General features: G+C 45.9%; 1 protein-coding gene across 1 annotated transcript; it reads left to right on the forward strand.

Annotated features, from left to right (window-relative positions):
• The first annotated feature begins 44338 nt into the window (after positions 1-44338).
• LOC144752090 (indolethylamine N-methyltransferase-like) lies at positions 44339-107197 on the forward strand. The gene is made up of 3 exons (XM_078640039.1): positions 44339-44490; positions 50593-50800; positions 106714-107197. The coding sequence occupies exons 1-3, from the start codon at positions 44355-44357 to the stop codon at positions 107147-107149; spliced, it is 780 nt and encodes a 259-aa protein (XP_078496165.1). The 5' UTR covers positions 44339-44354; the 3' UTR covers positions 107150-107197.
• Positions 107198-144179: the final 36982 nt, after the last annotated feature.

Below are 144179 nucleotides of genomic sequence, written 5' to 3' on the forward strand. Positions count from 1 at the left end.
CCAGTGAAGAGCACACAACCATCATGCGCAGGAAGCACACACATGTGCCCCCACTGCCTCCATTAGAAGATGACTTAGAGGCCACAGGGGAGGCGAGTGAGCAAAGAGAGGCAAGACAGGGTGTGTCATACATCCGTAGGTAGGAAACCCCACAAATTAGTGTGCCAACAATGGAAACATGCAGGTCAAGGCCCAGGAGCAGCAATGCCACCGATGAGTAGCATACAGTATTTGCAGGTCTGGAAAACAGCATGCTGCAGGTACAGCGCCTGCAACAGAAATCATTGCGTTCCATTAATAGGCAGCTCAGCACACTTAACAGGAATCAGCGCTACATGGGGGAGGGCATCATTGCCATGGCAGGTTCCATACGCGACCTCTGTGACATCCTGAAGCAAAACCAAGACACCAGGGACAGGGCTGCCCAACGTGCCAAAGCACAGCTGCATAACTACACAAAGGTGGCGAACTGCCTGTGCACCACCACCAGCAACTTGACCGGTCGCAGCATTGCCATGCAGGTAGAAATGTCACAGTGCTGCCAGGGCATTGCAAGAGGGCTGGATCAGGTCACCAAGGCAGTGGAGCAAATGCATACAGCTAACTCAGGTGGCACTGCACACATGGTCTCTGGGGAGAGTGAGGAGACATCAAGTAGGAGTAGCAACACACCTACATTGCCTGAAGCAAGAAGGCGCAGTGGCAGACAGGGTGCAGTCCTAGGCACCCAACGGAGGGCACTCAGCCTGGAGACCGACCAGCACCAATCCGTCACCGCAGGAGATGAACTGTGGTGGTGGTACATTTGAGACAATGGGTGATGTAACCCAGCAATACAGTTTGAACACTTTCTTGAGAAGTACCTGCACTGTGTGCATAACATGTGCTGGGTACAGGAACAGTGAATAAACACATCACAGATTTCAAACATCATTTTGGCTCATTGTCATCATTCCTCACGAAGAAGTCGTTTTGTGTGATCTCAGTCCGTCTCTGACGTCCGGCAGATGCCCCAACTCCTGCTGCTGCCCTGCCAGGGGGAGGTGGGCAAATGTAATCCGATGTGTCTGTATCCGTCACATCAATTGTGGTGCCTTTCCTCATTGCTGTGTTATGCGCAGCTTGCCTCGAATTTATAGCATGTCTCAGGGCTGTATTGCAGTGCTCCTCTGCTTTAATGCAAGCACCGGAACTGGCTCTTTAGGATTCCAAATGTACTGATTCGTAACGGACAAAGAGCTATACGAGTCTTGCCCTCCATGACCAAGACAACAGAAAAGGTAACTTACTTTTGGACTTAACCTGCTGCCCTGCTGCCATTTGCCCAGTTTTGCCACCATCATCTAGTCCGTGGGGACTACAACTCACACCAACTGCGCTGGGACTACATTTCTCAAAGTCCCCGGTGTGCGACTGTTCCGCATCATCGGCAGCGCCAGGGGGCGCTTAAAAACGTCTCGGCCCTCCCTCAGTGCGGGACTATAACTTTATTGCAGGGTCACTTACTTTTGGACTTCGCCTGCTGCCCTGCTGCCACCATTTGCACTGTTTTGCCACCATCAACTAGTCCATGGGGACTACAATGCACGCCAACCGCGCCGGGACTACATTTCCCAGAGTCCCCGGGACACAACTGTTCCACATCATCGGCAGCGCCGGGAGGCGCTTAAAAACATCTCGGCCCTCCCGCAGCGCAGGACGATAACTTTGTTGCAGTGTCACTTACTTTTGGACTTCGCCTGCTGCCCTGCTGCCACCATTTGCCCTGTTTTGCCACCATCAACTAGTCCATGGGGACTACAATGCACGCCAACCGCGCCGGGACTACATTTCCCAGAGTCCCCGTGGCGCAACTGTTCCGCATCATTGGCAGCGCTGGGAGGCGCTTAAAAACATCTCGGCCCTCCCGCAGCGCGGGACGATAACTTTGTTGCAGGGTCAATTACTTTTGGACTTCGCCTGCTGCCACCATTTGCCCTGTTTCGCCACCATCATCTAGTCCGTGGGGACTACAACGCACGCCAACCGCGCCGGCACTACATTTCCCAGATTCCCCGGGGTGCGACTGTTTCGCATCATCGGCAGCGCTGGGAAGCGCTTAAAAACATCTCGGACCTCCCGCAGCGTGGGACACGTGCGGGCGCCCGGGCCAAGGGCGGGTCCATCCACGTCCGTTGTAGCCCGGAGGAGGCTGGGCTGGACCACCCCCGAATATTTTGAGAACTGTAAGGAGACCACCAATTTCATTTGTAGATTGTTGTATTGAGATTGGCTGTTTACCTATTGCTGGGGAGTGGATTAGGTGTGTTGACATGTATTTAGCATAGCAATGGCGGCACGTATAGGGAAGGGGAGGAGGGCTGCGGTGGGGGGAACTATAAGTGGAACATTAGATCAGTCTATTACCAGGGCAACATCGGTCCTTGAGCATGAAAGAGCCCTGACAGAACGCCGCCTTTCCCTTGAACCAATGTATGTAAGACGCTCATCTTTAGGGGCTATAATGTCGGTCACCTCCCCAAATCACTCAGAAGGGCAAGTTAATGCCAACACACATATTAATGAGGGTGACAACATTGATCATGAGGCAGGGAGTCTATTAGATACACTAGCGTCAAATGAGACTAGCCCACCTGCTTCATCGAACACTCTAGTCCTCGAGGATGTACCAAATAATGATGTACCATATTCCTCTACAAGGTCTTGTGTGAAAAATACTACAAAAACTCATAAGACAAAGCAACCTACAGGATTATCTACTACTGCTAAGAGGAAGCGGGGAGGGGGCGTTCAGAAGGGGAGAAGTCAAAAGATGTTAAAAACCTCGAAAGTGTCTGATAACATTAATAACACTGTAGAAGAGGCTGTGTCCCTTCAAGACACTGTATTGCCATATCAGGCATTGCCATCCGCCCCCTCACTACGCTTTCGACCACAAAGGTGGCTGACTTAACTTTCCCCTCGCTCTAACTATCTGAAGGCTTTATGGTCCAAGTGGAACAAATGATGAAGTCCCTAATTTTACCTCTCTTGAGAGGACAAAGGTAATCAGCGAAAGGTTGGAGAGACTCGAGCAGAATACTATTGAGTACTTTGGTATATTAAAAAAGCTGGTTGAGTGTATAGCAAGAGACAACACGGGTGAAGTAAATATAGTGAATGCACCCGTAGTTGGAACAACCTCGCTGTCTACCCTGATTGCAACTAGTATAACTCCTGTAGTACCTATCAGTAATAACCAGGCCCGACACCTTTGGAAAGTAGGAGAAGGGACCTAGTAAGTAGACACCAAGGGGTGAGGGAGGAGAGGCAGAAAAATGAGTATGGAACCGTGAGGCAGATCAAGGATAAACCTTTGGTAGTCAAGGAAGCTATCAATATTATAAAGACAAAAACTGATCTAAAATGCATTGATCTGCCACCGGACTCCTGCCCATACGTGGTTGTACTCACTGGGGTACCTGAGTTAATGAACAATAAAACAGAAACTTACCCGGAACAGAAAAATAAGGTAACCTTTTGGTTAAACAAGAATAGACCCACCCCAAGCAATATTGATGGGGAAATCTTGTATGCCCGAAGAGTAAGCTGGGTCGGGCAAAGAACTAAGGATATAGCTGGGGATTCTGTTATTGGCAATTTTAGGGATATACGGGTAGCTGGTTATATTTGCGACCAATTCTATTCAAGTGATGGGAGTGGCATACATACTCATAATCTGACCTATTTTTACCGTCCAACTGCCATGGCATTATCTAATTAAATCCCTTTGGGATGCAACAAGCAGGGACCATGGGTGGGTTTAAGAGTCACTTTACTATTCCTAACATGAACCAATTAAAGGAGTTATATGGCCTTGAAGGTGTAGACTGACTGAAAGGTGAAAGTCCAAGTAGACTAGAAGCCCTGGATCAAGTGGATGATAAACTAGCGGGTGTTTGTAAAAAAATGATTCTTGAAAAATACCCTAAGAAGCAAGTAAGGCTAGTTTTTAAGAACCCAGACCCTATATTGCCTCTACATAGTATGGGTGAGGGCCCAAACTTGGGTACCATTGTTAACAATGAGGTTGTGATCACCAAAATACCTAATGGAAAAGACTGCAAGAGTGGCCATGTGCATATAGTGGACTGGACCCCCAGAGTGGACTGGGCCCCATTCCCTGTACCAAAAACCGAGTAATACAATCGAAGGTGATCAGGGTAAACATTTTTATTGTGTACAGTTAATTAAAACCTTTACAATATTGTTAAATTAAAAAAACGTGTATTTTTTTAAATTTTTTTTTAAAGTACAAGTTCTCGGGCAGTTAAAAAAAAAGAGAAAAAAGGTTTCTAGGGAGTCCATGTGTTTGGTTTAGTTATAAAAAAGATGTTTCAGAGAGTCTATTTGTTATGCTTCATGCGTCCGGCTTCGTGCCTTTTGTTTCCTTTTTCTCGGTGTTTTGTATTAGCTGCAGTGCCTTATGGCAAAATCTGGCGGCCCTACAAGCTGTCTGCAGTTGATAACTGTTCAGAACAAGCATAACGGCCGGGCGGCATTTTCTAATTTGGAAGAAACGGTATACGTGAAGGAGATAGTAGCATCTCAAGTTTTTCAAAGAGGGACAAGTGCACAGTATGTGCATCGTAGATTCTTCCTTTTGTCCACATAGTCTACAGTCAAGGCTCGTCCATGTTTGTTTCCATGGAGGGGTATGTTCTTTCAAGATGGTTGATCCCAAACGTAGATTTAGAAGCATTTTTTGGGCGGCGGTGGATATGTGGTTGACTAGATAAGGTTGCGGCGCCATTTTCCCGTACGTGGCCAACACCGTCCAGCCGTGTTTTTTCTTTGCTGTTGCATCTTTGTCTGATAGCCATGATATCTGCTTTGCGGCCCCATTGCTCGCTTTTTTAAAAGCCGTGAAGGTTTGGATTGTGTTCCATGCCTTTTCCAGCTTGAGGTCTGACAGGGCATTCTCACATACTGTTTTCCAGCTGTTTTTCGAGTTTATCTGGTTCTGCATCTCCATCCAGCAGAGGCCCATGAGCGTGTCTTCTTGGACTGCTCTTAGTTTCCAGCATGTTTCTAGGATAGCCGCTTGTCTGACTTGGTGCTGGTTTGATAGGCCAAATTCCAGATGGATCTGTGATTGGGATACAAACTTCGGGATCCGAAAAATGTATTTGAACAGCTCTGATTGTTGTATGTTCAAGAAATGTGCATCCTTTCCCCTGAACAGTTCGGACCCATATGTAAGAGATGGTAACAACTTGGCGGCTATTACCTTCAGCAGGTGCCAATTAGATGGACAATTCAATTTTGTTTTTAGTAAGTTTAAGGCAAAACGTAACTTATTTGCCTGAGCCTTTCTGTACAGTTGATGATCTTTCAGAGTCCACCTGGCATCGACCACCATGCCCAGATATTTGTAGGAAGCAGTCTGCTCAAGTGTGTTGCCTGCGATGTTCCATTTGAAAGATTTCTTCCCTGGCCGCAGGGCAAAACAGACGATCTTCGTTTTTTTGTAATTGATTTGCAAGCCCTGGGCACTGATGTAATCATGGAGCTTCGTGATGGCGCGTTGTAAGCCCACAGGGGTCTGACTGCACAGTACGATGTCGTCTGCGTACTGTATGCTCCTAATTTTGAGCTGGGCTAGCTTTGGGGGATCGCTTTCTATTTCCGCGATGCTTTTATCGAGGTCCGCTGTGAAGATGTTAAAAAGCGTTGGTGCCAATACGCAGCCCTGCTTAAGGTCAACATGAGTGGGTATTTTTCCGGATATTCGGTCGCCATTGCCTAGTTTTATTCTTACCCAGGTAGCTGAGTAAAGGTTGATAATGGCCTGCAGCAACATTGGGGGGATGTCCCAAGAGGCCATTTTTTGCCATAGTGCCTCCCTCGGGACTGTGTCGAATGCTGCTTTTAGGTCGACAAAACACGTATACAGCTTAGTTGTTTTCTCCCTTGCTTTGTCGACCAGGAGGTTTAACGCAAGCAGGTTGCATAGTGTGTTGGTACCAGGCCTAAAACCTGTCTGCGTGATTGGGAGAATTTTTTTTCTCACAAACCCAGTCTTCTAAGGCCCTCAAGAGGTTCGAGGCGTACAATTTTGCCTCGACATCTATGAGCGCGATGAGGCGGTAATTGGCTGGGTCAGATCTTGAGCCTGCCTTGAAGATTGGGTTTAGGATGCTGCCTCTCCATGATTGGGGAATACTTCCGGACTGAAAAGCGATGTTGTATAAGGGGGTAAGATATTCCGCCCAGAATTGGTGGTCTTGTTTGAACAGGGCGTTCGGTAAGCCATTCGGGCCTGGAGCACCCTTGGATCTCGAGTTTTTAATTACATTTTCTACCTGCAATGTCGTTATCCAATTTGCGCCAAAGTGTGGGTCTGCCTCTCGGTTGATTTTTGGAAGTGAAGTCTGCTGGGCTGGAAACCATGCTAGGGTGCTGACCCTTTGTGAGTGGTTTAAATACTGTATCCAGTCCCCCTCAAGTATGTTGGCGTTAAGTGTCTGAGCTGCACCATTAGCGATTTTGTTAATTTCTGCCCAAAATTTCCCGTTGTTATTTGATTTGCTGGATACTAGTAATGATAGCCAGATATCAGTTTGTTTTTTAGTTTTTTCTTGCCACACTTCTTTTTTATAATTTTGCCTTAGTTTGTGAATTTGATTGGCTGTGTCTTCACCCTTTGACTTGGCTATTGTTTGTAGTTTTCTGATTTCTTGGTTTGTGGACCTTTTATTTTGCCCGAGGTCGATTGGAAGCTACGTGTTCGGTTACCAAATCTTACTATAAATGTTATGATCAGTCTGTCCCAGTTATCCAGATGTGCGAGTGGATCTTCTCCAGTCGCTGCTGAGTGGGCATTTGTGATGTACGTCATTATTTCTTTGATGTTATTGCCATTCCACGCAAGTCTCTTGAGGTTGTAGATACTTGGAAGTTCGATCAAGACTTCGCAGTTGGTGGCCCTATTATGTTGGAGACTGAATTCGAATGCTTGCAGGCTATGGTCGCTCTCCAGTTTGTGAATGATTTTGTAACTGACAATGGATTGCAGAACCACTAGATCCACAATGGTGTAATCCAACACAGAATGCGTCTGTTTGGCTATTCTAGTTGAGGATGCAGGTTGGTCTTGTGGAAGGCGGTCGTTCAGGCAGACCATTCCGACCTCAGCAAACATTAAGGCGCACTGGTCACTGATCTTGTCCCGTTTTCGATGATTTGTTATAATGTTTGGGATTGTCCAGCCGTTCCATTTATTTTGGGTCATGGTTGAGGCGTGATCCTTTTGAAGCAGGAACATGTTCAGGTCTCCGGACACGACCAGCCCCGCTTGCGGGTAGATTGATTTCATAGATTTGATAAGGGCTTTTAATGTCGCAATTTTCTCTTCTTTATGCTTGGAGTCTGGGTGTATATAGATATTACAAATTATCATCATTAAAGGATCTTGGGCCCTCTGTGTGCCTTTGCCGGGATCTTGCGTCAGCTCGACTTTGATGCACTGTATCCATTCTTGGCCAGTGTCAATATTGACATAGATCCAGGCGATGCCGGTATTCAGATAGATTGATAGGCCTCCAGCGCCCCGTCCCGAAAGGCCTCTTTTGGATGCTGGTTTTTGGATTTCATTGAAGCCAACTATTTGTAAGGGGGCCATTAGCCAAGTTTCTTGTAATAAGATGATGTCGAAATGATTTAAGAATGACATAAATTCGGCGTCGTTGGTTTTGCCCCCCAGGCCATTGATGTTCCAGGAGCAGGCTTTTAAAGGCGGTTTTCATGCTTCCTCCATCTCTGCCGCCGATGTATTATGCATCGGCGGCAGAAATTTCCGGCATTCGTTAGAATCTGCGGTATGGCCGAGATGGATGATACGTAGATTGGCCCATTCCCCCTTCTTGGTGACCGTACGACCGACCGCTCCCCGGAGAATTCCGCCTTCTGGTTTGGGTCTTTTTTTCTGCCGAGGCAGCTAGTGGGCCTGGGTATCTTTCTGGCGGCACTGGATATAGTTCAATTCCCCAGTTGGCGAAATCTTCTCTATATCGCCACACTTCTTTTGCAATTTCGGGGTCTTTCCATGTTACCACTGTCATTTCTCTCCCGTTTGTATTGGGCAATGTTTTGAATTCGATACTATCTATGTGAGTTGTATTCACATGTTTTAGCGTCTCAAAAGAGTTGGTAAGGTTTTAAAATGGCGCTCCGGTTTAAAATGTCGTGGTTCCCCCTTGAGCTATAGTGCGGTATTAGTTTGTGCATTGTAGAGCCCGCTGGGTAAGTCGTTTCTAGCTTCTCATGCTGATTTGGGGCGCAGAATTGGGTGTTAGGTGTAGATAGTCTTTTTAGGCTGCCCTGATTTGGGGCGGTCAGCTGCGTTCCCAGCTTGGTTTCTAGGACCGCCTGCTGTGATATCGGGTCCACTGAGACTTGGGTCCATGATCTCAATTGGGGATACTCTATTGCGTGTTGCTTCTCTTTGGATCCCGGCACCGTTTTCGGGAAGTAATGTGTGATGGTTTTCTGTTCTACATGCTGATTCGGCACGGAAGAGCCATCCGCCGATTGCATTGATGATTGAGATTGATTGGCTTTTGAACGGTTGTGGTTCTTAGTGGCGACTGTTGACAAAACTTCCTGGGGCTGAGTCGCTGAAGGGTGTATCGGCCTGCGGCGCACTTGTTCCTCCTGGTCCACCTCTGGTGACTCTTTAGGATTTTCAGCTGGAAGGCTTTGATTCCTAATTGCGACTGTTGGTTTAACTTCCGGGGGCTGTGCAGTTGGGGGGCATGAAGACCCCCGGTCCGCTTGCTCTTCCTGTGCCGCCAGATCTTTATGATGTGGGCCTTGCAATGACGTACCTGTGATTGAATTGGGTTTTGGGAACCTTCCGGCAACTTTGTTCCCCTGGTGCTTATTTTGTCTTGCTTTCCTCAGCCTCTTGTGCTCACGCTTTGTCAGTGGGATGATTTGGTTTGTTTGCCCGTTAGGTGTTATGTCAAGGTCTTCTCTCCTCAGATTTACGGGCTCTGCCGTACTTCTATAGGGTTGACTTTCATTCTTTTGGGATGAACCGGAGGCATCTTTCCCTGTATAGGGCTGATCCAGACGGCCTTTTTGATGGACTTTTTTAGTATCGGTGGTTGGTTCCACTTTGGCCGTGTGGCGAGGTGTTAAACAGCCTTCCGTTTTGTCCACCCTTGTGTCCTCGCTAACTGTTGTGGCACTGGGAGTTAGGGTTAGCGTGCTTTCTGGTGAGGTTCCGGTCCCATGAGTGTCAATGACATAATGTGCGTTTTTTGGTTTGTTTTGAACCTCTTCCAGAATGTCAATTAGAATTGCTGGTAAAACTTTAAGATGGTTCATTGTTTCCGAGCAATGACATTCATGGTACGTTGTGAGCGGATCTTTCCGTATCCGGTCGATAAAGGAGTTTAACTCAAGAATCTTTTTGTCTATTCCTGCGACATGCGTTGCTAGGATTTGCAGGATATCTATCTGAGATTCCAACTTTTCAGAATGTTGGAGTAGGGCTGTTGAGATAGTTTCCATCATGTTTATAAACGGCCGCCACAGTGGTGCATACTGCGGTGAACTGTTGTCAGCTGAGTGAATTGGGTCTTTGGGGCTGCCCCGACCTTTGTCCCTTGATATATGCCTTGATGGACCCGGGGCTCTTGTTTCTAGAGTTTCTGGTGGGTCACGTTGGTTTTTGCCCTTACCCATGTCGGAAATAGGTGTGTAAATGGCCGTTCTGATCCTTTGGTCGGGATCTTTGGGAGAAGTTGAGAAGCTTGTTGTGGAAATTTTAAAGTGAAGCGGAAATAGCCCCGACGGGCGGTTTAATGAGTTTCTGCATATTGTGTTGTTGATGGTTGTAGGACTAGCACTATTCGGATTGTGTGCCATCTGCAATTCTTCACTAGCGGTATTATTGAGTGTGTGGTTATACTTTGCTTCTGCCTCCGTGCCTGGCGAGGCATCTCTTGGCTGTGTTGGACCATTTAAAATCTTCCTTTCACTAGAGGGTTGATCCTTAATAACTTTTTCAAAGATGACTTTGTCCGGTGTATCCAATGGGCCCTTAGTGTCTGTTTTCAGGTCTTTGCTCATGGCCACCCCGCGGTCATTATGGTCCCTCGGGTCGAAGTATGAGCCTAGACTAAGAGAGAGTCGCGTCTCTGGGCCAGTGGGTGCCGGTGATATTCCCTTTGTGCCCTCGGTACGCTCGTCGCTCGGTGTGACATAGGGGTAGGGGTCACCGTTTACCTCCCTTAGGTTTATTTGGGTTTTCACCTTAAGTTGCTTTGACCTTTTGATTGGGTTATTTTGAGGATTATCCGAATGGTGATGTTCGTTTTCGTAGAGATTATGACTCGGGGTATTGTTATGAAACTGCAAGGCTTTAGTTGGTGAAGTCACCGATTGGGACCTTCTTTTGTTGTTGGTTGTGGCCATTAAATTTGGTTCCTGCAAAGCTGACGGTACTAACGGTGCTGGTGGTATAGGTGATGGAATGGTTGGGATTAGAAAGTCTGTGATCCTTACGTTCCTGAGCGTGATCTTCTTTGGTGTTTTCGGGGCGAAGACGCCGGCAGTGATATCTTTTACCTCTTTTGCGTCTGGCGTGTCCTCTGTAGAGTTCTCATCTAAAATAAGAATGAGTTCTTCGCTCATTTTCCGTCGTAGGGGTTGTTTGTTTTTGCTTGATTTTGCTATGGGGTCTGTTCTAATTTTCCCTGATCTCATAATAAGGATGCAGTTTTGTAATTTAGGAGGACTTGCCGCCTGCTCCTTACGGCCTTGTGGCCTCTCGGGTGCCCTGCTGTGTGTATGCCTGGGACCGTGATGGTGAGATCTCTACTGGGGACTCTGATGGGAAAGCGATCCTATGCTTTTGCCTTGGGCGGCGTGCCAATGTCCCAATGACCTGTACCCAAAGGTGTCCAGGGAGAGTCCAGGGAGGGTCCAGGGAACTGGTCCTGCAGTCTATTTGCTCTCACTGCCACTGTGTGAGGATTCTAGCGGTTTGTTTTTTTGTGCAGGCGGCCCTATGTGCTCTGAATTCGAGTACTCGGAGCTTCAATAGTGCACCAGGGGCGTCGCGGGCCGCCTCGCAGCGCCTCTATGCGCACTTGCTGTTGCAGTCACTACCTGGGGAGCCGAGAACCGTGCCCCGAAGGCCGCTACGGGAGGAGGGGGAAGGAAACACACCAACCTGCACTGCCTGCTGTGGTCCGCAGCGACCCCTCGACGGTCCTCCAGGTAGCCCTGGGCCCAGCACTGATAGGCCAATTCTCCAGACAGCCTTCTTCGCCCCTGTTCTTTTTGCAACTCCTGTTCTCACTTTGATTCTCACTGCTCACTGCTGTGCGCTGTTTTCCTGCTGTTGGCCCCTGCTGACCCCTGCTGGCGGATCGCTGTGCGCAATGGGGCGGTTGCGGGTGCTGTCAGCCTGGCCGATCTCCCCGCTCCGCTCCCCGTGGGGTGGGGCTATCAGGAGATGATGTTCGTACTCTCCCCGTGAGCTGTGACGTGAGCTATGCCCCCCTGCGTCTCCATTGCGAGCGCGGCTCTGTGGCTCAGGCGGTCCCTGCAGCTGTTACGGCTGCCACGGGGTCATGCTGCACCCAACTACCGGATGGGTCCTAGTGGGTCCGGGAGGCACGGGCGCTGGTCGCGCTGGTCGCGGTGGTCGCGCTGGTCACCGCAGCTGGCGGAGGCGGAGGAGGAGGCGTCCCCTCTTTTCGGGTGTCCGGTCTCGCTATGGGGGCAACTATCACAACTTTCAAAATGCGCCACGCCACACCACAGTGCTCCTCGGCTCCTCAGCTCCTGTCGAATCCTCCGTACTGCCCCGTACTGCTGCTCTCTGGCGCCACCTCTGACAGACAAAGGCTCAAAATGGATCTACCACCAAGCATTGCAAAACGCCTAAACAGTAATTTCCAATGCGCTAGCTCCGAGGCTGTACAACTAGTAGAAGCTAATAACATAAAACTGAATGGTAACAAACTTGACATAGGGACAGATCTTAGTTTTAAACTGAGGTCCTGGAACATAGCAGGTATAAAAAAAAATCACATGGCAGGATCATATTGATGATTACAAAATTATACTATTCTAAGAAACCTGGGCTGTTGAAAGCCATTTTAAAGTTGGCTACAGATCATTTAGTGTACCTGCAATTGCGGCAACTAAAGGAAGACCCTCGGGAGGTTTGACAATATGGACAAAAATTACGTTGGGAGTCGATTTCAAGCATATTGATTCTAACAGCCTGGACATTCTGGGAGTTAAGTTTATAGGGCCTAATAAAAGGGAAATCTGTATCCTAAATGTTTATAGTCGGCCTTCAGCGGCCAACAAAGAAGCAAAAGTTATCAAGCAATATATTATTTCCATGCTCGATCCGGGAACATTGATCATTATTGGGGGGGATTTCAATCGCAAATTTGAGCCGATAATAGGCCTGCAAAACATCTTTGAGCAAGAGCATATTGCTAATAATATTCCTGGAATTGACACCAGCCCTGCCGTGCCATGCTCGAGGGTGGCAGCACAGTTACTGCGACTGACCGCTGCGCATGGCTTACGTGCTTGCAATGGGCGTTTGTCATCAGATAGCCCAAGTCGGCCATCCTTCAAGCGGGGTAGCTGTAGCAGCCACATAGATTATGTAATGGTTTCAATTTCACTCTGGCCAATCGTAAATGACTTTGTAGTGGAGAATCATATTGAGAGTGACCACTACCCACTCAGCTTGAAGCTCAGTGTGTCATTATTTAGCCTGTCGCCCAAGGGGAGAGATTGCCCCCAACATACTGAAAATAACCCACTGATCTCAAATAACCATAGAGCATTGAAGTGGCCAGTAGTATTAGGGAATGAAATTACTGTTAAAAAAATCTATGAGTTGTATGTAGATTTGTTCTCCCCGTACATTAATTCCCCAGTACAGGAGATCCCCATTATGCGGATCCATGGAAATATGTCCCTGGGACTAGGTGAACTACTGACCAAAAACAATAAGCCACTAAAAAAGGGACAGCGAAATTTAGCCAAGGGTGATACAGCGCATGATAAAGGCTGCCGCAATGCTGAAAAGGAACTTATAGCGGCTGCTAAAAGCAATAATGCACAAGTACTAAGGGAGAAAAGGAGGTGCTATAAGAGCACAATAGTTAAGGCAAAGAAATGCTGGGATGAAAAAATCTGGTCTGAACTGTTGGAAGCTTGTAAGGTAAATGACCAGGCCTTATTCTGGGGCCTGATTGCCAAGGGCTACAGAGGCGGAACCCCCAGTAGGGATATGTTCCTGAAAGCCAATACTTGGGTTTCGCATTTTTCAAAATTATACTCCCCTACCAATAATGAGTCTACTTTTTCCAATGATAATCTAGGACCTAACTCGAGTGTGACACCCCTGTTGTTTAGTTTGGCTTGAACAACTGAAGCCATTAAATCAATAAAACCAGGGAAGGCCCCTGGACCGGACAGGATTCCCGGGGACCTATGAAAGCATCAAAATATGATATGGCCCCCATATATTAACTGACTCTAATGATATTGCTAAGGGTGCCCCTGTTCCTGATACATGGTGCGGCGCCGAGATTGTAACTATTTTCAAAAAGGGGAATCTCATGAATCCGGCCCATTATAGACCTATTAGCCTAATTGATGTCCTACAGAAGGTTTTTTCATGACAGGTTTTAAGTAAGCTGAGTTCTTGGATGGAGGAGACTAGAAGCCTAACCAAGTACCAGGCGTGTTTTAGACAAAAGATAAGCACAATCGACCAGGTGTTTAGATTTTTATGTATCATCTGGAAGTACATCAAAATATAGAGGGCACATTTTTACGTGGCCTTTGTTGACCTCAGGGCGGCCTTTGACCTGGTCCCCAAAATTTACTGTGGTTAAGAATGAGGGACCAGGGTGTTCCTGGGGAAATTTTGGAACAGATTGTCAGGTTGCACGAGGCAAATTATGCTAGGGTGAGATGGGGCCCAAATGGAGAACTGACAGATCGTATTAACATAAATAGAGGTGTCAGGCAAGGTTGCATGCTGGCACCGACACTGTTCTCATTGTACGTTAATGATATACCAGATATCCTCTTGGGCTGCGAGCATGACACTCCCAAGTTGGGTGGTGATCACGTGCCTGCGCTGTTATTCGCAGGTGACACTATTTTGATATCACAGACACTCAAAGGATTACAAAATGTATTAGATACCTTTTGGTCTTACTGTGATACGAATGTATTGGAGATTAACTAAGTATATGGCGGTTAATCCTCATAGAACTTTAAAAAAAACACTGATTGATAACACTGAAACAATTGAATATGCGCAAAATTTTAACTACCTAGGCATTGCATTAGACACTAAACTAGATTGGAAAACTCAAATAGATAAAAGTAAAGCGATACTCACATAGAATCTAGTACCAATATCAAGGCGTCACAAGAGTAGTTACTCCAAAGCCGTCTATATAAATATAAAGCCCAATCGGCCTCACTTTATGGGGCGGAATTATGGGGCTATGCAGCCAAACACGCCTTCACAATACTAGAGAACATATTTTTTAGGAAAATATTAGCGATTCCACGGTGTACACCCCTACTGCCACTCATAATGGATTTGGATATCCATCGTACTGATGACCATGCGGTTGTACGACCCTTGTTGTACTGGGTCCGCGTGTGGTCAACAGACGAACTAGTAATTTATAGAGAAGCCCTAAAATAAATTTTGAAAATAAAAAACACCACGAAGTTGGTATGATTGAGCCATATCGAGGACTGGTTTGTTAAGTTGGGGCTAAGCCACTACTGGGTCGATCCTGAGGGCCTTACTTTGAGCTGTAAAAAAAACTGCTAAAAGAAAGATACTGTGCGTTTGTCTTAAATTCAAAATTACATTACCCGGACTTGGGGACTTTAACTCTCAAGTACCTAGGTATGAAAACAGAGAGTAGATTTGAATCCTTTATGGATGAGATCCTACCAACATTAGCTAAATCGCTGTATCTAAAGTTTCGTTATGACATATCATAAATCAAAGCTAATACTGCGAGATGGGCATGTAATGAGGGTAATGTAGGGAATGATGATTTACTTAGATGCGAACTGTGTAGTACTGGCTCCAAAGAGGATGAAGCGCATCTATTATTCTTCTGCTCTGCGTACACACACCCTAGGAAAAAGTAGATAAACCTATCTGCCGTCTCTTGGGATTCAGACGTTTCTCTGAGGCGGAAATCATTTTTAGAACTGAAACAACTCAATCCACTGTCTTCAGTGTAAGCCGATATCTCTTTTCTGTTGCAATAGTACGAAGGAGATGGAGTCTTAAGCTCTAGTGACACTTGATTAGACTTTCATCAACGCAATTAATAGACGTGGGATGGGGAACCACCAGTTTTTTGTGAGTAATGCCTGTAATTATTTATTTTTTAAATATTTGGTCATTCTTCATGTTAATTAGGAAAAAAGGAGTAATAACATTCATGCAATGTATGTTTTAATGAAATAATTATAATGCTGTGATTCTAACATCTTCGTTGAATGGTTTATGGTTTTAGATTCAGAAAGCTATTTATTCTTTTATAATTGCAAGTCCTTCTGATTGGTCTTCAATTGGTATAAATGAGCTGTGGGTAAAGGGGCCGGAATGGAAAATTGCTTCTGTTTTTAAATTTGTATGTATATCTTTTATGGTTTATGTTTTAACCGAAATAAAGATTTTGACTTGACTTGATTCCAAATGTACGCTCTCTGACACAGCGCATAGATCTGTGTGCCCTGTTGTATCTCCTCTCCCTTGCATTGGCTGGATCCAGGTACTGGGTCAGGATGAAGTCCTGCACTGCATGGTCACTGTCACCTGCAGGGATAGAAACAATAGGTAAGTCATTTCCCCCTCTCAGGAGATGTAGTGGATGGATGGATGTGTGCCATGCATTTACCTAGCAGGTATCCCTCTCCAAACTCTTCAGCACTCAAACGTCTGAGTATCCCACTATGTCTAAAGATGAAAGAGTTGTGTGTACTGCCAGAGTATGTTGGTACAATGTCATTGATGATATACTTATGATTGCACACAATCTGCACATTCAGGGAATGGTAGCATTTATGGTTTTTCTAGACGTATTCAGTTGCTGCTGGGGTGTGATGGACACATGGGTCCCATCAATGCAGTCAATGACGTGGGGGTAACGTGCAATCTGGTAGAAGTCAAGTTTGGTTTGCTGTAATGCCTGCTGGGTGCTGAGGAAGTGTATGTGATGTGATAGCATCTGTAGCATTGCATCTAGAAAGCATTGGAAAAAGCGCGACAGGGCACTCTGTGACACCCCACCAACCTCTGCTATGATACCTTGAAAACTCCCTCAGGCCAGGATGTCCAGGGAGCACAGGACCTGCACATGGGTGGAAAATGTTTGGGTCCTGCGTGTTGGGTGTTCCAAATAGGGTTGCAGCTCCTCAATCAGGTCCAAGATGGTCTGTGGGCGCAGCCTGTACTTGTCATGGATCTCCTATTCAGTCTGCTGGAACAGAGTTATGCGCAGCCTGAAGATGCGTTCCTGTCTCACTCTCCTTTGTGCAAGAACCCGAATACGCACCCTCCTGGCTATCACATATAGTGCTGCCGTTGTGGAAGGTTCATTTGCATTGTGGGCTGGTGTAAGTAACTTGCACCTGGCTACCACCTGCATGCACTTGCTGTTAATTGCGATTTCTTAGTCTGCGAATTTGACAAAATAGCAATTTGCAATCTTTTCATACATTTCGTTGTGATTTCTTGTGTTGCAATTTCCTTTTTGCGATTTTTGCAAAGTGGGAAAATCTCAAATTAGGAATTTGTCAAGATATTCACAGCTTTTTGTTTTTGCAAGATAAGAAGTCGCTATTTTTGTGATTTCTTAATTTGCGGAAAAAAATCTAATACATCTCATATTGCGAATTTTTAAGCGCAAACGCTGTTTTTTTGCGATTTGCAGCGTTTGCGACAAAAAATGTGTTTCATACATATCCCCCTTGAACATCATAACATTCAAACTGAGTCTGACATATTGCAATATTCTGGGAAAGCGTAACTTTGTATAATGACATTCTTCCGAAGTAGATCGAATGGCATACACAGTTTCTGCAGAAATCAACACAGGGTGAGGATGTAATACTCCCTTCCTTTCTGCCATTGTCCTGGACCAAGTTAAACATGCCTATACGGCAGAATGGGCTCTTGCACTAGCCCCTGCACACTATCAAAATCATGTTGGCATAAAGACTCTCCTTATCATGTTATACCTATAAGGTCCAGCCCTAAGTAATTTGTAATACGGAAAACACATAGAATGGCACTTGTAAATGAAAAATACAAACCATATTTCCAACCTATTTTTCAATCACAATCTAGCTTTTGAAAGAAGACATTACAATCTACTCTGAATAAATGTGGATTTAGTTTGTCATCCGTAAGTTAAATATCATCGACATAGGACAAAATGTCTGGGTTAATATCGTGTAACATTGACATAATGCACACAGTAAATAGACAGCCGTCTCTGCACTTGTTTTTTAATGCAATACACAAGACTCCCAATGGCTATAAGAACAGCCCAGGGCTACTTACTGTGCGTATTATGCTACACAATATTGACCCAAACATGTTTTCTATGTCCTATGATGATGACATTTACCTTGCAGATGATGAACTGAATCAACATTGTAAATATGCCAATGAAAACATTAGACCATCTCTATACCAGCATTAATGTCAAACATTGCTCAAGCGGCTTGTAAATATGCCAATAAAAGTATTACACTATCTCTATATCAGCATTAATGTCAAACATTGCTCAAGGGGCTTGTAAATATGCCAATGAAAACATTAGACTATCTCTATACCAGCATTAATGTCAAACGTTGCGCAAGCGGCTTGTAAATATGCCAATAAAACTATTACACTATATCTATATCAGCCTTAATGTCAAACATTGCGCAAGGGGCTTGTAAATATGCCAATGCAAACATTAGATTATCCCTATATCAGCATTAATGTCAAACATTGTGCAAGGGGATTGTGAATATGCCAATGAAAACATTAGACTATCTCTATACCAGTATTAATGTCAAACATTGCGCAAGCGGCTTGTAAATATGCCAATAAAACTATTACACTATCTCTATATCAGCATTAATGTCAAACATTGCGCAAATGGCTTGTAAATATGCCAATGAAAACATTAGACTATCTCTATACCAGCATTAATGTCAAACATTGCGCAAGCGGTTGTAAATATGCCCCTCTTTATCTTATATTCCAGCATTGAATCCAAGCATAAAAAACTATTTTAAAAAAAGTCTACCTTATAAACTAAAAAATACAAACTGTAAGCACACACAGCTAACATTATGGAAAAAGGTAAAAAAATAATACCTTAATTCAAACAGACACTGTGTGGGCTGTGAGAGTGTGGGCTGTGTGGGCTGTGTGGGCTGTTAGAGCTGTGAGAGCTGTGTGGGCTGTGAGAGCTGTGTGAACTGTGAGACTTGTGTAGACTGTGTGGGCTGTGAGAGCTGTGTGGACTGTGAGAGTTGTGTGGGCTGTGTGGGCTGCGAGCGCTGTGTGGGCTGTGAGAGTTGTGTGGGCTGTGAGGGCTGTGTGCGCTGTGAGAGCTGTGTGGGATGTGTGCTGTGTGGGTTGTGAGGGCTGTGTGAGCTGTGTGGGCTGTGAGAGCTGTGTGGGATGTGAGAGCTGTGTGGGCTGTGAGAGCTGTGTCGGCTGTGAGAGTGTAAGCTGTGTGGGCTGTGAGAGCTGTGAGAGCTGTGTGGGCTATGAGAGCTGTGTGGGCTGTGAGAGCGGTGTGGGCTGTGTGACCTGTGAGAGCTGTGTGGGCTGTTTGAGCTGCGTGGGCTGTGAGCTGTGTGGGCTGTGAGGGCTGTGTGAGCCGTGAGAGCTGCATGGGCTGTGAGAGCTGTGTGGGCATTAATGTCAAACATTGCGCAAGGGGCTTGTAAATATGCCAATGAAAACATTAGACTATCTCTATACCAGCATTAATGTCAAACATTGCGCAAGGGGCTTGTAAATATGCCAATGAAAACATTAGACTATCTCTATACCAGCATTAATGTCAAACATTGAGCAAGGGGCTTGTAAATATGCCAATGAAAACATTAGACTATCTCTATATCAGCATTAATGTCAAACATTGCGCAAGGGGCTTGTAAATATGCCAATGAAAACATTAGACTATCTCTATACCAGTATTAATGTCAAACATTGCGCAAGCGGCTTGTAAATATGCCAATAAAACTATTACACTATCTCTATATCAGCATTAATGTCAAACATTGCGCAAGCGGCTTGTAAATATGCCCCTCTTTATCTTATGTTCCAGCATTGAATCCAAGCATAAAAAACAATTTTAAAAAAAGTTTACCTTATAAACTAAAAAATACAAACTGGAAGCACACACAGCTAACATTATGGAAAAAGGTAAAACAAATATTCCTTAATTCAAACTGACTCACTGTGATACTTGTCAAAAATCTTTAAGCCACACATGTTATCAAAAAACATTTAGCATGGTAAATCAATTTACACACAGAGCACAACCCATTTAAATGACACTCCACTACAATGCAGAAACCTGACTCATTTTCAAAATACAACAGGAATGAAGCCCAATATGCTTGTTATGCTTCCCAATACTGCAAACAGCACTCTCTCTATATTACTCACCTTTAAAATCGCTTTTGAAAATATAGAACAGTGTCAAACACACAACAGATTTTCTTAAGCAGAATCTCTAAAATGCACCTCAGACACTGAAATCCAGAAATGGCACACTTTCCCACTCATTCTTCACACACATTTCAGGTCTTAACCAATGAAATCTCTTCCCACACTATTTCAAAACTAAACTAACATTTCAATTGGATCTACATTCCCACAATTTCAAACTCACATAATATTCACCCATCCCACTAGTGCTCATTCAACCTGTCACCATGGTAACTCCCACCTAAGGAAGAAAAGACTTTAATAGTTCATTATACTTTGCTGCAAATGAATCCACCAAGGTTGTTAGAGCTTTCAAAATAACAGCTAATCATCTGCAATGGTCCTTTCAATGACCTTTTCTGAACCAATACAATTGCTTCTTTTAAAAAACAAAACTATGCACCCTAATATGCTCTTTTCCATTTTCAGAAAGCACCAATAATTTCTTAAGCTTCAAGTGCAGTGAATGTCCTCCTCTTTTTTCTAAACTGCAAGCTTTCCAACTGCCATTTCTTTTACAGCCCTCATCTGAGTACAACCAGACCTGCCTTGAAGATGCCTTCAGTATGGTTTGTAGGACACAGTTTTGTATTCTGGTCTAAAAGGTATGCAACAAACAGAGGAATTTTAAACCTTGATTTACCAAATGTGGATATTTTATGGATTGGCCAGAGAGGATTGAGATGTCACCAATTGATACCATTGGTGAAATCCTTCATGCATCTCCCACATCCTGACCTTATAATTGTGCACTGTGGTGGAAATGACGTATGCACTTTGACTGGGGTTGGTCTGGAAATGCTATTGAAGGACATCTTCGCACAATTGATGTCACTTTTTCCTTAAACTGCCTTTGTCTATTCCAATATATGCCAAAGACAGAAATGGAATTGGTCCAATCAATTTTGTCCACAGATTGAGAAAGCAAGGAAACATGCAAATAAATCTGTTTCTGCATACATGAGAGACTATGGAACGGGTTGTATATACCACAACAACTTGCATTACAACCTGCAAGGCATCTATAGGACAGATGGTGTACATTTCACTGATGAAGGGAACAGAGTCTATCTCTGTAACATCAGACTCTGCATTGGTACTTACTTGTAGGTACCAAAAAAACACAATGAACACAACGGCTCTTTTTAGAGCCAACTAACATGTAAACACTCAAATATAATTTTTAACTTTATTTTTTGTATACATTTGTACCGAGGTCCGCGCACCGAGCACTCACCGAGCATCCCTGTGCGCGGACCTATCGTGTTTTCTCTTATTTTTTTTTTTTAAAGATTATTTTTAACCTTAGGAGTCCTTCAACGACCCCCTGAGAAGGCCTAAGGGGTCAGGTACGTTTTTAAGTTATATTTTTCACTCTCTTCTGAAACCACAAAATGGCGGCGATAGGGTTCGCGCACCGTGCATTTACCGAGCACTTTCAGTGCACGGACCTATCGCAATTTTTAAAAAAAAATAAACTAAATGGAACTGGACATCGTCTCCTCTGTAGATACCTTTTATGTTGTAATGCAAGTTATTGTGGTGTATTGAATGCATACTATAGTCTTTCAGGAAAGCAGAAACAGATTTGTTCACATGATTCCTTCCTTTCTCAATGTGTGGTCAGAATTGGCGTAGGGGATCATGAGTTCCTACTCTGGTGAAACACACTTGCTGTTCTATATACTTACTTATGCTGTAAACTAGTGCATCAGAGATAGTCAGTGACAGAAAGGATACAGGACATGAAGAACACAAAATTGTATCACTTTGCTACTAACTCATGAATTACATTTAAATAAGTATAATTTTCAAAACAATTTTTCTTTACTAAATTAAAATGTATTTTTCAGAATTTTCAAAATCTAAAAGAACTTGTAGCATTTCTTCATCAGAAATTTTATCAATCAAAGTGTCTGAAAATGATTCATCAAACTCAACAATGTCTATACATTCCATTAATTCCATATCTAGTGTTTCATCAAAAAAATCTGCCATGGTATCTGCTTCATTTTCTTCTTAGTTTGTTTCATCTATAGGATCAATGTACACCTCAGAATAAGTTGCCTCAGTAAACGTTGCTGTTATTTCAAAGAAGATGTTGGTAGGCTCCTCATTTTCATTCATCATTTTATGTTAGTGTACTATTAAAAGAAAGAGAAACAGCGTTTACTGCATGATTTCCTGCTCTGGTGAGACACACTTGCTGTTCTTTAAACTTACTTATGTTGCAATCTTCTGCATCAGAGACAGACAGTGAGAGAAAGGATGCAGGATATGAAGAAGAGATGTCATACACATTTAAGAAAATTTTGGGGAAGAACGGAAGTATTTATGAGTAAACTTACTATGAAGCACAAAAAATTATCAGTTTGCTACTACCTCATAAATTACATTTAGTTAAGTATACATTCTCATACAATATTTATTTACTAAATTTAAATTTATTATTGGGAATGATCGTCTAAGATTGCATCATCAGCAATGTCAATATTGAAAATCTCCCAAAAAGAATCCTCAAACTCAATGAACTCCAAAGCTTCCATTAAATCTGAATCCAAGGATTCATCATAGAAATGCCATCTCCTCCATCATAAAGCTCTCCTTCAGGATTACTCTCATCAACAGGAACATCCTCAATAACAGTCACAAACATTTCTATAAATATGTCAAATGACTCTTCATTTTCAACCATTATTGATGTAAGTGTACTATTAAAAGAAAGAGAAAGACAGTGAGATGTTGCAGGGTAAGAGTGAGATACGGCAGAGAAACACTATTAAATTCTATAAGAAGAGTTACTACTGTGTAAATCTCACACCAGAAATTCAACACCAAAATGTCCACACAAAAGTACCCAGACACTATAGTCACAAAATGGCCGTGTTTCCCTGGACAATGTATAGTATCAAGCAAGAATTAGAAATATAAAGCACTGCATCTGATGTTGCCCTACTTAATCCATAAGTATAACAGAAAAACATTAAATAACTAACAGAAAAATTTTTCCTATTAACGTAAAGTGAACAACAGAGTTCTCCTTACAACTTAACAACTCACCTTCTAGAAAACTGTTGTACAGTAAATTCTGTCTCAGTCTCACACCTCAGAAGTATACCTCAAACACTAAAATCTCAAAATGGCTGTGTTTCCCTCTCATTTTTCATACATATTCAAATACCCAGCCAATCACATTTCGTCACACACAAAATCAAAACCAAAGAACCATTTTAATTGGTTCAAGTTATCAACACATTCAAACTCACATAATCTTCAACCTACCCCCAATGCTCTCTACCAATTACCATACTAACTCTCCACAAAACACCTACCTAAACCCAAAGGTGAAAGGGTCTTCACTCAATGTTGCAATCAACCAACATCTAAACACTGAAACTTGTTATTTTATTGTATTTCTTTTTTGTCCTTTTGAGCCGCAGTCCGCGCACGGTGCGCGGACCCCACGATTTTTTTAATTTTAATTTTTTATTTTTTCAACCTTCTGGGTCCTTTACAGACACCATGACAAAACTTAGGGGGCTCAGGAATCTCTACCCTGCCTCCTTGTCAACTATTACACTTCTGTTTACAACCACTATCATCTGCCACAAAAACAAGAAGGCGGACAACACTTCCTCATTTCGACTGAATGGAATGTTGACAGACGTCCAACAGCCAATCAGAATTCCGCGCGCGCACGCCAAGGTCCGCGCACGTGCAAGAACAGTGCAAGGACTGTGCAAGCCCGTGTGCGCACCGTGTCCCGCCTATAGATATATAATTTGAAAAAAGTCGATTTTCTCAACAATTACTGGAGGGATTTTTACCAAATATACAAAAGAAATTATTGCATATCAGTCTTTACAATTTTGCCAAGTTTGCAGTAATTCCATTCAGCCTTTCGGGCTGTAGCTGTGTCTAAAGGTCCAATGCAAATTTGCATTGGACTCATTTTCACATTCAATTTTCTCAAACACTACTGGACGGATTTACACCAAACATACAAAAGGCACTGCTTCATACCAGGCTCTACCATGTTGCCAAGTTTGGTGTAATTCTATTCAGCCGTTCAACCTGTAGCCTTGTCAGAATGTCCCTATGGAAATTAACATGGGTAAAACACGTTTTGGGACCACCCTTTTTTCTCAGCCCCCGCTTGACGAATCCCCTCAAAACTTCAAGGGAAGGAGCGGAACGCAGGGAGGCAAATTTAAGGAAAATTACAGGCAGATCCCTCAATCGGCGCCAAAGTTATTCCCAATAGAATGTTCGCCATTTCCTATGGTAACTAGGTCCTAACTATATATACCTACTGGCGACCACCAGTAGGTAATATATATTACCTACTGGTGGTCGCCAGTAGGTATATATAGTTAGGATTTTTTCTCTATGGGATTTTTGAAAATTCTATGTCTAATAACTTTGGTGTTTGTGGACGGAATTGGCTGAAATTTTCAGGAAAATGGAACATTTTGTTTCTGAGCAGCCACTGAAAATTTGGGTGGGTTCGTCAAGGGGGGGCTGAGAAAAAAGGGGGGTCCCAAAACGCGTTTTTCCCATGTTAATTTCCATAGGGCGGTTGGCCTCACTTTTAGCCCTAACGGCTGAATGGATTTGCACGAAACTTGGCAAAATTGTAGGGACTGTTAGCCCGATGTGCCTTTGCTAGGTCTCAAGATATGTGCTCCAGTGGATTTTGAGAAATTAACATTCAAAAAAATATATATATCTGTAAGCGCGCTCCGGGCAGCGCCCCGGTTCGCGTACTTGACGCGTAACGGAACTTCGCGAAGCGAAGCTGATTGGCTCTCCGGTGTCTGTCAACATTCTAAACAGTCCGGAGCGGCCGCCATCTTGTCTCTCGGTAGGATCGAGAGACAAGAGGAGGCCAAAACAAAGGGGGAAATGACCATAAAGGGACATAGTAGATACTCCCTGACCCCCTAGGTTTGATGTGGAGGCTTTAAAAGGGCCCCGTTTTGTTTGCGTGGGCAGCACCCGGTACACGCACCGGGAAGCGGTCCGGGGAGCGTACTATAAGGAAAAAAGAATGATAGACTATGATATTTTGAAATATTGTATGTTTATTGATTGTTCTTTTTGTTGTTTTTTATTTTTTTTATTTAAGTAGCAGTATTAATGATTATTAAATATAAATGTCTTTTTGGAATTGTGCACAGTATACTATAAGTCTGACTTTACATTATAATCAATTTGGTACTAGTTTATGAATTACATATAAAAATGATTAAAGACTCAAACAATTTTTTAATATTAAATATAATTTTATTTTTCTGACTCTTTTTCAAAATTTAATAGAACGTCTAACATTTGACTGTCCGATATGTCCTCTTGTTGAGTGAACATAACTTCCCACATTTGACCGTCATCATAATGAAGTAAATAATCCACAGATTCTACACATTGTAGAAGTTCATGGTCTCGTGATTCATCCATGAATTCCAAGTCAATGGGTTCAATTATTTCCTCATTATTCATGTCTAGGACAATTTCAAAGGAAACGTTCTGTTCTCCTTGCATTTTTGTGCTGAAATTTGAATAAAAAATAAATATATCAGTAGAGATAGTGCACTGTTGGGTTTAAGTTCAGACAGGTACTTTTGAGGCATGAAGTAGTACTATTAAAAAGTGCCTGTGAAAAAGCCTATGTAAATTCATAATTATACCACAGAAACCTAAATCAATCCATAATTTTAATAAACAAGCCTTTCTCAATGTCTAACTCTTACAGAGGGATAGTATATAACTATCTGAAAATGTTTTCAAATTTATAAAATAATATCTTACCTTTTAAAAACAAGTTTAAGTTGTGAGTGAAAATGATCTTGCAATGTAGTTCAGGAAGTAGTAGTCAAAATGGCTGTGTTTCTCTCTCTTTTTTTTATATATATTCAGGTACATAACCAATCAAATGTCAGGTAAAAAAAGTAGAAAATGAAAGTAACATTTTAATTGGTTGTCAATTCCAACACTTCAGATGTGTTTTGTGAAGTAATTTACCTCAGGGTATTTAGAGAGGTCTACAGGCTAAATGGCTAAATGGAATTCCAACCAAATTTGTGAAAATGGTAGGGATTGGTATGTAGTATGAGTTAATCTATATTTGGTGACATTGTTTTCAGGGTTTCTTCTTTAAATTACTTTCCCACCTTTTTTAATGGAGCGCTTCCCGGTGAGCGCCCCGGTACGCGAACCGGCAGCATTACGGGAGTCCACCATTTTGTGTTTCGGTCGAATTAAAATACAAGATGGAGGGCAAATAATGTTCAGAATGGGTAGAAGGGTAGACGTATCTTGACCCCCTAGGTTGTCTGAGGGTGGCTGAGGAGGCCCATATGTGCGGGAAAAAAAAATTTCAAAAACATTTGCGCGGTTAGCTTCCGGTGCGCGTACCGGGTAGCGCTCCGGGGAGCGTACTTTGTTGAAAATTAGTGAAAAGAGTTACAGTAAAATAATAATTGTGAGTGATCAGATGTAGGGTAGCTCTGAAAAGAGCTTTTGTGTCCTGTGGCTGATGTAGGTACCTACAAGTAGGTAGCAATGCACAGTCTTAAATTGAGGATGAAAATTCTGTTCCCTTCATCTGAGAAGTGAACTCCATCTCCTCTGTAGATAGCTTGCATGTAGTAACGCAAGTTATTGTTGTACATGGAGCCCATTCCATGGTCTCTCATGTAAGCTGAAACAGACTTATTTACATGCTTTCTCGATTTCTCAATTTGTGGACAAAATTGGTTTGACCACCTCCATTTCTGTCTTTGGCATATATTTGAATATACCAAGGCAGTTTAAGGAAAAAGTGCCATCAATTGCTCAAAGGTGTCCTTTAAAAGCATTTCCAGACCTACCCCAGTCAAAGTGCCCAAGTCATTACCTCCACAGTGCACAATTAACAGGTCAGGTTTTGGCAAATGCAAAAAGGTTTTCACCAATGGTATCAATTGGTGACATTTTGATCCTCTGTGGGCAATCCAATTAATTTCCACATTTTGTAAATTGAGGTTAGGTAAATTTCTGTTATCAGCATACCTTTGAGCCCAGTAGATGTAACTATGTCCAACAATCCAGACAGAAAACATAGTGAGAGGAGGTTCGGGTGCAGTCAGATGAAGTGTGGCAATGAAATGGCAGTTGAAAAAATAAGAGTTTAAAATGAAAAAAACTGTGGAGTTTCTGTGTTAATGAAGCAGTAGCAGTGATTGGTGGATTTTGATTGCTGAAAACAGAAAGTTAGGGTGCATGGATGAGGTCTTTGAAAGATGTAATTTGAATGGTCAAGAAAAAATCATTTTATGAAAGATTGCACTGGATATGCAGGTGTACTGAGAGTCCAGAGTTCAATTGAAACATTGTTGTGTGAACTTTCAAACACCAGAGGTCTTTCAGGAGGTGGTTGCTATGCAAAAAAGGCAGAAAGGGCAGAGGGGGGAAGGGTGTTGATTTGAAAAAAGTGAGGGAAGAGTTTTGATTGGGTGACATGAGAGATATGTGTGATGAATTACAGCTTTTCTGTGCTTTTCATAGCTGCAGACTCTGGAGTGCATACCTTTTGCTCTGCTAAAGACACATTGGTGGGTTTCTGAGACTGTTTTGAAACTCATAAAGTATTTGCTAAGGTGAGAAAAGATTCATTTAATTTAGATAGAGAATAGTATGGTTTAGGGAGAAAATTATGAAGAAAGTTGTGTATTTAAAATGTTGCTTTGTGTCAAGTGTTTTACAAATAGATTTTGTTTCTTTGTGTTACATAGCCATGTTAAAAGTGACGCAAAAATAGTGCAAGGGTCTTACAAAAATGCTTTCATGTGTCTTAGGGTATTTTAACTCACTTCCCCATGAAACTATGAATATAATTGCTTTACAAGATGTGTTTAAAAACGTTTTTTGAAATCAATTAGGTTTCTTGATATGTACTGCTAGAGTTTCATAGGTTGCTTGGGGCATATTTTCAAGGCTTTTGAGTTCCTTTGATGTAATTTGTCCCATTTTAATTTAAGACCTTTCCCCGTGGTGCAAGGTCCTTGTAAATATGCCCCCATCTGTGCTTGGCAAATTTAGATTTTAATTCTTTGACTAACATAGCCATGTTAAAAGTGACCCAAAAATGTTGCAAGGGCCTTAAAAAAAACGCTTTCATGTGTCTTAGGCCATTTTAAGTCATTTCCCCTTGAATGTAGGTATATAATTGATTTAGATGATGTGTTTAAAAACGATTTATGAAAACAATTAGGTTTCTTGATATGTACTGCTAGAGCTTCATAGGTTGCTTGGGGCATATTTATAAGGCCTTTGAGTCTCTCTGATGTTATTTTTCCCATTTTAATTTAAGACCTTTCCCTGTGGTGCAAGGTCCTTGTAAATACGCCCCCATCTGTGCTTGGCAAATTTAGATCTTGATTATTTGACTTACATAGCCATGTTAAAAGTGATCTAAAAATGGAGTAAGGGCTTAAAAAAACGCTTTCATGTGTCTTAGGGCATTTTAAGTCACTTCCCGATGAATGTAGGTATATAATTGATTTAGATGATGTGTTTTAAAACATTTTTTGACATCAATTAGGTTTCTGGATATGTAGTGCTAGAGTTTCATAGGTTGCTTGGGGCATATTTATAAGGCATTTGAGTCTCTCTGATGTTATTTTTCCCATTTTAATTTAAGACCTTTCCCCGTGGTGCAAGTTCCTTGTAAATATGCCCCCATCTGTGCTTGGCAAATTTAGATTTTAATTCTTTGACTAACATAGCCATGTTAAAAGCGACCCACAAATGGTGCAAGGGCCTTAAAAAAACGCTTTCATGTGTCTTAGGCCATTTTAAGTCATTTCCCCTTGAATGTAGGTATATAATTGATTTAGATAATGTGTTTAAAAACGATTTTTGAAATCAATTAGGTTTCTTGATATGTAGTGCTAGAGTTTCATAGGTTGCTTGGGGTATATTTAAAAGGCATTTGAGTCCCTTTGATGTTATTTTTCCGATTTTAATTAAAGACATTTCCCCGTGGTGGAAGGTCCTTGTAAATACACCCCCATGTGTGCTTGGCAAATTTAGATTTTGATTATTTGACTTACATAGCCATGTTCCATACAGTTCTCACCTTCTGCGTAGTGTTTGATATGCTAGACTCCATCTGCACTATGAGATACCTAAGCAAAGGAAACACAGGTGATGTGATTGTGAAATGAGGAAAAGAAACTCCACATTTTTCAATTACATCACCTGTGTTTCCTAAGTTTACGAATGACATTGTGCAGATGAGATTTAGGTCTGTCCACGGACAGAGAAGAGGTCTGGCCTTTGTTCAAGAGTGAAGTGGACATTACTTACTTAATTGGTTGGCCTTCACATGTATTATCTCCTCTGTACTCTTCAACAAGCGTAAATTTCATCTGCAACCCTGAGTAGGCCTCACCTCAAACAAACCTCTGGATAGGCCACACCTTATCGTCATCCTGAATCAATCATTTAAAATGTTAGGGACAGATTTATGATAGGTGTGTGCCTCTTTTGCGCCGCTGTGCGTCACTTTTGTGACGCAGCGGCGGTGCAAAAGATTTGCTATGTGGCGACATATTTACAACTTGATGCCTCTTGGCAGATGTGTCATGCTGTAACGTCCTGTGCCACATGAAACCTGCGTCAGGTTTCATATAGGTGTTTTGTTGCAGGGTGGGCATTCATTTGCATGAAAGCCCTGTAAAACTAACACAGTGAAATTTAGAAGATTTCACTGAGTCAGCTTTATAGCATTGCTGAATCAAATCCTTACGCCTGTTTGAAACAGGCATAAGGAGTGATGCACCATGCAATGTGAGGCTTCCTCCTGTGCATTGCAGTAGACATGTCGTGCTTACGACGTAATTCCTGCAATGTGCTGCTTTTGCAGCACAGATGCGTGACGCATCTGTGCTGTTTTTGCCGCATGGTGCTCCTCATTGTAAATGCGGCACACCATTGGTGGCAGAGCAGCGGTGCACGTTAACTGGTGCATCCCCGGGGATGTGCCAGTTAACATAAATCTGCCCCTTTACATTTAAGTATGAGCAGGGGACACAGAGTTGGTGAGGCGTATCCACGGTTAAGAAGAGATGAGTCCTGTTCACTGAAAACTTGGACATAGGCCTCACCTCCTCAGCAACGCTGGACATGGCTAAATAATATCTGCAAAATGTTACTCTTGTTAAACAATTTTACTATTATAGTCTCTGAGATTTGTCTCTTACTCTGCAACATCTCATTGTTGTTCTCTTTATTTAAAGATAACGACAACATCAACCATGAGTGATAATGAGCAATCCGTTGATCTCGATCTTATCATTGAACTTGTCATTGAAACATCAGTGGAAGTAGATCCCTTAGATGTTTTAAATCCTGAGGATGATGAAGAACATGATGAGGATGCCCATTTGTCAGAATTGTATGACATAGGCTGGGAAGCTGACCTGCTTGAGCCTATGGAACTATAAACATTTATTTTTAAAAGTTACTTGAAATGAAAAGTAAACATGTAAACCGTTTCATTTAAAATTAAACACAACTTCAAAAACAGCATGTGTGTAGTATCTGTAATAAAATACTCAAATATGCTCATAAAATTAGTTCAGATTCACATATAAAACAGCACAGGTAAAATGTAGAAGCATTCCATTTCTTTGCTACTATTTGTAACTACTAAATTTGCCAATGCACTAAAAAAAATTCTATGTAAAAATGAAAAGTAGTGTGTTAAATTTTTGACGACTGTTATTGATTTACAGTTTGGTAATAGTGGTTAATAACATTTTTTATTATATTTTACCACAGATTCAACTGCAGATCATTTCAAAATTAAAGAATGCCTTCGAAGGACAGAAGGCGAAAGGCTACCAAACATCAAAGACAGCAGCTTAAAAAATGATTGCAGCAGACCTCTACAATAAAAACTCGTCAAGTCACCAAGAAAGGTCCGGGTAAGATAAAGAAATCATTCATAAGAAACATTTGTAGAAAAAAAAGTAGTACTACAGAAAATGTTTTAGTCCAGAAAAAGAGAAGCAATTTAAACGGAAAGGGGAGGCCAATCAAAAATGTTACTGCTAGAGCAGGAGATAACTCTGTTCATGGTAGTAGAAGGAGAAATCAGTTTAGGGACATTCGTAGACGAATGTTCCGCAACAGGATAATTGGCAATTTGTTAAAAAATATTAAGAAAGGTCAGCAGAAAGTGGTTTTTTATAAGAGAAAAAAAAATTGAGAAAGTTATTGATCAGGCATTTGAAATTAAGCGAAAGTTATTTATTTTGATAATCAATAGAATTAGGAAGCTAAACAAGGCAATTTATGATTTCAAAAGAAATAGTAGATGGAAGTGAACAGTTAATCGTAGTAATTTTTGTGAAGTTTTTTCAGGAGAATGGATGCATAGTTCAAGTTGTGAGGCATTTTTTAATGAGGAGAGTTATTTCCAGGATAATGATTTGGTGCATGCAGTTGACATCAGTGGTCGAGCTTATGAGGTGAAAGATGGTTGTCCAGTTGAAAAAGAAAAACTTGTGACAACAGAGGCAGAAGAGGTGTTAGGTAATGAGGTTTTAGGAAGACGTTCTAAGGGACCTGTGTACACCTGGAACTGTAGTAGTATTTGCAGTGTGCGACAGGATTCCATCAATTTGCTTTGTGATTTTGTACGGACATTTAATAAGAAAAGTTTGAAGCAGAAAATGAAGTTGTTGCAAGAATTAGATCCTTGCAGAGTGAGAGAAGTGACAGGTTTGCATGGTCATTCACTGGCTTGTCTTTCCAGGAGAGTATGCCAGAGTGTTTTTCATCATTTCAGGATGCTAGCAGTGCATCATAATAAAGTGAGGAAATTAGTTAGAATGTTGTATTATGCTAAGAGTCCAGCAGTTATGCTTAAACAATTATGCACTGCTCTTTTGCATGGTTCTGAAATAGATGTGAAGAATATTTGTGAAGAAATTGAGTTTTGTTACTTTGGAAGTAAAGAGGAGAATGTTGAAATTGACCCAGAAGAAGAGGGTAATGTGGAAGATAGTGTACAGGTTTCCAGTACAGATAATTTTCAGAAGGAAATTGCCACGTTTCAGGTGAAATCAAGTGAGAGGCCTAATTTCACTTGTGTGTGTTGTCGACGCACTTATTATAAGAATCAGACTAAGTTAGTGGATTTATATGCAAAAAGTGAAAGGGAAAATAATAGTCAATGGAAGGATTTTGCAACATACTTGATGGTAGAAAATTGTTTTGATTTGGGATTGGATCAACGTGTGTGTACTTATTGTTGTAACAAATTAAATCAAAACCAGATGCCTGCTAGAGCGGTTCATAATAATCTGGAATTGGTTGAGATTCCTTCTGAATTGAAGGATTTAAATACTTATTAATCTATTTTGATTCAAAGTATCCATCCCTTTCAGGCTATTGTAAGAATGGAACCAAAGACAGGGAAATTGCCTCCATCAGATTTACAGAGAGGATTAAAGGGAAGAGTTGTTTATTTGCCTCTAGATTTGAAGAAAAACAATAATACAATTGAAGTAGAAAAAGTGGAAGAGGAACCTCTGGTTATCTTAGTTAATGGGGTTCCGACAAAGAGTAAGAAAATATGGCAAGATTTAGTGGATGTTAGGAAAGTCAAAAAGGCAACATTGTATTTGAAAAAAAACAATAAGTACTATAAGAATGTATATGTTGCAGAAGAGGAAGTAAGTGAAGAAGAGGATAGCGATTTGTGTGCTGGTCAAATTGAGAAAGTAGAACCCTCTAAAAGTGAAGAAATATATGAACATTATAGTGTTCATCCTTTGCATTCCAAGGAAGTCATGGGGAATGCTATTGAGTTGTTTCAAATGAAACAAGCCAAAGGGAGTCCCATTAGTGTTTGGAAGGAAAGTTTGGAAGCTCGGTGTTTCCCACAGCTATTTCCAACAGGTCAAGGAGGAAGATATGATGAGCGACCTCATCAAATTCCTGCTTCTGAATACCGGACGATTGTATGCAGAAGATCCTAGGTTTCGACAATGCATTCCCTATTAGTTTCATCTCCTGTTTGAAAGCGATCTGTCTGGACTGTCATATGCAGTGAACCACATCTTGAAAAGTGGTATACAGATGCAAAACATCTCGGCAAGTGACTTTATGGATAAAGTCAATGTGCAAGACAGTATTTTGGATTCTCACCTGATTAATCTCATGGCGTGTCAGCGTGGTACTAATGAGTACTGGTACCGTCGTCATGGTGATTTAAAATGTATGCTGAGGAACTTAGGAACTCCCACATGGTTCCTCACTCTCAGCTGTGCCGAGTATGGCTGGGAAGACTTACTTGAATTTCTACGAGAGGCAAATGGAAACATTGAAAATATCGAATTCAAGACACCCGGAGAACTGTGCTCTTTGGATCCAGTGAATGTATGCAGGTACTTCAATCATAGATTTGAAGCTATGATGTCTTTCATCATGAACAAGAGAAATCCACCTCTTGGAGAGGTGTTGGATTTCTTCTGGAGAAAGGAGTACCAAGCAAGAGGTGCTCCTCATATACATATGCTGCTGTGGATCAAGGATGCACCTAAATTTGGAACAGATCCAGAAGACTTAGTGATGAGTTTCATAGAACAGTATTCTACATGTGCTGTTCCAAACGCAAAGGAGGACAAAAGCCTAAGAGAACAAGTTCTACGCTTCCAAAGCCATCGTTGCGGAAAGTACTGTCGTCGTCAATTCAGAAACAAGGACAAGTTCTACACCAAATGTCGTTTCGCCTTTCCACAACCGGTGATTTCTAAAGGAAGAGTGAACAGTTTGATGTCTTCGCTGCGACATAATGTGATGAAGAAATCACCTAAAAACACATACAATTTGAAAAGGAACGAAGAGTCCAAGTATATCAACGACTACAACCCAGTGGTTTTGTCCATGTGGAATGCTAACATGGATATACAGTTCGTGGCTGATAACTGTATGGCTGTGGCTCGGTATGTGACATCTTACATCACCAAAAAAGAAAAGACAGAATTGAAGGATATGTGGGAGGACATTTCCCATGAAAAGAGCCTCAGTAAGAAGTTGTACAGTTTCAGTCTGAAGATGTTGTCACATCGAGAAATCGGAGCTTACGAATGTTCTGACCGGTTGTATTCAGCAAGTCTCTATGCCAAATCCAGGAGTATCGTTTGGGCGAGTCTTGGTCTTGCTGCAACGCGTAATCGAGTTCTGAAACCTGTGCGGGAAATTGAGTATTTGGCGGAAAAGGAGCCAAACAGTACTGATATTTTGAAGACCAACATGTTGGATACATATTATCCAAATAGAAGCAGACACCTCGAGAATGTTTGTCTGTATGAGGTTCTACAAAATTACATATTCAAGAGGAACATCAAAGAAGATATTGATAAAGGAGTGTATGCTGTAATTGGAAGTGAGGGATGTCTCGTCAAGCAAAGAAAATGCCACTTGGTAAACCATCGAAAATTGAGTGGCGAATCTCCTGAAAAAAAGAGTTTTTCTATTTAGCACTTTTGCAACTTTTCAAGCCTTGGCGTGCAGAAGAGGAACTGCTTGGAGATTTCCTCTGTTACGAAGACTCTTTCAATGCCGCCAAGGAGACCATAGAATGTCCTGTTTTTCTCAAATATCTAGAAATGTTGAATGCGGAAATCGAGCAGGAAGCAACGATTGCAGCCGAGATTGCTAGAGACAGTTCTCAGGACAGTCAGAGTTCTGTTTCATTGAGTCAGGATCCACTAGGAGGACCAGTTATCGAAAATGAAGCTGCCACTGCCATGATTGAAGTGGAAAGAGCCATGGCACATGCTCAGGAGGATGCAGTTAACTTAGAAGACTTGGAAAGACAACTCAACGTTGAGCAGAGGAAAATATATGACGAAGTTACCAACCAAATTGATCATGGATTAAGTCATGAGAAGAAGGAGTGCTCATGTACGTCGTTGAAACCTGTCCGACTGTACGTGAGTGGAGAAGCGGGAACTGGAAAAAGTTTCCTCATTAAAGCAATTTCATGTTATTTGCAGAAAAGGACTGAGTCATCGCTGTCTTGTGTTGTCACCGCTCCAACTGGACTGGCAGCTCATAACATTAAAGGTATTACTTTGCATCGTCTACTGATGCTGCCAGTGGAGCATGATAACAAATTACAATACCACAAGCTATCTGGAGATGCTTGTTGTGAAGTTTCAAGAGTCTTGAAGAAAATGAAACTTCTTATCATTGACGAAGTAAGCATGGTTTCCAATGTCATGCTTGCCTTTGTGCATTTGAGAATGCAAGAAGTTCTCAAAACAGAGTATGATGTGCTATTTGGTGGCAAACCCATCATTGTTTTCGGTGATCTTCTGCAGCTGACACCAGTGAAAGGACAACCTGTGTTCAAAATGCTCACGCATGAAGATACCAGGAAGTGCCTAGGGAGCATTGGCAACGTTAATATATGGTTAAACTTCAATTATGCTGAACTGCATGAAAATATGCGTCAGGCGAAGGATGAAGATTACAAGAATATTCTACAAGATGTTAGAATCGGAAAAGTGACCGAGCATGGGAAAGAAGCTTTACATGCACGATTACTGTCAAATTTGTATCCAGAACAAGACGTTGTGCCTGAGAATATTTTTCAGAAAATTACTGAGAAGAAATCTGGAATATGTTTGATGCCAACTCTTGCAGAATGTGCCATCTTCAACAACAAAATGTTGTATTTAGAAAACCAAGATATTGTGAAACTAGAAGCTATTGACAGAGTAGAGCATATGGGATCAACAATTATTTTGTCTGAGAATTTGAAATCAAAATTGGATTCATTAGAAAAGAGTATATCTAAAACTGCGGGTTTTGAAAAGACTCTGAATGTGTGCTTAAATTGCCGTATAATTTTAAGAAGGAATTTACATGTTGAAAGAGGTCTGGTAAATGGATCAATGGGTAATGTTGTTGATTTTGTGAAATACAGAAATGGGGATGAAATTGAATTTTTTTAAATTAAATTTGATGGCATTGAGGAAGTACAGCTAATTGGTCGTTGCTCTGCTAGGTTTTTGCTTGTGAAAGACTTATATGTTCGCCGTGAGCAGTTTCCTGTTTGCTTGGCATATGCGGTGACAATCTATAAATCGCAAGGTTTAAGTGTAGACAGTGCATTGGTGAATATTGGCAGTTCTGTGTTCAAGGAGGGTATGGCATATGTGGCATTGTCACGAGTCAGAACTTTATCGGGATTGTACTTGATTGAGTGTGATGTCACAAACATTTGTGCGGATCTAGATTGTGTTAAGGAATACAATAGGTTAAGAAGAGAGTATGCGCCACATTTGCCTCAATATCCTTTGTTTGAGAAACGTGTGGTAGGCCGGAAACGAAGAAATGTGACCAATAGTAGGGAGGTTGTAGCAAAAAGACGAAAAGTCTATGAACCAGAAATTATAAGCAGAAAGGAAAAGGATTTTGTTGAAGATGTTGTTGGTTTTCAATTTGAAAACAGTTCTGGTGTCAACTGCTATGCTAATGTAGTGGTTAATGTTTTGTTTTCTCTAGAAACTTTAAAACAAGAGATTGTGGTCAATTCGGATCAGAGATTTTGCAGTTTGTTGAATTCTGTGTTAGAGAAATGTAGCACTGATAGAACAAAAATAGAAAGTGTGTCTGAAATTCGAAATCTGTTAGACAGATGTTCAGGTCAAACACAATTCTCTCAAAATATTCAGCAAGATTGTCAGGAGTTTTTAATGTATATGCTTGATGTATTGCAAGATGAAGGTGTAGATGTAGATCACCTGTTTGGGCTTTCTTGTCAATGGCAGCATGACTGCGAGAACTGTAGGGTATCAAGTACTACTAGTGTAGACTCAGAAAAATTTATATATTTAACTTTGCCAGACAGTAAATCAGTGTCCTTTAATAAGCTAGTAAAAGCAGCTGATCACAACATGGAGTGTAGCCAATGTAAGTCTGAAATGTTGTCAACATTATTTATACGAACATATGGCCAGTATGTTATTTTAATGTTCCAACGATGTAGGCCTGATGGAACAAAATTGACAACTTTGATTAAAAATGTTGTGGCTTCACAGTTGTCAATATCAGGAAGCACTTTTGTAACTGCAGCAATTATATATCATGACGGTCCTTCAATAACATCAGGACATTACACAGCTTATTTAAAGTCTAGAAATGGCTGGTCATTCTGCAATGATTCTGTTTTAACATTTTAAAAAAAATTGCCTTTTGACCTTAAAAATTCTTACCTGGTGTTTTTAAAAACAAAATTTTAGGGAAGGAATCTCAGGATTTGCCCCGAGGAATTTCAAGAGGTTATAATGGCTCCTACACAATTTGGCCTTGAGGATAAGTGTAGTACAGAGTCAAAAGTTATTTTTGAGTTTTAAATAGTTCCTGGAAAAAAAAAAGGTTTTCTTACAGAAAGTGGTGGGCACGGATTAGTTAAAGGACAACAGAGTATTTCCCAAAGCAAACGGTGTTCTTACCATAACACTTGACGTCATGGAAAATAACTGCACTTTGAATGAGTTCAGAAAAACTGTTTCTTTTTATAAGCTAATTCAAGCAGCCAATAAAAACATGGAGTAGAGGTAATGTAAGTCTGCAATGCTGTCTAGATTATTTGACCAACCTTTTGGTTATAATGTCATTTAAAAATTCCAACTATATAAACCTGATGAAAGTAAGTTTTCAACTTTAATTTCAAATGTTGTGGCTACACACTCGTTGATTTTAGAAACAAATTTCTAACTGCAGCTATTATATGACATGATGGTCCTTTGACAACATCCACTTATTACACATCTTATTAAAAATATTCTTACGTTCTGTTTTCAGAAGAAAGAATTTAGGGTAGGTAACTGGCGTATAATGATTCTAGGAGTTGATATAATTTTATCTACTGTTTTAAATTGCTTTGTGATTAAAAGTGATGTAGAGAATTAAATAATTGTAGTAGTCATAGAGGTAGTGTAAGTCTGCTTCATAGTAAGCAGTATCAGTGTCATAGGAAATGTGGAACATGAGTGAGCAAGAAGGGTAAGATATTACTAGTCCAGGATTGTGAAAGTGATCTTGAACGTTTTCTTTCTCAAAGTTGCGGAAATACAAAATGACGGGATTTGCTTAGAAGAATTCCAAGAGTTATAAATGGCTCTTACACGATTTGGCCTTGTGGAAACGTGTGGTAGAGAGCGAGAAGTCATTTATAGTATGTAACATATTTTTCAAAACGATGGAGGTTTTCTTTCAGAAAGTGGCGGGCTGAAAATAATAACAGCACAACAGAGTGTAAGCTGTTCATAGGACATCATTCGACGTCATGGAAAGTAAGTTAATTTTAAGGAGTTCTGATTTCTGATTTGTCATGTTGTATGGGTTTTTTAAACACAATCATTTTGATTGTGGGTTTTTTTCCCCGCTGTTATATGATGAATACCTTCAAGTCACTGTTTTTAGTGAAATTTGATAAATTCTGAGAACAGCAAAAATAAACCATTTAACATGTATAATTAATTCTGTACTTTTTGTATTTATGATATACATTTAGAAATGTGTAGTAGACATGAAGAAGCTGAGGCTTCTGTAAGTGTCAAAGTTGTTGCATTCAGTGCTCACATTCTACGTAGTCTTTCATATGATAGACTACATTTCAACAATGAGATACCTAAGCAAAGGAAACACAGGTGATGTGATTGTGAAATGAGGAAAAGAAACTCCACATTTTTCAATTACATTACCTGTGTTTCCTAACATTACGAATCACATTGTGCAGATGAGGTTTATGCCTGTCCAGAGAGATAAAGGAGGTCTGGCCTTTGTTCAAGAGTGCAGTGGACATGACTCACTTCGTTGGTAGGCCTGCACATGTATTATCTCCTCTGTACTTTTCAAGAAGCTAAATGTCATCTGCAAAACTGAGTAGGACTCACCTGAAAGAAATCTGTGGATAGGCTACACCTTATCAGCATCTAGAAACAATCATTTAAAATGTTAAGGGCAGTTTTATGAAGGCTGTGTGCCTCTTTTGCGCCGCTGTTCCGTCACTTTTGTGTAAAAGATGCACCATGTTGCAAGATAGGCCTCAGTTCATTTCCAGCAAGATACCGTCAGTTTAAAATGTATATAATTAGGACTGTGTAGGGGGCATGGAGAAGCTGAGGCTTCAGTAAGTGTCAAAGTTGTTGCATGCAGTGCGTACTCTTTCATATGCTGGACTACATCTGCACAATGAGATACGTAACCAAAGAAAACATAAGTGATGTGATTGTGAAATGAGCAAAAGAAATTGCACGTTTTTCAAATACATTACCTGTGTTTCCTAACAATATGAATCACATTGTGCAGATGAAGTTTAGGCCTGTCCAGGGAAACAGAGGAGGTCTGAACTTTATTGGTAGGCCTGCACATGTATTATCTCCTCTGTACTCTTCAACAAGCCTAAATTTCATCTGCAACCCTGAGTAGGCCTCACCTGAAACAAACGTCTGGATAGGACACACCTTATTGCCATCGTGAAACAATCATTTAAAATGTTAGGAACAGTTTTATGATGATTGTGCACCTCTTTTGCGCTGCCATTGCGTCACTTTTGTGAGACAACAGCAGTGCAAAAGATGCACCATGTTCCAAGATAGGCCTCACTTCATCTGCATCAAGATACTGTTAGTTTAAAATGTATATCTTTAGGACTGTGTAGGGGGCCTGGAGAAGCAGAAGCTTCTATAAGTGTCAAAGTTGTTGAAAAACTGTTTGTCCTTCAATCTTTTCCCTTGTCTTTTGTAATTTTTAAACACATGTTTTAATATTTTTCAAATGTTTGTTCTCTCTTTCACAGATTGAAAGTATAAAAATAACAAGTGACTAAGTTAACGACAATTATAAGGTAAATGTTTTGTACTCTTTTCATTACATTTCTATCACATTTAACTACTATTAGTTCCACTGCTTCATTTCTTTAACCCTCACTTTCCTGCCTTTGCTACTTCCCTCATTCCTTTCTCTATTACTTACTTACTCTACTCCTTCCACTCCTTTTCTCAGTCCCTCTCTTCTCATAGTTCCTCACTCTTGTTCACTCACTCCGTCTCTATTACTCTTAGTGTCTCTGACTGATCACTCTTTCACTACTTGTTCATTATGCTTTCTCTGTGTAGTTGAATCACACTAAGGGACATATTATGAACACAGCCAATAAAATTATTGCTGTTTTTATCGGCAGAAAACTGCTGCAAAAGTGGTTTTAGCGGCAGTTTTCTGCCGCAAAAGCGGCTTTAGCGACACATTTCTGCCGATAAAAGCTGCAAAATTTTTATCGCCTATGTTGATAATATGCCCCTATGTTATTTACATTTCTTTGCTGTTTCAATTATTCCTTTTCTGTTACTTCTTCTTTTCTGCTTTCTGTTTTTTCTCTCTGTTATTCCACATGTTTTAATCTTATTTTGAACATTCACTCACATTCTCTAAGAAACTCTTCTTTGTTATTCTTCTACTCTCCTTTTTTTCTTTCACTTCCTTATCTATTTTGTTTTTCACAATTATACCCTCTTCCATCTTTTCTTCGGTAAATAGATCTATTAAACAGTATCTCTGGTTTAGTCCCTATAGCTGTCTTTCTTTTAACATTACTCTCTGTTTCCTTCCCTTATACTTACTCTTCTTTTTAAAAAAAAAAAAAAATTTTGGTTCGCTCCCGGTTCGCGTACCGGCGAGCGAACCGGGAAGCGAACCAAAAGAAATAGAGGTTGCCAGAGTGCTAAACATTCTAGCAATTTTTTTATAAAGGGGAGGTAGTTCTGAAAAGAACTTTTTTTTAATGTTTTTGTTGTTTTATATATATTTTTTTTTTTCTGAACATTTTTTGTTTTTTTTGTATTTTTTGAACAATTTTATGTTTTTTTGGGTTTTTTGGGGGGAAACAACGAAAAACAGGCATTAGAAAGGGCTCAATAGGAGCAAAATTTTTTTTTATTTTTTGGGGCGTTTTGAGCACTTGTGGTTTTCATATGCTCTGTTTATCAAATTAATACTCATATTGGCACATGAGAGTAGGTTACCACAATAAAGACACACTATCTTCATGTGCACAAAATTTTCTTGAATGTTTGGCACTGTTTCCCGTGCCTCTGGCCCCGACAGAGTTACCTGTGCCGATGTCCTGGCGACAGGAGTTGGTGGGTTGTCTTGGAGGTCACGCATCTCTGCCATGCTGTAATTCAGTGGATGCCACCTCTGCATGTGACGGTGCATAGTATAGTTGCCGAAACTATACTTTTTATCTGTGCCTCTAGATAAATCTTCTTTGCATATGAGGCATGTCACATAGCGAGCATTCACTTTTTTTTGTCCTTGAGGAAAAGAAAAAAACTGCCAAATAAAACTATTTTTGTGGTGAGATATCCGGGGCTCCTCACGTAAAAACTGTCTTGGCTGTACTTCCTCTTCCTCTTCTTCGTCCTCTTCCTCCTCTGTGTTGGGAAGGAACTGTGGAGGTGGTCCTCTCTTCCTTGATGGTGGTGGTGGTGGTGGTGGGGGTGCACCAGCTGCAGCTACTACTGAAGCCATTTTCTACTCAGCAAAATAGGTCTTCCTTTCACAAAGTTGAAAGTCAGAGTGAGAAAAAAGGTGGGGGCTTTCATCATTTTGGAAAAAAAATAGTTCTAAACCAATGAAAAGTGTTATTTTTAGGTCACATGACCTAGCCTTACATCATTAGGAAACTAAAAGTGAAATGAACCAATGAAAAGTTTTATTAACAAGTCACATGACCTGTTACGCTTAAGTTACGCGCTGCGGGCCGCGCCCCGGATCGCTTCCAGGGAGCTGCGCTTCGCGCCTCGGTTCGCGCTCCGGAGCACTTCCGGGTGCGCTAACACGGCGCGTCATAAGACGCATTACGCGGCAACGCGATACGTCGCGCTTACGCGACGCGCCCCGGATCGCTTTCGGGGAGCTGCGGTTCGCGGCTCGGTTCGCGTACCGGAGCACTTCCGGGTGCGCTAACGCGGCGCGTCATAAGACGCATTATGCGACAACGCGATACGTCGCGCTTCCGCGACGCGTCACGATGTTGATTTCTAACGCGGCAGTTGCGCAAACGGAACGTTTACCGGTTCGCTTACCGAGTCGCGGCACCAAATTGAGCTAACGGGAAGCTACCCGGTTCGCGGACCGGGAGCGAACCAAAACATAATATTACATTTTTTTTTTATTAATAAACATATAAAATATATTTTTTGATTTAAAGAAGAATACATTTTACAGCTATAGATATTAGCTTTTAAAAAACCAATGAAATTCACTGAAAAAACCATAGGTTATAGACCATATATAGTTAGGAATTAGCATTTACAAAACCTTGAAAATTCACTGAAAAAACCATAGGTTATAGACCATATATAGTTAGGAATTAGCATTTAAAAAACCTTTTTTTACTCACACAAAACCATTGAAATTCCATATATAGTTAGTTGTACTAACTATATATCGCGCACCCGCAATCCACTGCTGATCATGTCACATATTACATCATTCATGACATGGTCAGTGACATCACTGATGACATCACTGATGACATCTCAAATGACATCACTGATGACATCACTGATGACATCTCAAATGACATCACTGATGACATCACTGATGACAACATCCAGTGACTGTATGTTTCTGTAAAGTTAAAATATGTCTTACATATTGAAGAATGAGTGGATTTATAAGTGTCTGGATGAAGGATTTATTAGGTGCATGACTGACTGTATGAGTGACTGATTAAATGTGTCTCACTGAGTGCATGGGTTAGTGACTAAACTGTCTTAATTTGTGCATCATTATGTCTGTTGTTCTGTAAACTGCTGCATGTGTTGATCAATAGCTATATGAGTAACTATATGGGTTATTGATTGGTTGCCTAAGTATTTGTATGGGAGACTGAGTGTGTGTGTGGCTGGGAGGTGTATAACTCTGTGCATAGATGTGTGAGCAGTTGATTCACTAGATGTATGGGTTCAAAAGTGCATGTGGAAACAGCTGTATGGGCGGTTGACTGTGTGCATGAGTGTATTGGTGAGTGAATGGATATCTAAGTGCTACATGTCAAAGTAAGTACATATGTAAAACACAGTACATGTGAGAGTTGACATATATAAATAACTATGCATAAGAGCCAGTGAATGTGTGAGTGGCTGTATGGATCATTGTGAACTTGTATCAGGGATTGTATAAGAGAGTAAATATATGTTAGTATATGTTTGAATAAGTAAGGTGTGTATAACTGTATAGTTGAGGAAATGGATGTGAGATTGATTCTTTGCATGACTGACTAGGTGTATAAGTAACTCCATGGATGAGTGACAGTCTGTGAGTGTCTGTTTACACTGAGTGTATCTAAGTTTTTATTAGAGTCTGAAGAGATTCATCGTATTATCACATGAATAATGTCATCAGTGATGTCATCAGTGATGTCTTTTGAGATGTCATCAGTGATGTCATCAGTGATGTCATTTGAGATGCCATCAGTGATGTCATCAGTGATGTCATTTGAGATGTCATCAGTGATGTCATCAGTGATGTCATTTGAGATGTCATCAGTGATGTCATCAGTGATGTCATTTGAGATGTCATCAGTGATGTCATCAGTGATGTCACTGACCATGTCATGAATGATGTAATATGTGACATGATCAGCAGTGGATTGCGGGTGCGCGATATATAGTTAGTACAACTAACTATATATGGAATTTCAATGGTTTTGTGTGAGTAAAAAAAGGTTTTTTGAAATGCTAATTCCTAACTATATATGGTCTATAACCTATGGTTTTTTCAGTGAATATATATATATATATATATACACTCTCTCAGAGATTGAATATCAGCATCTCATTTTCTTTCTGCATGAAAATGTGGCTTCATGTGTGGAGAGGAAAGTAATTATATGTATATCGACTAAAAAACTATGGTTAGAGGGAAATGTTGGGCGATAGCATTAAAAACCCTATACACTCACTGCAAAAAACTGAGTTTCAGGGACGTTATATATAGGGAATAGTATTTTAAAGAAACCTTGGAATTCAGAAAAAAATCAAAATGTTATGAGGACGTTTCAGTTTGGCTCAGATTTTATTTGCACAAAATGAATAATATAGATTCAGCAGTTACAGTTATCTGAGCTGACTATAAATTATGACCCTGCAATGCACTGAATAGGAATTCACATATTAAATCTGACTCAGCTTCTACATGCCCAAGGCATTAGAGATTAAATAAAGGCACCTAATCCCCAATGAATTATTTAGAAACTCCAGACAAAAAGTGTGGATTCAGAAATAGTACAAATAGTACAATATTACAATAGTGCAAATAGTACAAATAGTACAAATGCACAAACAGTCATCTTTTGCATTTGTGTACAGAGTTCTCTTTGTTTAAAGATCATTTAAAAGTCATATTTCAGACTATATAGCATGCATGCAAGTAACACAGGCTGAAAGTGGCAGGAGGTTGCAGATGAGACTCCACCATGAACCTGAAGGAACTTCATGAAAAGCATTATACTGCCAAGGCGGTGAGGGAGATGTATTTGACGCAGGAGTCTAGCTTCTTTGAGGGTGCCATTTCTGAAATGTTTTCTCATTACATCAAAAGCTTTTCATCAGGTATGTACAATTCATGTCTCTGCTCAACTACAGGCAGGAGTTTTTTTCATGTATTCTTTTGCAGGCAGGTAAACTCAAGTTATTGTACCAGAACATAGTAGAAAAACAAATAATGTGTTAAAATCATTTGCTACTAGAGAGTTGATTATAAATTTTAAACACAACATTTACAGTAACATGTGTTTATGCTAGAAGTTGTGTTGCGGCCACCACAAAGGAACTGCAAATTCAACCGTACTCGTATATGTATGCAAGGTAATGCACACCTGGTAGCAAAAGGGATCTGTCTAGGCCACTCATGTGTATTTATCAAAACTGTCTTTGAGTGTAGTTCCTCTGTAGGGTTATTGTCTTGACTTCCATTAGCAAATATAAAGCATGTAGTAGTTATGATTGAGTATAGTTTTAATTTACAAAAATATGACTAGATGGACATATAGATTCAATTGATCTGTCTAGTTAATGAAAACTATTACAAAAACAAAACTAATTGTAATAGTGAAGTACAACAACCATACAATTGATTCTAGAATGCTGCAGCCCTAAAATAGAAATGAAAACAAGCATGAGTAACACAATTATGTAACAATTCAACTAAGTGCATAAACTCTTCACAGTAATCTCCCCAAAAACTATATTCTTCAGAGGAAGAACACCAAGAAAGAGCTTCATCACATAATCCGTATGTTAGACAGCACCTGTTACCAACTGAGGTCCCCTTTCAACCACCTTCTGTTCCCAGGCCAATAAAAGGGGGCTTTTTGAAGCTGCTACCTCCGTCCCGGGCCAATGAAAGGTGGCTTTGGAAAATGTTGCCTCTTGCCTAGGCTAATGAAAGATAGATTTAGAGGCCAATGCCTCTGGACCATGCCAATGAAAGATGGCTTTAGAAGCCGATTGTCTCTGGGCAGGTTATATGGAGCAGCGCGTCATAGTTGTAGTCACACTTTTGACAGCACAGCAGCTTGTCACTCTCCTTCCAGCAGGTATCAAACTCCGGAAAGACAAAGAAATACATCCATGGCAAGCACATTTCAGTTCTAGTAAAAAAGGACAAGAGTAACTAAGGTAAAATGGAGAGATTTACTGAGAGAACGAGCGCTGGATCATCCAGGAATCAATAATGCTCTCATGGCGTCAATATCATTATTATTTTTTTGAATGTTATTAACATTTTCAAGTTTTACAACTACTCAAGCTAGAAATGTGCAATAGCTTTTACATAGCAATCATTGCCTATGCATACAATTATACATTTAGCATTAATGTCTTATTTATGAGGCCAATATCTACACATTCTCACATTCTTATCTAGTTCCCTGAGTTGAAGCACTCCTTAAACTATGTATATTAGTTAGTGTGTGAGTATATTGTGTTAGAGCTTAAGGCCAAGATATACTAAGGGTGTATGTTGCTCTTGCACCATGCAAGGTGACACAAGGCAGCCCCAGCCCCTTAGTGGGATTTACTAATCTAGGCAAAGACACCTTGCATGGCTCTGCACCGCTCAGTATATAGAGAACAATGCAAGGTAGCGTAGATCGCTGTCTTGCATTGCTCTGTATTGGTAACCGCTCCTTGAGTGGAGCATAGGCATTCCCATGCTGCTACCCATGGATTGTGGCCCAATCACAGATTCACTAAGGTCAGTAAATCTGGTATTGCGTCAAAATGGTGCGCCTTTCCAACAGTGAAGTAAAAAGGAAACAAACATTGTATTTCTCCTTGTTATTTCCTCTTTCTGCATGTGTGGCATCCTGCAGCACTAGTGGAATGAGGGAAATGCCTTGAAGCGTTGTTTCTGTGCAGGAAGGTGTCCCTTCCTGCACAAAAACAATACTGTTTGTAGAACAGGCACCCTCTCACCATGGCATTGGCACTATGCAGCACACAGTTTGCCATTACAAAGAGGCCGCAAAAAATGTGTCCTATCTTTGTAAACATAGGGCATTTCTGAGATCTCCTTTGCATTGCATACAATTTGTAAATATACACCCAAGTATGGTTGTTTTGTAGCCATTTGATTTGGATTTTCTCCCCCTTTCAGGGCTTTTATTATTTTTGGAGGGCATTCTATGCATGGTGCAATGGTAGTTAATACAATAATTATATCTGTAAGAGGCTGCTTCCAACCTCTTGCGACCCCTCTCCCTATTTATTTAGTGTATACCTGTAACTCTTCTAGGACGAGCTTTTAACAGGGCAAACCATCAGTGGTGAGGGGCTCAAATTTCTTATTTGTTACATCCATTTACGGTGGCCTGTTATTATCTTTCTCATTCTCCTTATATACATGTATTAATTTTTCCAACACTTCTGCTATCAGGTCTTGCACAACCTTCATTTTTCCTCACTGAGGAGCACTCTGACTACCACATTTTCCCAACATACCACAACTTGCCTCCACTTTTCTAATGCTGGTCTTATGGCTGCTTTCCATCTCATGGCTTTGGCCCAACAGCGAACTTTGTGGCCATGTCATTCTCGGTTCATGAGTGTATCAGTAATAAGCAGTGTCCATTTTCCCTAAACCTGTCCTTCCCATGGGACTGACCACAAAGTCAAGTAGTGCATAACGATAATGTACTTCTAGGGAAATCCACATCATATGTGGGGCAGGCAACATGGGCATATGTGTATAGCAGACTAATCTTTTTATCTTTCCAAGCAGCCAAACTACAGAATTCTTTACCCACAATTGAAAATCCATGGATAACCACATTATCTTCAGAAAATCTCTCAAGAATTGGGTCTTCCCCACATAAGCACCATACAGAAACAGAAATGTACAGCATATCCCTCTGTATATAAACATTTATTGGTACTATAGATATGCACCTATTTATGTGTATTCATTTATATACACATGTAGAATAAATATATTTTTAAAGCAAATAAATCAAATTAATTTAAAGTACAACAACACTTGAAAGCTGTAGTTTATTGAATGCATCTTTAATCTACATATACTTACTTCCATGAACGAAACGCCATTCTTTTCCACAATCGAACAGAATAACGAGAGTGAGCCCAGATTTAGTGCTGTAATTTTTCGGTGATTTATTTAAATATTCCACCAGCCTTCCGCCATACTTACTTCCATATGTATCTACATGCCTTCCATGTACTTATGGATCTATATATTTATAATGTACTAGCAGCCCGTCCCGACGTTGTCCGGGTTCGAAAAGTAAATTGTGTAATCTTGTTGGCGAAAGGTCCCTCTAGTTAATGTTACTCGTGCTTTCTTGTATGTCCTCGCCCCCTCCCCCGTGAGAATGTTGTTACTTCTGCCAAGACGATATTTAATGTAGCACTTGGTGATGTTGGCGAGTGAAATATTTGTTTAAGCCCTGAAGTCAAGTTTTCTCCTTAACGCCGCAATAAGTGGGAGTGTTACAGTGGTAAAACAGATAGCGGCGAGTGAATCTATAGCTTTGTTCTTAGGTTTAGAACGCAAGTACTGTGGTGAACGCTGACTCGCTTAAGGGCCATGCGAAAGCCTGTTTTTTTTATGTATGATATCTCCGTGCGATAAATATTGCAGCTTCAGAATGGCAGAACGCATACTCGCCTAAGCCCTGAAACGCCGTGTAAGCCGCACCTCTTTTGCATGAGGTCTTCCCCCTGTGACAAACAGGAGCGTGTCCAATGGTGAAATCCTTTATAAAATATTCCTCGCAAGGCTTGCATGTGTTACGCGAGTTATGTGGCGTGATTGGTCTGCTGTGAATTCAAGCCGCGCCCCGTCCCTGATGTCAGCGTACAACGGTAATGCCCAGGTCAATGAATCTGCCTACCCGAAGATGTGTGTGTGAGTGAATATTTCGTGTTTGCAATATTCTGCACTGTGATTATTGCACGTTTGAAATACGCTGCATTGTGAGCACGAATGGTTGAAATACTCTGCACTGTGTGTTTGGTTTTGCACCGTAACATCTCCTCGCATCTCAATGTTCTCCTCTCCATCTAACGCCCACAACTTGCCTCTCTGAATGTTAACGCCCAGATCTAACGCCCACATCTCACGGCCACATCTCCCCACTGTTTGGTTTTGCACAGTGAACTACAATGTTAACGCCCACATGTAACGCCCACAACTTGCCTCTCTGAATGTTAACGCCCACATCTAACGCCCAGAAGGGACTACTTTACCACTGATGGCGCCCCCCCTTTTTAGTGTATATGGTGTCCATTTATATAGCCTATGTCCATCTTCTGGACCTCCCCTTTCCAATGCTGTATTTGGTGTTGTGATTGGTGGTGTACTTTTCCAGTTTACCTGGCTCAAAGGATGCAGTTCTCTCTTTATAATAGTAGTATAGATGAGACAGTTGCGCTCGTCTGATCAGTTACTGATACAGACCCCCAGGTTCAATCACCAAAGGCTTGATGGGAGCTCCTTTGTTCGGAAAGGCGGTCTGGCCTGAAACATGTTGCCCTTGGCACTCCGGGACACCCAGGATCCATTGCTTTTTGCGAAAATACTAAAAACGTTGCTTATTACCTTCTGATCTGTGTGCAGATTTCTTTCTGGATCAAGCGCCGGGACACTCTTGAGTAGCCGTGCGCTGTATAAATTAAATATAACATAACATAAAATAACATATAGTGCACTGGAGGACAAGATTAACTTTCTCTTCTTTTGTCCCTACCTAGCCAACATAAGGTCACACTCACTCAAACCTTTATTGAGAGGCATGAGGTAACAGACAACACCTCACTGATAGTAGTGTCTGTGTTAGCCGGATTTCTGCAAGATGCCTAGAGACATAGGTCTGCTGTAATTTTGAAGGTTTTCATAAGTGATTATGCCTAAAACATTATTATGAGTTGATGAGTCCCCACAAAAAACATTATTTTCTTTTCTCATTTTATCGTGGTCAAGCAAATGTACTTTAAACTTTTGAACTCCATTAATTTTAAGGATGAATTTTTTTAGATACATTTTTACTCTATAGCACGCAGTTATGTATTTCACCTATATAGTTTTATAAACTTTGACCCAAAATAATTATCTTTATTTGACAAATAAAAACAACCTCCTCCATGAGCACCAGTCAGGAATTAGACATGGCTGCAGCAGGGAAACAGCGTTGCTACAAGTAGTGGATGATGCTCTATTCATCATGGGCAATTGATGCCTTTACATAGTACTGGACCTATCCTTAGCATTTGATCCAAAAAATCACTTATATCGTCTGAAAATCAGATGGAAATCAAAGACTCAAATTTGAGTTTGTTTGAGTTCAATTGCAGTAATCCCTCACAGCAAGTAAAACTGTCTAACTCTCTTTTTAACCCATCCCATATGCTGTTGTACACTTTACACGGCAAACCAATTGTCCTTCTTCAAGAGGGTATCTGTCTTTGTGGAACTCTTGTCGGCTACATACCCCAACTTGACCCCACCAGAGACATTCAACTTTCAAAAATTTGTCTAAGACTGATCCTAGAAATCTTCACTGTGACCTCCTCCAGCAGCTTCCCGATGGCACTGCCGTCTCTTCTGACACCACTGGCTACTTTGCCCTGCTGAATTTTACTTTCTTCGATATTTTTCTTTGAAATATCTACTAAAAATCCACTTTGGCAGTCCTAACCACGCTCTATAACCGTCATTCATGTCTTTTGACTTTCCTTAAGTGTCTGGGGTTGGTGTTTTGACCTTTTTAAGTGCTATTTTTTACTCAGAACTTTAAGAATGTATAACTCTAGTTCTAATTATTGGATTTTTGTAGTTTTAATGTCAAATGATTTATTACAACTAACTCTATTGTTCCAAATTGGTGTGGGACTTTTCTTGTGTTGTGTTTTTACTTTATTACTGATCAAGTGCTTCATAAAGACTTCACACATTGCATCTAAGTTAAGACTGATTACTTTTGGGCCAAGCTACTAGAGGGCTAATCGCAGGTAATTTGGTGACTTTTGTAGTTCACACTGACAAACATTGTTGCTGTTGCATGAGAAGAGCTTACACCCTCCTCAACCAACATCCCAATTTCCCACATCCATGTATTCTTGTTTGCTAAGGAAGGAACATGTGGCATTAAAGGTTTTCAGTTTGCTTACATATGAACCTTTTTCCTATATACACAGGTGATGTTAAAGGAGAAACCCTGACTGCACTGTCCTTTGGCCCCTACCTCTATTATTCTCTCCCAGTCTGTGAATATTTCACTGAGATCACCTTTGCCTGTGCAGACGAAAACTCCATGCAGGAGATGCAAAAATGGATGAAGAATGAACCTGATGCCCTGGACTGGAGTCATATAATGAAGCTGATTTGTGATCTTCGGGGCCGCGGGTAAGGGTCCTGCTCTCTAGTAAGACGGTGCTTCGGTGATTTACTATTCCGACTGTGCATGCAAAACCCTTTTTTAAAGAAGGTTACTGCTCATAGAGTGGAGCAGATATGGAAGGGGAGAACTAAAGAAAATTAATGTTTTTGATGTCACTGATGTGAACTGTAAAAGATGGAATAATCTATGTGCTATACTTGGGCTTCTATGATCACCAACTCAGTTACTCACAAACACAGATAAACCAAAGGCTTGCTAAGCTTCCATTGATTCCATTTTGACATAGTTTTCATCACATAAATGTTTCAATACCATATCAATTTAGCTCTAGTTCCTGATGAAAGTTCTGATCAATCCACCACATCCACGCACCCACATGTATATTTAGTGGTACCCTCATGTCCTCAGCCTGTGGGATGAATGTTGAGCATTAGTGAGAGTGATAGGGAGGTTATGTTTTGGCTTGTTGTCACCTGCCCTACTTTAATTGTGAAATCTTTATAGGTTTATCATTTTAAATGATGAATGCTCACTTCCATAATGTGGCACACTTAATAACTGGATTCAACATCTATCCATTGAAAACACCAAACATGCTCCTGACTTCTGACCTATCAGTACATCATATGGGTGGAGTCAATATGCCAGGTTTGCAGCTTGGTCGGATTAATTTTTATCTTGTGACAGGACTACACGTCAACAATTTTAGGACCAACTCAAATAGAAATGTTGTTTATGTTAAATTTTGTTGTGTTAATGTAACACATGAGAATATGAGAATGCCTAATTTTACCCCCAAAATGTAATGCCCAATTGACAGACAGACTGACCAAAGGACATGAGCAGTGGTTACCTCTTTCTGTTTCTGAAATGAGCCATCTAAAAATAAACCACTAACAGAGAAAAACATTGGATTCATTTAAATAGCAATGACACTAATTAGATCTCACCAATCCAGAAATGACCTAGATAAGATGTAAACAATCTCATCAGGTCTTGTTTCGGAACAGTGGACCACCTTCTGGGTTTTAACATAGACTGCCAGAAATATATTGAAATGATATACAAATATTTTGAAATCAGACATGAGGAGAAAAAGGTAAGAAATGGGACTAAGATTTAGGTTCTCAATGGTGAAGCCTTTGACAGATCTGATGGCTTTTGTTCTTTTTTGGTTGACCTCAGTGCGTTGGTTTTAAGCGTTGCAGGTTTATGAGGACATTTTCTTTTTAGGAGTTCTAAATAGCATGAATGTGACCCGTCTGGGCATCAGAGCACTGTATAAATAGTAAACAGATAGAGGTATAGACATTACATGTTGTTAAAATAGCAAAGATGTTAAAACAGGCAAATCTAGAAGGAGCAAGAACAGAAAACAATGTATATAGCATGTATCAAACAACTTAGTAGATTCCTAGTAGATTCAGGATCCAGAAATGTCTACAGGACAAATAGTTGAGCTGAGTGATTTTAGGAATAATTTTGAAAGTATCTATTCAGCATTAGCAATTTTACTTCTACTTTGAAGGAGGTCGTTTCCAAAGGTATTGTGTTCCATATTCTTGGGCAAGACCGGAAAAGGGGCGGTTATAAGTCTTATTTTGTTGAACTTCCATGGCTTCAGCAATACAGAAATACAACTTCTTAGGGTTTGAATTGCACCAGATAGTTTTTATTTTTTTGGGCATGTAGACAGGAGTGTTGTGTTGAATAGCCTTATGCATTTGTATCCTTGCTTCAAACAGTAGCCATTTGAGATGTTTTTGGTGTGGCGTAATGTGGTCATATTTTCCGGATCCCATGATGAACCTCGCAGCTGAGTCCAGAGTGGCTCTTAAAGGAGCCACCTGTGTAATCCAGGGGTGGGTGGAATTTGCGGAGTCGCCTCACACAAAGCGGGGCATTTCCGAACGGACGGGGCTTTAATGCGAGTTCAAATGCCTCAAGTTTATAAGGGTCGGAGGCCGATCAGAGCAGCAGATGAGGAGAAAGCAGCCCCCTCGTCCCAGAAACTACACGGGGATTGCGCTCGAGAAACTCATGGATACAAAGACCTCCCTCAAGTCTTGCAGCTAATTTTCGACATTAGATATGTGGAGAAAGCACACCTGTCCAGCCTCAACCGAGCTCATGATTTTAGTTTCTAAATGGACAGGGCTTCAATGCGAGTTCACATGCCTCTTGTTTATGAGGGTCAGAGGCCGATCAGAGCAGGAGAAGAGGAGAAAGCATCCTTCTGGTCACATGAACTACACGGTGATTGCGCTCGTGAAACAGCTAATTTTCAACTGTAGATATGTGGAGTGAGCACACGTGCCCAGGGGCTGATTAATGCATTATTGAATTTGAGCTTCTACTGGGGCTCCTGCAAGTTTATTTATGATATGTAAGTGCTTCCTGGTGAGGTTTAATGACCTCATGCCCTCGAATTCCGGTCCGCCGCGGATCACAGAAGTTTTGACATTCTCGCATTCAGGACGGAAAGCGGAAATGCTGAAATTTTGCAAGTTCTGCAAGTGGAATGGAATTTGCGGCCCACCCCTAGTGTAATCCTGCAAGGGTAGCACTCCTGTAGTCTAGTCGAGAGATGTTTCGGGATTGGACTGCTAAATGAGAGTCATCCAGGGGCAAGAAGAGATTGATTTTCCTTGGAATATTCAGTTGGTATTTTGCTCCTCCAGTGGTGTCACTGATATGATCTTGCATATTCAGGTATTTGTCCAATTTCTTGCCTAATGATCTAGTAGAATCAACAACATGTGGGGCGCAGTTGGGTGATGTAAGATTTTGAGTCGTTCATCTAAGGAGGCAGAGAGATTGTGGGGGGCAAGAAATTCTATCTTGAGTGTGTTTAGCATAAGGTAATTGTAGGTTACCCTTTGTTGAGTTTTTATTCATGCGCAGTTATTATATCTTCAGGTGAGGAAACTTTCAAGTATAAATACATATTACCATAGATGTTTGAGTGTTTAAGAATTTTAGTAGGAGGTTCAATGAGCACGTTGAATAGTGTAGATGAGAGTGTGGATCCTTGAGGTACTCCAATCGATATTGGAGTAATGTCCAGCATGGTTTGATTGACTTTGATTCATCGGGCTCTAATATTAAGGAATGAGGAGAACCAGCGGAGGATGGGACCAGATAACCCCATCCTTTCTTCTACAGGTCAATTAAATTGTCATGCTTAACCGTATCAAAGCAGAGGAGAGATCCAGTAGTATAAGCAGTTAAGGTTCTTTCTGGTCAAATAGTCTCTGAACATTATCTGCCATGTGCTTCAGAGCTGTTTCAGTGCTACGAGCAGTTTTCAAACCATATTTGGAGTAGTCAAGGAGCCAGAACTGCTTGATGTGGTTGCAGAGTTGAAGATGTACATATGTCTCTAATTATTGGACATAGATCTTTATGCAATCAGGAATTATGCCCAAGGAGAGAGATGCATTGAAAATCTTAGACCAAAGTGGGAGTATGGAAGATATAAGCTCTTTGATGAGTTTGGTGGGCAGAGGATCTTTGAAGTAGTTTGAGGGTTTTATCGGCTTTGTTTTTGAGTATCTCAACTTCATCCAGGAGTTTGAAGGTATTCCATGCAGCATTATCTGTTGTAGTAAAATCTGAGTAAGAGTACCTCTTCATGGGAAGCATTGGAATAAAACTGTGTTGGACCTTGCTAAGCAGACATTGAGAGGAGATTTGTAGTTCTGATTCAATCTTCCTCGTTTAAAAAAAATATTAAGTGAAGAAGTCATCACCACTATAGAAAGACATGTTATCTTCAAGGTGGTGGTTAGATCTGCCACTAGTTTGCCATTTGATGATTTAACATAGTTTTTTGAGTCTCTTTTGGCATTGTCCAGTTGTGCCCTAAAATATTCTGCTTTGGAGCTATGGTTGATGTCTTATAGCAACTTCCTATTGTCTTCCAGTACTGAAGGTGAGTTGTGGAAGGGGAGATTCAACATGATCACTCGGCAAGCCTTAATATACACTTAATCTCATTAAAGTGGCTGATAAAATAGGGTTGGGAGTGTTTACTTGCTATTCGTTTAAGCTGCTTTGGAGCAGCAACTGGATCAACCATGTCTTAGGTGTTTTAGGATATTACATTACGGATCCAAAAAGAAAAAGGATCTATTCAGCTTGGCACTGAAAATTTGATAACCAAAACAAAAAGAAGCTCCTTTAAAACCATTGGAGACTATTTTAGAGACAATGAGATAAAAGCTGGATCCAAAGCAGAATACACTGGTCACATGACAACTAAGCCAACAGTACCAACTTCCAAGGGGAAAACAGTCACTGAAAATAAGATTACCCGCAAGAAGAAAAAGTACATGGCTTCAGACCCTTTGCACATTAGACTACGGGCTCTCCAAATACAAATCCTGATATAGTAGATGATGATGACACCTATAATCAGCCACCACCTGATCTGTGGGATGAATACAGTAGAGACCCACCTGGAGATCCAGACCTGAATCAATACCCAGCTAAACCTTCCCTCCTGATGATAACACTGCATGAACAAGAGTTGCTAGGGCAGCCACTAATTTACATGAAGTAGCCCTAGAAGAGGATTTCCTAATTGAAACCCTAAGAAACACAAATAAAACACATCACTGTCCTTACCTAGGTTAATTGGTATGATGAGACATGCTGGTGATATTTTGAAGGCTCCAGTTAGAGCATGTATCCTAACACCTAGGGTGAATAAAAAATAAAATACCCCTCCATCGGACCCTGTATTTATTAAGCAACAGCTGCCTTGTAAAAAGGCAAATTCACAAACCTTAGGGGAGGCACTGACTCCTTATAAAGAATAAAAATTTATAGATGTCTCTAGAAAAAGAGTAGTTGCTCAATCAACAAATCATTGGTGCATAGCCAATACACAAATCCTATCAGCTAGGTATGATAGGACACACTTGATAAGATGAAAGAACTATTACGATATCTCCAGGAAGAACTCAAGAAAAAAGAGCAGATGTGCTGTAGATGCTGCTTTCTACTAGGGGTTCCGTTCATCGCTCCTTCTACAGAGGGGGCTCCAGGACTAATACTACAGATGTCAGCAGATCCTCATATTAAACACAAACACAATCTTTCCCCTCTAGAGAATTCTATAAAGCTGGATATAGAGGTAACAACTTTAAAGGAAGAGGTAGAAATACACCAATATGCACCTCTCCCTCCACTCACAAACAATGACTTTCTATCACATCCCCTGATCATTTATTGGCTGGCAATCAATAACAACACACAAATCGTTATTGGACATTATCCAACATGGTTATTGCCTTGTGCTCACAAGCAACCCTCCCAACTTTCTACCTTGCATTCACAAACTGTCTTTAGAACACATACATCTGCTCAACCAAGAAGTACAAGCTCTGCTAACAAAAGAAGCTATAGAACCTGTTACATTACTTAAAAAACATTCATGGGTATATCACTATACTACATTAAGACCAATCTTAGATCTCGGGCCATTAAACGTATACATATCATCAGAACGCATCCATATGGTCACACTGCAACAAGCACTTCCAATTTCGCAGCAAGGAGATTTTATGTCAACACTAGACTTTTTTTTTAATAACATTTTTATTTGCATTTTTGTATTCAAAACTCAACAATACAGTCGTGAAAAGCGCAGCACATACACTTCTACTCCCCCCCACCTCAGAGCCCTAAGGTTGAGTCTCTGTACATAGCATCTCAGTACATAGCATCAGGAACACAATTCCCACCCTCCTCCGAGTGATATTCATAACATTTCTCATTGTCGATATCGCTATCCTCTTTCCAGTGGTGGGTCAATCCCACCCCCAGGATCCCACCCCTCATAATCCCCCATCCAACCCATGGTAGTGTCTCCATTTGGACCATACTTTTGGGACTTTTTTCGGGCACCCCCTTGCTTTATAAGTTACTCTTTCGGCCGCCATATATAAGTCCAGACCCCTCCTCCATTCCTCTAATCCAGGCGTTTCCCCAGATCCCCAATACTTTGCTATGTCCCTTTTAGCCACTACTAATGCAAGGACCAGAAATGTGAGGAGTGGGCGTGTCAGATCCACCTCATTTGTCATGCCCCACAATGCCAGCTTGGGTTCTTGTGGCAGGGTTACCCCCAGAACCTCCCCAGGTCCGTGAATATGTGTGTCCAGTAAGTTTGTATTTTGTCACAGGTCCAAATAGTGTGATAGAAGTCCCCTTCCAGTTGGCGGCATCTAAGGCAGTATGGATCGTCTCCTTTCCCCATTTTAAGGAGTCGCACCCTATCATAGTAGGTTCTATGTAGTACATTAAACTGAATGAGGCATAGTCTCGACTTAATCGCCACCTCCCGGGGTGCATTAGTACTATTTCCCAGTCTAGGTTTTCCATTTCTCCCTCCTCTCCCTCCCACACCCTCCTGAGTTTCGCCAGGTGGCCTAGCATATTATTGGTTAATGTTTTGTAGGTGAGGGAAACCGCCTGTCCCATTATCCGCTCCTGAAGGAGCCTGCCTTCTAGTGTTGCATACTCCGGTATGTCCATTAGCGAGATGTTTTGGGCTTGCCTTGCATGCCGCAGCTGTGTGTATTTGAAGAGCTGTGAGCGGTGCAGACCAAATTCCGTGCTAAGTATCTGGAAGTACTTTAGCTCCCCTTTGGCAATCACATCCCCAATATTTGAGATGCCTATATCGTCCCACCTTCGGAAGCCTTGCAGTTTATTGAGTTCCTTTAGCCACTGACAGTGCCATAATGGCGTCTGTCGGGTAGGCCTTTTCTCCCATCCCATGCGCCTCGTAGCCTTAGCCCACGCATTCAGAGTGAGTGTGGTTGCCAGGAGGAGAGGTGCACATCCGGCGCCCCCGTAGAGGTAGTACAGTAGGTTCTTTGATGACATTTTAAGCCGTTCTAGTGCATACATCGGGTGGTCCGCCGGAGCGTGTAGCCAATCATTTATCGGCATCAAGTGTTCCGCCCAGTAATAGGCCTCTAGGTTGGGGAGTGAGATTCCGCCGCTATACTGATGCCGTTGGAGCGTTGAGAGGGCCACCCGTGGTTGCTTACCTAACCATAGAAACGTACGAAGGTCCGCGTGGATTTTGGCGATTATCGGGGCCGGAAGACGGTAATATTAATTGTGTAAAGCGTATAGAAACTTAGGGAGAATGATCATCTTATACATAGCAGCATGGCCCAGGAGAGTAAGAGGCAACTGTCTCCATCGGTCCATATCGGCCACTGCATTGCCTATTATCCGTTCTAGATTCCTACGGAAAGATAGGGCCCTGTCCACGGTAATGTATATCCCAAGATATTGGAAACCTTCGGTGGTAGTCACAAGTTGCTCTGGCAACCTCCCCCACCTCTCCGGGCCTCCCGGATCATAAATAACAGATTTTTGCCAATTTATGGTATGGCCCACCTGCGAACCATAGTGTTCCAGTTCTCGAAATAGCTCCGGGACAGTACTCTCCGGTTTCGTAATGAATAACATGACATCATCCGCGTAGAGTGATATCTTTTCTTGCGAGGGGTCCGAGTCTATCCTTGAGAAGCGGGTGATGCTCTCATTTTGCCTGATTCTAGCCGCCAGTATCTCGATAGTAAGTGTGAATAGGAGGGGGGAAAGGGGGCACCCCTGACGGGTACCTCTCCCTATTCGGAATTCGCGCAACAGCCTACCATTCACTCTTACCCGCGCTCTTGGCGCTGTGTATAGAAGTTGAATCCACCTCTGAAATTTTGGGCCAAACCCAAATCTCTGAAGCACCGCCTTAAGAAACGGCCAGTGTACCACGTGGAATGCCTTTTCGGCGTTGAGGGAGAGAAACCAATGTGGTTCCTTCCGACCCCGAACCTCTTGTAGCCTGTTATGGGTACGCCGAAGATTCAGCTTCGTAGCCCTGTCAGGCAGAAAACCTGATTGATCCATGTGAATAAGGTCCGGAACAACCGACCTGAGGCTGCCCGCCAGGATAGTCGCTATGAGTTTCACCTCCATGTTAAGGAGGGAAATGGGGCGGTAGGAGGCACAATCCTCTTTCGGTTTGCTCTCTGTGTAAATCGGGACGATAGTAGCCAAGGCAAGGTCTGGCGGTAAACTCCCCTCTCGGTACACTTCAGTGAAAAGAGTCTTAAGATGACGCGTCAAGAGGTCAGTTGTGCGTTTGAAAAACTCGTCCGGGAAACCATTCGGCCCCGGGGTCTTACCCGGTTTCAATTTGGCTATAGCTTCCGATATATCATCCACTGTGATGTCTGCCTCCAAGACCGTAGTGGTCTCTGCGGAGAGCGTGGGTAGGACCATCTGCGCCATACACTGTAGAGCAGTGTCACTCGTCCCCAAGTCCCTGGCCGCATAAAAAAGTTCGTAATGTGTAGCAAACACATCCACTATCATCACATCGTTGTTAACCAGCGTCCCTTCCATTGTCCTAATCCCCTCTACCCATCTGGCCGCTTGTTCCTTTTTACTAAGCCATGCTAGCAGTCTGCCCGATTTATCCCCCACATCATACAGACGATGGAGGGTTGCCAGGGATTGGGTCTTTACTTCGTTTCAGACCACCTCCCTATATCGCGTTTGGGCGTCTAATAGTTTTCTTAGAGTCCCGGTGTCCTTTAGAGTCTGGTAATCATTGTCTAAGCTTCGGATAGTCGCTTCCAGGGTAGTAACTTCGGCTTGTAGTTTTCTTCTTTCCTCTCCCCGCCTACTCTGTATTCTGTCCCGTAGGACCGGTTTCATGGCTTTCCAAAAGGTGACTCCCGAGTCAACTGTTCCCTCGTTTTCCGCCACGTATACCTTAATGTCTGCTCTGAGGCCACGCAGAATCGCTGCATTTTGAAGGTCCCAGGCCGCGAGGCGCCATGAAGCTCCTACATTGCCCCGGGAATGTCCCACCTTTACAAACAACGGCGAGTGGTCCGAAATTCCTCTTGCCTTGTATTCTGCCAAGTCGTCCCTCTTCAGGTACTGTCTAGACATAAATATATAATCCAGTCTTGAGAACACCCTGTGCGCCCCTGAATAGTAAGAGTAGGCGCTCTGTGTAGGGTGCAGTCACCTCCAGATATCCGTAAGCCCTAGGTTGGCCATCTGATAAGACAGGGCCGTCTGACTCCCCCCTCTATCTACCGCCCCAGATCGGTCCTGCACGGTATTCATCACATCATTAAAGTCACCCCCCATGACTTGAATAGTGTCCGCTGTGTCTAGAAAAATGGATGCTATAGCTTTGAGTGTACGAGACTGCAGTTTAGGAGGGGCATAGACCGAGATGATAGTATATGTACGTCTGTACCAGATCCCTTGAACCCCCGCATAAGTTCCCTGAGGGTCTATCCAGGTGTGTGTGGTGCAAAACGGGGCTGTTTTTTTTATAATGACCGCCACCCCACTAGAGTCTGATGTATATCCCGCATGAGCTAGCACTCTATGCCGCCCTCTCACTATGAAGGCACATTGTGTTCCCTTAAGATGAGTCTCCTGTAGTAAAGTGATATCTGGGTCTATTCTCTTAAGGTATGAGTTCACTAGGCCTCTTTTGACTTTGGAACCCGGTCCATTGACGTTCCATGTCAGGATACTAACTGCCCTGTCTCCCCCTTGTGGTGTAGCTAGTGTACTTGCCATTGTAAGCTGGGATACCTTCCTGAAGTTAGTCTCTGTAGTGGATTTGCTGTGCGAGGCTTCAAAGTGTATGACTGCGTTTCCCCAGCAACTGTCCCCTCCCCCCATCTCTTCCCCTGAACCCCACCCTGAATTAACTTGGAGCTGCCCCACCCCACCTCCCTCCCCTTCCAGTCTCATCCCAACACAGGACAGAACTGTCTGTTGGAGTCGGTCTGTTGCCCACCCTCGCAACCCTCCCATTAACTGATCTTTACCCTCCCCACCGAGGCAGAAAAGGGTGTGGGATCATGCACAATATGAACACCCAAGAACAATAACAACTTTTGTAAAAAACAAGGGGTCGTGTCAACTTGCATGCTTCAGGCCACCGGGCTGCCATCTCCAATAACCCACTCCACCAACGTCTATGAATGTGAGTCTTGCGTATCCATAACGGGAATACTGTTCTGTCCCGAAGAGTCCTATTCCAAGTTGCGGATCGCCTCTACCAGTGGATGCACGGAGTCCCGCCTCTCTCCCTCCTCCTCCTCCACCCCAGAAGTCCGGCATTCCAACTCTTCCTAGTCGTCTCCTTCTGAGCGGATAGGTTTCCGTAAGGCGCTAAATCTGGATCCTGCTACGGAAGTTTCCCCCGGGGATTCGGATCGTCCTCTCCGTGCGCCACCTGAGGCATGTCCCCGGTACGGTGTTGCCAGCGTCTGCGTCTTCATCCTTCGTGACCTTCTTCTCTCCGGTTTTGGCATCTCCCACTGAGATCTTTGCCTTAGTGACTTGTCCAGTTCTTCGCGTCCCGCAGTCTCTCTGCTGTGAAGTATCGGGCATTCCTCGAGCCACTGCCAAGCATCATCCGGATGAGTGAAGAAGATTGACTTGTCTTTGTAAAGTACCTTGAGCTTTGCAGGGAAAAGCATGTAGGAGAAATTTAATGTCCTTAATTTCGCCTTCACGGCATCAAAAGAGCGTTGTTGTTTCTGGACCTCTTGGCTGTAGTCTGGGAATATCATGATGTTCGTATTCTCCAGCCGGATCTCTCCCATTCTCCTCGCTTCCCGCAATATCAGATCCCTATCGGCGAAGTAAAGAAATTGCGCGATGACCGGCCTGGGTCTCGCACCTTCCGGGGGTTTTGCCAGTAGGGCTCTGTGCGCCCTCTCGATGACGAAGCACGACGAGAACTGTGCTGACGGAAAGGTTTTAGTTAGCCAGGAGTGGAGGAATTATGCCATATTAGTTCCTTCAATTCCCTCTCTAAAGCCCACAAAGCGCAGGTTGTTGCATCTTGCTCTGTTTTCGGCATCATCCACCTTCCACAGTAATTGACGATGGGATGCTTGGAGTTCCGCCATGTCCTTCCTCAGGGTGGAGACCGAATCCTCTGCCTCTCCTATCTGAGTTTCCGTCGCAGTCACCCTGTCGGATAACTTTCAGAAGTCTTGCCGCAGCAGCGTTACCTCTGAGCCCACTTCTCCAATTTTGACCTCCAGGGCCGCTCTTGACTCCTGGATATCAGTTTGAGACGCTTGAATAGCCTCCATCAGCCGGTCTGTGTCCGTCCTCACTACCGAGGCTGCGTTGATGGTCTCGATTGGGTGTCGCAATGTCGCAAAGTTATCCATGGGCCCCTGTTTAGGAGGTTTGGGTAGTGTGTCTTTCTTCCCCATATTTAATGATGCCAGTGGTGTTCCCTCTCATGGAGGCTCTGATTCTTGTTCAGTCCGGTGGATTAGTCGCTCCTGGGGATGCTGGGGAAGCCCTCTCGCTCTGTGCTTTCCGCTCCGAGGGTCTGGGTATTGCTGCCTCCCCACTCCGCCATCCCAGATTGCCACAGGTTGCACTCCTACCAGGTAAGTTTCTTCCCCCTGTCACAACCCCCAGGGTGTTCCCTGCTTATTTTCTTCGTGGAGTGTGATCGGTGGGTCCGTGCTGGCCAGTATCAATCCTCTGTGACCCCTCGCCGCCGGGCGCCCCCCTTCCAGGTGTGAAGTCGGTCTCTGGTGTCCCTATAGGGCTTTAGTCCTGTTGGCGAGCGAGACTTTACTGGGGGAAGATGAGCACTGAATCCTCTGTGGGGTACTGTATTTGTTCCTCCGCATGAGCCGGGCCGGTGCTGTATTTAGGGGGCACTCACTGTGGCTCACCCCCTCTGGATCTCCTCACCTGGGCCCCCACCTGCTGGGCCTCCGATGTTGTGGGGCTCACCCCCAGTGCCGGAGGAGCAGCTTGTCGACGTATTGGGCAGAGGGGAACCCCCGAGTAGTCTTCCGCCCCCTCAGACTCGCCCACGGGCCAATGCAGTTCAGTGTCGGCCAAGGGGAGGGGGGGGGAGTGCCAGGTCACCCAAGTCCCACACCTGCTAGGCCTTCGATGTTATGGGGTCCATCCCCAATATAGCAGGAGCAGCCAGTCATAGCGTGGGGCAGGGGGACACCCCCGAGTGAATTTCCGCCCGCTCCAAACCACACGCGGGCTTGTGCCGTTCAGTCCCCGCCCCCGGCGTGCTGCTGATTGCCTCACTATGTTCGGGGCCCGGCCCGGGACCCTTGCTGGGATCGTTGCGCGGCCTCAGCCGCCATGTTTGTAAAGTTCCCGTAGGGCGATGTTGGAGCCTCTATGCTCATACGGCGGCTGGAGTTCCCAGATGCCGACACCCACTCAGGATCCCGCGGTCTGCACTACCGGACGCTCAGTCCCCGTCTCGGCACCATGAGGGATGCACCTCCGGTGCTCCCGATCACCGCCACCTCTCCTTGGTCGCCATCTTGGTGAAGGGCGGCCGGGAGTCGGGGCTTCTGGTTCCCGTTAGTCCAGTCCTGGAGGTCCCACCGGATCCCCCTCAGCACCTCCTCAGGCGTATGACACCTCGGCACACCGACACAGGTCCCGCCAGCCGTACCGTAACGCCGGAGCCGCCTCTCAGCAACCGCCGCCGCCATCTTGCCACAATAAGAGTTTCCCGGGCAGCAGCACAAAGTCAGTTTTAACGGGTACATGGGCCGCTGCGCTGCAGGAGGGTCGACTCCACAGTGTCCCGGGATATTACTGCCGCCTTTGTAGGATTTTGAGAGTCGTAGGTCATGTATGTAAGTCGGATATCGATTCTGCTCTCCGGGAGCTCCTGAGCCTCACGTCCTAGCTCGTCATGGTGTTGGCCACGCCCCCCATGTCAACACTAGACTTAATTGATCTATGCCTTCATATAACCATTCGCCCAGCACATTGCAAATACTTCAGATTTGCAAAAGGAAAAAAATCATTATCAGTTCAATTGTAAATTGATACTTGTATAGCGCACTACTCACCCGCAAGGGTCTCAAGGCGCTTGTACGAATACCGCTGTGGAACCCATCCTGGCTTTCCCTGTGAGGTGTCCACTCCTGGGCACCCCCAAGGTGGAGGCCAGGCATCCTTAGCGTTGTGGGGGCCGTTGTGGAGATTAAGCAAGCTATTGCCCAGAGTTGCAGAGTGGGACTCCATGATTGGAATAGGCACCGAGGCGAGAATTATCAGGTCCGTGGAATTTTTTAGCCCAAGACCCGCCGAGACAGGAATTGAACCCTGGTCCCGGGCTTGACCTCTGCATCAGGGTCTGCCGCTCTAACCATTGAGCCACACTTCTCCACTCCTTCCATTTGGAGTAACAACTGCACCCAGAGTGCTCACCAAATATATTGCAGTGGAAGCAGTATATCTACAAAGACAACAAATGAATGTCTTCCCATACCTAGACGGTTAGCTCATAAAAGCCAACAAACAACCCAAATGTGTGCAACACACACAAATCACCATAAACCTTCTCCATTAGCTAGGATTTATAGGCAATGCACAAAACTCTTATCTTCAGCCCACTCCAATTCAACCATATATAGGAACCATTGTAAACACTCAAATGCTCAAGCATATCCCAAGGTAGTCGTTATTCACAATTTTCAAACATTGTTACTCCAGTTTCAAAACAACCATTATCTACAGCAGGCATCTCCAACCAGTAGCCCGGGAGCAACTGGTAGCTCACCAGCACCCTCAAAGTAGCTCTCAGAGGTGAAACCAAACCAATCTGATCTCAGGGATTCTGTGTATATTAAAGAAGGCAGCCGTGCCCGTTTCATTACCCATAAGAGTTACAGACAGCCAAACCAATGGCAGGACCTCTTGATAACACTCAAACACACACTCTGTTGGCCTATCAATCAATGAGAGATTTATAGAGTGCACTACTCACCCATGAGGGTCTCAAAGCGCTGGGGGGGGGCATTTGGGCAACTCCGGTCATTCGAAAAGCCGGGTCTTGAGGCTCTTCCTTAATGCTTTCAGTGTGGGGCTTCGTCTGATGCTGAGGAGAGTTTGTTCCATGTCTTGACCGCAATGTAGGAGAAAGATCCGCCTCCTGTTCTGGTTCTGTGGATGCGGGTGATTTCGGCCAAGGCCTGGTCAGCAGAGCGGAGATTTCTCTTTGAGGCATAGAAGGAGATACTTTTGTTGAGGTATTGGGGTCCGGTGTTGTGGAGGGCTTTGTAGGTGTGTGTGAGCAGCTCGAGGGTCACTCTTTTTTTAAGGGGAGCCAGTGGAGGTCTTGTTGGTTCTGGGTGATATGGTCTTGTCGTGGGATGCTGAGAACGAGTCTGGCTGCAGGGTTCTGGACCGTATGACGTTTGTGGAGAAGAGATTTGTTGATTCCAGGATAGAGTCCAGCCTGCTGGTGACTACTGCAAGTGTGAGGGTCTTCCTGGATTCAGGGGGATCCATTTAAGGTCTTGCGAAGTATGCGGAGGGTGTTGAAGCATGTGGAGGCTACGGTGTTGGCCTATGGGTCTGCCACATGAACCATCTTTATCCACTTTAAATCAACCTAATAAGGATATTGGCCATGTTATATGCCCTGCTCTATTAGTCACACCATGTGTGACATCAAAGAATAGGGGCAGCAGTAACCAGGGCTGACTCACCAAAGTATGTGACTGCAAGAACTAGAGTGAAAATGTGTTGGTTGGGCTCAGGATCAACCAAAGAGCTGGGGGAAGAGAGTATGCATCCAGGACAGAGAAAATTAGAAGCATCACATTCATTTTTGTGTGGGCATTGTGTCCTTCCCTTATAAATAGTGTTGGTTCCTTAAAGCTACTCCTAGTGTCAAGGGCTGCCAAATATTTATGCTGGTCCCCATCATAAGAGTATTATCTCTGACGCAATTGTGTCAGTTCTTGGTATAATTGTGCCATTGCCATATTAGTTTCATCCTTGACTATTTTGGGCATACAAGTCTAGTAATGACATACTTGCTGCCATCACTGACATAGTAAGAGCATGACTGGCCTGCTTTTAGCCATTCCTGACAGAGTGGCAGCAGCTTATCCCATAATAATGGCCATTACTAATATATGTTGGGCATCCAGCTGTAATTGCAAACACAACAGTGATGGACAGAATGTGGATCAATGTCACACATTCACCCCAGTCCAAAGATCTGGGTGGAAAAACGATGGATTTGGGCCCAGATCTTTGGACTGGGGTGAATGTGTGACATTGATCCAAATTCTGTCCATCACTGTTGTGTTTGCAATTACCGCTCTAAGTGTACTGGGGATGCTCAGACGTGAGTCCCAGTTACTCCACACCACTGGAATCAAGCTAGCCGGGCTGAAGGGAGGTGTTACCTCGAAACCGGGCCGGTCTTCGGATGCTTGATTCCGTTCTGGGAAGGACATGGCTTTTGTAGTTCGGACTGGACTGTTCCCATGGGGTACAGGGTCAGCGCTGATTTGCATATCGCCATTGCCTAACCCAGGGTGGTGTGGAGTGGAAAAACGATGGATTTGGGCCCAGATCTTTGGACTGGGGTGAATGTGTGACATTGATCCACATTCTGTCCATCACTGTTGTGTTTGCAATTACCGCTCTAATTGTACTGGGGATGCTCAGACGTGAGTCCCAGGCACTCCACACCACTGGATTCAAGCTAGCCGGGCTGATGAGAGGTGTTACCTCGAAACCGGGCCGGTCCTCGGATGCTTGTTTCCATTCTGGGAAGGACATGGCTTTTGTAGTTCGGACTGGACTGTTCCCATGGGGTACAGGGTCAGCGCTGATTTGCATATCGCCATTGCCTAACCCAGGGTGGTGTGGAGTGGAAAAACAATGGATTTGGGCCCAGATCTTTGGACTGGGGTGAATGTGTGACATTGATCCACATTCTGTCCATCACTGTTGTGTTTGCAATGGGCATCCAGCTGTGGCACAGTGGTAGCCCCGGTTTAGTGGCGGGCATTACTAGCATAACAGATGCATTAATAGTGTTATGGTGAGCAAACATGGCCTATGATTCCAATTCCTGTGTATTTGTAGTGGAATTTGTCCATCAGAGGCATTCTAAATGGCAGTACTCAATGAAAACGAAAAGCTGATGTTTAGGGACTGTGTATTTTCTTACAATGAAAACTGATTTGATTTTTAAAGAAAATAATTATGCTTTTTCTGAAAAGGTTTTTCTTTTGGAAAATTGAGTTTGATTGCTCAAATTGGAAAGTGGTTTTGATAGAAAAATATGTGTATTTTTAAAAATTAATATGCTAATGAGGACAAAATATTACAATTCTAAAACACATTTAAAGTTGTTAGCTGAAAGATAATTCTAATTGATTGGGGAGACTTACTGCTGCGGCAGTTCCCTTTGTGGCACCCAGGATGTGATTATTAGAATGTTACTTGATTCCAAGCATTTAATATTGAAAAACGTTTTCCTAGCATTCTGCTGATATTTTCATCTGGAATGTGTGGGCGGTGACTACTGATAAATCGTTGTTAAGGCCGTCATAGTGTAATGTTAATACATATCATCAGCATTTTACAGTGATAAAATATGCTAGTTGCTCGGCGGGACTTTCCATGAGCAGAATTAACTCTCACTATAGAAAAGGTTGGAGACCCCTGATCTACAGTAAGAACTTTCATGCAGCTTATGGGATGATGGCGTCATGCAAGACTAAACATGCGTCTTCTACAAGAGTGTGTAGCACGTCAGTGGATTCTAATCACAGGGTCAGCTAATAGATCTAGGGTTGGTAGACAGCCGCACTCATCGCTCTCTGCAATGGTGGAACACACAACATTTATCAGAAGGGTAGCACTTTATCAACCCTATTCCACAAGCAGTGATCACAACAGACGCACCTTTCAGAGGGTGGGTTGCACACTTACAACATTTAACACTTCAGCATTTTTGGGACACCTCCTAACAGAACCATCACATCAACTATCTGGAACTCGAAGCAGTTCAGCTAGTGTTAAAAGCGTTTCTACCTCATCTGATAGGGAAAGTTGTCCTAGTCCGGACGGACAATATGACAACAATGTACTCCATACAAAAGCAGGGAGGACAAACCCTTTACAGGTGTCACACTTCTCTCAGACCATTTGGAGTTGTGCAACTCATCACAAGATCCAACTCCTGGCACAACATCTTCCAAGGACAGACAACATCTTTGCCATCTCCTCAGCCAAATGGGAACTTCACACACATGTTATCCTTCCGTATTTACAAAATTGGGGATTCCCACAAATAGACCTCTTTTCCACAGCAGAAGACTCAAATGGCCATAATTTGCCTCCAGGTTCCCACGCTGTCTCTCCAAAGGCAATGCCCTAAGGATCAACTGGTCAGGGATGTTTGCTTATGCTTTTCCTCCTCCACCTCTCCTTTCATTTCTGGTTTGGAAACTAAGGAAGACATCTCTCACACCAATGCTGGTGGCTCCCACATAGGCTCTTCAAACATGGGTTACCACACTATTAGAACACGCATTAGTTCCACATCAGAAGCTTTATATAACTTCAAGTTTTCTCACACAGAACCATGGAGAACCCAGACATCCAAAGCCCAAGGAACTCAACCCAGCTATTTGTCTACTGAAGTCATAGAGTTTGGATATTTAAACCAGCGACCAGATTGTATGATAATTCTCAAAGAAGCAAGACAACTCACCACTAGAACATGTTATTCAGTAGTGGAAAAGGTTTGTGATATATTGTCATAATAACACAATTGATCCGCTAGATGCATACATACAACATATTATTTGTCATATTTTGCATCAACTTGTTTACACCTTGCAGCAGTAGCTGCATATCTTCAAAAAAGACTTGCATCCCTATTCAAATTTCCAGTAATTAAAGCCTTTATGGTAGGTCTTAAAAGAATAATACCACCTAGGTTACACCTGCACCTTTCTGTAATCTTAACATTGTTCTCACAAGGCTTATGAGCCCACCTTTTGAACCTTTACACAACTTTGCATTACAATTTCTTTCATGGAAGAGTGCCTTTCTCAGAGCAATAACTTCACTAAGACCTTTTGGTGAGCAGCAGTAACCTAGGAAGAACCCTTATTTCGACTTCACAAAGATAGAGTGGTTCTTTATACAAACCCAAAGTTCCTTCCAAAAGTGGTCTCTGATTTTCATATTAACCAATCAGTTGAGTTAACTGTGTTCTACCTTCAACCTGATTCAATAGCAGAAAGAAGACTACATACACTTGATGTCTAAAGAGCACTAGTATATTATATTGATAGAACAAAAGATTTGGCAAACTAAACATTTTTGTGTTGCCTTTGTTCCCCCTCATAAAGGAAATCCTGTCTCTAAGTCCAGTATTTCTTGATGGATTGTCAAAGTGTTCAAACTCTATGACCTTTTTAGGCAACATTCCCATTGCTGACATTTGTAATGAAACTACATGGTCTAGAACATACCCATGTACCAAACATTATGGTGTGGGTGTGTTGGCAAGTCAATAAGCTAATGTAGGACAAGCAGTGCTAAAAATACTTTTTCAAACAACTGCAACACCCACTGGTTAGCCAACCCTTTGGGAGAATACTGCTATACTGCTATACAGTCTATTCAAACCATATGTATCTACAGCACACATGCCTCGAATAAATAATGTTACTTACCCTGTAAGCATCTGTTCTTGGCATGTAGAGCTGTAAATTCACATGCGCCCTCCCTCCTCCCTCGGCACCTGTGGTTGTTGCAGTTCTTATTATTCACATTACATATGCATAGGCATCTCTATACTACACTTACTCCACACCCTCTTGCGGAAAACAATCTAACAATGGAGTTGATGCCCTTGCATATTATCACCGTAAGGAGGAGTCACCTTACCTTGTCACTGTAAAATACTTATTTGAAGAAAAAGAGCTTACAAACATCTGAGCCCAACACTAGATAGCAGGAGTGTGCAAAGCATGTGAATCTACAGATCTACATGCCAAGAACAGAAACATACAGGATAAGTAACATAATCCTTTTTTACCCAGGGTAAAATACTAATGTAGGTCCTGAAGAAAGCTGCCTGGCTGCTCACACGCAATTATATGGCTGAAACATGCTGACCTATATATGTTAAGGACGATACTATCCTGACAAGCATCTCACTTGTTTTTATTCTTGCCCTAGACAAGGCACATTAAAAAAATAACAGGGGATCTATCAACATTGTCATCACACCTGATTCCCAGTATATACCTCCTAAAGAGCTCTGCTTACAAACGTGTAGAGCCTGCCGAATCACATTAGGTGATCTGGGTAAGTGTCCCATGAAGACGCAAGCCACATCCGGTACCTGTGGGTGAGGACCCTAAACACATATACGTATATATCCAAGAAATGTGGCATGGTCACCAATTTACCTGGGTGCCATTGGCACACTCATTTGTGATATTTGAACCATTCATGCACACCACGCTTTAGTAGGTGGTATAGAGGATAAATTGAGTGCACCCTCCCTCTTGTTGGTTATACTGTATGGTTGGACATCCTTAAAGAAAGGCCACTAGCTCAAGAGAAACACAATATTGTTATATCTGCTCTGCTTGCCCTAGAGGGGGTTACAAAAGTTAGCATCCCTAATGCAAAAGCCCTCTATCCCCAAAGGATAACACGGGCTACGTCCTTGACAGCCGTAGATGTGCACTTCATCTTTAAGCATTCTTTGCAAACACAAGAATTTTTGCAAATGAAACTTTTTATCCTTTGCCTTTCTTGATTTTGTCTCTTGATCAATATTTTAATTTATACTCATGGTTCTGCTCGCCCTGCTTTAGGTTTTAAGCAGCAATATAGTGCCACACTCGCCATCATTATTGGCTGTATGTCAGATGGTGTTTTTCATCCACAAACTACTGGCACACAATCCTTTGAGGACTGTATGGCACAGTTAGCTGAACTGAAGACTTTAGTACTTGCACTTCAAAATACAAATTCTGTATTCCCCACACTTATTGTGGCCGACGCAGCCCCACCCACTGAATAGAACGCCCGCACCACGGCGGAATGTCCGCCGCGGTAAACGGGTTAATGTGCACAGTCCTTTAATGACAACTTACACTTCTAACGACAAAATGATTCCAAGGGTAGCAAAATAAAGCACAAATTGGTTTGGGATTAGGTGGCAAATCTTAAGGATTGGTTGCACAAACACTTGTTACACATATATTGAGTCATCAACCTATGTCAGCACACACCGTAGGGAATTCTCTGACTGAGGAAGCAGCCAAATCTGCAGTAACAATTGCTTAAATAGCAGCAATAACACAGTCTAAATTTTGTATTGGTAATGATATCTTGGATGCCGTGAATTCATTTCAAGATGGCAATCCTTTTCAGAAGGGCTTTCCTTCAAAATATTCTTAGCATTTAAATGATCAAAATGCAGCCTCCCACTCCCTCAGGCTTGGAGAACCAGCATCACTGGTGCTCACAGGCTGTAAAGAAAAGTCTTGTGAAAAACAACAGGTGATGGACAGAATGCAGAACATTGTCATACATTCACCCCAGTACAGAGATCTTTGCTTAAATCCATTGTTTTTTTGCACTCCACACCACCCCAGGTCAGACATGGCCATATGTAAATCAGCCTTGACCCTGTGCCTCATGGGAACAGTCCAGCCCGAACTGCCAAGCCATGTCTTTCCTGGACCGGAATCAAGCATCCAGGACCGGTTTCTGGCTATCAGCCGTCTTCAGCCTGGATAGCTTGACTACAGTGGTGTGGAGAGCATGGGACTCACGTCTGAGCATACCCGTCCCACTCGGGGTGACAAAGGCAAAAACAACAGGTGATGGACAGAATGCAGAACGTGTGGAGTGCAAAAAAATTATGGATTTAAGCCCAGATCTCTGTACTGGGGTGAATGTATGACAATGTTCTGCATTCTGTCCATCACCTGTTGTTTTTCACAAGACTTTTCTTTACAGCCTGTGAGCACCAGTGATGCTGGTTCTCCAAGCCTGAGGGAGTGGGAGGCTGAGTCCCCCTCAACAATTTCCCTGACATAATACCTGAATCTATAATTGCGTTATCTATAACAGATTTAATTTATAATGATCCACCATTGGTGAGTCCATCTGGGTTTGCTTATTCAAGTCCTACTGTTTAGTTCCAAACTCAGCTGAGTACATCTAGGTACTGAATGAATCAAGGTAATTTGTCTTCTGACAGCTCTTATGTTTTGTACACACCTCCTGCATAGATTTGTGTTTTTACTTCATAGTTAAAATGCACTTATCTAGCCCCTCCTTGGATAGATGTATAGTTCAAATTTTCCTTGATTATCTATTTCAGGTGGATTTTTTTCCCCTACTGATCAATGGCCCCTATTCTCATAGCTGAAAATTGAAATCTTTAATATTTCAGCCTTTCCAGTGGCTGATGCAATTGTTTGGGAAAAAGCTGGGATGAGTGAGCTATTCTATAAGAGTACTTCTAGATCTACGGCCAGAAAGGGTTCCCTGTCATTATTCCATGGACCCTGAACATCTAGTCAAGATGCAGCTCCAGGTTTGCAATGATTGTAAGACCTCTGTGGTGCAGGCTTCCTTTTGTAATATCAACAGTGATAATGAGGCCAATGGGCCCTTTCTTAAAGAACAGATCGCGCAAGGATATCTCATTAATGTAATATCATTGATAAAGAACAAGATGGCTTTCAGGGACTTTGTCTCACTGAGGAAGCCAACCTGAAACATGGGCCATGGACTCCCCAGGTCCTGACTTTGTAGAAACCATCCCCACCGGGTATACTCTCACCAGACATGGATAGGGTTGGAAGGCATGGAGGGGGTCTGGGTATCTTTTATAGAGAAACAGTGGTTTGCTTGACTCAAACACTTACCGCCGCTTGACCAATAGCAAGCTCTTTATTTTTCAATCAATCTGCATCCTACAGATAACTTTTCCGGTGTGTTGTGCTATCGGCAACCGGGCTCCAGGGCCTTTATTAGTCAAGATTTTAGCGGCCTTCCAGAACCATTATTGGAAAGATCTAATCTCACTCTTTTGGGTGATTTTAACTTCCATTTAGATAATATTCATTGTAGGGACACTCAAAGTCTTTTGGAAACTATGTGCGGCTGTGGCTTTTCACAGCTGGTCAAGAACTCTACCCATAGAGTGGGGCACATTCTTGATGGAGTGTTCTCTAATGACCCCCGCATTAAGGTTGGAGAATCGATTCCCCTCTGCTGGACTGACCACTTTGCCCTGCCTTTTGATTTACGCTTCTCTGCATCAGGGATGGCTTCCCCTGGTGTTAGGAAAGTGGGGGAAAAGAGGAACTTGAGACTTATAAGCAAGGAGTCGCTCTCAAACTTCTTTAAAAACTTTGAACCCACTAAGTCCCATGATGTCAACTTGGCGCCGCTGAGTTTTCGCAGCTATTGTCAGCAGCAATGGATACACTTGCTCCTGTTAGCAGCCACTACTCAACAAGAAAAAAACAAACCTCTGCCCCCTGGTTTACGGAAAGACTTAGGAAAATGAGACAGGGATTCTGTAAACAGGAGATGCTGTGGCACTCCAATTTAGAGCCTCTAGGCAGGAAACTGCACAAGCAATGTCTAAAAGACTACAAGGCAGCTATTATGGAGGAGAAGGGGCTATACTATTCAAAGATCATACGATCAATTAAATCATCTAGGAATATTTTTAAAGTTATCAACTCTCTTATTTCCCCCCTTGTCACAGACCCCCCAGAATTCTCCCAGGAGTTCTGTGACAAAATATCAGACTTCTTTCCAACTAAAATAACAGACATTTACTCCTCGTTGGAAGCTTCTAACTCCATGGTGGGGTCACTTGCTCATACTACCTCCCATTTAAATGAGATTTTGCTTTTGGAAGATACTCCTAGGTTTCTTACTTTTCCCAGTATGAGGCGACTGACCACCTTCTAGAACTAGTTAAATCCGGCTCAACATTGGACTCCTGCCCCCTCAAGGTGCTAAAAATGCCTGTGAGGTTATTGTCCCTCACCTTTGCATTAGGACTTTAAAGGGACCTCAAGAACTTCCGCCCCATCTCCCTGCTCCCGTTCCTGGCAAAGGTCACCGAGAAAATCGTCAACAAGCAACTGACCTGATACCTCGAGGACAACAACTTCCTGGACCCATTCTAGTCCTGATTCCGCAGCAACGACAGTACCGAAACCGCCCTCATCGCCGCTACCGAGGACATCAGGACCCGGCTCAACAACGGAGAAACAGCAGCCCTCATACTCCTGGACCTGTCAGCTGCCTTCGACGTGGTCTGCCACCAGACACTATGAACACGCCTACACAACGCCAGATCCAAGAGAAGGCCCTAGACTGGACCATATTCTTCCTCTCCGGCAGAACGCAGAGTGTCCGCCTCCCCCCCTTCAGCTCCAACGCGACCGAGATCATCTGCGGCGTACCCCAGGGCTCCTGCCTCAGCCCAATGCTGTTCAACATATACATGGCTCCTCTCGCCTACGTCGCCCGTCAGCACAACCTCAACATCATCTCCTACGCCGATGACACCCAGCTGATCATCTCACTCACCAAAGACCCTCACACTGCCAAAACCAACCTCCATTACGGAATGAAGGCCGTCGCCGAATGGATGAGGAACAGCCGACTGAAGCTGAACTCGGACAAGACGGAGGTCCTCAACCTCAGCTACACCCTTTCAGCCTGGAATGACTCCTGGTGGCCGACATCACTGGAACAGCTCCGACACCCATTGACCACGCACGCAACCTGGGGGTCATCCTCGACTCCACCCTCTCCATGACCAAACAGGTCAACTCTGTCTCCTCATCCTGCTTCAACACCCTACAAATGCTCCACAGGATCTTCAAGTGGATCCCCCCCGAAATGAGAAGAACAGTCACCCAGGCCTTTGTCTCCAGTAGACTGGACTACGTAAATGCCCTCTATGCAGGAACATCAAACAAGCTCCTGAGGCGGCTGCAACGCATTCAGAATACTTCGGCACGACTGATCCTCGACATCCGCCGCCGCAGGGATATCACACCCCACCTGAGAGACCTACACTGGTTCCCAGTCAACAAGAGGATAACCTTCATCCATGCAGATAAGGCCCTCCACAACACTGGCCCAGCTTACCTCAACAAACAACTCAGCTTCTACGCCCCCACCTGCAAGCTCCGCTCCTCTGGCCTTGCCCTCGCCACAGTGCCGCGCATCTGAAGAACAACCGCCGGTGGCAGATCGTTCTCCCACCTCTCCGCCAAGACCTGGAACACCCTCCCCAATCAATCAATCAATCAAGAGTATTTGTAAAGCGCGCTACTCAACTGCTAGGATCTCAAGGCGCTGGGGGGGGCTGCTACTGCTCGAAAAGCCAGGTCTTGAGTTGCTTCCTGAAGGAGAAATGGTCCTGGGTGAGTAGTAGGTGAGTGGGGAGGGTGTTCCAGGTCTTGGCCGCCAGGTAGGTGAAGGATCTTCCTCCGGTGGTGATTCTTCGGATCCGTGGGACGGTGGCGAGGGCGAGGCTGGCGGAGCGGAGCTGGCGGGTGGCGTGTAGAACGTGAGGCAGTTGTTGAGGTATTCAGGGCCCAAGTCGTGGAGAGCCTTGTGTTCGCGGGTCAGGAGTCTGAACGTGATCCTCTTGCTGATGGGGAGCCAATGCAGGTCCCTCAGGGATGTACAAGACGAGTCGTGCTGAGGCGTTCTGGATATGCTGGAGTCTTGGTGGTGGTCCCAGCGTAGAGGGCATTCCCATAGTGCAGACGGCTGGTGACGAGGGCCTGGGTGACCGTTTTCCTGGTTCCGGTGGGGATCCAGCGGAAGATCTTACGGAGCATGCGGAGTGTGTTGAAGCAGGAGGAGGTAACGCATTAACTTGCCTGGCCATCGTGAGGGAGGAGTCAAGGATGAAGCCCAGATTGCGTGCGTGGTCCGTGGGCTTGGGTGGGGGGCCCAGAGCAGGGGGCCACCAGGAGTCATCCCAGATGGAGATGGATGGGCCGAGGATGAGGACTTCCATCTTGTCTGAGTTCAGTTTCAGGCGGCTGAGCTACATCCAGTCTGCGATGTCTTTCATTCCGTCCTGGAAGCTGGCTCTGGTGGAGGTGGGGTCGTTGGTGAGGGAGAGGATCAGTTGGGTATCGTCGGCGTAGGAGATGATGTTGAGGTTGTGCTTGCGTGCGATGGCTGCGAGGGGGCTCATGTAGACGTTAAAGAGGGTGGGCCTGAGCGAGGAGTCTTGAGGTACGCCGCAGATGATCTTGGTGGCTTCTGCGAGGAAGGGCGGGAGACGGACTCTTTGGGTTCTGTTGGAGAGGAAGGAGATGATCCATTCCAGGGCCTTTCCTTGGATCCCGGTGTGGCGGAGGTGGGTTGTCAGGGTGCAGTGGCAGACCGTGTCGAACGTAGCCGAAAGGTCGAGCAGGATGAGAGCGGCGGTTTCTCCGTTGTCCAGCAGGGTCCGGATGTCGTCGGTGGCCGCGATGAGGGCGGTCTCTGTGCTGTGGTTCACTCGGAATCCGGACTGCGATGGGTCGAGGGAGCCGTTCGTCTCCAGGAAGGCTGTCAGCTGTTTGTTGATGGTTTTCTCAATGACTTTTGCAGGGAAGGGGAGGAGCGAGATGGGGCGGAAATTCTTGAGGTCTGATGGGTCTGCGGTGGGTTTCTTCCGGAGGGCGCTGATCCCTGCGTGCTTCCAGCTCTCTGGGAAGGTGGCAGATATGATGGAGTTGTTGATGATGTCCCGAAGTTTGGGTGCGATGATGGAGTTGGCTTTGTTGAAGATGTGGTGTGGGCAGGGATCGGCTGGGGAGCCCGAGTGGATGGTGTTCATCGTGTGGATGGTATCTTCCGTGCTGACCTGAGTCGAGGCACAAAGGGTGGTTGTGGGGGGTGTAGGTTCGGTGGTGGGGTACGAGTTCTGAGCCCCAAAACTGTTGTATATGTCGACAATCTTATGGTGAAAAAAGGTGGCCAGAGAGTTGCAGAGGTCTTGAGAAGACGTGATGTCGTTGTTGCTGACGTTGGGGTTGGAGAGCTCTTTCACGACGTTGAAGAGTTCCTTGCTGCTGTGGCTGTTGTTGTCCAGTCATTCTCTGAAGGATGACCTTTTGGTGGTGTGGATCAGCTGGTGGTGTTTGCGGGTGGCGTTCTTGAAAGCTGTCATGTTATCCGTTGACTGGTTGTGGCGCCATGCTTTCGCGAGGTCACGGATGGATTTCTTGGAGTCTTTGAGATTGTTGGTGAACCACGCGGCTTTCTTCCTGTTGAGGTTGCTGGGAGGGTATTTCAGTGGAGCAAGGGCGTCGGCGCAGTCGGTGATCCACTGTGTGAGGTTGCGGGCTCCTTCGTTGGGGTCCGTGGTGTTGGTGGGAGGGTTTAGGCTCAAGGAGATGGTGAGTCGGTCGGTGGTCATCTTGCTCCAGCATCTTCGGGGGTTTGTTGAGGGAGGTGGTGGCTCGTTGTTTTCCTGAAGTTGAAGTGTACGCAGCTGTGGTCGGTCCAGTGGAGCTCGGTGGTGTGGCTGAAGGAGATTTGGTTGCTGGAGGAGAAGACGGGGTCGAGCGTGTGGCCGGCGTAATGGGTGGGGGTGTTGACCAGTTGCTTGAATCCGAGGTTGACGAGGTTGTCTAGTAGGGCGATGGTGTTGTTGTCCTGGTCGTTCTCCAGGTGGAAGTTGAGGTATCCTAGGAGGATGTAGTCGGGGGAGGCAAGGGCGAGCGGGCAGATGAAGTCTACGATGGCCTCGCTGAAGTGTGAGCGTGGTCCCGGCGGTCTGTAGATGAGGGTTCCTCTGAGGGTGGTTTTGGGGTCTGTGTGAATCTGGAAGTTCAGGTGCTCTGCGGTGACGAGGGTGTCGTCGGTGTTGGTCGTGATGCGGATAGTGTTTCTGTGGGCGATGGCGATTTCTCTTCCGGTCTGGTTGGTCTTGTAGCCATCCGGGATGGCAATGGCGATGTCGGGGGCTGAGGAGGTGGTCATCCAGGTTTCCGTGAAGAAGGCGACGTCTGGTGCCGTTTTGTCCAGGAGGTCCCATAGTTCGACGGCGTGACTGTGGATGGAGCGGGTGTTGAGCAGGATGCACTTTAGGTGGTTGTTGGGGGCGGCTGTTTTGGCTGGCGTGGTGCAGGACTGAGTGCAGGTGAAGTAGCAGGCGTGGCAGGTGAAGGCTCCGTGGGTGCGTTTCGGAGTGGCTTGGTAGCAGGCTGGATGTCTGCCGTCGTTGAGTGCGTGGAGGGTGGTGGCGTCGTAGCTCAGTCGGATTGGCTGGCTCTGGTGGGTTCCAGGGGTTCTGGCGCTGGACGCGGTCCAGGCGTGGACGGGCGTAGACAGGCTTGCCTTTGGCGCACAATCGGCGCGCGCGCTACGCTTGGCCGCTGCGCGTATGCGCGGTCCCGGCCATTTATGGCGAAGTGGGAGGGAGGAGCAGCTGGGAGGCGGGAGCGGGGTGGCGAATGGGGAGCGGGAGACAGGAGAAGGTGCCGGGGCCGCAGGAGAGCAGCGGCGGGGAGCAGAGGGGGGGTTGGAAAGAGCGGGAAAGAGGAGCGGGGGAGAGCGAGGGCAAGCCTGGAGAGTGAGGGCAAGCCTGGAGATCAGGGGCCATAAGGAGAGGCGGCAGCAAGAGGGACAAGCAGGCAGCGGCAGCAGAATCCGGGCACACAGGGCCGTGCGGTAGTGGAGTGACTGGTCAAGGGTCACCCCACCAACCTACGGCAGACCCAAGCCCACCTGGCCTACAAATGACTTCTCAAGACCTGGTTCTTCTATCAGTAGCAGCCCCCCCCCCTGCACCTTGAGATCCTCACGGGTATGTAGAGTGCTTAACAAATGTCCTGATTGATTGATTGAAAGGGTTACTTTACCAGGACATGCATAAGCAAGAGAAATGCCTTTTACACTGTTGCTCCTTCAAGCTAATTTAAATCTAAGCAAATATTTTAAAAACAGACACAGTTGAAATGATTATTTTTTTGTTAGTTGGTGAGCGCGAGCATGGAAAATAAACCTCCTGATGAGATTTATCAACGCAGGGGGGTCAGGGTTCTCATTGCAAGTGGTTGTGTATGCTCGCAACCGCTTGCGTTGAGAGCGTACCCGTTAGCGTTGAGAAAGCTGCCACTCGAGTAAAAATCTACATGAGCGGCAGAAAGGAAAGCAGCGCCAGCTTGTGCTGTGCGTGGTGCCATTCGCGATGATTGCACAGTGCGGACTAAAATCGAAGCGAACTGCATTTTTCTATTGCACGCAACCACTTGCGGAGCTCAGCGTAGCACAGTGGAGATTTTTTTCCACTTTGTGGAGTTTCACGTATTGTAATGTGTTTACTATGGGAACTGTACCGATATTCCTGTTTCTGACCCTTGTCCGGTTAATAACTCACTAGTGGCCATACAACGACCCAGAAACCCGTTCTCTGATTAAGTCATAGCACATGCTGTCAGAAATTAGGCAAGCAATATCCCTCCAGCCCCCCTAGAAAGCATACCAAGTTCTCAAAACAAATCAAACCTCCAGCCGACCTGGGAAATCCCCCGCAGCTATTGTTTTGATTTCAGCCAAGAACTCCGTAAAGAATGTAAGAACGACCAGTTCTTATGACATCCTTATTGACGTATTTATGTCCATCCTTACGTCAAACTCGGCACCTTTCAGGTATAAATATTACCGACATTGCCCTAAGCAACACATGGTGGTGACGAGTTGGAGCAGCGCTACTTGCCGAGGAGCCCAGCTCATGCACAAAAAGCCCACGGACACTGCCCCTCCCTTTTGGAGCGCTGAGAGAGAGACGCTGCCTTTCTCCTGCCGAGAAATCCAGCTCCGGCGTTCCCAGCCGCCCTCGCGGGCAACTGGGATATCTAGTCCTGAGATTGAGATACCAGCCCTCCAGCCTTCTAAATCCCAGGTACTGAACTGAATAACCCCTTACAGAGAATTCTTGAGTCAGATCCTTGGCAAAACAAACTTAACTTAAACTGCTACTTATCTACTCCCGCCCACGTATTAGGCTTAGGTCAGGTACACTGGGGTAGGCGTAGCTAGAAGCACCAGTTGAGTACGATTAGTCAATGTATATATGTATGTATCTATTTTATCCATTTTAAGTATCATATGGCTAAGAAACCATATCAATGCTTTTACAGTATTATTTTATAATCCTGCTTTTACTGTATGCACTTTATTTAACTATAAGTATTGCAATAATAGCGATTCATTTCTCTTGTATGAGAAAGGAGACTGATCAATAAATAACACCTTTTTATTGAACACGCCCGTCTCTTCCTTTTCTCTACAATCTGGTGAAACTAAGAATGCACGTACTGACTGAGTGAAATAGTTGTCTTTTGTTTTCACACGACTCTAGAGATATACTCTTGATTAGGGGGAGCAAAGTTGCTATGTTCTATGGTTGTCAGAAACTAAATCCCTTCTTGTCTATCCAGGGAGGTTGAACTCCTCCTTTCCTATTCGAGAAAGTTTCTAGTGAACTCTGAGCTAGCTGGCACACATAACTTTAAGTCTAATATCGTCAGTAGAAGACCTAGTTAACCACAGTCCTACGTCTATACTATTGAAGATATTATTCCAATGCGCAGAACCTATTGGGAAAATAAGAACTACACTACATGGCGCCCAACGGTTTGGATAGGCGATAAATCTAACGCAAGACATTAGAGTAACGCAGTCGTGCTTTTTCACACAGAACCCTTTTTTCCCATAAAACTCCAAAGACGTCTGGAGTGGGTGAAAGGTAAAATCCGCCAAACTTAGTAGGAGGAGACTCCTATGTATGGTTCTTGGTTTATTCAACGTTGAAGGATACAGTGTTCCAAAATATTGTGCATCTAATCTTTGTTTCCATAGAAACCTGATCTGCAAATAAACAAAATAACCTTCCTGTCAGTAAAATGTCAGACAGTGAAGAAGGAAGGGAGACAGCTAGAGTAGCAGCTCAACTCCTAGCGGATGACAATACTCTCCTACAGCAAGACCCGGAGGCAATACTAATCCCGGTCAACATAAGAAAAACTATAACTTTAAAACTTATAGAAAATGGACTGACACCGAGAGGTGGTACAGTCATATTCGTAATTGAGGCACACGAATATCGGCAGACAGAGGTATTCTATTCATGGATAAACTTTCCAGCAGCAAACGCTGTAACAAAGGAGTTCCACTATTATAAAATAGAGGAACCGCCGGATATCTACACTCCTTTCGAGGAGGTGGAGATACCACTCAAATACCAAGAGCACCTGCTCTGGTTTAATGGCGCCCTAAAACATAATAATCACACCACCAGGCTCGGTCCACTAGGTAGACCAGGAGCAACGTGGCCGGTCCTAGCCGGATACACACCACATCCAGACATTGAAGAAATGACTGCACCAGATCTTTTAGCACAGCTAAAACAACTAATGAAAATACACAGACACTTAGTCCAATATGTAATGCAGACTTCAACAGTCCAACCAGCTATTAAAATTCCACAGCTGACCCCTCATCAGGGGAACACAAATAAAATTACACCACAGAACATACAGTCTTGTCTAGGTAAAGTACCCGCTAAACGGGAACAAATTCCATTCTGGTTAGCACAAAAAATCACTCAAATAGAGGCGGTATTTCCAGATACCACCCCTGTTGAGAAACACAGGATTCTGACTATCTGTCCTACAATGGGAATCGCACCACATGTGGAGGACTGTGACACTTGGGGTACAGTTTTTGCTTCCGTTTACACAAAAACACATGGTGTTCCATCCAGGTCGGTAATACCAGATGTGCTAAAACAGATTCAAAACGAATACGGTCCAGAACCTGCTTTAACTCTTGGTATGAAATTACTGAAAGACTTCAAGCAGGTCTCGGCAATATTACTAGCAAACATAAAGGGGGAAGCAGCAAATGTGGCGATCCGCCAGAGGTTGAAAGAAACAGATATAGCAGACCAACCATTTGAAATTGCCAGAATCATAGAAAAATCCTATGAAGAACTAGGAAGAGATAGTTTGGGTGGAATACCAGTGAAACCACAACTAATTGAAAATCCAGAAAAGGTATTTATTAAAAATAATCTAAACACTCCAAAAAAGAGCTGGGATGGAAATAAACAATCCACTCCCAAAGAGAACAAATTCCAGTACAGAGGAAGGTCTCCTCGGCGGAGAGAAAGATCTCCGGACCAAGGACACAAGTCTCCCCAAAGGGAACCCTCTGAGAAAAAATATAACCTTAGAAATAGGGATAATTTGAAGAAACCTGATAGATATCAAGATATTGATACACGTCCCTCTCGATCTTTTCAGACTTCCTCGCAGAAATCCGAAAGAAGAGGACGGTCAGAACACAGGGAAGAGCACGTCAAGTCCAAAGACAAGGAACCTGCTCACCAAAATAAAAAGTTACAATTTCCAAAGAAGAAGGTAGCCAGTATCAAAGTAATCAAACATGACGAGGATACTGAGGACACAGCTGAAAAACGGAGAATGGGCTCAGACAATGCTAGAAACTGCAGATACCAGAGTTAGCAAACCTCATAAAATATATGAAATAACATTGCGTATAGAGGGGGATAAGACTAGGAAAATAAGGGGTCTATTTTGGGATAATCTCTCCAAGGGCTATGACATCCTTCTAGCTGAAAAAGACTGGCCACCAGAGTTTGTCAGGGAGTGCCCTCATGGCGAAGAAATGATTATGCCTGCCTTCTCAAATCATATTCCAATTCATAAAAAATATACACTTGCAAGAAAGTGAGCAGTAGCCCAAGCTCCTGCATTATATAAAAACCATGTGGGATGGGATGAGGACTCTCCTCCTCACAAAATCCAGTTAAAATCTCAACCTACTGCACAGAGGCAGTACCCAATTAAGCAAGAAGCTAAAAAACAGGTAAAAGAGATCCTAGATCAACTTGAATACCAGGGGGTGATTGAAGCTTGCACCTCACAAACGAACAATCCTTTGTTTCCTGTCTCCAAACCAGATGATTCATATCATCTTGTTTTGGACTACAGACACTTGAACTCATGTTGCAAGACCTTTGCAGTACAAAACTCACACAGTACAGCACTAATGAATAACATAGTGCGCAAAAGATATAAAACAACATTAGACATCTCTAATGGATTCTTTTGTCAAAATATAGCACCAGAAAGCAGATATTTGACCGCGTTTTCAATAAATTTCTGTCGTTTGCCCCAGGGGTTCAAGAACAGCCCAGGATTATTCTCAGCAAGAGTAACAGAGTTACTACAAATATATGATGACGAGGCATTATCTTATGTCAATGACATCTATCTAACAGATGATGACTTGGATACTCACTTGAAAAGAGTGAACACCATAATACTTGGGTTCGCAGCAGAGGGTTACAAATTCAACTTTAAAAAGTCAAGAATTGCCCATCTAACAGTCCTGTTTTTAGGATATGAACTATCAAGTGAAGGCAAAAGCCTGGCTGACAATTTCCTAGAGAAATGTGCTGTAATCCAAGCACCTAGAACACTAAAAAACTTACAATCTATTCTAGGATTCCTAAATTTCAGAAGAACTTACATTATAAATTATGCAGAGAGAGTTAAACCTCTCTATGACCTGATAAAACCAGATTTTAAAAGAATCAACTGGATTCAAAAACACACAGAAATGTTGAGATCTTTACAAACAGATATGTTAGTTAAAACAAAACTACAAACACGCGACAACACGCAACCTTGTGATTCGTGTCATCCCAGGAAGATGCGGATTCACATACCTAACCTCTAATGAGTGAGAAAAGGTACCAATAACATACAAATCACACTTGTACACAAAAGCTGAAATGAAATTTAACCCAACGGAAAAAATTCTAACCGCGGTACAGACTGCTGTAGCGAAAGAAAGAGCCCTAGCACAAGGTAAACGAATAATTATCGTGACACCAATACCAGCCCTGGAGGCGGTAACAAAGGCAAGCATTCCGAATGCTAAAGCACTACATCCGAGATGAATACAGTGGGCTAATTCCCTTGCTGCAACAGACGTGGTATACAAATTTGACCCTAATTTAAAAACACAAAAATTTCTCCATTATGAATTTGAATGTCCTCTGCCAACTGAAATTCTGCCTCTAGAACATTACGGCTGTATAATATATACGGACGGATCAGCACAACCCGCAGTGGGGGTAAACATGCTTACAGTGCTGCATGCGCGATTGTTAAAGGTCGCTGGCACAAAGGAAAATTTAGACCACTGGTAACTAAAACCCAATCTCTAGGAGATTGTACAGCTCAGCGAGCTGAACTACTAGCATTCAAGATGGCGCTTGAAAATACCGATCGAGAATTCCCCACAATCATAGTGTGCGATTCGTATTATTGCGTTCAGTCTTACAATGAATACTTGCAGATCTGGGTTCAGAACGGTTTTAAAGATGCAAAAGGTGGCACAATCAAGCATAAAATGCTTTAGGAACAAGTAGTTCTTTTACAAAAAGAACTACAAAAGACTCACGTGATACATACACTGAGTCATCAACGTGATGGCGTTCACGTTGCAGGGAATTCATTGGCTGATGAGGCCGCGAAGGCAGCTGTGCAAACGGCTTCCGTAGCTGCCATCACCCGGTCAAAAAGAAAAATAGACAGCGAAATATTACAGGCTGTCTGCGCTACGGTAAAAGATGCGATAGAAACACTCCGAAAGGCTTTCCAGTAAAGTACTCATACATAACTGATGCAAATAACGTTCCATTTGCTCGAATCCCTGGAGTGGGGGATAGGGCAATTCCAAACATGGAACATAGGATAGGACTCATAATAGCGGCACACGAAGGCATTGCTTCTGTACATGCTGGCGTTTCAGCCACAGTATCATTATTAAAACAGAGATACTGGTGGCCACGAATGAGGAGACAAACTAGGAACTATGTTCTAGAATGTGAAATATGTCAAAAAATTAAGGTATCAACAATGAAACGACCAGCCCAGACGCCCCTTCTAATCTCAGATAAACCATTAGCCTGTGTTTACCTGGACCAATGTGGTCCCTTACAAAGGGACGGCAACTATAAATATATCATGGTCGCAGTAGATTCATGCACGAGATTCATATGGATGTGGCCACAGCGATCGGCTGACGCCAGAACTGTTATACAAGATTTGCAAGTCTTTATCAGCACAAATGCAATTGGCATGCTGCATTCTGACCAGGGTCCTGCTTTTAGCTCTCGAGCTTATAAGGAGGCCATGACCAGCATGGGCATTGCATTGCGGTGTGGAAAAGTAAATTTTGCCATGTTCTGTGTCCCTACGCGTCCTCCATCATATGTTATCTGTGCATGATTAATATGCATATGTATTCCCCATGTTCGATTAAAAGACGCAATTACAGTTGTGTCTATCTCTAGTATGTCAATTTCCAGTTCTCGTGAATACTACGAATATCAGGCCTATGTAAAGCTACGTTGCCACGTTTCTCAGTGTGCACGTTATTTCATTATAAAGTCCCCGTTTCTAGGCCTCAAAAGGGCCCGGACGCCAGATTCAGCTCCTGTCTCCTGAGCCCTCGCTGAGGAGCGATACAGCCCCCACCTGTGTTCCTGACCCTTCACTTACTTCCTGCCTCGCAGTGCCCGGTTCAGCCTGGCTCTGCCTCTGAGTCTGCCAAAAGTATGTTATGATACTAGTTATCAGTCCAGTCCTCCTTCTCTGCATTCCTAAGCTACTGAACCGCATCAATAGTTTCCGTCATTGTCTAGCCTTTACGTCTCCACGTAAGAGAAATACTGTATTAATGGTCATTTAATATTCTTCATCACGCACTACATGTAGAATAATGCATGCTCCAGTCTTAGAGTCTGTTAGCCTTTACCCCGATAACTTTTGGATTCTATCAACATGTTCTCTAAACATCAGATACTAGATACTGCTTAGGTACATGTCGCCCTGACTCTCCAGACTTCAGTCTCTGCTCCTAGCACAGAGTTCGTAGCCCCCAGCTTCTCCTAGTTACACGTCATTGCCAGTTTGCGCGCACCACCAGGTTAGAGGTCCCGGCTCCTTAGGTAGCCCCCTCCATGTCTCCACCCCATTCATGACATATTCTGTTACGTTTGCATTACATGTCTATGTATACGCCTCTGTTACACCTACTTTCACCCTTATCTTTCGCGACTGCTATTGACCACACCCACTGCTCCGCCTATCGTATGTATTGTAATGCAACTGTTTTAGTATATATGATCGTGTATTGTTATTAAATATTAGCGCGCTCATCCCAGATCCAGCCCCGGCAGCTGCTGGGCCCTGCCATCCTATTCCTATGCAGGTTGTCCTGTTCCTGTCCTTTATGCTGTAATAAACCTGCAAACTCCTACTACCTCGAATCTTGACTCTTATTTATTGAGCTATCTGTTATTGCTATGCCTAGACAAAAATAGATCCGGTATTATTTATTTATATACCACATAATGGCGCCCGAATAGGGACTTGCCCTTTCCCCACGCGTCGGTGAAGCCACGCCGACCCCCTGACCCTCTGCAGTCGTGACGGAACTCTTCTGCGCACCGGCAGATATTTCTGCTTCAAGTATCCCTCAGGCCCACGGAGGAGACGGAGGAGGCGGTCCAGCATCCAGACGAGGCGGTGGAGGAACGCGGCGAGTCCCGACCAGAGCCCAAGCCGAGAGTCCAAGGTCCGAGGTATCCGGAGGCCCACCCGTAACAGAAGTCCGAAGTTCGTCCGTCCGGCGTCGAAGCAGTCCTGTCCAGTCCGAGGCCTTCCGTTCTTGCTGCCCGGTGAGTACCGTTGCTGGGGTAGTATCTAGACAGGGTCAATCTAATTGACTCTGGTCCGTGGGTTGGTGGTACACAGACCCACAAAACGAAGTGTCCACTTCGGTGGATGCGGGTCCTGACGTGTCTCTTTATGAGACCGGTGAGTTTTGTACTGTTTCAGCAGTGCATCTAGTTTCTGTTCTAGTCAGTTCTGTTCTCGAGAAAATTCATGTATTCTGTTTTCCGTATTTCAGGTAGTATTCTGTTCGAACTATTATTCACAATGTTCTTCATGTATTTTAATGTCGTGGTGTGAGTGTGAAGTAATTATCGTGTTTATTGTGTATTGTATTGTGTCCAGATTATAGTTCAGTCATGCCGCTATTTTCAAAACTGCGTCAGTTAAAAACCAGAAAAGGTCTGCTAGAAGCAGCAGTTCCTGTCCCGCCTAGGGACAGTCCAGGTCATTTTATGTATCAGAAACATGGCATAAGCGCCATATTGTATCTAGATTTATGGGTAGAGTATACCAAGGAGTTAGAAGAAAAGTATAGATGGCCCGTATCAGGTACGTGGGATGCCGAGTGCATCATGAGAGTAGAAGAGGCATTATGGAAAAAGAAGGCCAGACAGTCACAGAAAGACGCCATCGAGTTATGGCGCAAGGAATCTCATAAAAGAACCGAAAAAGAAATCAGAAAGTCAGAAATAAGTCGAGAATCCTTAGAACGAGCCCAGGAAAAGGAATTAATCGAGATAGGTGAACGAGTTAAAACCGAACAGTCAGACAGACAGAGGAACGCCCTCATTAAGGGTATGTATCCTCTTCTGGCCGAGGGCTTGCCAAAAGCGACCCCGGAGGCATCCAGTAATTTTCCGCCACCCTTAGTTCCGACCAAGCTACGTCACAAACCGACTGCAGCTGATATTTTCATTTCGTCCTATTTGGACGACACGGTCCCAGAATATGCAAACCCCGCTCCGCCAGTCCCTGTAAATCAGGCACTTCCTGCTCCTCCAGATACCGCAGTACCTGCTACGGCACCCCCGGTCCAGCCTACGTTTCAATTTCCCGCCGCACTAGTACGAAGAGTGTCAGTCGACGGTTCCAGTTTAGGGGCCGCAGGAGGAGGTCCTCCTCAGACCCCGCCGCCAAATAGACGTCCAGGAGCAGTCGAGTTACATGAACGTGCGTTACAGCGTACGCCTAAATATCAGTCCATTGCAGAAATCAGGCGAGCTCTTACTGAATGCTGTTATGATCCAGTTCCAGGCGAAGATAGTACGGTTATATTTTCCGTGCGTGTTAGGCAGGTGTCCGAGTACTTGGTCACTTTACCGAATATGAAGGAAGATCTAGACAGAATATATCGTTTCATCCGTACAGGGGATGATCCAGAAAGTATTAGTGACGTCATGTCTCAAAGGAAAGTTGAGATCCAGCTCATGATATTAAAGTTTCTGATTAATTGTCTATTAAGGGAACAAGATTATCCGACCAAAGATCAAGCCGAAATGAGAACCCTGACAAGGTGGAGTGAGAATATAGCCGAGGGTAAGCACAAGACTATCAGTAGTATAGAGAGTATGTACAAGAAAATTCGTAAGGAAATAATAAGGTTACATGATCAACGTAAGGCAGCACAAGTAAGCGAGAAAGAAAATGACTCTGCGGAAGAGGTAGAGGACGAGAATCCCGCCAGAATAGCGTATGTAGGAAAATCTAGATTTCCAGACCGCCATTTACGCCTAGAACACAAGTCAACTTTCCATCGTTCAACACCAGAACAAGGTTCTCTAGAACAAGTATTTCAAGCTACCGACCACATTCTGAAATCACGAATCGGTTATAGCGAGTTAAGTACTATGCATGAACAAGAACTAGTCCGATCAGCAGTCCGATGGATTACTGATTCTACCACTTTTCCAGACGAAATAGTGGCACAAATGTTTCTGAAATTGCCCCCAGCCGAGCAACGACTGGCGGGTATGTATATGATTCAACACCTCATTACTTTGTATGAGGGTCAACATTCTGATCCAGGTCCGTTACACGATGTCCTGAACGAGTTACTCCAGTATAAATGGAAAGGTTTAGGTACCGATTTAATTAGTGTCATTCTAGAACAGCGCCACAAATATAGTATGTTTCTGAACCCGCATTTTGTTCATGTCTCACCCCCAGAAAGTAAACCCTTTTACATAGACCGACAAAATCCGTTATGAGAAGTGCATCCAGTTAAGACAGAGGGTGGTGAGATGCAACGAGTGTTTGTTTACACCCCGATCACAAAGATGGAACTCTTAGAGATGAAAAAATTAATTCCCTGTCATGATAAAGATCCAGCAGGGTTCCACCGAGAATTAAAAGACATGCTCCGTATGGGAGAATACACGTATCCAGATATCATTAAAATGTTAAAAGTCTTGTTGCCCGCAGGGGTATATGAGAAACTTAAGGAAAAAGAATGGGAGGTGGGAGAGAAAAAGATTGATTGGGCAGTTCTAGAAGCTGAAGATAAGGCACGAGTACCAGGTACCGGTCTTGGAGAGAAATGTAAAGAATTACCTGAATTATTGATTCAAGTCTTACCCAGATTATTAACAACTAAAAAGGAAGACTGGGATGCAATCTCAGCCTGTAAACAGAAACAAGATGAAGATACTAGCGATTTTTACTCTAGATTTGAAAAATGTTTTACCATAAACAGTGGCCTCAAGACAAGTAGCGAGTCATACCCTCACCTTTTTGTTACTAAATTAGTCGAGAATTCAAGTCCACCAATTAAAAAACGAGTTTTGAAAGTCGAAAGTACCTGGCAAGCTAATACTCCGTCCCAGATGTTACAGATGCTTCAATATCACCAGAATAGAATCAGAGAAGAGCAAGAACACGAGAGAAAACGTATGAAAGACACGAAAATGAAAGTACTAGTTGCACAATCTGTTCCTCAAGACAGTCAGAAAAAGGGGTCCGAATCAAGCCAGTCATCCTGCAGCTCCCGTTAAAGGGAACTGCAATTATTGTAAACAGCCAGGTCATTTTATAAACGAGTGTGCAGTTCTGAAACACAACATAGCCACCGGTAAGACTAAAGAAAGACCACGTCCGCCTAGACAAGAACAAGTTACACAGACTCCTCAGCCACAGAATGCACCACAGACAGTTACAGCACCGCAGCCTATCGCTGCAACACAACATGTTACACAGCAGATGTACCAGTATGCACAGTCCGAGTATCCAGAGTATCAACCGTATTCATGAAACAGCCTAGAGAGGGAGGTAGGCTTGCCTCTCATCGAGATACCTGTAGATCAAGAAGGTCCCTATGTTCACAGTCAAGTATTAGGGAAAGACAGAAAGTTTCTGATTGATACAGGGGCAAGTAGGACCACCATCAGCCACGCCGAAGTTCCAGGGGCTCCACTCTCAGGCTCTAGAAATGTTTCCCTTGGATTTTCAGGAAAGCCTATTGTAAATGAAATATCAAAGCCAGTTACTCTAGAAGTAGGTCCATTGTCCCGCACTACTGATCTGTTACTTACTAAGTCATGTCCAGAAAACCTATTAGGCATTAAGACACTGAAAGAGTTAGGTGCAGTTATATGCTGCTCCCCAGAGGGAATACGATTGTTCCTACGCGACTTCAAGGGTCACTATGTATTACGAGATTTTGATCCGAGATTGTCTAATGTTCCGCAGCATCTATGGGCGCAAGGTCCAACTGATGTTGGCTTTATGCAAATCACACCCCATCGTGTGACTATCAAGCCAGGTGTAGTGTTACCACGAATCAGACAGTACAGATTGCCACCTGAGGCTGTAGCAGCCTTATCCAAAATTATTGACGAGCTCATGGCTCAAGGAGTAGTTGTAGAAACTGACTCCAATGTATGTAATTCTCCGATCATTCCAGTCATGAAACGTACTGATCCGAATGTACCTCCAGTATATCGATTAGTGATTGACCTTCGAGAACTTAATAAATGTATTATTCCCCAGTATCCAGTTGTCCCAGATATCTCTTCCCTGTTGACAGCCATTGATTCCGAAGCTTCATTTTTCACTGTCATAGACCTCAAGAATGCGTTTTTCAGTGTCCCCATTCATCCAGACAGCCAGTTTCTTTTCGGATTTTGTTTAAATGGAAGGAGCTATATGTTCACACGCGCTCCTCAAGGTTTCACAGAAAGTCCTAGTATTTATAGTCAAGCACTCAAGAGACAACTAGACAACATTCACATGCCAACTGACACTGCCCTGCTCCAGTATGTCGATGATCTACTGATCACAGCCCGTTCTGAACGTGCTTGTGAGCGAGCCTCACTTACAGTCTTGTATTTCCTAGCCGAGATGGGACACAAGGTGTCCCCTTCTAAGCTTCAATTCTGTGTCCAGCAAGTGGTCTACTTAGGACACTTACTGTCCAAGAGGGGTAGGCAGTTGACACCAGACCGTATCCAGTTAATAGCGAGTCTTCCTCAGCCCAAGACCCAGAAGGAGGTACGTGCTTTTATCGGCCTTACTTCTTATTGCAGACAATGGATTCCTCAGTATGCATTTCTAGCTAAACCACTGATACAGTTAACGACACAGGAGGCAGCCGTATCGACTGTCCTCCCTTGGACATCTGAACATGCACTTAGTTTCAATGAGTTAAAGAAAGCCCTATGTCAAGCTCCAGTTCTAGCAACACCGAACTACAGTAAGTCTTTTACACTTTTCGTCACAGAACGCGAAGGTGCAGCATTATCTGTCCTCACACAAGATCAAGCAGGACAATACAAGCCTTGTGCTTATTTCTCGAGCACATTAGATCCTGTAGCCCAGGCTCTGCCTGCGTGCCTCAAGTCAGTTGCAGCCACAGCACTAGCTATCAGACAAAGTGATTCCATAGTCTTAGGACACTCCCTGACAGTACAAGTTCCACACTCCGTGGAAGTTCTTTTAAACCGAACACAAACTCAGCACTTGACAATTGCACGTTTAACAGGTTATGAATTGACACTGTTCCAGCCACACATAGAAATCAGACGCTGCAACGTTTTAAATCCTGCTACATTGTTACCATCAGTTACTTCGAATTCTGCCACACACGACTGTGTGGAAGTAGTTAACATCATGACCAAGCCAAGACAAGATCTGACAGATATTCCATTACCAGATCCCGACCTGACACTTTATGTGGATGGTTCATGCATGAGAACAAGTACAGGAGAACTAGTAGCCACGTATGCAGTGACTACTGACACTGAAGTTATTGAAACACACCGTATTGACACCCTGTCTGCTCAAGCAGCAGAGCTAGTTGCTCTGACGCAAGCCTGCATACACGCTAAGAGCCTGAAAGTTAATGTTTATACAGATTCACGTTACGCATTTGGAGTTGTACACGACTTCGGAGTGCTCTGGCAGGAGAGAGGTTTCATGACTTCTCATGGAACCAAGATTCAGCATGGTCTCCTTATACAGGCTCTGTTAGATGCCATACATTTACCGACATCTATTGCTATCATGAAGTGCAAAGCACATACGAAAGTTACTGACATTATTTCCCAAGGTAATGATCTAGCAGATCGCACAGCCAAGCTTACAGCACAGACTCCAGACATTTCAGTTAATCCGACACAGACACACACTCAGACACACAGACACAGCCCTTGCTTTTACTATTTCTTTGGCTCCGCACCAATCTGTAAAGGGGTTATTAGTTTATAGACCGCCTGGCCCTCCCGGAATGTTTTTTGAAGATCTAGATTCCGCCTTACTGAGACTGGCCCTGAAAGCAGAACACTGCATTGTGGCCGGGGATTTTAATTTCCGGATGGACGATCCTTTGGACGCAGCCGCAATTAAAATCTTTGAGGCTACGGCTCCATTGGGTTTGCTTCCCTATTTACATGAGCCGACGCATAATAAGGGGCACACTCTTGATCAGGTTTTCTCGACCTCTCTTTTAGAGGTGTTAGAGATTGTCGCGGTTCTATGGTCAGACCACTCGCTGGTTAAATTTTTGATCAAAGGCACCGCTAAATTGGCGGTTGCCGTCCCACAGCGACATGGCCAACCCCATAGGGCGTACCATCGAGTGACCCCTGAGATGTTGGCTCAGGCAGCTCTGGACCATCCCTGTCCTCTCTCCGGTGATCTGACGAAGGATGTGGAGTCCTTGCAGGTGTGGTTGGTCGATAGGCTTAATGACCTGGCCCCGGAACTAGTCCCCCATCTGACTCCCAAACGAGTCTCCGCCCCTTGGTTTACCGCTGCACTGTCGGCTAAGCGGCAGCAGTGCAAGGTAGCTGAAAGAACTTGGCGGCTAAAATACGATGTGGAGGCAAAGGTGGCCTTTAAGAACTTGGTCAAGGAGTATCACCGAGACATCCGCCTAGGTAAGAAAATCTACCTGGCAGGAAGGATTGATGCTGCCTCCAACTCCTGCAAGGAGATCTTCTCTATAGTTAGGGAGTTTACATCGCCCAGGATAAACACTGCTGAGGAGAGGCCCTCTGACGCGTGGGCTGCAGATCTTGCTGAGTTTTTTACCAGCAAGATCCAACTGATACAGGCCTCTTTCCCGGTGACCATCCCCGAGGAGCGGACTGTCAGTAAGGCCATTCGATCGCCCCCGGCGATGCCGGGCCCCACATTGGGCGCATTTCCACCTATTTCGGCGCCCGTCTCCTTAGCACTTTTGAGCAACTTGAAGTCCGGCTCGCCCCTGGATCCTTGCCCTGCTAAGATTCTGGCGAAACTAGCTGAGGTTATTAATCCTCTGGTTAATCCGCTGCTGAATCTCTCGTTGAGCCAGGGAGTGGTTCCGCAGGCTTGGAAGCAGGCGATGGTCATCCCGCTGCTTAAGAAGCCTGGCCTGGACCCTAAGGCCCCTGTTAACTATCGGCCTATCTCTCTGCTGCCGGCTCTGACGAAGGTTGTTGAGAAGCACGTGCAGACGGTGCTCTCCAACTTTCTAGAGTCGAATGAGATTCTGCATGCCACCCAGTCAGGTTTTCGCCCGGGTCTTAGTACGGAGACTGCGCTCCTCGAGGTCTCCGAAACAATCAAGGGGACCTTGGATTCAGGGGGCAAAGCCATGCTGGTGATGTTGGACTTGTCGGCGGCTTTTGACACCGTTCCCCATGATGGTCTTCTCGCAAGACTCTATGAAATAGGACTACGGGGAACGGTGTTCAGCTGGTTTTCTTCTTTTCTAGCTGGCCGCCGGCAAACGGTCTGGGCCGCTCCAGATTCCGCCGTGATGCCGCCTTTGGGAGTCGGGGTCCCTCAGGGCTCTATTTTGAGCCCGACCCTCTTTAATATCTTTATGACCCCTCTGGCGGCATTAGCGGAGTCGTTTGGGGCCCGGATCGTATCGTACGCCGACGATACCCAGCTCCTCTTCTCCTGTAAGAGAGGAGAGGACTTTGAGGGGGAGAGTATCCGGGATTGCCTTGGGGCTGTGTTTCAATGGTTCCATCTACACAGCCTCAAGTGCAATCCCGATAAGTCTGAGGTACTCTTCTTCGGGTGCGATGTGGAACCAGGGTGGCAGGCCTGGTGGCCCATTAACATGTCCCCCCCTTTGTGTTCATCCCAACTGGCCAAGAACTTGGGTGTGAAGATGGACACGGGGTTAACAATGAAGGCCCAGATCCTCGGAGTGTCGGGTATGTGTTTCGGCCTCCTGAAGATGCTACGGAGGTTTCTTCCCCTACTATCGGAGGAGCACAGGAGGCTGACTGTGCAGGCCCTGATAGGCTCCAGGTTGGATTATTCTAACGTTCTATACCTGGGCCTGCCAGAGTACCTGTTACAGCGGCTGCAAGTTGTGCAGAACGCTGCGGCGCGAGCAATCTACGGATTGAATAGACGTGCCAGTGCCTCGGCTCTGTTTCAGACCTTGCACTGGTTGCCAATCCGTAAGCGGATCGCCTTTAAGACCTTGACTCTGACTTATAAGGCGCTTCATGTGACGGGGGCTAAGTATCTCCAGAGGAGACTCACCTTTTACCAACCGGCGCGCTCCCTGAGGTGAGAATCTTTACTTCTGGCGACCGTTCCACGAGTGAAGCGAGCACGCCTGGGAGGCCGCTCCTTTGGTTTGCTGGCGCCCCAACTGTGGAACTCTTTGCCCCTGTCACTTCGGGGAGCTTCTAGTTTATTAGCCTTCAGAAAGGACCTTAAAACGTGGTTATTCTCCCAGTAGGCCCCCTGTGTCTTGTTTTGTTATTTTGTATCTGAAACTCTCTTCTTTTAATGTGTTATGTTAGTTTTACTGCAGCCTCGTTAATTAAAAGCGCCGGGACACTCTTTTTGAGTAGCCGTGCGCTCTACAAAAGCCACTATAACATAACATAACATAACACTCCAGATCCGACTACATGTATGACAGTTAAAGACCCTACACAAGATGTCATAGATATCCAGTTACATGCTACTCCCGAAGAAATCCAGAAATGGTCCAAACAAGGAGGGGTCCAGACAGATCAGGGATGGGTAACGAAGGGTAGAGCCACATGGTTTCTCCCCGACTCTATGGTTCAAGTCATTGTTAATACCGCACATAGTCCAGCACATTTAGGAGAAAAAGCTATGTTAGACAGTATCCAGAACATTTGGTTCAACAAGCATTTACGAGCTGCAGCCAAGCAGAAAGTCCGTACCTGTATGATATGTTGTCAGTTTAATCCAGGTAAAAGTGTCCCGGTGGAACAAGGTGGATTCCAGCCCCCTGACCACCCTTTTGAAGTCCTCCAGATGGATTACATCCAGATGGAGAGATGTCGAGGTTTCAAGTATGTCCTTGTAGTAGTATGCGCTTTGTCCAGGTGGACAGAAGCATATCCAGTCCCAGATTACACAGCCACGACTACTGCCAAGCAGGTGGTTCGTGAGTTCTTCCCCCGTTATGGACTCCCTAGAGTCGTATATTCTGATAACGGCCAGCCATTCTCATCTGAGTTGATGAAACATGTTTCCCTATTGTTAGGGTACCAGTGGAAGTTCCATTGTGTACGCCATCCTGAAGCAGCCGGTCTCGTAGAGAGACATAATCAGACCCTGAAAATTCGAATTGCAAAAGTTTGTCAAGAGAAAGGTGTAGACTGGCTAGTAGCTCTGCCAGTTGCTTTGTTTTACATGCGCATGGTCGCACATTCCAGATCAGGTCTGTCCCCGTACGAGGTCGTTTTCGGCCGCCCCCCTAACATGTGGGGTACTCCTAGACCCCGAAGTATTACCGATGTTTCAAGTAATATGCTGACAGATTACCTAGCTTCCTTGATGTCTGCCCTCAACTCTTGTCGTTCACAGGTTGCCGCCGCATTTCCAGACAATACCGAGGTGGCACCGCATGAAATCGTTCCCGGATCCATGGTCCTAGTGCGAAATTTCGATCGTTCAAGTCCGCTGGAGCCTCGCTGGAAGGAGCCCCGACAGGTCCTCCTCGCCACCCGTACAGCCGTGAAGTTGGAGGGACGGAAAGGCTGGGTGCATCTTTCGCACATCAAGAAATTTTATGGATTGAAACCAGCTTCAAAGAACATTTCCGAGGATTTAAAGGACTGCCAAAGTACTATTCTTAAGGACTGTCCCGCAAAAGACACTGTTACTGAACCCTCCCTGTTAGAGACAACTCCGCAACAGGAGTATAAGAAAAAGCTAAGGTCTAGTAAAATAAGTCAGCCAGTTTGATTGTCTAAGTCCTCCCCTAGGTGAAACGGTTAGACCGGTTTCTGACATGTATAAAATAGACCCCCATAGTGAGAGAGTTAGTCAAAACTCAATCCGATGTATCATTTTTCTAAGTTTCGTTTTATTTCTCAGCATTATGATTTCCTGCACCAGTTATGCATTTTATCTGTATTTTCCAGTTTCTCATGTAAATAAGTCTTCTAATGTTACAGTAGAGCACACGTTTAGTGATCTGCCTCCTCATGAACTCTCTTACCGCCTCGCTATGCGTAACAATTCTTTTATCCGCATGTTACATTATTCACACCAGACCAGCAATGCCACTAATTGTTGGGTGTGTGGTCGACTTCCCCCTTTCCAGACACCGAAGGGAGTTCTGCCACTCTTTCCTTATCCATTTTCACATAATGGTTCGTGTGGAGCATGGTCCACGTTAACGTCATCCTCAACAGATATGTCTTTTCTTAACAGTACATGTTTCCCAGACAAGCAAGGTCTTCCCCACAGAACAGGGTTAGATCTAGAGAATGAAGTTTACAATTTAGGTAATTATTCTTCGAATTTTATGGTCCTGAATGTTCAGTCTGATTCCACTCCAGACTTACCTGCTATTTCAGTACTACCAGTCAAGGGCGAATTATGTGTCCGAAATTATGGTTCCATACATGTAGGACATAGCGATTGTACTACTATTGTCAAGTATAGTGACAGTGGGAAATCTATTTTCAAAGCTTCACGTCATTCTTATTTTATTTGTGGCCAAACCGCATATGTTCGTCTGCCCCTCGATTGGGAGGGAACCTGTTACATTGCCTTCCTACTGCCACCTGTTTTCCTAGCCCCATCTGATTATCACAGAAACACACATCTAGTACACATTAGACATAGAAGGGAGATCGAGTCCCCAATTGTCGATTATACTGAAACTGCTCTAGAACAGTATACAGATTTCAATAGAGGTTTCTTCTTCTTTATAGGACCTATCCAGAATAGTAAGCTAATCCGTAGGTTAACAAGAACCCTTGAAGCTGTAGTAAATGAGACTGCCTCTGCTCTAGGTAACTTAACTGAAGAGCAATCTGCTATGAGATTTGTCGTGCTCCAGAACCGTCTTGTCCTTGACGTCATACTGGCCGATAGGGGCGGGGCATGTAGAGTCATCGGATCTAGTTGCTGCATTTTCATTCCTAATAACGCGCCGTCTGTTTATTCAGCTATAACCAGACTCCATAAAATTGCCCATCTGTTACACCAAGATCCAGGCACCTGGACATGGTCCGGTTGGTTCTGGAATATAATTTCCGCCTGGGGATGGAAAGTATTGTCCTTTCTAGGTATTACAGTAGCGATCATATTCAGTTGCTGCCTCTGTATACAATGTGGCCCTGCGATTTGCGGCATTTGTGCTACCTCTTGTATTCCTAGTCCCAAGCCCCGTTCTAAATCCCGTTCCAAGAAAATTCGAGACGAGCAAATGATACTGTATGAAATGATAGATGGTATCATGAATATTGATGTTTCCTGATGGAAACGTAGTGACAAGGAGGGAATGTGGAAAAGTAAATTTTGCCATGTTCTGTGTCCCTACGCGTCCTCCATCATATGTTATCTGTGCATGATTAATATGCATATGTATTCCCCATGTTCGATTAAAAGACGCAATTACAGTTGTGTCCATCTCTAGTATGTCAATTTCCAGTTCTCGTGAATACTACGAATATCAGGCCTATGTAAAGCTACGTTGCCACGTTTCTCAGTGTGCACGTTATTTCATTATAAAGTCCTCGTTTCTAGGCCTCAAAAGGGCCCGGACGCCAGATTCAGCTCCTGTCTCCTGAGCCCTCGCTGAGGAGCGATACAGCCCCCACCTGTGTTCCTGACCCTTCACTTACTTCCTGCCTCGCAGTGCCCGGTTCAGCCTGGCTCTGCCTCTGAGTCTGCCAAAAGTATGTTATGATACTAGTTATCAGTCCAGTCCTCCTTCTCTGCATTCCTAAGCTACTGAACCGCATCAATAGTTTCCGTCATTGTCTAGCCTTTACGTCTCCACATAAGAGAAATACTGTATTAATGGTCATTTAATATTCTTCATCACGCACTACATGTAGAATAATGCATGCTCCAGTCTTAGAGTCTGTTAGCCTTTACCCCGATAACTTTTGGATTCTATCAACATGTTCTCTAAACATCAGATACTAGATACTGCTTAGGTACATGTCGCCCTGACTCTCCAGACTTCAGTCTCTGCTCCTAGCACAGAGTTCGTAGCCCCCAGCTTCTCCTAGTTACACGTCATTGCCAGTTTGCGCGCACCACCAGGTTAGAGGTCCCGGCTCCTTAGGTAGCCCCCTCCATGTCTCCACCCCATTCATGACATATTCTGTTACGTTTGCATCACATGTCTATGTATACGCCTCTGTTACACCTACTTTCACCCTTATCTTTCGCGACTGCTATTGACCACACCCACTGCTCCGCCTATCGTATGTATTGTAATGCAACTGTTTTAGTATATATGATCGTGTATTGTTATTAAATATTAGCGCGCTCATCCCAGATCCAGCCCCGGCAGCTGCTGGGCCCTGCCATCCTATTCCTATGCAGGTTCTCCTGTTCCTGTCCTTTATGCTGTAATAAACCTGCAAACTCCTACTACCTCGAATCTTGACTCTTATTTATTGAGCTATCTGTTATTGCTATGCCTAGACAAAAATAGATCCGGTATTATTTATTTATATACCACAGCGGTACTCTTGTCCCTTTCATCCTGAGGGAAACGGGATTGTGTAAAGAAAAAACCGTGACATAAAGCAATCTATAACAGTAAAGGTATTAGGTTCGGGAGCTGGGTGGGTCAAACATTTAATAAGTGTCCAACGTAGTCTTAATAATCTGCCAAGAAATTCTCTGAGAGGTTTCAGTCCGTACGAACTATTGTTTGGGACTAGAATGTTAGTCCAGGACCTTGATAGTCAGACTTCAGTGGTTAAAGAAAAATGCTTTGATATCAAATATCGTTTGGCTATTTTACAGGACTTAAACGAAACAAGAAAAGACCTGAGCAACATAAAGTTAAAACAGCAGCCAACAACCACTGAAGAGAAACCACCAGTCCCAGCAAGGCCTGTCTGGATTCCAAAGATCGGGGATCTGGTCAGAGAGAAGATCGCGGTAAAGAAGGAATTTGGGCCTTCTTACAGAAAAGCAGTTCCTGTCTTGTCTGTCAACGGGACAAGCTCAGTAGTACTACCCCCCCCTTGCTGGTAAAAAGGAGAACCGAGTTGTATCCATCGACCTGGTTAAACCACAATCATGTGGCCGATAACAAGTAGTAGGCCAAGTGGACTCCCAAGAAGTAGCAGAACACCAAAGTTTACTACAACCACAGAGGTTCAAACTGAAAGACTAATCACATTTGATAAACCTACAGTGAAACAACAAGGACTATGCAACAAAGCAATGGAACTTAAACCTCTTGAAACCCAAATCAAAGCTTTACATCAAGAAACTGCATTCTACAGTGATGTAACCACAGACTATTCTAATGAAACAAAACAAATTCCAAAAGCAAAAAGTAATCCAGAAGCAATTGAAACAATTGACAGAACAGCATCCGGCTACTTCATCAACTTTGATGATTTTTCTGAGGATCTGAGTGAACCTGACGATCATCCAACGAAAAAAACTTTTAAAGACAAAGCAAAGGAACTTTTTCATCAACTAAAAGAAACCTATCTGATTTCTCCATGGGTTGAAATTTGGGTGGCACTAGGTGTATTTATCCTCATACTTTGGCTCATCATGGTACTAAGCTTGGGACATTTCATTGAGGGAAAATATGCTACAATGGACACAGCAAGCCAGAATATCAATATCAACTTGGTCCTTAAACCACACACGTCTTCACACGTCGAGAAAAGAGAACTTTCTTCAGTAACCTTCACAGCCAATCCTATACCCGGCGGGGTAGCATGGGACAAAACTGAATATGAAATATATGGTCCAGTTGAACTCTTAAAGTATCCACACCAATTTAAGATTTCATTGAGTGACTTTGTAAAACCAAGCACATTTGCTGATGATTGGGATTTTGAAAGTATTAATGATATGATGTCTGATCTAGTGATGTCAGCCAAATTTACAGAAGATGATTATTTGCAAGGTTCATCTAATTATGATCAGATGTTTTGCTACAACCATTATGGTAACCATTATCTGCATAAATCTACTCAGCCTAGAAATGTTTTAAATTTTAACCAATGGGAACATTGTGCAACTCCACCAAAAGGCAGTTCAAAAACATTTTATGATAAATATTCATATTTTTCAGGGTTTAACACAAGTAATGCAGAAACATTCTATTTCAAATTGTTAGATAAGACAGGAGTGAAAACCATGCTTACAAACACAAAATGTATATATTCAGATTCATTTTTTGAAAAAATGAATACATTGGATTTTGATTTCTGGAACAATAACATTGAAACGAAAACGATCTGGGGCACAAAAGATTGGCAAGTGCAAGGTATAGAATCATTATTTAGAGCCTGCATGATCCCAGAACAAATTATATTTTTGAATGACACAATTCAACAGACTACCTCTCTTTGCCTAGCCAAAATCAAAGACTTAAACAAACCGTCTATTCCAAAGCCAACAACGGATAGTAATAGCACTACGGATGTTGAGATAGACGTATCCCATATTTTAAACCAAAACATAACACATCCTGATTGGAAACAATGGTTGATCTGGCCCACAGACACAAATAACTGTCAAGACAGATTCCTGAATAAGTTACAGGGGTTCACATTGACCAGGCCAGACCCAAGATACTCCCAGAGACAACATCCAGGGATAGTAACTACTTACAGTGTGGGAAAGCTCTGCCTTCAATGGCTACATACATCCACACTGGCAGAAATTAAGCAACACCTAACTTTACTTAAAGAGGGTGCTGACTTGTGTGATTTCATTTTGGGACCACGCAAACAGCGTCAAAAACGTTTCATAGCGGCCTCTATATATGCAGCTTACAACGAAGCTTGGAAAGAAACTCAAATTGAGACAGCAGAAAAATTACGGGAAATTGACCGTGTTAATTTGGAAAAATCACTTTCTTTTGTGGACAATGGGTTAATGACTCTGTCTTCCAGAATATATTCATTGAAACGTATGATCTCCAAGTTGCAAGTATAACGGCAGAGATTCATTCACTGTTATCAACGAATAGCCCCATACACTTCGCAGAAATGCTAAACGAAATCTTAAATATTTCTGATACAAGTGGTATCGCAAGTGTATTTAAGACAGTTTTTTCAGGAGCTTTGACCCCATTCAAAGCCATCCTGGGTATTTTTCCTAACTTCGTCCATTCCATCTTTGGCGGACTTCCTCTCCTGTTGGGACTAGTAGCAGGCGTCCTATTTTTGCTACTTTTGCTTCGCTATGGCAAACCGTGTCACAGACATGACTCCAGCAACAATGGAAGAAACGATCCTAACTATCCGCTACCGGGACCGCATAACTAAAGTCCTTGCATTAGCACGGCTACGAGATTTAAATATGACCTGGTTTCTTTCATTTAGACCCTTGTGGCAGACTTGTGTTATGCCTGTATTAAGGTGCTTGCTATGCGGCGAGGAATGCGTGTTGGACACCAGTCTCACACTACAATCAGAAGTGCCATTGGATGCAGAAACTTTGTTGAGTCCAGTAAAGGCTCATGCATTGTGCTGTCCCCAGCGGCTACCTATCCTGATGACGGCATTCGTGGAGACTTCAGCACTACGATTGAAGGGTAGTGAAGTACAAGATGAAAGCAGCATCGATCAGGTACGACCTTCTGTAAGCAATGCTGATCAAACCATCACTGAAAGCAATCATGCGCATGAATGCATGGTAGCGACATTTTCCAACCTAGTCAAACTCTCACCTGAAGCTGTAGACTGTTTTTTCGAACATCTAAATGATATGATGTTTTCACCAGAACACAAAGAATGACTTTGAGCAACGTGCACACAGCGTTCCCTGAACTCTGAATTTGGCCTTCAAACTTTGAAAACAAAGCCACTAAGAATTTTTTCCAGTTTTTCTCATGAAAACAAGAACCTTTTCTCCAAGATCAAAATATTTAAAATGTTTTTTGGGCAATTATCTTCTCCTTAAAGTAAAACTATTCTTAGAGAACAGAAAACTTCTATTTTTAGTTAACCCTAGAAGACATTACCTCGACCTCTAGGTTGTTTACAAGTAGAATTATATTTTATGTGATGAAGTGGTCTCGCACTTTTTCTTCTGTATTAAGAGCCATTACATGTGTTATTTTGGCAAATCATTTCATGCTGATATAAAAAATGTGCATCCCTTTTTGAATGATTACACTGCTTAAATGCATACAGTAGCTATACTCATTTTTTCATGTATTGCGCAAAACCATATTTTAAATACAAATTAATGTATTTTGGGGTGGTTTCATATACACATACTGTAGTTATGTTTACTATGCTTAGGTTAGTAAATATGGACATAGATTCCGTGGAGTGGGTGTAATGTGTTTACTATGGGAACTGTACCGATATTCCTGTTTCTGACCCTTGTCCGGTTAATCACTCACTAGTGGCCATACAACGACACAGAAACCCGTTCTCTGATTAAGTCATAGCACATGCTGTCAGAAATTAGGCAAGCAATATCCCTCCAGCCCCCCTAGAAAGCATACCGAGTTCTCAAAACAAATCAAACCTCCAGCCGACCTGGGAAATCCCCCGCAGCTATTGTTTTGATTTCAGCCAAGAACTCCGTAAAGAATGTAAGAACGACCAGTTCTTATGACATCCTTATTGACGTATTTATGTCCATCCTTACATCACACTCGGCACCTTTCAGGTATAAATATTACCGACATTGCCCTAAGCAACACACGGTGGTGACGAGTTGGAGCAGCGCTACTTGCTGAGGAGCCCAGCTGATGCAGAAAAAGCCCACGGACGCTGCCCCTCCCTTTTGACGCGCTGAGAGAGAGACGCTGCCTTTCTCCTGCCGAGAAATCCAGCTCCGGCGTTCCCAGTCGCCCATGCGGGCAACTGGGATATCGAGTCCTGAGATTGAGATACCAGCCCTCCAGCCTTCTAAATCCCAGGTACTGAACTGAATAACCCCTTACAGAGAATTCTTGAGTCAGATCCTTGGCAAAACAAACTTAACTTAAACTGCTACTTATCTACTCTCGCCCACGTATTAGGCTTAGGTCAGGTACACTGGGGTAGGCGTAGCTAGAAGCACCAGTTGAGTACGATTAGTCAATGTATATATGTATGTATCTATTTTATCCATTTTAAGTATCATATGGCTAAGAAACCATATCAATGCTTTTACAGTATTATTTTATAATCCTGCTTTTACTGTATGCACTTTACTTAACTATCAATCAATCAATCAATCAGGTCATTTATATAGCGCACTACTCACCCGTAGGGTCTCAAGGCGCTGGACTATAAGTATTGCAATAATAGCGATTCATTTCTCTTGTATGAGAAAGGAGACTGATCAATAAATAACACATTTTTATTGAACACGCCCGTCTCTTCCTTTTCTCTACAATCTGGTGAAACTAAGAATGCACGTACTGACTGAGTGAAATAGTTGTCTTTTGTTTTCACACGACTCTAGAGATATACTCTTGATCAGGGAGAGCAAAGTTGTCATGTTCTATGGTTGTCAGAAACTAAATCCCTTCTTGTCTATCCAGGGAGGTTGAACTCCTCCTTGCCTATTCAAGAAAGTTTCTAGTGAACTCTGAGCTAGCTGGCACACATAACTTTAAGTCTAATATCATCAGTAGAAGACCTAGTTAACCAAAGTCCTACGTCTATACTATTGAAGATATTATTCCAATGCGCAGAGCCTATTGGGAAAATAGGAACTACACTACAGTATCGCAATTTCGCTAATTCTACCCAGGATTAGTGTAAGGTAGTTTAGCCCCATATTTAATGAAAGCCAAAGTTTCAATCAAGAAGTGGTTGAAAAAGGAACGGGCCTGGACTGCATAAGAGGACACGTAGTGCCATGGTGTAATGTTCTTTGTTTCCAGCTTTTTCATCAACTGAAGCAATGTTGAGGTGGTCCTAATGTTTCCAGGATGTATGAAGATCCTGGGTGCACTGCTGAATAATCATTTGCATTCATATTTCTTTGTTGCTGCTCTTCTTCTCCAGGTTGATGGTTGTTTGGTTACTGGTGGGCCAAAAACCAGTGGAGGTGGTGACCTTGTCAGCCAGATATTTATAAGTGCCCTTTGTGACATCCTTACAGGTCATTCTGCTGGCTTTGAAGATTATGGTGCCAGAACATGGAGCTGGTTTAGATAAAAGGAAGCTTTTAAGGGGAGCAGTGTGGTGTTGAGGAGAACATGGAGAAGGGTGTAAAGGGTGTAGCACCCATGCAGATCTCAGTGTACAAAGTGTTGAACAACAGCTCTGAATTAGTATTTTGGGAGGAACATTCACTTTCCTTTGCAGAGAGTGCTGATATATCAAGCCAACTTGTTTTTCTTGTTGATGTGTTCCATGAAGATGAGATTGGTGTCAAAGGTAAGCTCGAGGGAATTGGCACTTAGGGAATGTTAGGATTTGAATACTTCTATGTAGTGCAGTTCCAGAATATGATTGTCATAATACTGACTGACAGTTTGTTTACACCGGTGTAATCACACATGATTTGTAGCATTTCATGATTGTTTTGTGACGTGTCCAAGATTAGGCCATTACCCATCAACATTTTTTTGTGAAATGTTTCAACCATTTCTTTGTAGAAAATATTTACATTGCACCCAGGCTTACTTAGAAATAGTTCAGGGTGTAACTTTAGTTTTGCTGGATTAATGAGAGTAATTTAAAATTTTCAGCATTCTTGCTCCGATTTCTGATGCTAAATTATGTGTAATCTTGTGCAATTCTTGTGTAATTCTGCATGATTACATTACAATAGATGACACAAGTTACTCCAACCCCTAGCTAGAATGTGGTTTGAGCAGGGGTGTTGTGAAGACCCCGCTTTAGCAGCTACAGTAGGGGTGGCCTCCTTGGTCTGCAACTCGGCAGACAGAGGCTCATAATTAATTTGAAAGGGTAGGAGGGTGAGTGGATAGATGGATACATGGATGGGTGGATTTGGAATCATGGATAGATGGATGAGTGAAGGGGTAGATGGATAGATACATGGACAAATGAGTGAGCGGATGGATGTAAGGATGGATAAGTGAAAGGCAGGAAGAATGGGTAAAAGGATAGATGGTTAATTGAAAGTGTGAATGGATGGATGATTGAAAGGTTGGATGGATGATGAGAGGATTGATGGATAAGTGAGTGAAAGAATGGATGATGAACAGGTAAATGGATGTATATAGGAGTGAATGGATGGATGGAGTAAAAGACAGGGTGATTGGACAGTGTGCAAGGGTGGATGAGAGAAAGCATGAAAAGATGAGTGAAAGCATGGATGGATGAGATGAAAAATGAGTAAATAGATGGATGAGTGAAAGCCTGAAAGGATAGGTGGGTGGCTATATTAATGTGAGAGTGAACTGGTGAATGAATGGGTGAGTGAAAGGGTGGATGGATAAATGCATGGATGAATGAGTGAAACAATGGAGGTAAACATGGATGAGAGAAAGGGTGAATGGAGGGATGAGTGAAAAGGTATAAGGATGGAGGTTGAGAGAAAGAATGGATGAATGGATGGATGGATATATGGATGAATGGCATGTACGGCTGGAAGAAAAGACAGAATGAATGTTTGGATGTATGGACACATTGATAGGCTGGGTAGGTCAGTTGAAGGATGGATGGATGAATGGATATATGGGTGGAGGGATGATGGATGGATATATGGATGGATGGATTGATGAATGAATTGATGGAAGGATGGATGAATATATCAATGGATAGAATATTGGATGAGTGAAATTGAGGAAGGGTGGATGGATGGATGTGTCAAAGAGCGAATGGATAGATTGATAAGTAGGCATGTGGATGGATGGAGAACGAGAGAAAGGATGGATGGAAGGATGGATAGATGGATGGATAGATGGATGGATAGATGGATGATGGATGGTAGATAGATGGATGGGTGATGGATGGGTGATGGGTGGATGGGTAGATGGATGGATAAAGTGAAAGGCTGGATGAGTAGATGGAGTGAAAGAGTAGATGTATGAAAGGATGGATGAGCAAAATGATAGATGGATGGATGATTCAAAAAGTAGAGAGATGGATGAGTAGTTATATGTCAAGCAAACAACTAATTCAATAAAACAATACTGTGACCAGCATTTTAATATGAAGCCAGTGAAGAGTAAATTGTACAGATATCTGTATGAGTTCATAGATTGTAGATTGCTCAGAGAGTGGTACAAAGGGTAAAGCACTGGTCATGGAGGCAGCAAACATTTCTTTAAATTATTACAAAACAGCCGTTAAGACGAGTCTCTGCATCAATCGATTAAGCATGCTAATCAAATTATACCTTTTTGCTTTCAGAGAACCATGGATTGCGAAGCAAAATAAGTTAAAAGGAAAAGTCAAAACAGTTCTTAAATATGATGTCTTGTGCAGTAACCCGCTGTCTCCCATCATCCACCCCCAGGCTGACTGCCTGCTCCTGGCACACTGTTTGGAGCACTACGTCACAAACAAGAAGTCCTTCTGCGATGCTCTGAAAAATGTCTCCACACTGTTGAAGACCGGAGGACTTCTAATAATGACTGTCACCCTTGAAGTAACATATTACATGGTCGGCGACTTCAAGTTTCCTCTTTTCTGCATGGATGAGTGTTTTCTGAAGGATGCTCTCAAGGGGGCTGGTTATGCAATTGAGGAAGTACACATTTATCCTCGGAAAACAGAATGTTTGAATGATATAACAGATTTTAAATACCTTGCATTTTTGAAAGCACGCAAAGAAAGAGAAATGTAATCCTCCTATAGATGTATAAGAAATTGCCATGAGTCACGCTGAGAGAAAAATAGGTTTGTGAGCATCAAATTCATTTTAAATTTTTTCCATGATGTCTTTATCACTTTTTAAAAATTATTCTTAAATGAAGTGAGTAAAACTGTTAGTGAGTAGTGGTGCATTAATCCTGTTAATAAACAATGATGTCATCCTTCCTCCTGTATATGATTTTCTTGTTGAGAACTCCTGACTCCACCTTTTTTTCTTTTAATTATAAACTGAAGGAACTGGATCCCTTCTAAAGGTATTTTTTGTTTTTATTAATGCATTAGGGGCCAGATATACGACCATACACTTTAGCAAGTCGCATATTGTGACGAATTGCAACTTGCAATTTGCAACGCGTAAAAGTGAATGTACAACAGTGTCTCAGACACTGTTTGGAACTCCCAATGGTATCCCAAATTGCATGCCTCATCAATATTCAAGCACAATTTGTGACCCCTTGGGGATGGTGTCCTGCTGGGGTCAGCAGACTACCATGTCTGTGACTGCTTTTTAAATAAAGCATTTTTTTTAATGCAGCCAGTTTTCCTTAAAGGAAAACAGGATGTATTTAGCAAAAAAAAAAATCTAACTTTTCAGTTTTATTTTTTAAGGGCAGGCAGTGGTTCCTGGGACCTCTTAAAAATATTTTTGCAAACGCTCACAAATGGGGAAGGGGTCCACTCAATACTCATTTCCATTTGCGAGTGGGACCGCTCAGCCCTCCACAGGGCTTGGTCGCCCCACTCACTGCTGCCGCTCCTGCCTGCCTTTGCCGCCTCCTGCCTGCAGATTCCTTCGCTCGCTGCCCGCTGCTCCTGGGAATTTCCTGCTGCTCCTGGGAATTTCCCGCTGCTCCTGGGAATTTCCCGCTGCCCGCTGCTTCTTGGAATTTCCCGCCGCTGCCTCCCTGCGGCCCCGCCCCCCTGTGATTACATTCGCCGCCCCGCTCCCGCCACCAGGCTGCTCCTCCCTCCCGGCTCCTTACTTATGACGCCCCCAGAGCGACCGCGCAGCAGACCCGCGCAGCGTGAGCGCCGATTGATCGCCGAAGGTGCGCCAAAGGTAAGCCCGTCTGCGCCCGTCCGCGCCTGGCCCGCGCCCAGCGCCAGGACCCCTGGCCCTCCCCGCCGAGGCAAGATGACCCGACTGACCTACGACGCCACCACTCTCAACGCACTCAATGCCGGCCGGACCCACGCCTGCTGCCGAGCCACCCCGAGACGCACCCACGGACCCTTCACCTGCTGCACCTGCAAGTTCACCTGCCTCCGAACCTGCCCCGCACCCGCCAAGACAAACACCAGCAGCAACCACTTCAAGTGCATCCTGATCAACACCCGCTCCGTCCACAGACACGCCGTGGAACTCTGGAACCTCCTCGACGCTACATCACCGGACGTCACCTTCCTCACGGAAACCTGGATGAACGCCTCCTCTGCACCCGACATCGCCATCGCCATCCCGGACGGGTACAAGATCATCAGGAGGGACCGCATCAACCAGACCGGAGGTGGCATCGCCATCGTCCACAGGAACCCCATCCGCATCACGACCGACGCCAACGACTCCTTCGCCGCAGCCGAACATCTCCACTTCCAGATTCACACCGACCCTAAGACGACCCTCAGAGGCACCCTCGTCTACAGACCCCCGGGACCACACACACAATTCAGCGAAAACATCACAGACTTCATCAGCCCACACGCCCTCCCCTCCACTGACTACATCCTCCTCGGGAACCTCAACTTCCACCTGGAGAACAACAAGGACCGCAACACCACCGCCCTGCTGGAAAACCTCACCAACCTCGGACTCAAGCAACTGGTCAACACCCCCACCCACTACGCCGGCCACACACTTGATCCCGTCTTCTCTTCCAGCAAGTACATCACCTTCAGCCACGCCACCGGACTCCACTGGACTGACCACAGCTGCATCCACTTCAGCTTCAAAAAATCCACGACCCACCACCACCTGCAACAGGTACCTCACAGGAATTGGAGCAAGATCACTGCAGACCAGCTCACTACCTCCCTCAGCTAGAGCCCACCCGCCAACACAACGGACCCCAACGAAGCAGCCTGCAACTTCACACAGTGGCTGATCGCCTGCGCCGACGACCTCGCGCCACTAAAGAACCCTCCCAGAAGACCCAGAAGCAAGAAGGCATCCTGGTTCACCGACGACCTCAAGGACTCCAAGAAGACCTGCCGCACCCTCGAGAAAGCCTGGCTCCTCGACCGGACCACCGACAACATGACCGCCCTCAAACACGCTACCCGCAAGCACCACCAGCTCATCCGCACCACCAAGAAAAAATCCCTGAAGGAACGACTGGACAACAACGCCACGACAGCAAAGAGCTCTTCACTATCGTCAAGGAGTTCTCCAAGCCCAGCACCGGCACCAACGACATCACTCCGTCACAAGACCTCTGTGACTCCCTCGCCTTGTTCTTCCACCGCAAGATCGCCGACATCAACAACAGCTTCGGCGCCCCACCCACGCACCCAACCGTCGAACCAACACCCCCCCACCGCCACCCTTCGCACCTGGACCACGGTGACCACCGAAGACACAGCCCGCACGATGAACACCATCCACTCCGGATCACCGACCGACCCCTGCCCACACCACGTCTTCAACAAGGCCGACTCCACCATCGCATCCCAACTCCGGAACATCATCAATGCCTCCTTCAACACCGCCACCTTCCCGGAGAGCTGGAAGCACGCAGAGATCAGCGCCCTCCTGAAGAAACCTACAGCGGACCCCACCGATCTCAAAAACTTCCGCCCCATGTCGCTCCTCCCTTTTCCTGCTAAAGTCATCGAGAAGATCGTCAACAGACAGCTGACCGCCTTCCTCGAGACGAACGGATCCCTCGACCCCTCGCTGTCCGGCTTCAGAGCCAACCACAGCACCGAGACCGCCCTCATCGCAGCCACCGACGACATCCGGACCCTGCTCAACAAGGGGGAAACAGTGTCCCTCATCCTCCTGGACCTCTCCGCTGCGTTCGACACGGTCTGCCACCGCACCCTAGTCCAGCGCCTCAGCAACATCGGTATCCAAGAGAAGGCACTGGAGTGGATCATCTCGTTCCTCGCCGGAAGAACACAAAGAGTCCGCCTCCCCCCGTTTCGCTCCGAGGCCACCGAAGTCATCTGCGGCGTCCCGCAAGGATCTTCACTCAGCCCCACCCTCTTCAACATCTACATGAAACCTCTCACAGCCATCGCACGCCAGCACAACCTCAACATCATCTCTAACGCCGACGACACCCAGCTGATCCTCTCCCTCACCAGAGACCCCGACACCGCCAGAACCTGCCTACATGAAGGGATGAAAGACGTCGCTGAGTGGATGAAGGAAAGCCGCCTGAAACTGAACTCGGACAATACGGAAGTCCTCATCCTTGGATCTTCACCCTCCGCCTGGGACGACTCCTGGTGGCCCCCAGCCCTGGGCACCGCACCCAAGCCAACCGACCACGCACGCAACCTGGGCTTCATCCTGGACCCCTCCCTCTCAATGACCAGACAAGTCAACGCCGTCTCCTCATCGTGCTTCAACACCCTGCGTATGCTTCGCAAGATCTTCCGCTGGATCCCGACCGAGACCAGGAAGACTGTCACCCAGGCACTCGTCACCAGCCGACTGGACTACGGAAACGCCCTCTACGCCGGAACCACAGCCAAGTTACAGAAAAGACTCCAGCGCATCCAGAACGCCTCCGCCCGACTCATCCTGGATGTCCCCCGACGCAGCCACATCTCCAGCCACCTGAGGAACCTGCACTGGCTCCCCGTCGACAAGAGGATGACATTCCGGCTCCTTACCCACGCACACAAGTCTCTCCACGACCTGGGCCCCAAGTACCTCAACGACCGCCTGACCTTCTATGCGCCCACCCGCCAGCTACGGTCCACCAGCCTCGCCCTCGCAGTCGTACCACGTATCCGAAGAGCCACCACCGGGGGAAGATCCTTCTCTTACCTGGCTGCCAAGACTTGGAACTCCCTCCCCATCCACCTTCGGCTGACCCAGGACCATCTCGCCTTCAGGAAACAACTCAAGACCTGGCTGTTCGAGCAGTAGCATACCCCTCCCCCGAAGCGCCATGACGCTGAGGACCGCGAACAAGCAAAAAAAGACCGCTGCACTACGCTACGCTGCACTACGCATGTTCGCACTGTGCTACATACAGCTCGCATAGTGCGAAGTCACGCAAACTTCGCAAACTACGAGAGTGTAGCGTAGTGCTTCGCCCAGGGTTACACATGACTCCTTCATGGAAAGTTTGGCACTGATCTGTCAATCACAGGCCAAGAATAAGTATTGGAAATGTGGTAGGTCTCATATTTGTTGGAGTTGGACCTGTTGCATTGTAAATGGCAATGTGTTTTAGGACCAGCATTTGCACGCATGCGCTGTCTGCCAGACCTGCTGTCAATAATATCACCATTTTATTCCCTCCTGCTGCTCACCATTGGTAAAACTCCCGCGTCGCTCTTCTTTACTGACTCGGCCCCTCGCCATTTACCCCCCTTGAGACGCCCAAATTAGGTTTGTACACAGTTTCCCAGCACACTTCTAATCAGGGTAACGCTTGCACCGTCGTGCAACTCACACGTAGTCAACCTGCCTTCACCCTGTTCCCACTTGCCGTTCACCACGCAGGCCTTATCCCGTGCCTCTTTAAATTGTTACGTCTGAGCTAATACGATGTCTCTGAGTGATATTCTTTACCTAGACTGTTCTTATCAACCGCATAGGCTCCTGCCTTACTCTGTCATCTACGCCTCTGAACTGATGCTTCCCTGGTTTCTTGACTAGTAATGTAAGTCCTTCCTCATGACTAATCGTGTCAGCATTCTGTGTTTCTTAAATGTTCACTCTCTTCTATCACCCTGATTAATCCATATGCAACTTCACTGCATATATTGTTCGTCATTGGATGCTGTAACTATTTTGCTTTTAATTCAGGACACTTGGTTACTCCAATTTTTCTCCTTGAATAGATTCTACTGCTCACACTACAGTCCTGATGATGATCTTTATTTAACAAGATCGAAACTCCATCGACCTCATAACCAGAACTACTCCATTGTAATTAAATAGATTGGAGTTCTGTAGGTTGTAGTCAATGCGATATAAAGCTTTTAATGTCACCAAGCACTTTTCACTTCATGCACTTGCACTTTTTCGTGTGAGCACCAGAACTATTATTGCCTTTAGAGAAACACATGTGACTTGTTCAAAACTGACCGCCAGTTTCGCCACCTCCCTAAACCCTCGCAAACTAAGAGCTATTCATGTCAAATCCACCCTCACATCTCTCACTTATTACATCATATCATCTGTTTATAAGTGTAAAGAAATGGATCTTTTTGTATGGTCCCACCCAGGTTTTTCGACTGACGTTGCTGTTTTTTTTTACTTTGAGAGTGCACTGAAGAATACTACTAACCAGACCTCAATGCCAGTGCTCTGAAACTAAAGTTTATGTTGAATTGGCTATACCCACTTGCAAATGCCTAATTTGGCTGTGTATCCCCGGGATGGTACCCTGGTCTCTAGGGCATGCAAGTTAGAGTGGTAAAACAGGGCTTGCAGAACTGGTTGTGCCTCCCTAGACGTTCTCCATGTAAAATGAGTCTCGCAGTCAATCACCGAAGACTGGCGGGGCAGTCTTCCAAATGCTAACCTGACTTTGCCAGTGTTAGCAATGGCATATCCTCTACTTCCTCGTGTATACTTACATCTGTGTAAGAACTAAGGCAGGGTGTATTATATGAAACGGGCGCAACATGTATTTTACATGTGCTAAAAGTAAACATGTGAAATCACCTTTTTTCCTGTGGTACCGTGACCTCTCAGCTGTGCTAACTCCTAAACAGTGTGACCAAAGTGGGTACTCCAAGGTATACAACAAATCATTACATTAAGCTCAACTTGATTCCCAAGTCAAATGAATGTCACTTGTTGCAGTGCACACTTTTACAAAACTACCACATGGTTGCATTTAAAACTCCTATGACTTTTCAAGCACGCATGGAACCTTTTCCACAAGACATCTATCTGCATTCCTGCAGAGATGTGCCAACAACTCTCAGGAAAGAGACAATGAAGGATTGTGGTCCAGAGGATGTGTTACCTCCCTCCTTCAGGGAGCCACATGGGTGTTAGCAGCAAAAAGCAACCTTCAAAGGAGAAGGTAGTTTTAAGAGACAAGGGTACCCAATAAAGTGAACCAGGGGTTATAGAGTATATTAGGGAAACAATGGTTCAAGGGTGACCTAAGTAGGTCCAGAAAAGGGGAAGGTGACTTTTCAGGGTATATGTGTCACAATAGGGAGGAGGGCTACCCCACTGTTTGGGCACGCAGGCTGCTATGTGGAGCACAGAGGGGAAACCAGTTGCCAAACTGGTTTCCTCAGGGGTACATAGCCTTGGGGTAGCCTCACTTCAGGGGTTGGCTCGGGAGGTCTGAACACTGAAAGAGGTATCTTGCCATCGTGGGAATGGGTAGAATGAGGTGTGCTTTGATAACCAGATACCACACTCTGCAGGGAAGGGTCACAATGTGGAAGGAAACATGGCAACTCATTGGCTACCAAATGCATCCTATCCTAAAGGCATTTCCTGAGCATAAATATGGTACTCCTTACAGCCAGACCTCATATCTCGACTTATCTGGAGGAAGGACCGACAAAGGACTTCCCTGCTGTGTTGAGTGACCAGCAAAGAGTGGCTGCACAGAAGAAGACCACACCTGCTGCACCTGGTGGTTAGCAAAGGAAGGGACTGTACCTGCTGGGTCCTGCTCAAGGAGAAGCCATCTCCAGAGTCCAGCAAAATCAAAAGACTCCAAGGGCCAGTTGGCTGTCCTTCTGCTCACAGCACAGGGATACGACAACTGAAGAAGCCTGCTGGGGCAAGTTGGTATCCCAAAGTCTTCAAGTTGCTGTACAGCACCAGGAACCAAAACCTCCGCATGAACAGAAAGGACCGTGGCTCTAGCCACCGCTCACTCACCTGCTTACACGCTGGGCTGTAGGCTGGAGACTGTCAAGTTCTTGTGCCTGAGGAGCACCGCAGAGTACGGCACCAGTACCAAAGCAGTCAGGGCAGTGCCGCACACCACAAGCTGCACTCCAGGGAGGGTCAAAGCCACCAGAGCACGGTGGAGCATAGCAACAGCACCAAAGCAGTCACGGCAGTGGCGCACACCACATGCTGCACTCCAGGGAGGGTCAAAGCCACCAGAGCAGGGTGGAGCACAGAACCAGCACCAAAGCAGTCAGGGCAGTGCCGCACACCACATGCTGCACTCCAGGGAGGGTCAAAGCCACTAGGGCACGGTGGACCACAGCACCAGCACCAAAGCAGTCAGGGCAGTGCTGCACACCACATGCTGCACTCCAGGGAGGGTCAAAGTCACCAGAGCACGGTGGAGCATGGCACCAGCACCAAAGCAGTCAGGGCAGTGGCGCACACCACAAGCTGCACTCCAGGGAGAGTCAAAGCCACCAGAGCATGGTGGAGCACAGAACCAGCACCAAAGCAGTCAGGGCAGTGCTGCACACCGCAAGCTGCACTCCAGGAGGGTCAAAGCCACCAGAGCACCACAGAGCACGGCACCAGCACCAAAGCAGTCAGGGCAGTGCCACACACCGCATGCTGCACTCCAGGGAAGGTCAAAACCACCAGAGCACCGCAGAGCACGGCACCAGCACCAAAGCAGTCAGGGCAGTGGCGCACACCACATGCTGCACTCCAGGGAGTGTCAAAGCCACCAGAGCAGGGTGGAGCATGGCACCAGCACCAAAGCAGTCAGGGCAGTGGCGCACACCACATGCTGCACTCCAGGGTGGGTCAAAGCCACCAGAGCACGGTGGAGCACAGAACCAGCACCAAAGCAGTCAGGGCAGTGGCGCACACCACATGCTGCACTCCAGGGAGGGTGAGAGCCACCAGAGCACGAAGGAGCATGGCACCAGCACCAAAGCAGTCAGGGCAGTGCCGCACACCACATGCTGCACTCCAGGGAGGGTCAAAGCCACCAGAGCACGGTGGAGCACGGCACCAGCACCAAAGCAGTCAGGGCAGTGCCACACACCGCATGCTGCACTCCAGGGAAGGTCAAAGTCACCAGAGCACCGCAGAGCACGGCACCAGCACCAAAGCAGTCAGGGCAGTGGCGCACACCACATGCTGCACTCCAGGGAGGGTCAAAGCCACCAGAGCAGGGTGGAGCATGGCACCAGCACCAAAGCAGTCAGGGCAGTGGCGCACACCACATGCTGCACTCCAGGGAGGGTCAAAGCCACCAGAGCACGGTGGAGCACAGTACCAGCACCAAAGCAGTCAGGGCAGTGGCGCACACCACATGCTGCACTCCAGGGGGGGTCAAAGCCACCAGAGCACGGTGGAGCACAGAACCAGCACCAAAGCAGTCAGGGCAGTGGCACACACCACATGCTGCACTCCAGGGAGGGTCAAAGCCACCAGAGCAGGGTGGAGCACAGAACTAGCACCAAAGCAGTCAGGGCAGTGCTGCACACCACATGCTGCACTCCAGTAGGGTCAAAGCCACCAGAGCACGGTGGAGCATGGCACCAGCACCAAAGCAGTCAGGGCAGTGCCGCACACCACATGCTGCAATCCAGGGGGGGTCAAAGTCACCAGAGCACCGCAGAGCATGGCACCAGCACTAAAGCAGTCAGGGCAGTGCCGCACACCAAAAGCTGCACTCCAGGGAGGGTCAAAGCCACCAGAGCACGGTGGAGCACACCGCATGCTGCACTCCAGGGAAGGTCAAAGTCACCAGAGCACCGCAGAGCACGGCACCAGCACCAAAGCAGTCAGGGCAGTGGCGCACACCACATGCTGCACTCCAGGGAGGGTCAAAGCAACCAGAGCAGCATGGAGCATGGCACCAGCACCAAAGCAGTCAGGGCAGTGGCGCACACCACATGCTGCACTCCAGGGAGGGTCAAAGCCACCAGAGCAAGGTGGAGCACAGTACCAGCACCAAAGCAGTCAGGGCAGTGGCGCACACCACATGCTGCACTCCAGGGGGGGTCAAAGCCACCAGAGCACGGTGGAGCACAGAACCAGCACCAAAGCAGTCAGGGCAGTGGCGCACACCACATGCTGCACTCCAGGGAGGGTCAAAGCCACCAGAGCAGGGTGGAGCACAGAACTAGCACCAAAGCAGTCAGGGCAGTGCTGCACACCACATGCTGAACTCCAGTAGGGTCAAAGCCACCAGAGCACGGTGGAGCATGGCACCAGCACCAAAGCAGTCAGGGCAGTGCCGCACACCACATGCTGCAATCCAGGGGGGGTCAAAGTCACCAGAGCACCGCAGAGCATGGCACCAGCACTAAAGCAGTCAGGGCAGTGCCGCACACCAAAAGCTGCACTCCAGGGAGGGTCAAAGCCACCAGAGCACGGTGGAGCATGGCACCAGCACCAAAGCAGTCAGGGCAGTGCTGCACACCACATACTGCATTCCAGGGAGGGTCAAAGCCACCAGAGCACGGTGGAGCACGGCACCACCACCAAAGCAGTCAGGGCAGTGCCGCACACCACATGCTGCATAACAGTGAGCGTCAAAGTCACCAGAGCATGGTGGAGCACGGCACCAGCACCAAAGCAGTCAGGGCAGTGCTGCACACCACATTCTGCACTCCAGGGAGGGTCAAAGCCACCAGAGCACGGTGGAGCACGGCACCAGCACCAAAGCAGTCAGGGCAGTGCCGCACACCACAAGCTGCACTCCAGGGGGGTCAAAGCCACCAGAGCACGGTGGAGCACGGCACCAGCACCAAAGCAGTCAGGGCAGTGCCGCACACCACATGCTGCACTCCAGGGAGGGTCAAAGCCACCAGAGCACGGTGGAGCACAGCACCAGCACCAAAGCAGTCAGGGCAGTGCCGCACACCACATGCTGCACTCCAGGGAGGGTCAAAGCCACCAGAGCACCGCAGAGCACGACACCAACACCAGCACCAAAGCAGTCAGGGCAGTGCCACACACCAAAAGCTGCACTCCAGGGAGGGTCAAAGCCACCAGAGCACGGTGGAGCATGGCACCAGCACCAAAGCAGTCTGGGCAGTGCCACACACCACAAGCTGCACTCCAGGGGGGTGAAAGCCACCAGAGCATGGTGGAGCACGGCACTAGCACCAAAGCAGTCAGGGCAGTGCTGCACACCACATGCTGCACTCCAGGGAGGGTCAAAATCACCAGAGCACCGCAGAGCACGGCACCAGCACCAAAGCAGTCAGGGCAGTGGCGCACACCACATGCTGCACTCCAGGGAGTGTCAAAGCCACCAGAGCAGGGTGGAGCATGGCACCAGCACCAAAGCAGTCAGGGCAGTGGCGCACACCACATGCTGCACTCCAGGGTGGGTCAAAGCCACCAGAGCACGGTGGAGCACAGAACCAGCACCAAAGCAGTCAGGGCAGTGGCGCACACCACATGCTGCACTCCAGGGAGGGTGAAAGCCACCAGAGCACGAAGGAGCATGGCACCAGCACCAAAGCAGTCAGGGCAGTGCCGCACACCACATGCTGCATTCCAGGGAGGGTCAAAGCCACCAGAGCACGGTGGAGCACGGCACCAGCACCAAAGCAGTCAGGGCAGTGCCACACACCGCATGCTGCACTCCAGGGAAGGTCAAAGTCACCAGAGCACCGCAGAGCACGGCACCAGCACCAAAGCAGTCAGGGCAGTGGCGCACACCACATGCTGCACTCCAGGGAGGGTCAAAGCAACCAGAGCAGCATGGAGCATGGCACCAGCACCAAAGCAGTCAGGGCAGTGGCGCACACCACATGCTGCACTCCAGGGAGGGTCAAAGCCACCAGAGCAAGGTGGAGCACAGTACCAGCACCAAAGCAGTCAGGGCAGTGGCGCACACCACATGCTGCACTCCAGGGGGGGTCAAAGCCACCAGAGCACGGTGGAGCACAGAACCAGCACCAAAGCAGTCAGGGCAGTGGCGCACACCACATGCTGCACTCCAGGGAGGGTCAAAGCCACCAGAGCAGGGTGGAGCACAGAACTAGCACCAAAGCAGTCAGGGCAGTGCTGCACACCACATGCTGAACTCCAGTAGGGTCAAAGCCACCAGAGCACGGTGGAGCATGGCACCAGCACCAAAGCAGTCAGGGCAGTGCCGCACACCACATGCTGCAATCCAGGGGGGGTCAAAGTCACCAGAGCACCGCAGAGCATGGCACCAGCACTAAAGCAGTCAGGGCAGTGCCGCACACCAAAAGCTGCACTCCAGGGAGGGTCAAAGCCACCAGAGCACGGTGGAGCATGGCACCAGCACCAAAGCAGTCAGGGCAGTGCTGCACACCACATACTGCATTCCAGGGAGGGTCAAAGCCACCAGAGCACGGTGGAGCACGGCACCACCACCAAAGCAGTCAGGGCAGTGCCGCACACCACATGCTGCATAACAGTGAGCGTCAAAGTCACCAGAGCATGGTGGAGCACGGCACCAGCACCAAAGCAGTCAGGGCAGTGCTGCACACCACATTCTGCACTCCAGGGAGGGTCAAAGCCACCAGAGCACGGTGGAGCACGGCACCAGCACCAAAGCAGTCAGGGCAGTGCCGCACACCACAAGCTGCACTCCAGGGGGGTCAAAGCCACCAGAGCACGGTGGAGCACGGCACCAGCACCAAAGCAGTCAGGGCAGTGCCGCACACCACTTGCTGCACTCCAGGGAGGGTCAAAGCCACCAGAGCACGGTGGAGCACAGCACCAGCACCAACGCAGTCAGGGCAGTGCCGCACACCACATGCTGCACTCCAGGGAGGGTCAAAGCCACCAGAGCACCGCAGAGCACGACACCAACACCAGCACCAAAGCAGTCAGGGCAGTGCCACACACCAAAAGCTGCACTCCAGGGAGGGTCAAAGCCACCAGAGCACGGTGGAGCATGGCACCAGCACCAAAGCAGTCAGGGCAGTGCCACACACAACAAGCTGCACTCCAGGGGGGTGAAAGCCACCAGAGCATGGTGGAGCACGGCACTAGCACCAAAGCAGTCAGGGCAGTGCTGCACACCACATGCTGCACTCCAGGGAGGGTCAAAGCCACCAGAGCATGGTGGAGCACGGCACTAGCACCAAAGCAGTCAGGGCAGTGCCGCACACCACATGCTGCACTCCAGGGAGGGTCAAAGCCACCAGAGCACGGTGGAGCACGGCACCAGCACCAAAGCAGTCAGGGCAGTGCTGCACAACACATGCTGCACTCCAGAGAGGGTCAAAGCCACCAGAGCACGGTGGAGCATGGCACCAGCACCAAAGCAGTCAGGGCAGTGGCGCACACCACATGCTGCACTCCAAGGAGGGTCAAAGCCACCAGAGCACGGTGGAGCACAGAACCAGCACCAAAGCAGTCAGGGCAGTGGCGCACACCACATGCTGCACTCCAGGGACGGTCAAAGCCACCAGAGCACGGTGGAGCATGGCACCAGCACCAAAGCAGTCAGGGCAGTGCTGCACACCACATACTGCACTCCAGGGAGGGTCAAAGCCAACAGAGCACGGTGGAGCACGGCACAACCACCAAAGCAGTCAGGGCAGTGCTGCACACCACATGCTGCACTCCAGGGACGGTCAAAGCCACCAGAGCACGGTGGAGCACGGCACCAGCACCAAAGCAGTCAGGGCAGTGCCGCACACCACAAGCTGCACTCCAGGGGGGTCAAAGCCACCAGAGCACGGTGGAGCACGGCACCAGCACCAAAGCAGTCAGGGCAGTGCCGCACACCACATGCTGCACTCCAGGGAGGGTCAAAGCCACTAGAGCACGGTGGAGCACGGCACCAGCACCAAAGCAGTCAGGGCAGTGCCGCACACCACATGCTGCACTTCAGGGAGTGTCAAAGCCACCAGAGCACCGCAGAGCACGACACCAACACCAGCACCAAAGCAGTCAGGGCAGTGCCACACACCAAAAGCTGCACTCCAGGGAGGGTCAAAGCCACCAGAGAACGGTGGAGCATGGCACCAGCACCAAAGCAGTCAGGGCAGTGCCACACACCACAAGCTGCACTCCAGGGGGGTCAAAGCCACCAGAGCATGGTGGAGCACGGCACCAGCACCAAAGCAGTCAGGGCAGTGCTGCACACCACATGCTGCACTCCAGGGAGGGTCAAAGCCACCAGAGCATGGTGGAGCATGGCACCAGCACCAAAGCAGTCAGGGCAGTGCCGCACACCACATGCTGCACTCCAGGGAGGGTCAAAGCCAATAGAGCACGGTGGAGCATGGCACCAGCACCAAAGCAGTCAGGGCAGTGCTGCACACCACATGCTGCACTCCAGGGAGGGTCAAAGCCACCAGAGCACGGTGGACGCGGCACCAGCACCAAAGCAGTCAGGGCAGTGGCACACACCGCATGCTGCACTCCAGGCAGGGTCAAAGCCACCAGAGCATGGTGGAGCACGGCACCAGCACCAAAGCAGTCAGGGCAGTGGCGCACACCGCATGCTGCACTCCAGGGAGGGTCAAAGCCACCAGAGCACCGCAGAGCACGGCACCAGCACCAAAGCAGTCAGGGCAGTGGCGCACAACGCATGCTGCACTCCAGGGGATCAAAGCCACCAGAGCATGGTGGAGCACGGCACCAGCACAAGCACCAAAGCAGTCAGGGCAGTGCCGCACGCCAAAAGCTGCACTCCACGGAGGGTCAAAGCCACCAGAGCACGGGGGAACATGGCACCAGCACCAAAGCAGTCAGGGCAGTGCCGCACACCACAAGCTGCACTGCAGGGGGGTCAAAGCCACCAGAGCACGGTGGATCACGGCACCAGCACCAAAGCAGTCAGGGCAGTGCCGCACACCACATGCTGCACTCCAGGGAGGGTCAAAGCCAACAGAGCACGGTGGAGCACGGCACCAGCACCAAAGCAGTCAGGGCAGTGCCGCACACCACATGCTGCACTCCAGGGAGGGTCAAAGCCACCAGAGCATGGTGGAGCATGGCACCAGCACCAAAGCAGTCAGGGCAGTGCCGCACACCACATGCTGCACTCCAGGGAGGGTCAAAGCCACCAGAGCACGGTGGAGCACGGCACCAGCACCAAAGCAGTCAGGGCAGTGGCACACACCGCATGCTGTACTCCAGGGGGGTCAAAGCCACCAGAGCATGGTGGAGCACGGCACCAGCACCAAAGCAGTCAGGGCAGTGCTGCACACCAAAAGCTGCACTCCAGGGAGGGTCAAAGCCACCAGAGCACGGTGGAGCATGGCACTAGCATCAAAGCAGTCAGGGCAGTGCCGCACACCACAAGCTGCACTCCAGGGGGGTCAAAGCCACCAGAGCATGGTGGAGCACGGCACCAGCACCAAAGCAGTCAGGGCAGCACCACACACCACAAGCTGCACTCCAGGGAGGGTCAAAGCCACCAGAGCACGGTGGAGCACGGCACCAGCACCAGAGCAGTCAGGGCAGTGGCGCACACCGCATGCTGTACTCCAGGGTGGGTCAAAGCCACCAGAGCATGGTGGAGCACGGCACCAGCACCAGCACCAAAGCAGTCAGGGCAGTGCCACACACCACATGCTGCACTCCAGGGAGGGTCAAAGCCACCAGAGCACGGTGGAGCGCGGCACCAGCACCAAAGCAGTCAGGGCAGTGGCGCACACTGCATGCTGCACTCCAGGGAGGGTCAAAGCCACCAGAGCACGGTGGAGCACGGCACCAGCACCAAAGCAGTCAGGACAGTGCTGCACACCACATGCTGCACTCCAGGGAGGGTCAAAGCCACCAGAGCACCGCAGAGCACGGCACCAGCACCAAAGCAGTCAGGGCAGTGCTGCACAGCAAATGCTGCACTTCAGGGAGGGTCAAAGCCACCAGAGCACCGCAGAGCACGGTACCAGCACCAAAGCAGTCAGGGCAGTGGCGCACACCGCATGCTGTACTCCAGGGGGGTCAAAGCCACCAGAGCATGGTGGAGCACAGAACCAGCACCATAGCTGTCAGGGCAGTGCCGCACACCGCATGCTGCACTACAGGGGGATCAAAGCCACCAGAGCATGGTGGAGCACGGCACCAGCACAAGCACCAAAGCAGTCAGGGCAGTGCCGCACACCAAAAGCTGCACTCCAGGGAGGGTCAAAGCCACCAGAGCACGGTGGAACATGGCACCAGCACCAAAGCAGTCAGGGCAGTGCCGCACACCACAAGCTGCACTCCAGGGGGGTCAAAGCCACCAGAGCACGGTGGAGCACGGCACCAGCACCAAAGCAGTCAGGGCAGTGCCACACACCACATGCTGCACTCCAGGGAGGGTCAAAGCCACCAGAGCACGGTGGAGCACAGAACCAGCACCAAAGCAGTCAGGGCAGTGCCGCACACCACATGCTGCACTCCAGGGAGGGTCAAAGCCACCAGAGCACGGTGGAGCACAGAACCAGCACCAAAGCAGTCAGGGCAGTGGCGCACACCACATGCTGCACTCCAGGGACGGTCAAAGCCACCAGAGCACGGTGGAGCATGGCACCAGCACCAAAGCAGTCAGGGCAGTGCTGCACACCACATACTGCACTCCAGGGAGGGTCAAAGCCAACAGAGCACGGTGGAGCACGGCACAACCACCAAAGCAGTCAGGGCAGTGCTGCACACCACATGCTGCACTCCAGGGATGGTCAAAGCCACCAGAGCACGGTGGAGCACGGCACCAGCACCAAAGCAGTCAGGGCAGTGCCGCACACCACAAGCTGCACTCCAGGGGGGTCAAAGCCACCAGAGCACGGTGGAGCACGGCACCAGCACCAAAGCAGTCAGGGCAGTGCCGCACACCACGTGCTGCACTCCAGGGAGGGTCAAAGCCACTAGAGCACGGTGGAGCACGGCACCAGCACCAAAGCAGTCAGGGCAGTGCCGCACACCACATGCTGCACTTCAGGGAGTGTCAAAGCCACCAGAGCACCGCAGAGCACGACACCAACACCAGCACCAAAGCAGTCAGGGCAGTGCCACACACCAAAAGCTGCACTCCAGGGAGGGTCAAAGCCACCAGAGAACGGTGGAGCATGGCACCAGCACCAAAGCAGTCAGGGCAGTGCCACACACCACAAGCTGCACTCCAGGGGGGTCAAAGCCACCAGAGCATGGTGGAGCACGGCACCAGCACCAAAGCAGTCAGGGCAGTGCTGCACACCACATGCTGCACTCCAGGGAGGGTCAAAGCCACCAGAGCATGGTGGAGCATGGCACCAGCACCAAAGCAGTCAGGGCAGTGCCGCACACCACATGCTGCACTCCAGGGAGGGTCAAAGCCAATAGAGCACGGTGGAGCATGGCACCAGCACCAAAGCAGTCAGGGCAGTGCTGCACACCACATGCTGCACTCCAGGGAGGGTCAAAGCCACCAGAGCACGGTGGAACGCGGCACCAGCACCAAAGCAGTCAGGGCAGTGGCACATACCGCATGCTGCACTCCAGGCAGGGTCAAAGCCACCAGAGCATGGTGGAGCACGGCACCAGCACCAAAGCAGTCAGGGCAGTGGCGCACACCGCATGCTGCACTCCAGGGAGGGTCAAAGCCACCAGAGCACCGCAGAGCACGGCACCAGCACCAAAGCAGTCAGGGCAGTGGCGCACAACGCATGCTGCACTCCAGGGGATCAAAGCCACCAGAGCATGGTGGAGCACGGCACCAGCACAAGCACCAAAGCAGTCAGGGCAGTGCCGCACGCCAAAAGCTGCACTCCACGGAGGGTCAAAGCCACCAGAGCACGGGGGAACATGGCACCAGCACCAAAGCAGTCAGGGCAGTGCCGCACACCACAAGCTGCACTGCAGGGGGGTCAAAGCCACCAGAGCACGGTGGATCACGGCACCAGCACCAAAGCAGTCAGGGCAGTGCCGCACACCACATGCTGCACTCCAGGGAGGGTCAAAGCCACCAGAGCACGGTGGAGCACGGCACCAGCACCAAAGCAGTCAGGGCAGTGCGGCACACCACATGCTGCACTCCAGGGAGGGTCAAAGCCACCAGAGCATGGTGGAGCATGGCACCAGCACCAAAGCAGTCAGGGCAGTGCCGCACACCACATGCTGCACTCCAGGGAGGGTCAAAGCCACCAGAGCACGGTGGAGCACGGCACCAGCACCAAAGCAGTCAGGGCAGTGGCACACACCGCATGCTGTACTCCAGGGGGGTCAAAGCCACCAGAGCATGGTGGAGCACGGCACCAGCACCAAAGCAGTCAGGGCAGTGCTGCACACCAAAAGCTGCACTCCAGGGAGGGTCAAAGCCACCAGAGCACGGTGGAGCATGGCACTAGCATCAAAGCAGTCAGGGCAGTGCCGCACACCACAAGCTGCACTCCAGGGGGGTCAAAGCCACCAGAGCATGGTGGAGCACGGTACCAGCACCAAAGCAGTCAGGGCAGCACCACACACCACAAGCTGCACTCCAGGGAGGGTCAAAGCCACCAGAGCACAGTGGAGCACGGCACCAGCACCAGAGCAGTCAGGGCAGTGGCGCACACCGCTTGCTGTACTCCAGGGCGGGTCAAAGCCACCAGAGCATGGTGGAGCACGGCACCAGCACCAGCACCAAAGCAGTCAGGGCAGTGCCACACACCACATGCTGCACTCCAGGGAGGGTCAAAGCCACCAGAGCACGGTGGAGCGCGGCACCAGCACCAAAGCAGTCAGGGCAGTGGCGCACACTGCATGCTACACTCCAGGGAGGGTCAAAGCCACCAGAGCACGGTGGAGCACGGCACCAGCACCAAAGCAGTCAGGACAGTGCTGCACACCACATGCTGCACTCCAGGGAGGGTCAAAGCCACCAGAGCACCGCAGAGCACGGCACCAGCACCAAAGCAGTCAGGGCAGTGCTGCACAGCACATGCTGCACTTCAGGGAGGGTCAAAGCCACCAGAGCACCGCAGAGCACGGTACCAGCACCAAAGCAGTCAGGGCAGTGGCGCACACCGCATGCTGTACTCCAGGGGGGTCAAAGCCACCAGAGCATGGTGGAGCACAGAACCAGCACCATAGCTGTCAGGGCAGTGCCGCACACCGCATGCTGCACTACAGGGGGATCAAAGCCACCAGAGCATGGTGGAGCACGGCACCAGCACAAGCACCAAAGCAGTCAGGGCAGTGCCGCACACCAAAAGCTGCACTCCAGGGAGGGTCAAAGCCACCAGAGCACGGTGGAACATGGCACCAGCACCAAAGCAGTCAGGGCAGTGCCGCACACCACAAGCTGCACTCCAGGGGGGTCAAAGCCACCAGAGCACGGTGGAGCACGGCACCAGCACCAAAGCAGTCAGGGCAGTGCCACACACCACATGCTGCACTCCAGGGAGGGTCAAAGCCACCAGAGCACGGTGGAGCACAGAACCAGCACCAAAGCAGTCAGGGCAGTGCCGCACACCACATGCTGCACTCCAGGGAGGGTCAAAGCCACCAGAGCACGGTGGAGCATGGCACCAGCACCAAAGCAGTCAGGGCAGTGGCGTACACCAAATTCTGTACTCCAGGGGGGGTCAAAGCCACCAGAGCACGGTGGAGCACAGAACCAGCACCAAAGCAGTCAGGGCAGTGCCGCACACCACAAGCTGCACTCCAGGAGGGTCAAAGCAACCAGAGCACGGTGGAGCGCGGCACCAGCACCAAAGCAGTCAGGGCAGTGCCGCACACCACATGCTGCACTCCAGGGAGGTCAAAGCCACCAGAGCATGGTGGAGCACGGCACCAGCACCAAAGCAGTCAGGGCAGCACCACACACCACAAGCTGCACTCCAGGGAAGGTCAAAGCCACCAGAGCACGGTGGGGCACGGCACCAGCAACAGAGCAGTCAGGGCAGTGGCGCACACCGCATGCTGTACTACAGGGCGGGTCAAAGCCACCAGAGCATGGTGGAGCACGGCACCAGCACCAAAGCAGTCAGGCCAGTGCCACACACCACATGCTGCACTCCAGGGAGGGTCAAAGCCACCAGAGCACGGTGGAGCGCGGCACCAGCATCAAAGCAGTCAGGGCAGTGCTGCACACCACATGCTGCACTCCAGGGAGGGTTAAAGCCACCAGAGCATGGTGGAGCACGGCACCAGCACCAAATCAGTCATGGCAGTGGCGCACACCGCATGCTGCACTCCAGGGAGGGTCAAAGCCACCAGAGCACCGCAGAGCACGGCACCAGCACCAAAGCAGTCAGGGCAGTGCTGCACACCACATGCTGCACTCCAGGGAGGGTCAAAGCCACCAGAGCACCGCAGAGCACGGCACCAGCACAAAAGCAGTCAGGGCAGTGGCGCACACCTCATGCTGTACTCCAGGGTGGTCAAAGCCACCAGAGCATGGTGGAGGACAGACCAGCACCAAAGCAGTCAGGGCAGTGCCGCACACCGCATGCTGCACTCCAGGGGGATCAAAGCCACCAGAGCATGGTGGAGCACGACACCAGCACAAGCACCAGAGCAGTCAGGGCAGTGCCGCACACCAAAAGCTGCACTCCAGGGATGGTCAAAGCCACCAGAGCACGGTGGAACATGGCACCAGCACCAAAGCAGTCAGGGCAGTGCCGCACACCACAAGCTTTACTCCAGGGGGGTCAGAGCCACCAGAGCACGGTGGAGCACGGCACCAGCACCAAAGCAGTCAGGGCAGTGCCGCACACCACATGCTGCACTCCAGGGAGGGTCAAAGCCACCAGAGCACGGTGGAGCACGGCACCAGAACCAAAGCAGTCAGGGCAGTGCCGCACACCACATGATGCACTCCAGGGAGGGTCAAAGCCACCAGAGCACAGTGGAGCATGGCACCAGCACCAAAGCAGTCAGGGCAGTGCTGCACACCACATGCTGCACTCCAGGGAGGGTCAAAGCCACCAGAGCACGGTGGAGCACGGCACCAGCACCAAAGCAGTCAGGGCAGTGGCGCACACCACATGCTGCACTCCAGGGAGGGTCAAAGCCACCAGAGCAGGGTGGAGCACAGAACCAGCACCAAAGCAGTCAGGGCAGTGCCGCACACCACATGCTGCACTCCAGGGAGGGTCAAAGCCACCAGAGCACGGTGGAGCACGGCACCAGCACCAAAGCAGTCAGGGCAGTGGCGCACACCGCATGCTGTACTCCAGGAGGGGTCAAAGCCACCAGAGCATGGTGGAGCATGGCACCAGCACCAAAGCAGTCAGGGCAGTGCCGCACACCAAAAGCTGCACTCCAGGGAGGGTCAAAGCCACCAGAGCACGGTGGAGCATGGCACCAGCACCAAAGCAGTCAGGGCAGTGCCGCACACCACAAGCTGCACTCCAGGGGGGTCAAAGCCACCAGAGCATGGTGGAGCACGGCACCAGCACCAACGCAGTCAGGGCAGTGCCGCACACCACATGCTGCACTCCAGGGAGGGTCAAAGCCACCAGAGCACGGTGGAGCACGGCACCAGCACCAAAGCAGTCAGGGCAGTGGCGCACACCACATGCTGTACTCCAGGGGGGGTCAAAGCCACCAGAGCATGGTGGAGCATGGCACCAGCACCAAAGCAGTCAGGGCAGTGCCGCACACCACAAGCTGCACTCAAGGGGGGTCAAAGCCACCAGAGCATGGTAGAGCATGGCACCAGCACCAAAGCAGTCAGGGCAGTGCCGCACACCACAAGCTGCACTCCCAGGGGGGTCAAAGCCACCAGAGCATGGTGGAGCACGGCGCCAGCACCAAAGCAGTCAGGGCAGTGCCGCACACCACATGCTGCACTCCAGGGGGGGTCAAAGCCACCATAGCATGGTGGAGCACGGCACCAGCACCAAAGCAGTCAGGGCAGTGCCGCACACCAAAAGCTGCACTCCAGGGAGGGTCAAAGCCACCAGAGCACGGTGGAGCATGGCACCAGCACCAAAGCACTCAGGGCAGTGCCGCACACCACATGCTGCACTCCAGGGAGGGTCAAAGCCACCAGAGCACGGTGGAGCACGGCACCAGCACCAAAGCAGTCAGGGCAGTGGCGCACACCGCATGCTGTACTCCCAGGGGGGTCAAAGCCACCAGAGCATGGTGGAGCACGGCACCAGCACCAAAGCAGTCAGGGCAGTGCCGCACACCAAAAGCTGCACTCCAGGGAGGGTCAAAGCCACCAGAGCACGGTGGAGCATGGCACCAGCACCAAAGCAGTCAGGGCAGTGCCGCACACCACAAGCTGCACTCCAGGGGGGTCAAAGCCACCAGAGCACGGTAGAGCATGGCACCAGCACCAAAGCAGTCAGGGCAGTGCCGCACACCACAAGCTGCACTCCAGGGGGGTCAAAGCAACCAGAGCATGGTGGAGCACGGCACCAGCACCAAAGCAGTCAGGGCAGTGCCGCACACCACATGCTGCACTCCAGGGGGGTAAAAGCCACCATAGCATGGTGGAGCACGGCACCAGCACCAAAGCAGTCAGGGCAGCACCACACACCACAAGCTGCTCTCCTGCTGTCCTCTCGAAGGTTCCACGATAGTCCACGATAGTGAGCCTCAGTTATGCAATGTTAATCTGGCTCTGAGCTCCGGGCTCGGAACGCCGAGCTCTGCTGACTCCGCTTTTCATGTCACACATCACGTCCGTCTGTCAGGAAATTTCAGTGAAACTGGCTCCTCCAGCTGACACCAAGCGCACCCAAGCCTTGGTCAGTGCTGACCCATCCTCCCGCGGCCTCCTCTGCCAATATAACAGAGCGAAGGAGGCTGCACCCGGCCCCATGCTGCTACTGCTTCCACTACTCCACCTCCTGTTGCTTTTTTTTCACGAAACTCCTGTGCGCTCGCCTCTGAAGTTCAGAGCAAGTTTCACAGTTATTTGAGATTCAGAAGTCACTGTATGTTAATTATATTACTTTGGCTTGAATCATTGTCTTAATTGTGATAATGATGGCTCAGTAAATCATATGCAATCATCATGAAAACATAATAGAACATTTATCAGAAATAAACTTTGTGTGTGTGCATTCTTTCATATACTCTGACAGAATAGTGAAAACAAATTGCATGCAATCAGCCCCTAGAGGGCGTAACCACATGAGCAGTGTATTACACATTTTTAGGCTTTCTAAAATGTTACCATACACAATGCCCCTAGAGGACGAAACACTCCTCGCTATAGAGCCAAAGCTCCAGCCATGGGATATCTTAAAAACAAAGCAGGAAAAGTGATGATTTTGCCCTCCCAACTTAGGGTGAGGATGCAGACAAGGACCTTGGGGAGACAGAGCATGATTTTCTGAACAGTCTGGTTTTGGTCCCATCACCCTAGGACCACCACAGGCGTATGGTTCAAGTTAAAATTTATTTGCATAGGTAATAAAAACGCTGAAATACAATAAAACACCAAGTTAAAACAATTCTGCATATGATATTAAAACATATTTCATAGTTTATATATTATTAGGAACCAATGTTCTCCTGGCCAAGCTGTTTTTGATTCAGCCCATGTTGTTAGGGGTCAGGGCTCCTCAGTTCCAGTTCACTGCTTCCCGTCCCTCCTTATGCCAGGCTTCAAAAAAAGTGCTTCTAAGTGCAAAAAGTGCTTAAGACTTTGATAAAGTGCATTAGTACCAGGACTGATGTGAATTAGTGGAAACTGCCCTATTTGAACCCCCGTGATAAAATTGCACTTGTTCCAAGGGACTATCATAAAACTGGTTTATGACTATTGTGCTTGCATTTTCATTTCCACTAATCACAGGAAGATCACTAGAGAGCAATTCAACTATGAGTCATTAGGTGCAAAACAGGCCAGCACTGCTTGTCACCTTTTACATATGCCTCGCTGGATGAAGTGGTGTTTTAGCAGTTGTTTTTATTCTTCCAACAGTTCTTTACATGTACAGGGTATGGTGCAGCAGATTCGCTGAGCCGCATAAGTGGCAGGTAGAGCCTACTTTTTCCTTTAGTCCGAGTAGAAAATGCTGTACAAAGGGTAACATACCAAGACTGTGCTTCAAGTACTTGATTTTTGTGGCTTTGAGATAACTCAGTTTAAAATAATTCTGAACAGCTGGTGCTGTATAGGTGTTCAGAGTCATCCATCCATGTGCCCTTTTCGAGAGAGATGCCTTGTCCTCAATCCACGAAAGAAATCCGACCGTCTTCCAGACCAATTTTTTAAATGTGATGTTGTTTGTAGGAGTGTCTCAGTGCTGGCTTAGCCCCATATTGATCAGGCTACTTTTGTGGTATTTGGCAGCAGATGATGTGGAGTGTTGTTGTAGCTCCTTCGACAGATATTCATTTAGAATTCCTTGCTTGGATTTCCACACTTTGTCCCAGGTGACAAAATATGCCCCCTGTCTTTCTGTATATCAAACTCTAGCCTGACTTGCCCTGGTGAGGTATTTTATTGGGCAGACCAAGAATAACCCTATAATAAGTTGTAACTGTGTTGTCAAGTGTTTTTGCATCTCTTCCCCTCTGTGCTTTGTTGCCGTAGGCAGTTGTTGGCCGAAGCTTGGCAGGTACCACTTGTGCCAAGGGCAGAATTGAAGGCTCAATTAGTTTGCTATTAAGTGCTTTTTAAAAAGATTCCTAAGGCAAGGTCTTTACCTCTAATGCTGTTTTTCTGTGCAGTGAAATGGCTGCCGTTATCTTTCTTCCCGCCAAGATATTTGTATTCCGATGTGTCCTCAATATGGGTCCAGCTGTTTTTTTCCCATTTTTCCTGACCGTCATAGTTCTTATTTTCAGGCTTAGTTATGGGTGATAATGTTTTTTAAATAGATGGCCCTGCAAAGCATTATGGGGGGAACTCTGTGCAGGTCGTGCATAATATAGCAGCAGCTCTTCCACTACTCCTCGGTAACGCTTTCTTGTTGATTTCTGCTTACTAGCAGCCTCATCCCACATTTTCCATTTCTTTTGATGGAGGTGCTCAGTCCCACCTCAGAGATTGCCACTGTTGGAGAGCAGCTCTGTGAGCCCACCCCTGGCTAAACTTGTCTGGCTGCTCCACCCATATCTTAGACTTTCCGGGAAGCTTCCCTGCACGAGGTCACATGCTTGGGTCCGAGGATGGGGTCTCAGTTCCCCTTTTCAATATGTCTTGAGAGAGGATGGGGGTCCCTGGGTGGGGGGAACAATGGGAGGGGTCCCCATGCACATCCTCTCCCCCATCAGATTAAAACTGCATCCTAGCGACACCCCGGTGGAATTAGATCAAAACAGCAGTGGGGTCCTATGCTTTCTGAGGTAGGAAAAATAGGTCAAACGTTACCAAACTTTAGAATGCCATAACTAGTGCCTTGTTGGGTCAATCTGGTCATCCTGGACTATTTCTTCTCCTTCCTTGTGGTGCACTTTATCCACCAGGGGAAGTTGCATCACTGTCCTCACCTTCAAAGTGGTGCATTCCTCCAAAAGCTAGGTCCTTCCTCATCCCTGCACCAGTTAGACTTTGTGCCTTTGTTGGTGGCTGCAGGAAAGTCTGGCTTTCCCAAACTTATCCTCAGGGAGAATAAGGGGGCCAGCCTCACTGGCCCATCGGGAGACCCAATGGCACTGGGGTCAACTGTACAGAGTTCTCGGTCCTCAGTGGGGGTCAGGGGATTCCCCTTTCCAATTCTCCATGCCAGTCCCAGGATACAGCTGTACAGTAGGTAAGAGAGAGGTTTCCTCTTGTTCAAGAGTTTATAAAGGGGAAAGGAAGATTCCAGAAGACAGGTGCCCTTATCCAACCCTGGGGTAATACATTACTCTCCATCCTTGTTTTATTATTGATAGTCATTGTCACCTATTATTTTGTACATTTAGTTCCAGGGTCACTCAATTCAGAACACAATGCTTTGTTTTATTTTTTGTGCTTGTAGGAGATAACTGCTCAGCTTCAGTGTAGCTAAAAGTTGTTCTGCATCACTGGATACCATGTGATAAACTTAACATTTCATGAAAAAATTGCATCCATATTGAATTTGGTGAAAGATTCACTTCTTGACAGATGAATAACAAGCGGGTCCCTAGAGGTGTGGTGCAGCGGCCAGGGTGCTGACTCCGGATTACGGGGTTCACGGTTCAATCCCCGGTGCAGGTGGCAGGTAATGCCAGTACCATGTGACTCTGGGCAATACATTGCTTAATCTTCCCAAGGGCCCCCAGCGCCAAGACACCACTTCTGTGTGCTTTACAGATACAGTTATAATAAATCACAGACTATTAACAAGTGCTAGTGGTCAGAGAACACAAAATTGAGGAAACATAACAATTATTCAATATCGGAAAGTCAAGGCAAAAATTATATAAAAAGAAATTCCAAAAATTCTATATTAGCATTTAATATTTATCAAGCACATATATGTATACAATATAAGTTAAAAACATTTCATAAAAAATAAATAATCATAAGAAAACAGTTGTCTTCATTAAGAATACATAATCGTAAGAAACAGTTGTCACTTCTTGGCAGAGTCATCATGGAACACTGATTGTGAGCTGTGACTGAGATGCAGTTTAGCTGTCCTCGACCTTGAGCCTGAGAAGGAAGATAGCAGTGTGAGAATAAGTGTGTAGGCTTGCACGTTCAAGACTGTGTCCATTCTTTAAAGCAGTAAAGATTTGGGACAGGGTCATTCCAATAGGCCTCAAAGATGGGTACTCCTGAGATGCTCACTTTAGCGTAGAGAAATTAGTGATGGATAGGAGTAATTTTAGTAATGCTATGATCAATAAGCATGCTTGAATTGTTTGTGTTTTCCCCATTCTAATAATGCTTCTTACACTGATGTGTCCCATCTTTTTAATAATTGCAGTTCATGCTATATTTACATGGATTAGAGTTTTTAAAAAAACATTTGAAAAATGATTATCATATCGTTTATTTGTGATACTTTGGGTATGCATAACTGACAAACAAAAAGGATAGATCTTTTTCTATTAATTTCTTAGGAATTTTAGAATCACGAGTACTGTGAGCTAGGCAAACAGATCAACATTTACTGATTATGTAAGCAGACACAATCTCTGAGTTTGAAGTTTTATTGTTCTAATATACAGTCCTACTAGATTCATAAGAAGCTTATAACAGTCTAGACTTAACTGCCAATCTTGGTCCTTTCTGAAACGGAACACAAGCAACCAGACCAGTTTTGCCCTGATTGAGGCTTGTTCGTTGAGTGTCGCTTGGTTCCAGTGGCACTGTGAGCAGGGGGCAGCATACGGCTCAGTTCAAACAGGTGGAATGGGATGCAGCCCAAAGGATTCCCAGTGGCTGAGATTAATTCAAGCATTTCATTCATCACCATCGCCTTCTCATTTGGCTGAGGAGCCCTAATAAAGAGAAACATCAGTCCTTTGTTGTTTTCTGGTTTATGGAGGATCTGGCCTGTCAGTTTGGGCTGAGCAGTTCACATGAGGAGCAGGGTCAAGACTGATCTGCACGAGGCGGCATGGAGTGCAAAAAATGATGGTTTGGGAGGAGGCCCCTAATAATTACCAGTGATTGAGATTAATTAAAGCCTGCCATTCATGTTTTTGCATGCTCCTTATACAGTTCAATCTATAGCAATAGGCACTGATAAAAGACGCAGAAATATTCAACCATACAGTGTGATTATCTCTCCTAGAATACATACATCTCTCATCAAAATCTAAAGCCAATGTAAGAGCTAAATCAAAACCATCCATGGAAGTAGTGATGGTGAGTGAAGACATATTAGATGCGTTGGAAGTCCAATATCTCAAAAGTTAGGAAACAGAACATTGAGAGGGAGAATTGAATCCCCTCATCAAACATCTGATTAGGAAAGAAAGGTTCCATCACAGGGCAATATTGATACATGGGGACATAATGAGGCGTTCCTTAATTATTGAAGGAAGACAGGATGTCCTTCAGAGGGCCACATGACAAGCATCTATTACTGGACCTATTCATTAATATTGTGACATTTTACTTCTGATGTCCTATGGCCCAACTTCCCGTGTTTTTCTGAACAACTGGGGCAGGTACTGGCCCTTCAGCACTTGACTCTCAGTGATTGCAGTAGTCAGACAATCCAAGGCTCTTTGGGGGAAGTACTTGCAAGATGTTCATTGGTACAAGACTCAAAAGACAAACAAAAACCATAATAACTGATTGTCCAGTCAAATGCTTTCTTTTGTAAGGAAAGGGGCATCTAATATAAACAAACATGAATAGAAAACACACATTAAATAATATCCACAATTCTCTTAATGATGGCTCTCTAGTGTCATCGTGGACCGTATTCACAAGTTTTTTTTTTTTTTTAAAGGAATTTGGTACTGCGCGCATTCACCAATTGGTTTCTTGGCGCTCAAAGACATGTGGAAAGAAGGCACGGGGGAGTAGAAGCAGCTAGTCGTGAGCAAGATGGAACAGGTAAGTTTTCAGGAGTTTGCGGAAAATAAGATAGTCAGGTGTGAGCCGTATTGAGAGGGGAAGAGAGTTCAAGGTGGACGGGGCGAGAAAGGAAAAACAAGCACCCCCGTGTTTCTTACGTTTAAACCTGGGAGTGATCAAGAGGTTGTGAGCAGAAGATCTAAGGTGGCGAGAGGGAACGTGGGGGTGCAAACAGAGGGAAATAAAAGCAGGGGCAGAGGCAGATAGGGATTTGAAGACAGTGCATCCCATTTTGAAGGTACAACGGTGCGCGACCGGGAGCCAGTGTAATTTTTTCAACATCGGCGTGACATGGTGGTGTTTGGGCTGTTGAAAAACTAATCTGGCTGCCTGGTTTTGCACCAGTTGGAGCCGATGAAGATGGTATGCGGAGATCCCCACGTATATACAGTTGGCATAGTCTATACGTGAGGTAACCAGGGCCATGATAACAAGGATGAGAGCCTCTGAAGATCAATACCTTCGGATCTTCCTGATTCTACGAAGGTGAAAGAAGCAGGTCGAGGTAACAGCATTGATGTGGGGCCGCATCGAAAGGTCACTAGAGATAATGACTCCCAAGCTCTTCACAGAATTGACAGGACAGGGGGGGGGGGACCAAGGGCTAGGGGCCAGAAATTAGGAGTCCAAGGGTGCGAATGCCCACCGATCAGAACCAACTCTGTCTTGCTAGGGTTGAGCTTCAGCTGACTGAAGTTCATCCACTCGAAGATGGTAAGCATTATTAATTGAAAGTTGGAACAAGAGAGAGGGGAGGGGTCGATGGGAAAAATGAGTTGCAGATCATCTGCATAATTGAAGATGGTAACAGAGGAGTGTCGAAGAGAGGCAAGAAGGGGCTGCATATAAAGATTAAACAAAAGAGGGGACAAGGCAGAACCCTGGGGAACACCACAGGAAAGTGAGATTTGGGGAGCGGAGAAGGTGGACAGTTGTACCGATTGGAAGCGGCGTTGGAGAAAGGACACAATCCAAGACAGGGCCGGGCCAGTGATGCCAGCATTTCTGACACGGTCGATCAAGATGTCATGATCGACCGTGTCAAAAGCGGCCGAGAGATCTAATAGCAAAAGGGCCTGGGCCAAGTTCTTATCAGCCCCCTGTCTCAGCGCATCCATGACCGCAACCACCACTGCCTCCGTGGAGTGTGCTGGTCTGAAACCTGCCTGTTGGTCATCAAGGAAATGAGTTTCCTCGATGAAGGCACTCAGGCAACGGGTGACATAGGTCTCCAGGACCTTCCCCAGATAGGGGAGAAGGGAGATAGGTCGATAGTTACCTAGGACCGCAGGGTCAGAACCGGGTTTTTTTAGAATAGGTACCACCACTGCTTTTTTGAAGGCATCGGGGACAGAGCCTGTGGAGAGTGAACGATTTAGCAGATCAAGAGGGGGACCAGGACAAGCCATAAAGGCGTATCTTAGGATTTGGGGAGGGCAGCAGTCGTGAGGAGAACCGGAGCCAACAGCCTGTAATAACGAAAGAAAAATGTCCAGAGAAATAGGCGGGAATTCATGCAGGGAACGAGGGTTCGAAGAGGGGAGGACACTGACCTGGGGCGTGGAAGTGGAGGGGATATTGTTTTTGATAATGGAGATTTTATCAATAAAGAAAGAGTTTAAAGAGTCGCACAGAGTCTGCGAGGGTTGAGGCTGAGGCGTAACACGATCAGGGAGGGAAAGTTCAGCCACGATGGAAAAGATTTCTTTTGATTTTGATGCGGCGCTGATAATTTTCTGGGAGTAGTGGGAGGATTTGGCCAAAATGATAGATTTTTTGTAGGATTTTAATAGGCCAGTGTAGATGGACTTTAATAGGGGATCATAGTTTCGCCTCCAGCGACGCTCAGCCTGTCTAAGAAGTAATTTGTCAGCTTTCAGTTGGTCAGTAAACCAATGCTGAGCGTCGTGAGGACGTTTAGATTTAATAGTTTTAACAGGGGCGACCACGTCGCTGGCTTGAGACATCCAATGGTCAAGTGTGGCAGTTTGAAAATTCAAGTCAGAGTGATCAGAGGGGAGTGTGGAGGCGAGGGTCGAATGAAAAAGGGAAATGTCGGCATGCTTCCAATTGCGTGCCGAGAAATTGGATACTGAGGGGGGACGGGTAGGAACTGAAATTTTTAGGGAAAAAGAAATAAAAAAGTGATCAGACCAGGTAAACAAAGGGAGGAGAGGTTTCCAGGTTAGTTGTCCATACCCGGTCAAGGGTATGGCCCCTGTTATGAGTTGCGACGAAGATATGTTGAAAAAAGTTAAGACCAAGTAGTAGGTCGGTAAATTCAAGCGAGGGAGTAGATTCATATGGATCTAATGGCCAGTAATTGAAGTCACCGATGATCAGCACCCTGGCGGAATTAATGGCTGTCTGAGAGATGAGATCACCAAACAGGGATGAGAAGGAAGGCATATTAACAGGGGGGCGGTAAACTAAGACACATATGAAAGAGTGAGTGGGAGACGTGAGTTTCAGCGTGAGTATATCAGAGTTTAATATAGGAGAGGTTATTAGGGAGGTGAATAGTAAGTCAGAGCGGATAATGTCAGCAACTCCCCCACCCGGTCTACCAGAGTACCTATTAGATTGAAGGATATGAAATCCCATAGGTATAGTGGCCATGATGTCCGAGAAGGAATCCACCTGGAGCCAGTTTTCTGCGAGGAGCAAGATGTCAATGTTGCCACTGTCCAGGAGTTGAAATATTTCGAGTTGATGTTTCGGGAGTGAACGGGTGTTAAGATAAACTATAGAAATGGAGCGAGCACCAAGAGAATTGGTACTGATGGGTGTGGGGGCGGCATTACAGTGAATGGGGGTGACAAGGAGAGGGGCCCGGGGGGTGTTAGAAGGAAGAGAGGACAGTATGCCACAATTCTGTGGAATAGCAACTATGTCAGGAGCAAGGGGGCACAACATTGAAAGGAACAAAGATCTTGAGATGATTAAACAATGCGACAGGTAGCATGCATGGGCCCGGGCCTCGGTCGGCCGCGGACGGGCGCAGACGGGCTTGACTTGTGCGCGACTTCGGCGTGAAGTCGGCGATCCCGCTGGGCTCGTCCGCTGCGCTTCGTCCAGGTCGCCATTTATGCTGACTGACGTGAACCACTAGCCTGCTCACCTGCACGGTGGAGAGGCAGGGCGGAAGTGGTGCAGAACCGGAAGTGGCGCTCGTGCAGGGACCCTCCGCGCAAACGGCACACTGCCGGGGCGGACCGGGGTCCAGAGTGAAGTAACTAACGTGAGCAAGCTACCGTGACAGTCCAAGAAAAAATAAAGCAAGCACTAAAGGGCATAACACAAAATATAGCCAAGACAGTTTTAAAATAAGCAAGCAGCTCGTAATCAGCTGAGTAAAGTTTAAAAGTTAATCGGCAGCGCTGGTGCACGCCCGCAGCCTTCAAGCCACGTATGTCAACCTGCGAGGCTAGATTCACAGCGAGATATAGACTAGAGCCCTGCAACCACTAGCCCGCTCACCTGCACGGTGGAGAGGCAGGGCGGAAGTGGTGCAGAACCGGAAGTGGCGCTCGTGCAGGGACCCTCTGCGCAAACGGCACACTGACGGGGCGGACCGGGGTCGAGAGCGAAGTAACTAAGGTGAGCAATTTACCGTGACAGTCCAAGAAAAAATAAAGCGAGCACTAAAGGGCATAACACAAAATATAGCCAAGACAGTTTTAAAATAAGCAAGCAGCTCGTAATCAGCTGAGTAAAGTTTAAAAGTTAATCGGCAGCGCTGGTGCACGCCCGCAGCCTTCAAGCCACGTATGTCACAAGTACCACTTTTTCTTCTAGTTATAGTAGCTGGAAATTCCCATTCAATAATGGAGACATATTTGACCTAGAATCAATTTACCTTGTGCTGAGCGCTTTTTGTCTAAAGTCCCCAGGAGGCCAAGTGGAACATATGTATCTGACCAAATGGCAGTCTGAGATTGCACATCGTCGTGGGCCCTCTTGATATTTGAGGGCTACACCACTTTGCAGTTTTAGCCCAATGATGTGCAGGGCCTCCAAAGTCTCCAGAAAGCCTGCATATGTGTCAGGAACCTTCTCCGTGGCTGCCTCAGATGTTAGTCGACTGTACCACTGTAGTGGTCTCTGGGCCATGTCCATTGTTGCTAATCGATTGGCAGGTAGACTAGCAGACCTTGGCCTCTAGTCACTTCTATTGTTATAGTCCAAATCTAGACATGGATGTAATTTAGTGTCGGGTCATTTCTAATTTCTTTTATGGTTGTTGACTTTTTTTAAGTGCCCTCTACTATGTTATTTCCTTTCTCAGAGCGAAAGTCCGCCACAGCAGAAGAATTTTCAGTTCCAAATGATCCAAAAAGCAGGTCAGTTGAGTAACTGGGATCATACCTAGCTGTCAGCCTCCACTGAAATATGCCTCACAAAGGTTCAGTGACTTAAGCCCTGCCTTCTATTATAATTCTCTGGTCCTGCAGTGACAAACTTATAAGACCCACCGCCTAGCCTGACAACGAGCCCAGGCCCCACTGACCAGTAAATTGCCCTTGGATCAATGGGACCATTGGCATGTTATTTCCCACATCTGCACTCAGGAATAGCAGCAATTTAAATCTTCTGTGTATAGGAGGTGGTTCCTCCAGAGGAGCCGGACTCATAACTATCCCATAAGAGCCCAGACACCCAAAAACTTGAAAAGTTTGCCCCTTTCACTAAAGAAAAAGTAATTAATATTAGTAGGTCCATTATATCAGGGGATCCTTCAGACCCTTGCTCCCCTCCCCCAGGTCTTTAATATGATCTCCAGTTATTTTACCTATGGAACCTATGGAAATAAGATATTGACTACAGGGCAGTTTCCAGCCATATGGAAGAAGGCCTCCATCCTGCCACTGGTGAAAAAAAACATTGTTGCACCCAAAGGACATGAAGAGTTACAGGCCTATATATTGCCTACCCTTTCTTGCTACGATATTAGAAAAGCCATACCAAAGGGGATGATGGACGGAGCGTTTGAGCAAATCAAACACTCACCCCCAGTCAACTGATCTGGGTTTAATGCATCACCATTCTTTAGCTCACTCCACCACGCCAGTTCAGACATGGCCATATGCAAACCAGTCTGACCCTGTGCCTCATGGGAACAGTCCAGCCTGAACTGCCAAAGCCATGTCTTCCCTGGACCGGAAACAAGCATCCTGGGACCGGTTTTGGATTCATAATCCTCATCAGCCAAGCTATCTTGAATCCAGTGGTAGTGTTAGCAAGGGACCCACGTCTGCGCATACCCTGCCAACTTAGGTCGAACAAAGCGATACCAAAGGGGATGATGGATTAAACCCAGATCAGTTGACTGGGGGTGAGTGTTTGATTTGTTCAAGCGATCCGTCCATCATCCTCTTTGGTATCGCTTTGTTCGCCCTGAGTTGGCAGGGTATGCCCAGACGGTTCTAGTTCAACAACTGGGAAAGCTGGTGTCATCTTTGACACTAATGTGGGATTCTCAGAACAAACAAATCAAACCACCTCTTTGGCCATTTTTATGCTCAGGGTCATTAATAAGATCTTCCCGTTCATTCTCCAGGATTTACAGAAGACAGTGATGGTGGAAATTGTTATCCCCAAGATTGACTACTGTAATGTCCTGCACTTGGGCACTCATAACCATTTGATTAAAAAATTCAATCCCTACAGAATACAATAGCCAGAATACTACTAAAAATGTCCAATTTTGCATTTATCTCCAAATGACTACCGGTCATGAAGAGGAACATTTTCAAGGCACATTTCATGGTCCATAGAGCACTTCATCGGACAGGTCCTGTATATTTTCAGTAATTGTTAAGTTGGTACACCCCCAGTGAACACCTGAAATCAGCTAGAATTTTAATCGTCTCCAGAATAGATAAAGCAAGATGGGATGGAAAGACATTTCCCTTTTATGCTGGAAAACTCTGGAATTGATTGCCACTAACTCCACGCTGTCAACCCAGCTACCGAAGTAGTTTGTTCTTTACTGAATCAGGTAGTTAAGTTCAGAGACCAGCTCCTGCTTTACTATTTTCATCTGATTTTTAACCCCCTGTGCTAAGACTCCTCCGGATAATTGCACGCTATATAAAACTCTTTTATATTAGATTACATTATATTTTGTCTTGCAGCAATCTACATCTTCTGTGTGGCGGTTGTATTCCTCATCTCCAACTAGCCCTTTAAAACCATAGGTTTCCAAAATGGAATCTAAAGTTCTTCATGCCATGTACCATTCTGTGGAAGACATATATCCTAATCTGGCCACACAGGCATCATACACTGTAGAGTGCTACATATAGAAATCATGAAGGCCAAGGGTGACTGAACTACACAGCCACAGGTTTTGACATTAGTGGACCGGCAGAGTTGGCAAAGTAATTGCTTTTATTTATTTATTTGTACTCTACTGTCCTATCATATGTCAAACTCCACTACTCCCCACCCAGCCCCTCCCACGCCCACCTCTCCACCCCACAGTGTTAACTGCCTGAGCCGCCACTGAGTGTAGCCCTCTACCATTAAAAGGTTAGCACTTGGGTTACCCTCCTAGTCTAACCAGACCACATCAATGAATCAATCAATACATTTGCAGAGCGCACAACTCACCCGTGAGGGTCTCAAGGTGCTGGGGGGGCGGGGTGCTTTCACTGCTCGAACAGCCAAGTCTTGAGGAGTCTCCTGAAGGCCAGCAGGTCCAGGGTCTGTCACAGGCTGATGGGGAGGGTGTTCCAGGTTTTTTCTGCAAGGAGGGAGAATGATCCGCCACCGGCGGTCGCTCGACGGATGCGGGGGGCGGTGGCAAGGGTAAGGTCCTTGGAGCAAAGCGGGTGCTTCGGGGTGTAGAAGGTGAGTCATCCATTGAGGTACGTTGGTCCTGTGTTGTAGAGAGATTTGTGAGTGTGGGTGAGGAGCTTGAAGGTGATCCTCTTGTTGAAGGGGAGCCAGAGTAGGTCTTTGAGGTGGGATGTGATGTGGCTGTGGCAGGGGATGTAGAGGATGAGGCATGCAGAAGCGATCTGTATACGTTGTAATTGTTCTGGAGTTTGGCTGCAGTTCCTGCGTAGAGAGCGTTGCCGTAGTCCAATTTGCTGGTGACATGGGCTTCGGTGACTGTCCTTATGGTACCAGTGGGGATCCATTCGACGATGGCCTTCATTCCTTTGTGGACGTTGGATTTGGGGGTGATGAGGGTATTGGTGTCATCAGTTGCAGTGATGAGAGCTGTTTCAGTGCTGTGGTTGCTTCAGAAGCCGAATTGGTACGGGTCCAGGATGTTGTTCCTTTCGAGAAAGGAGGTCAGTTGCCTGTTGACGATCTTCTCAATGACTTTTGCCGGGAACGGGAGAAGGGAGATGGGCCGTACGTTCTTGGACATGAGTCAGATTTAAATCATGGCACACATGCATGATCTGTGTTCGTTCTTGGCTAAATAACAGTGCAAGGGGTCCAGATAGCCATGCAGCTATGGCACTCAGGGCAGAGGTACAACTCCCCCACCCGCCACGGAAGGGAATTTTCCGTTAAAGCACAGTATTTCTGATATGGAGACAGGGAAATAGGTGCTGATTTCAGCCAGAGGTGAAGAGCCACAAAAAGCATGCTATCCAAAACCCACCACAGTGGGGAACAAGACCCCAAATACTGCTGACTTTCAAATGTAGGCGGTGACCTTAATAATAAGAAGTGAGATATGAAAGGATGGCTTTCTACCTCATCACCAATATGGGGTTGCAGATCTCAAGCATGTATCACACTGCATAACAGGGGATGTGGGGGGATGTGCTCAGAATTTTTTAATTACCAGCATGCTTTCATCTTAGACAGAACACAAGATACATGAATTTTTACCTGACTATTTACCTGACTTCTGAAAATGTGTCCAAGTCTGTTCATATAAATCTTCACATTGACCTCCTTCAGGTCAATGTCCTCCCCCAATGTCACTGCCTTCTCTACGGACACCACTGGCTACCTTGCCCTGCTGAATGTTACCTTCTCTGATATTTGTAATTTGAAATTTCTACTAGAAATCTACTTTGTGAATTCCAACCATGCTCCATAAGAGTCCTTCATAGATTTAGACTTTGCCCCAGGCTCACATGTCTGCAATTGGAATTTGATCTTTTACGTGCTATTGTTGACTTAACAATTTGAGAATGTATAACTCTTATTCTACTGATTGGATTTTAATACTCTTTGTTTCAAATAATTTATCAAAATTCACTCTATGTTTTTTCCAGATTGGTGTATGATTTTCTTGTGTTGTATTTTTCTTTCTTACTGATTAAGTGCTGCCTAAAGACTTTACACATTGCAGCTAAGTTAATTTAAGCCGGATTGCTTTTGAGCCAAGCTGACAGAGTGCTAAGCACAGTTAATTTGGGGCCTTTTGAAGTTCACACTGACAAAGATTCTGGCTGTTGCATGAGAAGAGCTTACATCCTCCTCAACCAACAACCCACTCTCCCACATCCATCTATTAATGTTTGCTGATAAGGAATGAACATGTGACATAGAAGGTTATCAGTTTGCTTAAATATAAAACTTGTTCTAATATACGCAGGTGATGTTAAAGGAGAAACCCCTATTGGACTGTCCTTTTGCCCCTACCTCTAATACACTCACCCAGTCTGTGAATACTTCAACGAGATCACATTTGCCTGCGCAGATGACAACTCCATGCAGGAGATACAGAAATGGCTAAAAAATGAACCTGATGTGTTCGACTGGAGTCACATAATGAAGTTGATTTTGAGCTTCAGTGCTGTGGGTATGAGACCTGCTCTCTAGGGGGAACATCGTTTACAGCAAAACTTTACCACGCACTACTATTACAACGCTGGAATTACAACGACTTTCGCTGGAGGACGCTGTTGTATAGGGAACAGTTTAATTTTCTATCCAATAGAAAACTTAAACTATTCCACTATCCAGCGCCCCCCAACACAAGTCGGTGTAACGACTTGCGTTGCAATACCTGCATTGTAAAGGCATGCATGGTAAAAGCATGCATTGAAATGTCATACATCCCTCTCTAGCAAGACTGTCCTCGCGGTATTTACCATTCTCACTTTGCTTGTAAATCTCTTTTAAAGAAAGTTAGTGCTCATAGAGTCGAGCAGACATGGCAGGGGGAGAGTTAAAGGAAATTATAGTTTTGATGTTACTGATGTGAACTGTCAAGAAACAATAATAGCCTCCTGGAAGATCTCTAGAGAAATGTGCTCTACTTGGGCTTCCATGATTACCGACTCAGTTACTCACAAACACAGATACACCACAGGCTTGCTAAGCTACCAATCATTCATTTTTGGCATAGTTCTCCTCACCTAAATGCACCGATACATTCTAATTTAGTTCTAGATCCCGATGGAAGATCTGATCAATCCACCATTTCCACGCACCCACATATTTAGTGGTACCTTCATGTCCTCAGCCTATGTTATGACTGTTGAACATTAGTGAGAGTGATAGGGAAGTGATGTTTTGGCTTGTTCAATTCCCCTCTGGGTTACTAAATCTTTATAGGATTACTATTTTAAATTATGCATTCTCACTCTCATAATGTGGCATTCTTTATAACAGGATTCAAAATCTATCCAT

The sequence above is a fragment of the Lissotriton helveticus genome, chromosome 4_2, assembly GCF_964261635.1.
Source record: "Lissotriton helveticus chromosome 4_2, aLisHel1.1, whole genome shotgun sequence".
Lineage (NCBI taxonomy): Eukaryota > Metazoa > Chordata > Amphibia > Caudata > Salamandridae > Lissotriton > Lissotriton helveticus.

Coding starts and splice junctions, on each gene's coding strand:
- LOC144752090 (XM_078640039.1), top strand. CDS start 44,355: ATGAACCTGAAGGAACTTCATGAAAAGCATTATACTGCCAAGGCGGTG. Junction 44,491..50,592: donor CATCAAAAGCTTTTCATCAG/GTATGTACAATT, acceptor CTATATACACAG/GTGATGTTAAAGGAGAAACC. Junction 50,801..106,713: donor TGTGATCTTCGGGGCCGCGG/GTAAGGGTCCTG, acceptor TTTTGCTTTCAG/AGAACCATGGATTGCGAAGC.